The sequence below is a fragment of the Myxine glutinosa genome, chromosome 10 (assembly GCF_964187855.1).
Source record: "Myxine glutinosa chromosome 10, kmMyxGlut1.1, whole genome shotgun sequence".
Classification (NCBI taxonomy): Eukaryota; Metazoa; Chordata; class Myxini; order Myxiniformes; family Myxinidae; genus Myxine; species Myxine glutinosa.
Genome location: NC_136270.1, coordinates 89,776,585 through 89,890,378, shown reverse-complemented (window position 1 = coordinate 89,890,378; position 113,794 = coordinate 89,776,585). Strand labels below are relative to the sequence as shown.

The following is a 113,794-nucleotide window of genomic DNA, read 5'->3' as shown; positions in this document are numbered from 1 at the left end:
AAGACCGACTGGACAACCCTCCCATCCACTTTCTGAATAATCCTCTCCAAGAAGTTCTGTCACTCAAGCTTTTGGGTCTCACTATCTGCCATTATCTTTCCTGGGAAAACCACATTTCAAATCTGGCCTCCAAAGCCAGTCGCTGACTGGGCATCCTCCGTCGTGCAAAGTCCTTCCTTGGCACACCTGAGCTCCTCACCACATACAAGGCTTACATCCACAGCTCAATGGAATACTGCTCTCCCCTCTGGGCTGGTGCTCCTGCCTCACACCTAGCTCGTCTTCACACTGTTGAAACCAAAGCATTCAGAATCATTGGAATCTCCCGCGATGAAGCTAACTCCAAGGGCTTCTCACTCACTCACCGCAGGCAGGTTGGTGGTCTTTCCGTCTTCTACCGACTCCTCTCTGGCCTTGCCCCCCCCCAGCTCTCTCTGGGCTCTGTCCCGCAAATATTCCTACAGGTCACACAAGATCTGCCTGCAACCCTCTTATGGTTAAACTGCCAAAATCAAGACTCTCTGCTCACCTTCACTCCTTCATTCCTCTTTTCTCCCGCCTCTGGAACAAAGTCCCTCACTCTCTTCAATCCCACTCCACACTCCAGGTCTTTAAAACAGCTGTTCACCACCATCTCTTATCTTCCCCCATCCAAAACCTTGATCTTTTCTACCCCTGCTAATTTCACCCCACTTCCACTTTTTTGAAATACCAACTTCTGTCCTGGAAGTCCTTGGTGTCCTTGTGTTTTATACTTCTCCCACCCCCCTCCCCCCTTCCCATGCCTCCTCCCCCTTTCCCACGCCTCCTCCCCCCAAGCCCTCTCCCTCCCACACATCTCCCTGCTCTTAAATGTTGTGTGCTCTCAAGTGTTTGTGTGCTTCCCCTTCTCTCCCCATCTTGTCTTCCGCTCCCTCTTTTTATATATTTTGTTTGTCTGGTTGATTTGTTTGTGAAGTAAATGTCAGCTCTTTCACGATCCTCGATTCAGTATACAAAAAAAAAAAAAAATCCTGACAAATCTCACATTTACCATCTCTCTCCGAAAGGACCGTCAGGCAAACCATCCCATCTGCTTTCTTAGCAATCCTTTTGAGGAAGTTCAGTCAAACAAACTCTTGGGCTCACTATCAGCCATGATCTTTCTTCGGTAAACCATGTTTCAAAGTTGGCCTCCAAAGCCAACTGGGCATCCCCCATCATGAAAAGTCCTTTCTTGGCACACCTGAACTCATTCCCTCCTCCGAGGATTTCATCCACAGCTTCATGGAGTACTGCTGTCCCATCTGGGTTGACTCCCCTGCCTCGTTGGAAACTCCCGCGATGAAGCTGAGTCTATCACTTCACCATCGCAGACAGGTCGGTGGTCTCTCTGTCTTCTATTGCCTCTTTTCTGGTCTTGCAGCTTCTTTACACCAAAAATGGTGTAAAGCTTCCTAAAATATTGTGCAGGTAACAAACTTGACCTGCCTTTTTATCTCGCAGGCCGGGCAGTCGTAATGGCTATCGCTGGTGAAAAGACAGAAGAGGCGTTGAGGTAAGAACAAGTGGAATGAATGTCACAAAGAAGCAACAGTGATGCAGCACTTCATATTTTAATTGGTACTAATTGAGGTAACCACGACGGATGGTTTGAGTAAGGTTGTTGACTTGTTGAATTGTGAAGTGTCTTTTTTGCTGAATAGATTGCTTTGCACGTAATTCGGTTTCCTCTTTTTTGATTTGGATGTACCATTTGTGTTTTTCAGGTTAAAGTCCATACTGCAATCTGTGGCAATTGAATCACACAAACAGTTCCACCAGTGAGTAGGTTCATATAAGTTTTCTTAAAATTTCTTTGGGAAGATTTCTTCGTGGAGTTCTTTACTTCTAAGACATATTGAAATGGATCTCTTGCATATATTAACATAATATAGGTAACCCGACTCGGTTTCAGTCTATAAAAAAAACACAGAACCACCCATTGTCTAATGCAGTATCAGCTGCTGCACTGCTAACCACAGCATCAGCCATCATTCATGGCTTTAGAAGCCTTTTTTTGGCAGGAACATCAACCCACCCTTTGGGGAAATAAATAAATCCACAGATGTGTTTTTGGCTCTTGTAGGCTGTAATCAGCACAGATTGGATTGCCCCTAGAAAGTGAGTTGACAGGCCTAACTGTTAACGAAATAGGTTGGATGTGTGGTAAGCATCCCCTGTTGATGAGGACACTTGCACCAAGTGCTGGGGTAGCACAAGGGTTCAGTGTCACCATTCCACTTAAGAAGTGCTTGGGGTGTGCGTGTGTGCATGTACAATAAAAATGTATCCTTACCTCGTAATGCAAAAAAACAAAGTACATGTAAATCCAATTTCAAAATCCCACCAGTGTCCGAAGGAAGCGCTTCAGTTTGGCATTTTTAATATGAAATAGGCAAAGCCGAGAAACAAACGAAATCCATTAGAATTACCATTTAGAACCATTTAGAATTACCCTTTAGAACCCCTTAGAATTACCCTTTATAACCATTTAGAATTACCCTTGAGAACCCCTTATAATTAAACACGGTGGGTGAAAAAGGTTCTTCTTAATTTTGATGGACGGACATCGCCAAATATTGAATATTTAATGACTCGTCAATGCATGTTCAATTTATATCGTACAAAAATATGCAATGGTGTCTGTATGTGGGCGATTCATTTGGTCGTTACGTATCCAATCTCGACCAAACTTACCAGGAGAACTAAGGGTCATAAGATAACGGTTGTAACCACTTGGTATGCCCACTCTGCATAAATGTGTATTGTGTACCGTGTTGCAGCGCTCCCGGTGTTGGTGGGAGGTTAATACGAGTGACGCTCAGAATAACAACTACGAGTAACATGGTATGAGTAACACGGTACAAGTAACATTCACAGCTTGAAGGATCAAGCTGTGAATGTTACTTGTACCGTGTTACTCATACCATGTACTGCTCTCCCCTCTGGGCTGACTCCCCTGCCTCATATCTTGCTCAGCTTGATGCTGTGGAAATCAAGGCCTTCAATATTATTGGAATCTCCCACGATGAAGCTGAGTCTATGGGCCTATCACTTCGCCATCACAGACAGGTTGGTGGTCTCTCTGTCTTCTACCACCTCCTTTCTGGTCTTGCACCCTCTGATCTTTCCGTGCTTTGTCCCGCCTAGTTTTCTGCAGGGCACATCAACCCCTTTCTTGTGAAACTACCTAAAACCAGAATCACTGCTCACCACCACTCATTTGGTCCTCTTTTTTTCCACGCCTGTGGAACCAACTTCCACATTCTCATCAATCTCATTCTCCCATCTAGGTCTTCAAGACAGCTGTTGACCACCATCTCAGATCGTCCCCAATCCAAAACGATCATCCTTTCTTCTACCCTTGTTAACTTTTTAACCAAACAATCATTTAATAAGACATTTAAAATATTGTCTTTGATGTGGAACGTCGCGAATAATAAATGCCAAGCAATCCCATGTTGTGACAAAAATAGGACAGCGGATCCTGAAGCTCACCTGGATCAGGAGCAACAGTTACTCAAACCCCCCGCAGATCCTGATATTTTTAATGCTATGAACAAACTTTGGTACATCATGGGCGATGAAGGTTGTGATGAAGTTTCATTGAAATAGTGTGTGTAGTTATGGAGAAGAGAGCAAATACCTATTTTGGGGGGTTAAACCCACCCCCTCCTCCCCGTAGGCACCCTTGCACCTTTGCAGTGCAGATTTTGATGCGGTAAATACACCTTCGCTAGACATCAAATATGAAGCTTGTGGCCAGGTTTCATCGAAATCGTGTGTTTGGTTCAAGCGATAATGACTGGTGTTTACAGACTCATTCTCTCACTCACTCACTGACTTACCTAAGGACACTGCTCGATTGCATAAGCTCACCAGACTAAAGTGCAGGTCCGCACCCGAGTACGCCCGAGTACACACAGACAAAGCAAACTTAAACGAATTGCCGATTTCGACGCCGGAAACACTGCGGCGCCTTGATGAGTTGTTTTTGTTTCGACGTGTATTGTTTAATGATATACCATTTAAATTACATCTTGGAGAATATACATTCGATATTATATCACCTTCTTTATTTTATAGAGCTGCATTTAATACAGGTACGTATATCTTTTGAGAGAAGCTAAATGCAGTCAAGACACCGACAATATCCGGGTTCAAGGTGTGATTTACATTCTACAATCTACAGCATGAGCAGCAGTTATCGCGATAATAAATCTCCAATGTCGTTATCGCGATAGTAAATCTAAAGCACGATTATCGTCGCATCGCGATTATTGCCCAGGACTTATATATATGTACTAGCGGTAACCCGTGAAAATCACGGGCATAAATAGTGTTTATGTTCATACAAACTAACTTGCCCTTCCTCTTCCTTTCCACTTCCTTTCAAAATAATTGTGTCAGTTGGCACCAACATTCATTCTGGCGGATCTCCTGAATATCGCTTTGTATTCAGCTGCAGTATTGTCTCTTATAGTGTGGTTACTAGTAAGTATCCCATTTACATTTCTGATCGCATTTATATTTGTATTAAAAGGCGTAGCATGCCTCTCGAGTCGCTGCGCGTCCGGCACACATCGGGACGTCTTCTTCTTCTCCTCGGTATCAAGTGCAGCGTCTCACTGTGCGTAAAACAAAATGGCGTGGGTTATTCAAAACTTTTCACTGATTTTCAGCTTTTATTCCACACTTATAGACATTCGGAGACATAGGTATGCTTATATGGAAGGGTTAGTCATAACTACATAGTATCACACATATCTTAGGGCGATAGGAGCAATAGCTGGAGAGAAGTTCCGATTACAAACTTCAGAAATAAGCGTTTTAATATTAAAAATGAATGAATGATCGTTTTAAGGCCATTTCCCCCGCTAGAGCGGGGGTTAGCCTTGCGGGCCCCATGACAATCATGGTTACCTGTTTGAGGCAATGTTTTTATGGCCGGATGCCCTTCCTGACGCCAACCCTTGGTCACGCTCTTACGATGCGTAGGGATACGGTGTACCTATTCTAAACCGGGGTACACACCGGGATCATTCATCCCAGCAAGCTGGTACTCAATTTGCCGACCTCGGAAGGATGACAGGCTGAGTCAACCCCCCTGGCGTTAATTCAGCGATCGACCGGGATTCGAACCCAGGATCCTAGGATCCCAAGCCGGCACCCTAACCGCTAACTGTTTTAATGATATAGATTATGTGTGTCTGCTCTATACCCATTGGTTGGCCAGCTGGCCTGATGCCACTCTCAATTGTAATCTGAAAAACTCATATATCCACCATTTTGGTAAGCCTAAGACATCTTCAGCAGTGTTATATTCACAATCGGCATACCCTCCCTGTAAGTTTTCCGTTCAATGTAAAACAGGCTAAGCAACTGTTTAAAAAAAAATCATGGAATATTTAAAGTTTGAATCCGATAGGTGTGGGCTTAATGGAGGCGACTGTCCTTATATAACGCTAACAGCTCGGTCTACAGACAGAGATTTTTTTTTTTTTATGTGGTTAGATTTATTTTTGAGTAATAAACAAAGAACTGAACATTGTTTCTAATTCCAATCATTTTTAGAGGGTTTTTTTTTTCAAGATTGTCTTAGCACGCAACTGATAATGGCCGCACAACTCGCTTCAGACTCGTCAGAAAGTGAATTTGACGAATAATTTTCTGATCAAGAATCCTCAGATTAGGTTGGAGACTGAAGGTGATTTAGGCTGGAATTCGTAATTCGTTCAGGATGCAGGTGATAACTCGCCTACTGCGCAAAAGACAATGTAGGATATTTAACGTACACCCAGCATAATAAATATTTGTGCAAATATATCGAGGGATATTTGAAATGACCCCCAAGGGTTGGGATACTTTGTGATGCAATGCCCTGCCACTGAAGCACCAATCTGACGATTTATCGTCGGGTTGAGAATCCCACCCAGATTAGAACACTCAAAGCTCAATACCGTACAGGTGTACACCATTACCTCTGTACCATCCTATCAGACCTTACATGTGATAAGCACATTGAATATTTTTTGTCTCGTGTCTGATACCAAATACATATATTTAATAATTACGTCTTGCCTATATAGTCAGTGGAAAAATATATCAGGAGTAGCGTAATCACCATATATTGTGGGTTTGATCTGCGAGCCGTCTGTAAACTGCCATTCTCGTGCTTCACATCGAGTATGCCGTCCTTTCCGAGAACATTACGTCTACGAATAATTTGCTGGTGGAAGTGAAGGATCCCATGGTCTTTCACAGTAAACTAGTGTGTGCAGGTACTCTGCTGAGATTACAAGTTCTTGCCTTAACCTGTAACACCTCACAATAGAGTGGTGACCCACATGTCCACGGGAGTGTTCCATAACCAAGCAGCTGGTAGAGCGCTCGCCAAGCGGCCTAAGCACTCAAGCATGCACTCCAACCAAACCGTTGATATGGAACTGCTGGCTTGGCAAGCAACTGCTGGCTTGGCCCTCCCACAGATCTCTCGATGTCTCCATGTCTCTCGGTTCCTGCTCTCAAATGTTGTGTTTGTGTCCTTCCCCCTCTCTCCCCATCTTGTCTACCGCTCCCGATGCTTTTTGTTTTATGTGTCGGTTTGTCGGTTATGTGTCGGTTTGTCGGTTTGTCTTTCTGTGTGATAAATGTTCGCTCCTTCACGAGCCTCGATCTTGTATACAAAAAAAAAAAAAAAAGCAAGCTGATTGGTAATGGAACACATGCCTGGGTTGGTTTCCAGCCAAAGAACACACCCATGGGTCTAATAATGGAGAGTGTGGAGAAAGCACAGGCATGGTGGGTCAAATGGCCTCCTCCTGTGTCCAAGTTCCTTGTATGCAACCAATATCTATCCAACGATCGTGTTTGTGTCTTACGTTTACTCCACCAATTAGTGATGGTAAGTGAATGGCAATGGTAAGGCAGGGGTTGTCGTAACAAAGACATTTAAATATTGTAGGATTACATCACTACTTCACCAGCTAACCCCCTTACCAGGACTTAGGGGTTGGGGTGAGGGAAGATCCGCAAATAACAGGCATCACTAGGATGGCACTTGATAAAGCGCAAACCTCCGCCAGGCTGAACAGTTTTTGGTTTCTATCCCACTGATAGGCCGAATCTGGATTCAGACCTGAACCAAAATCGAATCGGCTTGTTCTTGTCACCTAACCAGTTCGTCCACCAAGTTTTGTCAATTCTCGTCTACAACTTTTTTAACTATGTTATATATCGCTTTTCGCTCGATCTCTCAATGGTGAAGAATCACTTACAAAATTAAATAATTCTCGTATCCGAATCAACATTCAGATTATCACCAAAATCGAATCGATTCGGTCTTGTCACACACCCAACATGCCCACCAAGTTTCGTCCATATCCGTCTATAACTCTTTGAGATATCCTGCTATATATCGGTTCTAGCCCTATCACTCAATGGTGAAGAATCACTAAAAAAATTATAGTAGCCGGATCCAGATCTTCACCAAAATCTAATCATTTCGTTATTGTCACATGCCCAACCTCTCCGCAAAATTTAGTCCAAATCCGTCCACAACTTTTTGAGATATCTTGTTCGCAAACAAACAAACAAACAGACAGGGGTGAAAACATAACCTCCATCCAGCTTCGGTGGCACAGGTAAAAATGTGAAAGTTGTTGTTGCTGTCAAACCATGCAGCATGGTCACGGAGATTAAACATCATTTCGTAGTTTTCTCTGTTTCTGTAGATTTATATCTATCTGCTAGGTACATCGAAGCTACACTTATATTAATATTAGCCATGCTGTCTGATATGGCTGTACCTGCACGTATGTCTGAAACATAACGTAGAAAGTTACTGATCGATTACTAAAGTTGTGGTGTTCATAACCAATGCTAAATAGAAATGCGAAAAAAACATTTTCCTGACAGCTGGATCTTGTGGGAAAACATGCGTGCTCACAACATCTTTGGATATCGAGCGATCGAGGCAGCGGCCTGTTGCCCATACACAGTCCAAATAAAGGGATATGTCAGAAAAACGTGTTGCATGCTTGGAGCGACATTGCCCATAGGGCCAGCATTCTGCTAGTAAGGATAATAACATAACCCTTCCCCTTCCTCACCCCCCTCCCCGCCCCCTACCGCTCCCCTACCCCACTCCGGACTGCTCACGTACATAGCAGGTGTATCTTAATAAAAAAAAATAACCACCTTTAGAGGCCATTTTTCCCCGCAAGCGGGGGTTGGCCTTTTTCGGGAACTGTGGTTGTTGTTGTTTTTCGGTCCCCTTTTTGAAGCAATGTTTTTACGGCCGGATGCCCTTCCTGACGCCAACCCTTTTTGCCGCCTTTAACGACAACCAGGGAATTACCAGTGAACTGGTCCTCAATTAGCCGACCTCGGAAGGATGACAGGCTGAGTCAACCCCCCTGGCATTAATTCAGCGATCGACCGGGATTCGAACCCAGGATCCTAGGATCCTAAGCTGACACCCTAGCCGCTAGCCCAACACCAGGGTGTTGTGGTGGGTATCTTGTAACACAAAATGGCCATGTAATGGTTAATGTTGCCGGCTTGAGATCGCAAGGTCCTGAGTTGAAGCTCCTGTAATTCCGTTCAATTAACACCAGGTGGGTTGATTCAGCCTGTCATCCTTCCGAGGTCAGCAAAATGAGTGTCAGCTTGCTGGGATAAATGTGCCATGGATATCCTGTGTCGGAGTGGCGACCCGTCCAGGATTGTGCCCAATAGCCCAGGAAACTGCTTCGGCAGCCGTATGCATCATCAATTGAAAGACTAAAGTGAGGAGTATGAAACAAGGGACACAGGGAGACTATTCCACAAATAGGACAATACAGAGACTAAAGAATGCAGGTGGGCAACCTTCCTGGATATTGGGAAGGTGAGCAGGTGAGGCATTCTGCGGCTTATACTTTCTAGGGGAAAGTCGAGGGTGATGCATCCTGCGATTTTAAGGACCATGACATTTTTCTACATTAGCTACAACTTGCCGAATTAATTTGATATCTACATGATAACTTTGTTGTTTTCTTCTCCTCTCTTCCCCCTCCTCCACTCCACTCATTTTCATTAGGAACTACCAGTTTGGCTTCATGAAAGGTCCAGATTATATGAACAACATTCTCATGAGGTATCTTCCATCTTTTTCTTTTTTTCTAATGTGTTTCTCAGACTGAGTTGTTGAAATGTGGTTCTTTTTCGTTGCTTTGGACTCGTGCCTACTTACGTGGGTCTGTTTCCTTGTTCTCTCTCCATTGTTTCTGGCTTCCAGTGAACTGCCAGTGCCTTGCTTGTTGGTGTACAACTTTTCCAACAGACAGTACTTTAAGGCGCCCAAGCTGCCAAGCTCTGCTTCTGATGTTTCAACCTTCCTTACTGCAGTACTGAATGGAGAGGAGACGGTGAGGGACTGTGCCAAACATTATTCTTTTGTTATTAGGTTCTGCACATGAGGCGATATCAATTTTGATTATTCTGCTTAGTTGGTCATTTACATGGTTCATAAACAAACTTGGGCTAATGCTAAAGCCATTGTCATGATATTAACATGTAAGAATTTAGAAAGGATATATGAAATGCTCATGAAAGTGTAAATGGTTTCTCGTGTTGTTGCTTTACGTACATAAGCCTCATGCTTCCAAAGCAATCACAAAAATAAACTAGAACGGCACTCAGTAGAGAGCATACCTCCGCCAGGTGAACAGTTTACGTTTTGTATCCCAGTGATAGGTCAGATCTGGATCCAACATGAATCAAAATCTAATCAGCTTGTTCTTGTCGCCCAACCAACTCATCCACCAAGTTTTATCGTCTTTTTTTTTCTTTTCTGTTTTTTAGATATTTCTGAAGATATTTCCACAACCTTTTCATCCACAACTTTTCATCCACAACCTTTTGTTATCCACAACTTTTTATCATCCACAACTTTTTGAAATACCATGCCATATATCGTTTTTGGCACTGTCACTCAATGATGGAGAATAACTTTAAACATTCTCGTATCCATTTTTTCACTGAAAGCATGTAGGAAAATGTTCGGAGAACGCTTGGATTCGGAAGAGGGTCAGAGAGCGGTATTCAGGATTGCAAAGCAGATAGCGAAAGAGAGGTGTGATGTGATGGGGGTTAGTTGCTTCAAGGATGAAGTGGGACAAATCGTTCTGGACCCAGATGGAATTAAAGGAAGAGGGAAAAGATATATGGAAATGCTGTTGAATACAGAGAATGAATGGGATGGCAACATAGAGAGTAACCCAGTTTTAGGACCGGCAGAGAAGATAACTGAGAAGGAAGTTGAGGAAGCGATAAAAGCAATGAAGAGTAGAAAAGCGGGAGGGCCCACGGGAGTTATGGGAGATATGTTGAAGGCAGCAGGAAGTTGGGGTATGAATAGAATGACAGAGATCTGTAATCTGGTGGTGAAAGAAGGCCGCATTGCAGTGGATTGGGAACTGAGTACCCTCGTCCCTCTATACAAGGGGAAAGGTGACCCTCTGGACTGTGGCTCATATCGAGCGATAAAGTTATTAGAGCATGGAATGAAGGTATTGGAAAGGGTGTTGGAGAGGAGGATAAGGAAGAAAATGAAGATCGACGAAATGCAGTTTGGATTTATGCCAGGAAGAGGAACGACAGACGCGCTTTTTATTGTAAGGCAGTTGCAGGAGAAGTACATGAAGAAGAGGAAGAAGTTGTTTCTTGGGTTTGTTGATCTGGAGAAAGCATTCAATAGGGTTCCACACAAAGTAGTGTAATGGGCATTGAGGAAGTTAGGAGTGGAGGAATGGTTGATCAGAGTAGTGATGGCAATGTACGAAAGAGTGCGCACAGCTGTAAGGACGAAGGATGGGAACAGTGGTGAGTTTGAGGTGAAGGTGGGAGTGCATCATGGGACGGTACTAAGTCCACTACTATTTGTAGCTGTGATGGAGGCGCTGGTTCGGAACGTAAAGGAGGGTATACCATGGGAGTTGTTGTATGCAAATGATCTGGTGTTGATTGCAGAAAGTATGGATGGACTGAAGGTGAAGATGAACAAGTGGAAGGAATGTATGGAGACAAAAGGTCTGAAGGTGAATATTGGAAAGACAAAGGTGATGGCAAGTGGTAAAGCATGTGGTGACGTGGAAAGAACTGGGAAGTGGCTGTGTGCTGTGTGCAGAAAGGGTGTTGGAGTGAACTCCATTCCATGTACAATGTGCGCTGAGTGGGTTCATCAAAAATGCAGTGGTCTGAGAGGGTCGTTAACCAGTGTGGCAGCTACATTCAAGTGTAAGGTGTGCACAGAGGGAGCTGAAGATGGAGGAAATGTTGAGTTGGATCTTGGAGACGGCGTGAAGCAGGAAGGTGTGAAACCATTTTGCTACCTAGGAGACATTCTGAATTGAGAAGGTGGATCAGACTCAGCAACGGTTGCTTGAGTGAGATGTGCTTGGAAGAAGTTTCAGGAACTGAGTGGCATGCTGATGAAGAGGGGAGTGTCGTTGAAGCTGAAGGGAAAGGTGTATGCTGCATGTGTGAGAAGTGTTATGATTTATGGGAGCGAGACATGGGTAATGAACGTAGAGCAGAAACGAAGGTTGGAAAGGGTGGAAATGCGAATGGTTCGGTGGATGTGTGGAGTATCGTTGACAGAGAGGAAGACAAATGCGAATTGCAAAAGATGATGGGAATAGAGCCTGTGATGGATGCTGTGATGAGAAACAGATTGAGATGGTTTGGTCATGTGTTGAGGAAGGATGAAAGTGACTGGTTGAGAAGAGTGATGGAAATGAATGTAGAAGGAAGTAGAGGATGGGGAAGACCGAGAAAGACTAGGCTAAAGATGGTGGAAGAAGAAATGCGGGCAAGGGGGCTAACAAGGGGAGATGCAGAAAATAGGGCGAAATGGAGAAGATTGTCATGGGGCCCGCAAGGCTAACCCCTGCTCCAGCAGGGAAAATGGCCTTAAAATGCCTGTCGTTGTTGTTGTTGTATCCATTTTTCACTAAAATCGAATCTATTTGTCCTTGTCACACAACCAACCTGTCCAACAAGTTTCATCCGAATCCGTCCACAACTTTTTGAGATATCATGCTGTATATCATTTTTTGCCATATCTCTCAATGGTGAAGAATCACTTTAAAAATTCTCGGATCCTGATCCGTATCCGGATCTGCAGAAATATCTAATTATTTCGTTCTTGTCAAATACCTAACCTTTCCACCAAATTTTGTCTGAGTTTGTCCACAACTTTTTGAGATATCTTGTTCCTCCATAACCTCCATCCATCCATGGTTGCAGTCGTAATGAACAGTAAATGGGGGAAAGGGAAGGCAGTAGGAGGGGTGAAACACCAACAGCAGGGCTGAAGGACAAAATAGAGAGAGACTTGGACAGACAATGGGTGTGGTGAGAAATGGGGGGTAGGGGAGAAGGCATGGGGTGAACAAGGTGGATACAGAATCAAACTCTCAGGAATGAAAAACTGGAAATTTGGAAGGTGGTGAGCTTGGGGGTGAGAGGGCAGTTAACGAGGGTAGAAAAGATTATGGTTTGGGATGGGGGATAGTCTGTGATGGTGGTGAGCTGTCTTTAAGACTGGAAGGGAAGAATGAGATTGAAAAGAATATGGAAGTTGATTCCACAGGCAGCAAAAAGGGGAACAAAGATATGTGTAGGGGAACGTTCAGATTGGATCATGTTGTCGTGAACCGGAAGAGTATGGAACATGCAATAATGGACTGAGGGAAATGGAAGAGCGAAACGGAGGCAGATGTTCTTTGGCTTGGCATAATCCAGATGTTCACCTATTGTCTTGGTGAATGATCATTGAGATCGGATGTATTGTCCACGCATGGGGGATCAAAACTGGGCAGATTCGTCCCTTTAAATATGAATTGAAGTTGCGTATGTCTCGTGTTTCCATAGAAAACGAGTGCAACGCCATGTTTGGGGACTCACTGTGAACATGCTAGGACCCTTTAAATACAGATCGGCTGTAGTGATGCCAAACAATCCAACGGCTTTCGAAAGTACATCTCGACCCGAGATGTACAAGATCATTAGCATGATGTACAAGACCAGCTATGGGAGAAGAATGTTGTTTAGCAATGTGATGACACAATAGAACATGTAAAGAGTGGATGGTAGAAGGATGGATTGTTTGCATTAACATTGAGCATTTGCGGCAGCTTGGTGCTATAGTGGCGAAAGTCCGTAACAACTGTGCTGAGGAAGGCAAGATGGACAGGAGATGATGTTGATGGATAAGAATGTTCATGAAAGTGTAATTGCCCAAGTTTTTTTTTTTCCACATCACCCATCAGTTGTATTATTCCTGCATCGGAGTGGTGACCCGCCAGGATTGTAACGCGAGCCAAGAAACGGCTAAATAGCATAACTGACGCTCTATAAAGGGCATGGAACATGATGATTATTACCTCCGCCACCGAAGGTCAATGGAAGTCATGTTTTCACTTCTATCTGTCTGTTACTTGGCAAAATAAAAAAATAATTGACAAGTATATTGATCTGTGTGTGTGTGTGTGTGTGTGTGTGTGTGTGTGTGTGTGTGTGTGTGTGTGTGTGTGTCTCCCCGCTCACTTAAATACTTGCCTACAGGTCACAATTTTAAACCTATCCTCACGAAACTTCACCAAATGTTAGAGTTTGTGCTCCGACAAAATCCTATTTATTTTTGAGGTAAAAAGATCAACATAGGCCGAAGGTCAACCACGTTTTTCAAATTTCTAAAATCCTCGATTTTCATCCGATTGACTTGAAATTTGAATAGGATTTTCATATCAGCTTACTGAAACCAACCACCATCTATTTTTGCGGCGTAGCCCGTAGGGCAAAGCCGTCTAGAACAGTGTTTGTCCATCCGTATGAATGTATGTATGTATGTATGTATGTATGTATGTATGTATGTATGTCCCCTCAAATGTATACCAATCAGAGCTGAGGATCTGGTCACATGACAGGGTGATGTGATTACGTCTGATGTCATTACGGCTGTGCGGCGGCTGACTCTCCACACTCCGCCATTTTAATTCCAATTTCGTTCAGGCAAAACATATCGTCGAACGTGTCATATATCACAATCGCCATGCTCTACCTTTACGTTTTTCATTCAGTGTGAAACACAAGCAAACCGATTGTTAAAATGACCATCAAATATCGAAAGCATTGACATTACGGCTCTTCAAACAATACGGTACGGTACGTATAAGGCCTAAACGTTATGCCTCACCTTAGGAACGCTTCATACAACTTAAGCCCAGGTTTCTTAATATAGTAGTGTATTGTTTCAGTGGTATTGTTTTCGTAATAATAATAATGATATAGTAAATATAATCATAACACTTTAATCCCAATGTGGTGAATACAAAGTTAATGGATTGAAGCGGTGTGTGGTTCATGAAACAGTGATGAGCGGTATTCGGCACTAATATTAATAACGCAGAAGTATGGAATTCGCCTTGGTTTTTTGACAGTAATATCATTTTCGAAATAATGATGATGTAGCGTTAATATTATAGTAAATCTAATCATAACACTAATCCCTTCATAGTGACTGCAAATGTACTGGAAGTTAAAATATATCATCTTCTGCATATTAAAGTAGCGGCAGTTTTGTGTCCGTTACGTCATTGCGTTATTATGTCATTACAACGACTGACTCCACCGACCGACATTTTAATTTACTAGTATACCCGCTCACTATGGGAGCTGCAGAAAGGGTCATTCCTCTTTGGGGTATATGGATTACAGTCGATCTATGGTCGAGTCTCAAGAACATTGGGTGTGTGTTCATTTACCAAGTTTCTTGTGGAGAGATCACCAAGTGGTTTAAGCATTCGAGCAAGCACTCCATTCAAAATCATGAAGGAACGGCTGGCTTGGCAAGCACTAGCTAGCTGCATGGTAAATGACCACACCCCCAACCCTTGTGGGGTACATAGATTAAAGTAGATCTTCGCTCAGTTCTCCAAGTAAAACTTACCTCATGGATGTCGAGATTCCTCCAAATGTCTTTGTATAATGTTGTAAACAGCATTAGCGACTGTTTAAAAAGCTAATCATGTGTGTTTGTGGTTAATACTATGTTACAAGCCTGGCTACGCCGCTGTTAGGCTGTTGGTCTTGTTTAGGTCAACATAGGCCAAAAGGTCAACATAGGCCAAATTTCTAAAATTGCCAATCTTCATCCGATTAACTTAAAATTTGAAGACGATTTGCATATCAAGTCACTGAATTCAACCACCAATTATTTGTGAGGTAAAAAGGTTGCTCTCCTGAGTGCCATTCCACTTTGTTCTCTTTTGCCAAGTGTCACTCTATGAGTGATTTTTCATCTGTCAGTCTGTTTGTGAACAGGATATCTCAAAAGGTTTTGGACGGATTCGGACGAAATTTGGCGGAGAGGTTGTGGTATGGACACGAACGAAATGATTAGATTTTGATGAAGGTCTAGATCCGGATCCGGCTAGTAGAATTTTTGAAGTGATTCTTCACCATTGAGTGATAGGGCCAAAAACTATATATAGCAGGATATCGCAAAAAGCTGTGGACGGATTTGGACAAATCTTGGTGGACAGGTTGGGTGTGTGGCAAGGAAGAATTGATTCAATTTTGGTGAAGATCTGGATATGAGTTCAGATACGAGAATTCTTTAATTACCTTCGCAAAAGCGGAAGGTTATGTTTTGATCGCTGTGTATTTATTTGTATGTCTGTGTGTGTGTGTGTGTGTGTGTATGTTATTCGCATAACTCAAAAAGTATTCAACCGAATTGCATGAAATTTGGTGGGATAATTGGTTATTATACGGGACACATTTGATTAGATTTTGGGAGCAATCGGGTCAAAGGTCAGGGGGGTCACGACCTTGCAAAATGTGCGTTTTTTGTCATAACTCGGTCAATTCTTATCCGATTTGCATGAAATCAGCACCAAACTGTTCACTGTTCTGTTCCCTACACTCCCATGCCAAGTACAGAACAGTAGCTGCGGCGAAGGTATGCGCTCTACCGAGTGCCCGTTCTAGTTCTCTAAGTGATTCTTCACCATTGGGAGATCGGGCGAAAAGCGATATATATAACATGATATCTATCTATAATTCCACTAATCTCTGTGTGTGTGTGTGTGTGTGTGTGTGTGTGTGTGTGTGTGTGTGTGTGTGTGTGTGTGTGTGTGTGTGTGTGTGTGTGTGTGTGTGTATGTGTGTATGTCTGTGTGTGTGTTTGTTTGTCTGTGACCGCTGTTTCTCGACAACCACGGGTCCGATATACTTGCAACTTGCCAGGTATATTGCTGGGGACCCGAGGATGTGCCTTTTCAAGGTTTGAAATTAATCGGACAAGTAGTTACCGAGCTATGTCCAAAAAACGATTCAACCAATCAGAGAGCAGCGAGCTATCACGTGTGCCGAACGTGGCGAACAGACTCTGCCTCGGACGGCACATTTGAGAGCGTATTCATTTATTTCACGTTGGCAAACTATGTTGGCGTTAAACTATGTTTTAAAACTAATTAAAACTAATTTGCGATTCATCGTAACTGCGATATGCGACCTTCCGGACAGTCAAATGAGGACGTCACTTCCGGACTTACGGATAGTCATAGTGACGCTGAACGTGGTGAGCAGACGCTGCCTCGGACGGCACATTTGAGAGCGTATTCATTTATTTGACGTTGCAATCTGTGTTGATTGTTGTAAGGTACGATCGATTGTAGTACATACATATTTATATTTTGTACATATTCATTACGGGCACGTCACGGGTACGGGTACGGTACGGGTACGGTTCCGGGTACGGTACGGTTACGGGTACGCCACGTACGGGCACGTCCTAGTCTATCTATAATTCCAGTAATCTCTGTGTGTGTGTGTGTGTGTGTGTGTGTGTGTGTGTGTGTGTGTGTGTGTGTGTGTGTGTGTGTGTGTGTGTGTGTGTGTGTGTGTGTGTGTGTGTGTGTGTATGCGACCGCTGTTTCTCGACAACTACCGGTCCGATATACTTGAAACTTGCCAGGTATATTGCTGGGGACCCGAGGATGTGCCTTTTCAAGGTTTCATATTAATCGGACAAGTAGTTACCGAGCTATGGCGATTTCTTTACCAAAATGGAGAGATCTCGCGAGATCTTGGAGACGGCGGCAGGGATTTTCGAAGCTCCACACGGTCTCCACGTTTTTCGAAGTTAAGTCTGTTCACAATTGTATTTTGTCGAAACTGTATTTATCTTTCGGTGTGTGAAGTTATTGTGTGCAACTTTGGTTGTTTCTCGGTGTTTATCTTTCATAAATTGATCGTCTGTTTGCCGTGTCGCGAGCAAGGCCTTGTACAGTGTGCACTGTACAACCTTGAGGCTTTGTTTTTCTCTCAGTGGTCCGTCGTTTGTGATCCAATAACTTTCGTTCTCTGTATTCCCAGACTTTTCACCCATAGCCTACTTCCTTGTGTAAATCTCAACTCAAAAAAAAAAAAAAAAAAAAAAAAAACATTTCCTTCTCTGTTCTCATTCGTTTATTCATTCTTATTCGTTCGTTCGTTCTTCGACCACGTGTTTCTCCCCCATTTCCCCAGATAGTTTTCACTCATTAACCTTCAATGTTTACACTTTCCCCTCAAGTTATGTATTCCGTCATATTTTATAACACCTTTTTCTTCTTCTTCTTTAAAAGGCTGCTTTCGACTTGCTCACCAAATCAATTCATCCCCAAAAAAATTTCCATCTCCTATAGTGCCTTTTTTCTACATTCCCTAAACTCTCCTGCACTCCATCCTCCATCCAGCGTCCTTAAACGTATTTTTAACTCGAAGGTCACAAGAAACTCATTTTGCAATAAATGTTCGTTTCCCATAAATCGTACACTTTCAAAAATCCAATCTCACCCCTCCCCTCCAAATCTTCCCCATAACCCCTCCCCTCCAAATCTTCCCCATCACCCCTCCCCTCCAAATCTTCCCCATCACCCATCCCTTTCAAATCTCCCCCCTTGCCCCCTCCCTCCTAAACTACCCCCTCACCCCTCCCCGCCAAGACGCCCCCTCGCCCCTCCCCTCCTAGACTCCTGCCTCACCCCTCCGCTCCAAATCTCCCCCATATCCCATCCCTTTCAAATCCCTCCCCTTGTCCCTTCCCTCCCAAACTCCCCCCTCACCCCTCCCCTTCAAATCTCCCCACCCTCATTGCTTCTCAATTTCCCCCCTCTCACTCCCCCTCCTCAAAGCGTCCTCCCCGCTTCTTCCCCCTTCAAACTCTCACCTCCATCTCCCCCAACCTTCTGCCTCGCTCTTCCCCCTCCTCAAATAACACCTCATTGTGGCTCACCCAATCACCATCAAACCTTTTGTCCGCCCCATCCTTCCCTTTCTCCGAGCTATTCTGAAATCTCTGACACACCTTCAACAGCTCTCCCTACCTCTTCCACCTCTTCCACATCTTACCCTACCCCTCCTCCCCCCTGTTCTGTATCTGATGCTCCCCCTTCCTCTTCATTAACGGTATGGACCTCAAACATCCGGGGCCTTCGTTCAAACTTAACTGATCTCTCCATACAGGTTGCTTCTGTCAAACCAGACGTGATCTGCTTAACAGAAACTTTCCTCCTTTATGATGTCTCTGATTCCATAGTATCTCTCCCGGGCTACTCCCTCCTCCGGTATGATAGACCTGAGCCTCGTCCTGGAGGCGGGGTTGCTATCTTTATCAAAAACTCTCTTCCTCACTCGCCCTGCACTGCACTCTCTCCACCTCACCCCCAGGAATACCTCTGGCTACGGCTTCCCCTTCGCTCCCACCTCTTGTTCATATGTGTGTTGTACCGTCCACCAAACAGTGATGACTCCATCTACATCTCGCTGTCTGATGATATGGACCAACTTCTATCTACTCATCCCAACTCTCTCTTCCTCATATGTGGTGATTTCAACTGTCATCATGCCAGTTGGCTGGGTGTGGGTACCTCTCTCACCAGCCATGGCTCCTCAGCAAAGGACTTCTGCGACTCACTGGGACTGACACAATCTGTCAATTTCCCGACCCGGATCTCAGTCAACGGAACATCTTCTCTTCTGGACTTGGTTATGACTAACTTCCCTGAAAATGTCTGCTGCTCTTCTTCTGCTCCGATCGGATCATCTGATCATGTCCTTGTTAAAGTGGACATCTCTCTGACCATCCTCAGGGAGCCTGCTCAGCGTCGACGAGTCTGGCATTTCACTCAGGCCAACTGGCACGGTCTTCAAGCAGCCATCAATCATCTGGACTGGTCTCCCATCTCTACCACCTCTGACATCAACTCATCCTGGGAATTCTTCCAAAGTAAATTGCTCTCTCTCATGCACAGATTTATCCCATCTCGTCTTCAGTTGTCATACCCTTCCTCCCGTCCATGGTACACGGAATCTTGTGGTGAGGCTGTTGCCCAGAAACAACTTGCCTTCGTCTCCTGGAAAGCAAATCCAACGGAAGGAAATCTCATTTCCTTTCACAAAGCCCGAAACAAGTGTGTGTCCACCCTCAGGAGAGCCAGGAAACAATATCTCTCCGTTCTCAAGACCGAACTCTCTTATCTGTCTCCCTCTTCCAAATCCTGGTGGCGTCTGGTCAAATCCGTTTCTGGTGTTTGTTCCCCCTCCATCCCCTCCCTTACCTCAAACGGCTACACAGCTGACTCCGCACGTGAAAAAGCTGAATGCCTCAACTCTGTGTTTGCCTCTAAATCTTGTGTCCCAAACCCATCCCTCTCTGTACCCACCATACCCAGTCGTACCCTGCTGCTCCTGGACTCCGTGTCCTTTCCTCCTGACAAGGTGGAAAAGTTTCTGTCAACCCTCGACTCTGATTCTGCAACTGGACCCGACGGCATCAGCCCACGGGTCCTAAAATCCTGCTCTGCTGCTCTATCTCACCCTCTCTCTGTTCTCTTCACCCTCTCTTTTGCTCAAGGTCAACTGCCATCTGCTTGGAAATCAGCCAACATCACCGCTTTGCACAAAAAAGGTGCAAAAACAGATCCTAGCAACTACAGACCAATCAGCCTTCTCCCAATTATCAGCAAAGTCATGGAATCCATCATTGCTTCTGATATGAAATCTTTCCTCTTCTCCAATGGCTTGATCTCTGATCATCAATTTGGTTTCAGACCAGGTCACTCTACTCTGGACATGCTGCTTCTGCTGTCTCAACAATGGATGGAGGTCCTCAATGCCAAACAGGAAATTAGAGCTGTCTCCCTCGACATATCACGTGCCTTCGACACGGTCTGGCACCCCGCTCTGCTCACCAAACTCTCCTCCTTTGGTATCCATGGAAATCTCCACGCATGGCTGGCGGACTTCCTCTCTAGTCGTCGTCAACGTGTGGCCCTGAATGGGTTTCTCTCATCTCCTCTTCCTGTTCAGGCTGGAGTTCCCCAAGGCAGTGTTCTGGGCCCCGTGCTTTTTCTGGTCTTCATCAATGATCTCTCTGACTCTCTCGAAAATCCTCTCTATCTCTTTGCTGATGACTCCACTCTCTGCCGCTCCATTCCTCATCCCTCAGATCGGCAGTCTGCTGCCTCCTCACTCTCTGAAGACCTGGACAAAATCACAGACTGGTCAAACAAGTGGAACATGTCTTTCAATCCTGACAAATCTCACACTCTTACTATGTCTCTCCGAAAAGATCGACTGGACAACCCTCCCATCTACTTTCTCAACAATCCTCTCCAAGAAGTTCTGTCGCTCAAGATTTTGGGTCTCACTATCTGCCATGATCTTTCTTGGGAAAACCACATTTCCAAGCTGGCCTCCAAAGCCAGTCGCCGACTGGGCATCCTCCGTCGTGCGAAGTCCTTCCTCGGCACACCTGAGCTCCTCACCACATACAAGGCTTTCATCCGCAGCTCAATGGAATACTGTTCTCCCCTATGGGCCGGTGCTCCTGCCTCACACCTAGCTCGGCTTCACGCTGTTGAAACCAAAGCTTTCAGAATTATTGAAATCTCCCGCGATGAAGCTATCTCTGAGGGCCTTTCACTCACTCACCGCAGGCAGGTAGGTGGTCTTTCTGTCTTCTACCGACTCCTCTCCGGCCTCGCACCCCCAGCTCTCTCTGTGCTCTGTCCCCCAAATATTCCTACAGGTCGCACAAGATCTGCCAGCAACCCTCTGATGGTTAAACTGCCGAAATCTCGGCTCTCCGCTCACCTTCACTCTTTCATTCCTCTTTTCTCCCGCCTCTGGAACAAACTCCCTCACTCCCTTCAATCCCACTCCTCCCTCCAGGTCTTTAAAACAGCTGTTCACCACCATCTCTTATCTTCCCCCATCCAAAACCTTGATCTTTTCTACCCCCGCTAATTCACCCCAGATCCACCTTGTTTGAAATTCCAACTTCTTTCCTGGAAGTCCTGGCAGTGTCCATATGTTTTATACCTCTCCCACTGCCTCCTTCCCACGCCCCCCCCCCCCCCCCCCAAAGCCCTCGCCCTCTCTCAGATCTCTCGATGTCTCCATGTCTCTCGGTCCCTGCTCTCAAATGTTGTGTTTGTGTCCTTCCCCCTCTCTCCCCATCTTGTCTACCGCTCCCTATGTTATATGTTTTATGTGTCGGTTTGTCTTTCTGTGTGATTAATGTTCGCTCTTTCACGAGCCTCGATCTTGTATACAAAAAAAAAAAAAAAAAAAAAAACTCCGCAAGCCGTTCGCTTTGGACCAAACCATTGCATGTAAATAGAGGGGGGGGGGTTGTCATCGGACTCGCAAGCCGTTCGCTTTGGACCAAACCATTTCATGTAAATAGAGGGGGGGGATTGTCACCGTACTCGCAAGCCGTCCGCTTTGGCTTTGCGAATGGACCAAACCATTTCATGTAAATAGAGGGGGGGGATATAATTTTAGATATATATATAGTACGGGCATGCCCTAGTTTTATAAAGTTGTGGACGAGCTATGACTAGACTTGGGGGATGAGTTGGTTAGGTGACAAGAACAAGCCGATTAGATTTTGATTCTTTCTGTCTTCTACCGACTCCTCTCTGGCCTAGCCCAGTGTCTGTGCTCTGTCCCCCAATTACTCCTAGACGTCGCACAAGATCTGCCTGCAACCCTCTTCTGGTGAAACTGCCAAAATCAAGACTCTCTGCTCACCTTCACTCTTTCATTCCTCTTTACTCCCGCCTCTGGAACAAACTCCCTCACTCTCTTCAATCCCACTCATCCCTCCAGGTCTTTAAAACAGCTGTTCACCACCATCTCTTGTCTTCCCCCATCCAAAACCTTGATCTTTTCTACCCCTGTTAATTCACCCCAGATCCACTTTTCTGAAATACCGACTTCTTTCCTGGAAGTCCTAGCATTGTCCATGTGTTTTATACCTCTCCCACCCCCCCACCCCCCTTCCCACCCGTCCTACCCCCAAGCACTCTACCCCCCACAGATCTCCCGATGTCCCTGCTCTCAAATGTTGTACTTGTGTGCTTCCCCCTCTCTCCCCATCTTGTCTCCCGCCCCCTTTATTTAGTCTTATGTGTCTGTTTGTTTTGTATTTTTGTCATTAATGTTCGCTCGTACACGAGCGTCGATCTTGTATTAAAAAAAAAAATTCGGGTCCGAATCCGGATCTGGACTATCAGTGGGATACAAAACATAAACTGTTCAGCCTGGCGTAGGTATGCGCTTTACTGAGTGCCGTTCTCGTTTATATTATGCACCTCCCATTTTCCCTTAAGCTTGTGGTGAAGTAAGCAGATTGCAAGGGCTTGGTTATGATACCACTTCACACTCTGCACACCACGAAGTGGGTAATAATTTATCGTTTAAGAGGTGGAAGGTCGGTCAGATTTTGGCACTTTCATAACTAGCTTTTGAACATTAATATTAATATATTTTCATATTTCAGGTATTGCTGTATTGGAGTTTTACGTAAGGTGTCATTGCTTCCAGACTTTCCGATGCTTTGAGCATGTGATCCCTTCCCAAGGTACTCTAACCTTGTCCTTGCAAGGAGGCGGGCTAGGTCGGCTTCCTTGATCCTAATTCTCTGACTATTTTACAGATTTTAAAATGCCACTCGCATGCCAAACGCTTTTGAAAGCAAAACCTAAAGGAAAATGTCTTGTAGCTTGGAGGGCCCCATTCCATCGACAAACAGGCATCTCAAAGGATTACAACTTTGGATGAAGCTCATTTAATGAAAATAAAGTTGGAGATCGGATTTGTTGGGCCAATTAACGGTGAAGGTGGATCAGTTAGACTGTTTGTTTTCACCAGGCACTCGGTGGTGATGGTCTTGGACAAAGGCTGAAGCGGTTCGTCTTTGATATTAAGCAAACGGTCAAGGTAAGCACTGGATTACCTCAATGCACACTGATTGTGATCCATACCTTTCTAAACATTCAGATTTTGTTTTCAATATTTGAAACTGTGGTATGAAATGATTGCGGTTATTGTCACCATTGTCCCGATCCGATATGTTTTGGCTTGCTGCAACCCTGTCACTGCTCTACACATAATACCCCATAATGTCAGTGAATTTTTTTTCAGGAATTTTTACAAAATAATTAAAAATTAAATACAGAAATATCTAATTTACATAAGTAATAAACCCCTGGAGTCAATACTTCTTAAAAGCGCCATTGGCAGTGATTACAGCTTCGAGTCTTCTTGGGTACTGTATGTCTGTATCAGCTTTGCACATCTGGATCTGGGGAGTTTCTCCCATTCTTCCTTGCAGGTTTGCTCAAGCTCTGTCAAGTTGGTTGGGAAGCATTAGTGAACAGCAATCTTCAAGTCTTCCCACAGATTCTCAATGGGATTCAAGCCTGGGCTTTGGCTGGGCCACTCAAGGACTTTCATGTTCTTGTTCTGAAGCCATTCCAGTGTTGCTTTGGCTCTATGCTTGGGGCCATTGTCCTGTTGGAATGTAAATCTTTGCCGCAATCTCAGGTCTTTTGTACTCTGAAGCAGGTTCTCCTCAAGAATTTGCTTGCATTTGGCTCCATTCGTTGTTCCCTCTATACTTTCAAGTCTCCTAGTTGCTGCCGTTGAAAAGCATCCCCATAGCATGATGCTGTGCCACCACCATTCTTCACTATAGGGATGGTGTAAGATGGGTGATGAGCTGTGCTCGGTTTCCGCCACATGTCGCACTTTGTATTAATCTCATCAGACCACAGAATATTTTGCCTCATGCTCTCAGAGTCTTTCATGTGCCTTTTTGCAAACTCCGTGCTGTCATTTGCCTTTTTGCAAACTCCGTGCTGTCATTTGCCTTTTTGCAAACTCCGTGCTGTCATTTGCCTTTTTGCAAACTCCCTGCTGTCATTTGCCTTTTTGCAAACTCCGTGCTGGCATGTCCCTATTTCTCAGGAGTGGCTTCTGTTTGGCCACAGTCCCATAAAGCCTAGATTTGTGAAGTGCTGCAGAGACTGTTGTCCTTCCGGCAGGTTCTTCCATCTCAGCTAAGGAACTCTGTAGTTCTGTCAGAGTGGTAATTGGGTTCTTGCTCACCACCCTGACCAAGGTTTTTCTTGCCCGGTTGCCCAGTTTGGTCGGATGATCAGCTCTAGGAAGAGTCGGGGTATTTTCATATTCTCTCCATTTCCTAATGATGGAGCTCACTGTGCTTTTGGGAACTTTCAACACTAGGAATTGCTTTATACTCTCCCCCAGATATATGCCACCTCACAATTATATCTCGGAGTTCTACGGACAGTTCCTTGGACTTCATGGTAGAGTTTCTGCTCTGACATGCACTGTCAACTGTGGAACCTTGTATAGATGAGGAAGTTGGATGCACTTGAGCTCAATTTGTAGAGTCATTGCAAAGGGGTTGAATACTTATTGACTCATGACATTTCAGCTTTTCATTTTTAATTATTTTGTAACAAATTCTAAAAAAAAATCCACTTTGACATTATGGGATGTTATGTGGTTATGTGTAGATCAGTGACAAAAAATGTCAATTTAATCCATTTTAAATTCAGGTTGTAACACAACAAAATGTGAAAAAGTCAAGGGGTGTGAATACTTTCTGAAGGCACTGTGTTTTGTCTGTATTCAAAATATTCTCTATTTCTTCAATTTGTTTGTTGTTAAGTCTATCAGCCACTGATAAGAACCTGCCTACCACTTATCGTTTACTCTTTCTCTCACTCAATCCAATGCCTCATCCTATTATTCCAATGGCAATTTATGAATATTGGCATTGCACCCAGCTGGCTGATATGGGGTTGCACCTGCGCAATGCCATCAAAATTTCATTATGTAGATGCACCAGGGTTTACTCTATTTCAGGGCTACCTATCCTGGTGTAAAACGTCAGTAAACAATACATTTTGGGATGGCTTTTAAAAGAGTAGAACAAATTTGCAGAACGAAAAAATGCATTTTCTTTTTTTTTTTTCCTCTAATGAAGGGCTAAAGCTTAATGTCGGCCACACTTGATTACCCACAGCGGTAAGCATACACTCGTCGAAAATCCAAAGCAACATTTTGCACCTGTTTGCATGGCCATAGTGTCTTGAATAAATTGATTAAATTGATCATCACTTGTTCTGCAAAATATGTCCTTAAAAGGGTCCATGACTTCTAATTGGTTGGGCCTTAATTCAGTTAGCATTGGTGGAGATTTTTAATTTATATTTGCAGCTGAAGAATTGCATGCATATACCGTATACGGCTATACGCCCGCGCACACAAACACATGCACCACATTTGTATTTTCTATCATAAAGCCTATTGTTTTATAGTTGTGGCATCTGTGATTGATATTTTCTTTTCTCTGCAGTATGGCGATTTTTAAAATGTTTGGAGGAGGTTTGGAAAAAAAAAAACAATAAGGAAACTAACTGTGGTTGTGCCTCTGTTTCCTGTAGTCCATCATGTCTGTATCTCCACTACTTGCTTGCATCATGTTTGGCCTTCCACTCGGCGTCATTGGCATCATGTGCTACTGGATGTGTACGACCGACGACGTACAAGGCCAACAAGGGGACTCTTGGGACACGAGTGATGATGAGGCTGAGTCTCCTGAAGCTCTGAGCTGCGATTCTGGACAGATGATTCGGGACGCCACTGCCAGGAGTGACGTAGGACCTTCTGACCTTGAAGACGAATCGTCCAAACCCCCAGAAGAGAAGAAAATGGACTGAAGATTTATTGGTGTTTCATTCGATTTTGGTTTGTCGTTTAAAATTCAAGGGCTGTATTTTGAATCAGAAGTCTTGACAATCGTTTGGTTCAGACAAATGCGAAGACAGGAATGAGGTTTTTATTGTAATGCTTCTCCACTCCCCACCTCCCCACCCCAACCACCTCCCACCACCCCACCCCAACCACCTCCCACCACCACACCCTAACCACCTGCACATATCATATTCACATCTTTAGGCCATCTCATACTCATCAAAAACGGGAAGCTTGTACATTAGGATGGATAACCCCATTTAATCTTGCAATGCACAGAAATGCAGCAAGCTGCTGAAACATTTTTATGATACGAGTTGGGTTATTTATTTATTCTAATTGCTATACAACGTCGGGTCTCATGGATGAGTATAATGAGAATGTATGTAACTGGATGCAATATACGACTGTGGGGAAGTGTAAAACAGACAGACATTGGACAAGCATGATTTGATAGGAAAGCAAAAGAAAAGCCTCCATGTAGATGTAGTGCTGGGTGCTTTGCCAGGGATTGGGCTGCCACTTTGGTAGCTTTCTGTCGGTGAAAGAGAAGGAGGACAAAGGAATGAAGGTGAGTGTAAGGGTAACAGAGATATTGGACTCTGGAGGGATAGCGAGGAAGTGTGAGGGGAGGTGATGCCTGTGGGGCTGAAGTCTACTTGGAGGCGATTGTTAATATTGATAACATTAGGAAGGTTGAAAGGGTAGTGGGTATGAGACTGTACCACCCTGAAAGGTCACATACCTGTCCAACATGAGCATCAAGCTCTGCCTTGGCAGAATACAGCGTCTTATTTTGTTTGAGAGTCTGGGAACGGAGAGGGGGCTCTGGATTTCTACATTAATTTATAGACAAATGCGATGGTGTTATAGCTCTTTGGTTTTTTTTGTATGCTTTCTGTACATTTATGTTGATCGTTATACAAGTGTTGTGAAAAGAAACTGTCAAAGTAAATTTTCCGTTATGTTGATCGTTATTTTCCTTTTTTAAATTTCAGTTGTAGTTTACTTATGCCACACATATAATTCATATGAGATGGAGGCTTGCTGACGCTAAATGGCATATGGTTGGATGGTTTGCAACTGGCAGTGGGGTGGAGGGGGTGGGACTAGTGCACAAGGAATGGGCAGACAAACCATGTCAGATTGAGTGGAGAGAGCTGCGGGTTGAAAAGGACAGGGTTAATGAGAGTATAAAAGGTTATGGGTAGGTATAGGTGGTAACATTATGGTAATCGGTTGCCATTTTGAAGCTGGGATGATAATTATGACAAGCTCAGGGAGGTGATGCTATAGATGTTTTTTTGTGTGTACAAGATCGAGGCTCGTGTAAGAGCTAAAAGGTAATATAGCTTGGAGGTTTGAGGTAATAAAGGAGTGGAGAGAAACAGAAAGCTTGGATTTTGGGAGAGGAACGAAGAAAGGGATGAATGAGGTGACTGAAGAAAAGTGACAAAAATGACTAACCTGTCTAATGTGAAAGAAAGGCTCTGTGCCTTAACTTCCTGTATATTCCAACAATCATGAACTCCACTTCCTCCAGCGTGAGATGTAATGAAGTAGTACTAGACCATAGTCATGACCTTCACCACATGGCAGTGCAGGTCAGCATCTTGCACACCAAGGCTGTGACTGCATAATCCAAGGCTGTGATTCGAGGATAATTTGGATAAATAGTCAACCTAAGGTTGTTGTTGTTTTTTTTACTTAAGGTCAAGAGCTTCCAAAGACTGCACCATTATTGGAGATTGATTGAATTTGATGGTTGGCCTGCTGGTTTGTCTAAAGAGAGAGGTTGAGAATCTGCAAGTTTCCACCATTGAATGGCGTGTTCTCGGAGGTTTATTTATTAGCGGGCCCCCACACTGCGGGAGACGAGGTTTTACAATCACTTAAATGTGTCTGTCCAGGCCATAACTGTTTTACCCTTTGAGATTTTGTCATCAAATTTTCAACAAAACATTATTATTGGATTATGCAGAAGACAAATTAATAATATGGCAAAAGGTCAAAGTTCAGCGTCACATAAAATCCATGAATATGTTTAACTGTTGTAGAACAATAGAACTTTTATGTTCATTCTCCCCATTTTACGTTTATATAGGTAGGTAGGTTGGTGGGTGGTCATGTAAGAAGAGCCTGCAAAAGGACAAAGAAAGAAGAAGCAGCACAGGTCTCATGGATCAATTATTGCTAATACCGTCTGGGCAGATTGCGGAAGAGGTGTCAGTGGTGCCCTTTCTCCTTCGCAGATGAGAAGGTCACAGCCTAGGTAAGGATGGGAGGATTGAGTGAAGGTTCATATTTGGTGGGAAGGCCTGGGGACGTGGACCTTAGACCTTTGTATTACTCCTCAGCCGTGTGTGTATGTGTCATTGAAACAAGTAGAACGTTTGCACTTGGCAGGAAATTTGGCTGTTTTTATATTTTCATCAGTGCACTGATTCCTTCACCCAGCACCTGTAAGGCGGTTCTTGTTATTGTGGCTTTTTTGTTTTTTCCATTTGCTCACAGTGCCCCAGCTTTTTCTTCCAAAGTCCTCTTCCCCAAAAAGGAGCAGCTTTTTGTGGTTTCCTAATCAACGTTTGTTCCATTATTTTGAATATTGGTAAACTTCCTTTGCATATTCTGTTCACTCTGGTTGCATGGTTATTGGAACTTCCTCTCGTATGTTTGTGAAACAGGCCAGCCAGCTTTTTTCACAACATGAACTTTCAAAAAGTTGTACCAAAATGTCAGGATTGAAAACAATGGCACGTTGCATTCAGACTTCATTTTGATGTTACCATTTTTGTTTTGTTTTCGTGTATCTGTTCATGAATGTAACATTTTTAGTGAGTTTCTGGAAATGTTTCTGTCATTGCATCGCAGTTTGGAACAAAGCAGCTTTTCAACTTCCAACTTATCTATCTTTAGCATATCATGTGGTGGGTTAAAATGCTGAAGTATACAATGGCATTCCAAAAGTTTTACCCCGCTCCCTTCTGTTCATGAATTTAGTTTTAAGTTTGCGCAAACTGCAAATGTACATGCATACTGCTTGCTATGTTATTAAAACATATGGTAAATAAATAACATTTCTTCTCCATTTTTGTTTCAATCGACCTTGTAAATTAATAATACTGATGAGACAAGTACTCTTTAAAGAGCCCTGTGGCAGGTCACCAATCATGGACGGGTCTGCACTTTACTTTACTTTACCTGCAGCGAAATACCAGGACCCAGGGTGACAGTTTGTCTCGGTCAGGATTCGAGCACAGGCTAAATAGCTCGAAGTACCACTGAGCGACTACCAATTTACACGTATAGGAATAGAAGCCTGGTGTTGGCTTAAGCCTTAACGGTTAAGATGGCTGAATTAAGATCCGAGGCCCTTGAGTTCAAGCCCCTGTCATGCTGTTGAATCAACACCAGGCTGGTCGAATCAGCCTGTCATCCTTCCGAGGTCGGCAAAACGAGTACCAGTTAGCTGGTAAGGGGGCACTGCATCAGTGGCACAGCCACACCCCCAGAAAATGATGCAGCCAAGCAGCCACAGGCTGCATACAACAAACAACAACAACATGCATTTTAAGGCCATTTTCCCTGCAAGAGTGGGGGTTAGCCTTGCGGTCCCCATGACAATCTTCTCCATTTTGCCCCATTTTCTGCATCTCCCCTTGTTAACCCCCTTGCCCGCATTTCTTCATCCACCATCTTTAGCCGAGTCTTTCTCGGTCTTCCCCGTCCTCCACTACCTTCTACATTCATTTCCATCACTCTTCTCAACCAGTCACTTTCATCCTTCCTCAACACATGACCAAACCATCTCAACCTGTTCCTCTTCACGGCATCAATCACAGGCTCTATTCCCATCATCTTTCGCAATTCATCATTTGTCTTCCTCTCTCTCAATGATACTCCGCACATCCACCTAACCATTCGCATTTCCACCCTTTCCAGCCTTCGTTGCTGCTCTACGTTAATTACCCATGTCTCGCTCCCATAAAACAGAACACTTCTCACATGCAGCATACACCTTTCCCTTTCCCTTCATCTTCAACGACACTCCCCTCCTTGTCAGCACACCACTCAGTTCCCGAAACCTTTTCCATGCACATCTCACTCTTGCAACCGTTGCCGAGTCTGATCCACTTCCATTCAGCATGTCTCCTAGGTAGGAAAATGTTTTCACACCTTCCAGCTTCACGCCGTCTCCAAGATCCAACTCAACATTTCCTCCATCTGCAGCTCCCTCTGTGCACACCTTACACATGATTGTAGCTGCCACACTGGTTAATGACCCTCTCAAACCACTACATTTTTGATGAACCCACTCAGCGCACATTGTACATTGAATGGAGTTCACTCCGACACCCTTCCTGCACACAGCACATGGCCACTTCCCAGTTCTTTCCACCTCACCACATGCTTTACCACTTGCCATCACCTTCGTTTTTCTGATATTCACCTTCAGACCTTTTGTCTTCATACATTCCTTCAACTTGTTCAACTTCTCCATCAGGCTGCATGCAAATAAATAAATAACTATGGAGTTCATAGAACACCTTTCCCCATGCAATCTTGATAAAACGACATGGAAATGTATTTTAAACCCTTGCTTTGATGCACATTATATAACCATTCTAAAAACATTATGATAAATTATAGTTATGTTCTAAAAACAATATAATTATAACGCTGAATAATAAATTGTGCATCGACAGCTTCTGCTACAAGCCGAAGTTGGATCGCGTGTGCCGTCTGTAGAATAGTTTTCTGTACATAATGCATTTTGTTGTTGTGTTGATCACTTAATGATTCCAGGTGGGGGTGTGCTGGTGGTGCCCATCAGAGGTGAGATTTCCAGAAAGAGACCACTGTTCAACGAAGAATCGACAATGCATTATCTTCTACTTTACACAAATAAACTATCATCCTGGTGTTTCCCAGGCAGGAAGAGATGTCAATGCATGTGCCGTCCCTCGAAAGGAGACTAATAAAACTGGGTGTACTGTCTGATATTGCCAGCATTAGCATTAGATGATGGATCCCATGGTGTCATTCAGGAAGAGTAGGTGAGTTATTGTTGGCACCACCGCCAAGTTCCAAATTACTGCCCTAACTATTGTTGGGAAGGCAATGGCAAACCACCCAGCAAAATCTTTGCCAACAAGCTGCTTCGGTAGCAGCGATATTCTGCAATAGTGTATTTGCTACATCAGTATCATAACATCTTCTAAAATATCAAAAGACAATGTGTGTCAGTTTGTCAGTCAGTGTGTGGGTCTCCTCCATAACACCAAAACAATTAAACCTAGTGGCCCCAAACTTTGCATGCACACTAAGGGAACTTCATGGGTGTTCATGAATGAAAACTGGGTGTTTGGATAAATATAAACAACCCTTTTGAAGAGAAATATGGCTTACTTTCATGAAAGGCGTTATTCTTTGTCAGCCCCACATAATCTTGCAGGGGTCTTTTGATTTGGCCTACTCAAAAAGCCTTGCATTGGAAACATGATCTACTCCCACAGAATAATTAAAGTATATAATCAAAATGTTTTTTAGGATTTGAGGATCAGATCTCGTGGACTAAATAAGTGTAGAATCTGGTGTGAAATTTGAACATTTTAAGAAATTACCAATTCTTATAACTAAGTGTATTGTTGCGGTTTTGTAAATAGAGGCAACCCCCCCCCCTCCCCCCCCCCCCCCCCCCCCATAGTTAGTTACACCACAACAGGTAGCCTCACTTAGTTATTTCTTTTTAAATGTGAAGTATAATCTCCTTCTCAGTGTTAGTATGCGTTGTGGCAGGCAGTTTAATGGTAGGCCTCATTGACGCCTAAAGGGCCTGGTCATGGGCATAGGACAGGCCTTGCAGGCCCGAGGGAGGAGCTGGAGGACAGGGCTGGTGAGCAGCGAGCAGCCAATGGGAGCTGAAGGGAGTGGCCGAGGGTGACCAATAAGGGGCTGTCATGACACGTGACCCCAGGCGGCCAATGGAGGCCCGTGGAACGTTTGAGTGGGGTGGTCGGGGGGGCTATAAAACCCGGCCCGGACCCCCGCTCTCTCTCTCTTGCAGTCGCCCCGATCTCTCTGCCTGGACTCCCTTCATATGCGCTCTGCCTCACTGACCTTGAGATACGCTCTTCGGATTCCTGCTATGTGCACGACTGTGATCAACGCCCCTGCCGCAAACATCCCCGGCTGTAGTGTCCTGGGGTTGGAGCGATCCTTGGGGGTATGTTCCAAACTAGCCCGTCCAGGCAAACTGCACGAGCGGCCGTGCTTTGGGCGAGATTCCCCTCTTCCTTCCCTTCCCCGAACGAATCTGAGGGCCCTTGTTTGGGAACGTAGGTAAGGCCGTTAAGATTCTTCGCTGTGTCCTTTTCCTGTGAATATTGTACATTGTAATAAATCCTGTGGTTTGTTTCCAACCTGGCCGTCATCGTCCTTTCAACATTGACCTGGCATTGCACGAATTAAAACCGCTCGATCGGGTTCAATAGTGATGAACGGCACGAGTTACGCGATGCACAACCGCTCGGGCGTTCAATACCAGCGTGACTCGTGCGAGGTTCAGTCCCCGTTCTCACGGCTGCGTGTGTTGAAGGTACTCGGGTCATGACTGTTAACCCTTCCACGCGTAGCTGCGGGCTCGGCGGCTGGAATTGCTTAGCAATCTGTCCACCGCGAGTGTAGAGTGGGTGGCGGCCTCGTGGACTCGGAGTTTGAGGGGGAGTAGGGCTTAGCCCCCCCTTAGTACGTCGATGAACCTGAGATCCGCAACAAAATTGGTGTCTGGGAATGGGATATTTGGACCTGGAGTGCGCTTCACGTACTCAAAATTTACGAGCGTACAAAATTTTGAGTGCGCTTCACGTACTCAAAATTTACGAGCGTACAAAATTTAGTTTAAAAACAATTTTTTTGGGAGTTCGTGCAATGGCTGGCCAAGATGACCAGGTGCCGGTGGGAGTATAAAATATGGACGAATTAATGACCCAGGACCAGCAGGAAGAATTGTTGGAAGGGGAAGTTGATGAGGGTGCGGCAGGAGGAAGTGAAGACAATGGCGTCGATTCGCACCCGGGGCCAGCCGGACGGGTTGTGCCCGCGGTGCCGGGGGATATGGGCCTATTTATGGCGCAAATGAGGGCATACATGGTCAAGACGAGTGAAGAAATGAATAAATTGGGTGAAAAAATGGATACCCAGAGGGACGAAGCAAGGTGTGACTGGAAAAAGATGGGAGAAAAGATAAACGAATCAATGAGAAAGTTGGGGGAGGAGATTGGGCATAAGCCGAGCGAGGAGGTAGCTGTAGTGCGCGACGAGGTGACGCGGTGCGAGGAACGTGTAGAAGGGGAGATTTCGGAGGCACACCGGGAAATAAAGGAGGGAGAAGAAGGAATGATTGGAATTTAAAAAACGGAAGGAGAGACGGAGTGAATCACGGGAGGAAGTTATGGAGTATGAACAAAGTTTGTGTTCGCACCGTGATGACATGCTTGCTGACCAAATAAAAAGTTTACAGGTGCTGGAGGAGAAGCGGGGGTAGGAGAGCCCCGAGGTGAGTTGCAATGGCGGGAATGTGTTTGTGCGAACGGGTGCTCGGCGAGCTTGGGGGTAGGGCGAGACCTGGGCGTTCGAGAAGGGCCTATTGTGAGGTGTGCGACTGGTCGTGGTACGGAGTGTGAGAGAGAGAGTGCGTACCGGAGTGCGTGGTGAGAGAGTGTGTACTGGAGTGTGTGGAGAAAGAGTGCACACTGGAGTGTGTGGAGCGAGAGTGCACACCGGAGTGTGTGGAGGAAGAGAGTGCACCGGGGTGTTCGATGACGGGGTGTGCGAAAGGCGTGTGTGCGCCTGGGTGTGCGAGTATGGAGTGGGTCGCGAGATGTGATGATGCGGCCCAGGCATCGACACTGACCGGGGTAGTGCTTAGCGGGACGAGTAGCGTACGCGAGCCCCCGGTGAGTTGTGTGCCGTGGGGACTGGAGGGAATCGCTGCTGCGTCGGTCTCGCAGGGACCGGCGTGCACGATTCGTACCTCCAGCACCTGCACGGTATTGTTGGCGCCGTACCGTGGCAAGGGCGATCGGCGGGTTTTGAGGGGAAATGTGGAGTTTCGGAGCCACACACCTTACCGGGTGAGGTGCTCTGACCGTGGCCAGTTGGGTCATCGTGCATGGGACCGCAAGGCCCCGCGCAGGGAAGGAGCCCGGCACCTGGGCCCATCAATCCCACCCCCCTCGGATCGTCGATGCCGGACGGACAACCCATACAGGTGACCAACCACCCACATGGATCGCTCGGCCCTTCGAGGCCAAGCCGCGACAAGGTACCTCCACATGGAGGGGCTCATCGTTTAGAGGACTGGGGGGAGTATTGTACCCCACATGGGGGAATGGTAGTGTGACCATTCCTCCCAGGGGGGTGGTGGGGGGGCATGAGCATTAGTTTAGGGGGATGGCAGTGTTTGGCCCATCGAGGGGCCAGCAATGGTTGCCTCCATGGGGCACCGAAGCTAGCCGGGGGAGGGCTAGGATAATGATAGGGATTTAGAGAGACCATAGGGACAAGAATTAAGTAGTGACACTGAACTGTAGAGGGGACGTAGAGAGTTTAGTGGTTGTTAAAAAAGGGGTGTGCATAGTTTAAAGGGACGACGAGGGAAGCACGAGTTGTAGGGGAAATTAGTTAGGTAGATGATGCTGTGTGTGTGAGAATAAATGGAATTGTGAGTGGTGTGAAAATAATTGGTGTAGAATGCATGGTGTGCAAATGCTTGGTGTGGAATGCATAGTGCGAAGGATTGAATGGGGGGAGTGGAACCCATTCACGAAAGCCCGGGTGGGTAGTTTAAAGTTAGGTAGAGGGTTCAGGTAAATTGCATGGATATTGACACCTGTGGTGCTGATGGTAGAACGTAGTGTTTTGTGAGGTGCATGAGGCGGTGGAATGGCTGGGTGTGTGGTTTAATTGGTAGTTATGGTTATTGAGGCACTCCGTCACTGGTAGCTTGTCATCCAGGTAAGGCCACAGGAAGGTTCTGGGAGCCAGTTAGGTTAGCGAGTGAGTGGGGCCCGAGGATCCAAGGGAAGGACCCGGGTTGCCCAATGCCAAGGTGGGCATCGAGGGGGTAAGCGCCAGGGAGGGCCTTCCCCAGGTAGATTAGTTGTGAGGAGCAGGCAAGCTTGGGAGGCGGCTCCAGTGGACGGAGGAGCGCAGGTAGGTAGACCTGCTGGTAGAGCCACACGACCCAGCCCCGAAATTGTGCGAGGGCACAGATAGAAAGTTTGTTGGGTGAGACCCAAATTCAGGAGGGCACCACAGTGTGGGCAATGGGAATTCGGGTTCTTAGAACCACATCGTTTAAAGAGGCCTACTGGCAGGGTACGACCCCGGGGAGTTTAGATGTGTAATGTTATTAGTGTAGTTCGGATGTGAGACCCCTTCGCGCCATCCACAACCATTCACCTCAGAGGACGAACTTCACACCGAGAGGCTCTGTCAGCTGTTTAGAAAATAAGATCCATCATGACGTGAGTGAAACATTGTTTTGTTCCATCCCTTCCTTCCTGGGAGAACCTGAGAGGGATTTGGGGACGAATTTGGCGTTAGAGGGGGATATGGGAGACAAGACGTAGAGACGAATTCTAAATACAAGGGGGGCTAGGGTAGTGTAGCCAACGGTGGGGGTACGTACGGCTAGGGACGAGCTTGCCCCGCTCACTCTGCCACGTTCCTCTCACCGCACCAGGTATGGTGGTGCCTGGTCACCTTGTTTTTCGTGTGCCACTGTTTGCTTTTCCTTGTGCTTGTTGCGCCTTGTCTCCCTCCCCGCCCCAGGACCATTTGGAGGCCCACCTGTTGCACCTGTTGCAGCCTCTTGCTGCCAAACATCCCTTCATCTTGTACTTATGGACCACAAGCCATGTGGCCCCGCACCTCTGCTGTGCAGCATCTTGCTGCCAATTCATCTTGCACCTATGGACCACCTGTTGGGTGGCATTCGGGCCAAGCTTCGGACCACCTGTTGGGTGGCACTGGCACCACACACACATGGATCACCTGTCGAGTGGCACTGACGCCACGCATTTGGACCACGTGTCAAGTGGCCCTGCTTGTGAATAAAAAATTGATCCATGTGTGCAATTGTGAAGATTTAGATGGCCTGATCTTCAAATGGCCTGTATGCCGGTCAGGGCCAGCCGGTTTTTGTTAGCCCGCACACAAGACAAGAAGCCACAAGAAGATGATAACAAGCAGCAAGTGCCTTCATTTCCCTCCTTCGTTTCCTTCCTCCATTTCTTTCCTCAATTGCAGGTCCTGGGTTGTAGTGTTGTAAATAAAGGTTAAGTTCTGTGTTGTAAATAGAAGAATGTTGCCCACCGGCTATGTGTTTAGTTCAAAAATTCCGGAAATGCGCGGACAGTTGTGGGTGTGAGTCTGTTAGATTAGCTGCTCAACGCATTAGGAGGGACATATCTCGTGTAAATGATGTCACACACATGGGTTAGAGTAAATGTTAGAGGGATTACATCTGTGTGTCACATTAATGGTAAATGTAAAAATTGAATACCAGACTCTACCGGTCGTTCCGACTGAGGTCGACTCGGGATGAGTCTGGTCGGAGAGGAGGGTCGTGTTGCGGTTTTGTAAATAAAGGCAACCTCTCCCCCCCCCCCCCCCCTCCCCATAGTTAGTTACACCACAACATGTAGCCTTGCTTAGTTAGTTATTTCTTATTAAATGTGAAGTATAGTCTCCTTCCCAGTTTTAGTATGCGTTGGGGCAGGCAGGATAATGGTAGGCCTCATTGAAGCCTAAAGTGCCTGGTCATGGGTAGAGTCCCTGTATAAAGAGAGTTGCGCCTTGCGCTGACCCGAGATTTCTGGTCACGTGATTTCGTGGCGCCATTTTGTGTCTAACTTCACCGTGCGTGAACGTCAGCTTGGTACGGGAATGTTGTTTATTGCCAAACAAAATGACTGGTTGTTCTGCTTTTGGTTGTTCAAACCAATCTGGGAAATATAAGATGTATAGATTTCCAAGTGATAAAGTCAGAAGACAAATTTGGGAGGAGGTGAACGTAGTGGGATGAAGTGTTGGTCTGGTCAGAGTGTTGTATTACGGGCAGAGTTTTCTTACGGTCTGAATGTATGAATCATGTTCTGTACTGAATGTATGAACCAAGTTTTGTACTGAATGTTTACTGTGTTGGCCTCATCGTGTTCCTGGTGAAATTAAACAAGTTATGGTGAATACGACGTCTTATCTGTGCTTTTCCATATCTGTTCGACGAGACGAACCGTGCACACTGCAGGTATTTTTTAAAGTTTTTTCTCTGTTTAATTACGGCTTGGCGCAGTCGAAAATTAAGTGTTAATTAAGTCGCCAGCTATGAAACATATTAATCGATCAGGCAATATCCATCAGAGTTCTGGGCAAGGGTGTAGTAATAAATGAACGTTTCAATCTTACTAGATGCCGATGACGTTTTCCTTATGTCAGAGACAGAAGCTGACTTGCAGCTTGTTAAATCATTACAATGGAAATTGAATATAAATGTCGATAAAACTAAAGTTGTACACTATAGAAATATGGCAATACCACGTACAGAATTTGTTTTAAGTGTGTTAGACTATATGTCGGCTGGAAGTCCTACACCGGAATTGCTCTCGGCACCCTTTAAAAAATATTGGATATGCCCACACTCCTTTCTAAAAGTTATTAAAATTCAGAGAACGACAGCATTGGTTTGTCTTACTTATAATGTTAGCTCTTATATGCAGTGTTGGCTTGTAATATGCATTGCCATACCACTTTTAATATCACCACACAGCTCTTTTTCAAGGCAATAGCTGAGTTTTTGACAAAACAAATATCACCTGTATGTAATAATAAGACTAAATATGTGTAGTAATTTTTTTTTTAGCAGGTTTAGAATATATCACCCCATATCGCGAATGTACATGTATATCTAATCCGACACACTTAGACACAAAATGGCGTCCAAATTTGAGTTGACACAACTCTCTATATACAGGGACTCTAGTCATGGGCGTAGGACAGGCCTTGCAGGCCCGAGGGAGGAGCTGGAGGGCGTGGCTGGTGAGCAGCGAGCAGCCAATGGGAGCTGAAGGGAGTAGCCGAGGGTGACCAATAAGGGGCTGTCACGACACGTGACCCCAGGTGGCCAATGGAGGCCCGTGGAACGTTCGAGTGGGGAGGGGGGGGGGAGGGGGGCTATAAAACCCGGCCCGGACCCCCGCTCTCTCTCTCTCTCTTGCAGTCGCCCCAATCTCTCTGCCTGGACTCCCTGCATATGCGCTATGCTTCGCTGACCTTGAGATACGCTCCTCGGATTCCTGCTACGTGCACGACTGTGATCAACGCCCCTGCCGCGAACATCCCCGGCTGTAGTGCCCTGGGGTTGGAGCGATCCTTGGGTTATCTGCCAAACTAGCCCGTCCAGGCAAACTGCACGAGCGGCCGTGCTTTGGGCGAGATTCCCCTCTTCCTTCCCTTCCCCGAACGAATCTGAGGGCCCTTGTTTGGGAACGTAGGTAAGGCCGTTAAGATTCTTCGCTGTGTCCTTTTCCTGTGAATATTGTACATTGTAATAAATCCTGTGGTTTGTTTCAAACCTGGCCGTCATCGTCCTTTCAACATTGACCTAGCATTGCACGAATTAAAACCGCTCGATCGGGTTCAATAGTGATTAACGGCACGAGTTACGCGACGCACAACCACTCAGGCGTTCAATACCAGCGTGACTCGTGCGAGGTTCAGTCCCCGTTCTCACGGCTGCGTGTGTTGAAGGTACTCGGGTCATGACCGTTAACCCTTCCACGCGTAGCTGCGGGCTCGGCGGCTGGAATTGGTTAGCAATCCGTCCACCACGAGTGTAGAGTGGGTGGCGGCCTCGTGGACTCGGAGTTCGAGGGGGAGTAGGGCTTAACCCCCCCTTAGTACGTCGACGAACCCGAGATCCGCAACAGTATTTATTCAAGCAAAACATTAAACTTATCTTTTTCCACTGTTTGGTTAATTTTATTGAGTGAAAAAAAGATTAAGGAATGTGCAGAAAGTGTAACTTCATTTATTGCAACGGAAATAATTAACCAGCAGGATCGCAGCGTTTTACAAGCTGTTTTTTTGCCAGCCATGGCGATACAGTTGACAGGGGCTCTTTTTTCAGCAATTACATATGCAGTCTCTTTTTTCACCTTTTTGTGCAATCTACTTTGATTGTATTATTATAGTTATATTAATATACCGATAAAAAATGTGACAAAATAAATTAAACACACTTTGTGCACTCGTGTACGCCTGGAACATATGACGTCAAGACGTACTGCTCGGGTAACACATTACCTTGACATGGCCAGGAAGGAGGTGCAGTAGGTTTTAACTTTAAACGTCAGTTCCTTTTGTGAGTTTCAATGCAAAATAAGTTTGATAACACCGATTTCCGAGTCATTTGCCATATAACATGTTTTCCACATTACCAAGCCAAATGTTGCCGACCCGTCACATGACAATTGCCACCTGTTTCAAAAGAATACATGGTTTGATGCTCATTTTCTCTGGTTTGCAAACATACCATGAGCAGCTTTCCTGAACAATTAGCGTCTCCATTATATTGCACCTAATCTTCTGTCTGCACAGAAGACACACACAGAAGGTGTGAGTGCGAGGGTGGTTTTGTGGAGCATTATGTATCGGAAAACCGGGCAACAACTGCTGGTTTGACTGGCACCATAAAGTAGAGTGTTGGCGATAAACTCAAAAAAGAAGAAAGTAAGACAGTCTATAATTCAACAAATTTCAACTTTTCAGTGATTTTTCTCCAGGGAGCCTAGGGTGGGGGAGCTGAAAGTCTCATCCCATCTTTTGCCTCCTCCCTCTGAACTACCACCCCTGCCTCCTCCATCCGAGTGAGGCGTGGAGGGGAAAGGAGAGAGGCGGGTGGAAAGGAGAGAGGGGAGAGAGGACTGAGGAGTGGAGGGGGGAGAAGGCAGGAGACAGTGAAGGATGGAGGGGAGAAGAGGGAGGGTAGAATTCCCTACTCAGGAGTTATTTATTTATTATTACTTCGTAAAATTACAGTGACTGAAAATTGAAGTTAGGGATTGAACCGTAATCTAATAACAGTATAGTTTTTCATGTTCCCAGGGTGTATATAAAATATATTTAAGGAGAGTTAACTCTTTTCCAACCATGTAATTAAACAATAATTTGAAAAACATTGTACATAATAAATTGTATATATAGTGTAGCAGCATAGCAAACCTGTTGTGCATTTTGTGATACAAGCACCAAATTTGGTACACTAGTAGACTATCATATTATGAAAAGATCTGGATATTGGGCCATCTCAGATTCAGAGATTTGATTTTTGCAAGATTTCGATTCGATTGGGATCGAAGAGAACACCTTCTTCGTCTTCTGTACAGTGAAGTTGCCAGCCCTGAATTCTCTGGCTACATCTGGGTGCTTCATTGGGAGTGCAACCGTGTCCCTCAGGTGAACAGGGACCCACCTGGCATAGTGTGTGTGGTCTAAGGCATGGAACCATGGGACCAGTTCCGTCAGGGCATCAAGGTACGTCGTGAATGAAGCCTGCCGCAGAGAACGCACGTAGACCAGTACCAACATCTCTAGTTCCAGCACAGTTGCCCAGTACTGAAAGGTGGGAATGTCTTCTCCTCTCTGGTGACACCAGTCTTCGAACTCAGGCAGGTCTTCTGCATCATCAGCATATGTCATACAGTGGCGTTCATACGCACGGTGTTGCAGGATGTGCAGTGCCGCTGCAGTGATTTGATGAGCTCTTCTTGTGCGGGTGACGTGGGTAGCTCGCAGGAAGGAGTCGGCCGTCCCTGGCGTTGCAATCTCAGCTTGCAAATCTGCAAAATCTGCAAATCTTGCAAAAATCAAATCTCTGAATCTGAGATGGCCCAATATCCAGATCTTTTCATAATATGATAGTCTACTAGTGTGCCAAATTTGGTGCTTTCCTCACAAAATGCACAATTCTTTTGAATATTTGGGCTAAGCCGCCCCACTAATATGGAATAACTATGAGATACAATATTATATTAAATAATAACGTTTGGTTTTAAGCAATTTTGAATTTGTAAAGCGAAGTGTATTCGATGCTTTCAAGTTTAAAAACAAACAACAGAAGTAAGTCGGTCAAGGCGGGTTCTTCCTCCCCCCCCCCCCCCTCACCCCCATCTCAAGTGAAGGTAGATGTGTCGCTCTCCCACCCCTCTCTCCCTTCTCCCCTTTACTCCCCCTCATCTCCCCTGTGCAGTGTGCGTGATGAGGGCGTGGCGTGGCGTGGGGTGTGGGGATGGATGGGGGACGATTTGAGATATTGAAGTCATATTTTACATTATGTATAATTACACATTACAAACTGTATTTCCCATGTGCATGGACATGTGCTGTATTCACATATTATGTGAAGTAAATAAATGGTCGATTACATCATTAGCTCACCTGCAAAGAAGTTGTTAAGATTGACCCCAAAATAGGTATTTTTACTTGCAAAATCGAAGATTTTTCAAGTGTATTGGTCAGTTGCGTTTGTGGTTGTCTGTCTGTTTGTCTGTCTGTTTGTCACCGGCCTACAGGTCACAATTCTAAACTGATCGTCACGAAACTTCACCAAGTTGTCTAGGTCGTCCCAATTGAGAAGCCTATTGATTTTGAGGTCAAAGGTCATCTGGAGGTCAAATTTCTAAAATCGCCATTTTAAATCCGATTGACTTGAAAATTGAACAGCATTTGCATATCGAGTCACTAAATTGGGAAACATACTATTTTTGAGGTCAATCAGTCAAAGGTCAACTCAAGGTCAAACTTCCAAAATCATCACTTTTCATCTGAAAAACTGTCAGTTTTCATCCGATTGACTTGAAAATTGAACAGCATTTGCATATTGTCTCACTGAATTAGGAAACCAACTATTGTTGAGGTCAAAAGGTCAAAGGTCAACTCAAGGTCAAACTTCCAAAATCATCAATTTCCATCTGAAAACCCATCAATTTTCATCCGATTGACTTGAAAATAGAACAGCATTTGTGTATTGCCTCACTGAATTGGGAAACCACCTATTTATGAGGTCAAAAGGTCAAAGGTCAACTCAAGGTCAAACTTCTAAAATCATCATTTTTCATCTGAAAAATCGTCACTTTTCATCCTGTTGATGCGAGCTTTGATCAACATTGTAAATTTTAATCTTCATGAAATGGACAATTTGCTGTATCAATGGAAAACTTTTTGGGGGAGGGGGGGATTTTGCAAGTATCGTGCGACACATGACGTCTTCTTGTTTTGTTTGTTTGTTTAAAGTCTTGTGATTATATTAGTATGATTCGACATGCTGCCCTGTCTTCTAGCAACCATTGAAATTGGGTTAAAAGATCTTGTCATTGTAGTATACTGTTTAATCTACCAGGTGAGCGCCAGGGGTATTGCCCCTATGTGTTTTGGATCTGATGAATTGACAGTCGCCATTTTGTAATCTACCAGGTGAGCGCCAGGGGTATTGCCCCTATATGTTTTGGATCTGATGAATTGATAGTCTCCATTTTGTAAAACTCTTCATGCAGCAGCTAACCAAGATGTCCAAATGTCACGTCTATGCCTGTGGGTTTCCCACGGATGCCCCACCCGTGTATAATGAAATCCTTATCATGTGTCTGTCGCATAATGCTTTATTGCAATGACGAGGATGCACGGGGCACTTGCGTGGGATCTGATCGATCAAGCGGGAGAGGGGAAGACGTGACGGTTCATGAAACAGAGAACATAACTCAGAAATGTGAACCAGAGATTGACATCATATGTCTTTCTGACGATTTCCTCTGAAAGTACTCGACAGGGACCACAAAAACCATTTCATTGTAAAGCTCTTTCTCTGAGGAGTCCTGGTTATATATTGTCTTTTTGCATCACCAATGACCATGTGTGTTTTGTTTTTTTATTCCAAGTTTATTAAGCCATGGGTAACTCTACCATCCTTCTACATCCCACATTCTGCTGGTTCTTCCGAAATCAATATTATCATGTTTCAGAAATATTTCAAGTGAGTTATTGGACAACACCTACCCGCACCCTTCACTTCACCCGCACCCTGAAGATCAATCTTCTGCATGTACTTTTGTTTTAAGTGCATATGTGATACTTCATTCATCCAAATCACATATTGAAATCAACTGTGTCCATATACCTAACATTTGATACCATACGTATGATTCTATGACATAAACTGATGAAGTAATAGCAAGTTCAATAAGTAGAAAAAGACATAAAATGTCACAGCCCCTGTGGCTTTAGTAATTTTGCTCTATGGAGTTTAAGACCGCCAGTCAGCCATTTTTGGTCGGATTACAAAACAAAATCTTCTGCATATGTATACTCATATATTGTGTTTGTGCCTAAGTTTGAACAAAATCTGTCTATGTATGTCCAATAAATGATTGGGGACAGGTTTAAGTAACAAAATGGCCGCCAGTCGGCCATCTTGGATCTGATCTCGAAAGAAAATGACGTGCGTATGTAAGCCATCGTTCATTATCTGTGTGCCAAGTTTGAACAACATTGGTAAATGCATGTCCGAGAAATGGCTGAGGACATGCTCAATGTCGGGTTTTTTATGCCGCCGCTGATGAAGTCACCGGAGGCATTATATTTTCGGGTTGTCTGTCTGCCTGTGATTATGTTTTCAGGGTTGTCTGTCTGTCTGTAATTATGTTTTTGGGTTGTCTGTCTGTCTGTGATTATGTTTTCGGGTTGTTTGTCTGTCTGTCTGATTATGTTTTTGGGTTGTCTGTCTGTCTGTGATTATGTTTTCGGGTTGTTTGTCTGTCTGTCTGATTATGTTTTCGGGTTGTCTGCCTGTCTGTGGTTATGTTTTCGGGTAGTCTGTCTGTCTGTGATTATGTTTTCAGGTTTTCGTTACTGCGATAACTTGAGAACCGCTGAAGGGATCTTAGTCAAACATGGTGCAGGTATGTATAATGAGGTAAAGATTAACTGATTCGATTTTGGGGTCATAAGGTCAGAGGTCATGTTAGGTAAAAATCCTATTACCACGATAACTTGTGAACCAGTGATGGGATTCTGACCAATGTAGGTTCAAGTATATATTATGATGCAAAGATGAACTTATTTGATTTTAGGGTGAAGAGGTCAAATGTCAGACGTCCCGTCAGGTAAAACTTCTGTTACCGAGCTAACTTGTGAACCAGTCGTGGGATTTTCACCAAGTTTGGTATAATTATATATTATGATGCAAAGATAAACGAATTCGATTTTGGGGTCAAAAGGTCAAAGATCAGATGTCATGTTAAGTTACAATTATTTTGTTACCGCGATAACTTAAGAACGGCTGAAGAGATTTTAGTCAAAATTTGGTGCAGGTATGTATAATGAGGTAAAGATTAACCGATTAGATTTTGGGGTCACGAGGTCAAAGGTCAGAGGTAATGTTAAGTAAAAAAATTATGTTGCTGCGCCAACTCATGAACCAGTGATGGGATTGTGAACAAACTTGGTATCAGTATATATGATGCAAAGATGGACTGATTGGATTATGGCATCAAGAGGTCAAATGTCAGAGGTCTTGTCAGATAAAAATGTGATAACTTGAGAACAGCTGAAGGGATTTAACTCACACTTGGTATATGTATGTATAATGATGTAAACATGAACTGATTACATTTTGGGGTCAATAGGGCAGAGGTCATGTTAAGTAAAAATTATATTGCCGCGCCATCTTCTGAACCAATCCCAAGTGATATGCGGAAATGACGTGTGTCCATGTGCAGGTCATAGTCGGTTACGGTCACATATCCAACTCACAATCTCACAAGATTTGCAGAAAGGATATGTGACAGTAAACGACCCGGGACCAATTATTTTCTTCCTGATTCGTATGTGCACATCGTTAAAAGTAAATAATGACCTCGGACAAATTTCAATCGACATGGGTTTAATCTCTGCTTGAGAGAATGTCATATAGCTATTTGGGCGGTGCATAAGTTAACAGAACACTGTGACTGTCGTGATCGCTAAGGCCGATCTTCACAAGGCTGTAACACCTATCGCCTGAAAATCCTTTAACTGTCGCCTTTGTAGTTTTGCAATGATGAATCGTATCGGGAGTGCATAGCCATTGTGAATACGACAGCTCCGAGGCTTCTTTGGCTTCGCATAGCACGAACACGGCAGCCATATTAGATTGAACTTGAAGTCCGTCTTCAAACTCCCTCACCACAAAGTCCTCAACAATTCTCCCCCCTTATTCCCGTTCTTCAAAGCAAAAGGGTAAATTATTATATCACCATCAGATATTTATTCATTACATCATGCCATTAGTGACGTCACGGAAAGCGCGACAGCGACAGGAAGTGGATCATGGATGTCCGATAGGTTATGGTTTATTACGATTGGTCGTTGTCTATCCTGTGTAATTTTTTAATATGTGATCATGACTAGCCTAATAATAAAAGTGTTAATAAATTATCGTAATTTAATTATATTCTTCGTGAAGCATCTTAAATACGCATCGAAGTTATAATTGTGGGTGGAGTCAGGCCAGCTGTCCAACCAATCAGTGGGAAGGATTATTATCGACAGACACGCCCACGAACAAGCATATTATCATAAAGATTATTTCTGTTATGTATTAGTTATTACTGTAATACGTTATAATTCCTGGGGCTTATGACTTACCCTGCATTCTTCGTACCTTACGTGAGGCAAAACTACCTGACCTGAGCGTAGATCTACTGTAATCTATATAAGCCACAGAAATTAATGATACGACTCTTCTGCCGCTTCCGTGGGGAGTGGGTGAAGTAGTACAAACAAACAAAGTTTCGGGATGGAAAGAAGAGCAATTCTGTCGACAGGTCCAGATGTGGGGTGGCTGAGATGGACATATGACGGTCAAATCAAATCTTACGTCATTTTCTCGTACCCATTAAATAGTCGAGACCTCAAGCCAACTACCTGGAGTAAACGATATTTAATTTGTGTCCGCCCTGTATGAGTTGGGAATGTGTGTGAGGCTTTTATTGTTTTATGGATCAGGCAAGTAGAAATCCAAAGCGTGCATGAAGAAAATATTTCGAGACAGAATATTTTACCTAATGTGGAAGAAATAATTAATCTTCTACTCAGGTAAATTAATCTTTCTGGGTTAATTAATTCGTGTGGAATATCACGTGGGAGAGTTAATGACGTCATATCCGTTGGCGCCATCTTCCGGCGTGACGGGATAGCAAAGGTAATTCGAAGTCGTGTATTCAGCATTTGTGTTTAATGCAACGTTCAAAGGTCTTGTTTAATAAATGCTTTTGCTTCGACCATAAACTCGAAAATATTTGTACGGTACATAAACCAGCGAATGCGGGAGTGAATTAAAAGCACGTGTTGTTATATGTTCGCGCTTTTTTTATTCCACCTTCAATACCGCTCACCGCGTCTCTTGAAACTTTCATGTGATATGGAATTGAAGCAGAAACCTGTCACCACATTATGTGTCGTGTCGAAAGAATCGCAACATGGCTATCTTGTTTTTACCACCAATTCTCAGTCGTCAGACCTTGACCTCGCATCTATCCCATTCTCGCTCTATACCCACCTCCATCCCACCCACACCTCCATCATCCCACTCCACATCATCCCCATCCCACCCACATCTGCTCCATCGTATTCCACCCACATCTGCTCCATCGTATTCCACCCACATCATCCCCAGCCCATCCCATCCACATCATCCCCATCCCATCCCATCCCCATCCCATCCCATCCACATCATCCCCATCCCATCCCACCCACATCTGCTCCATCGTATTCCACCCACATCTGCTCCATCGAATCCCACCCACATCATCCCCATCCTATCCCACCCCCATCATCCCCATCCCATCCCACCCCCATCATCCCCATCCCATCCCACCCACATCATCCCCATCCCATCCCACCCACATCATCCCCATCCAATCCCATCCCACCCACATCATCCCCATCCCATCCCACCCACATCATCCACATCTGCTCCATAGTATTCCACCCACATCAGCTCCATCCCACCCCACATCTGCTCAATCCCACATCACCCCACCTCCATCATCCCACTCCACATCTACTCCATCCCATCCCACCCACATCTGCTCCATCCCACCCACATCATCCCCATGCCATCCCACCTACATCATCCCCATCGTATTCCACCCACATCATCCCCATCGTATTCCACCCACATCTGCTCCATCGTATTCCACCCACATCTGCTCCATCGTATTCCATCCACATCTGCTCCATCGAATCCCACCCACATCATCCCCATCCCATCCCACCCACATCTTCCCCATCCCACCCACATCATCCACATCTGCTCCAACGTATTCCACCCACATCTGCTCCATCGTATTCCACCCACATCTGCTCCATCGAATCCCACCCACATCATCCCCATCCCATCCCACCCACATCATCCCCATCCCATCCCACCCACATCATCCACATCTGCTCCATAGTATTCCACCCACATCAGCTCCATCCCACCCCACATCTGCTCAATCCCACATCACCCCACCTCCATCATCCCACTCCACATCTACTCCATCCCATTCCACCCACATCTGCTCCATCCCATCCCACCCACATCACATCCCCGACACATCCCAACCACATCTGCTCCATCGTATTCCACCCACATCATCCCCATCCCATCCCACCCACATCTGCTTCATCGTATTCCCCCCACATCGGCTTATACCTATCCTACACCACCCCCACCCCACACCTGCTCCATCCCACACCACTACACCCCCTCATCATTTTTGCCCTACCCTATCCCACTCCCCACATACCCACTTTGCCTGCATCCCTACCAAGTCAAAAGATCACCTACCAAATAAAACTATTAGCTCATCAAATGCAAACGATCACAAAGTGGGTAACGTAACGGGTACAAAGACTGCTTGAAGTTGACTGAAGATTTGCAACATCGATGTTTATAACTGGGAATGTGTAGCTCAAGATCGAAAGTCGTGGCGTTGGTTCACATTGGAGAATCTGGCTATGAATCTCATCGCATTAGTGATGAAGAAGCCAAGCGGCGCCTTCGCAAGTCTCTTCGACTAGATCTCCAGTTATTTGCCCCAAACCCAGAGTTCGTATTCCACCCACAGTTCATCTGTGCACAGGGTGGACACAAGTTGCTTGGAATAATTAGGCTTATTAACCATTTACGGGCACTTCATAAACTGAGATGTAAATTACGATTGTCATCTTTACATGTGATAGGCGAACACCACCCCCGTCCCTCGAACGCTTTTTTTTTCATCCTCGTAATTTTGTGCCCCTCCCCCCACCCACAATAATCCACCCAGACTTTTGCCCTGACCTCATTTGTGTATATATATATCATCCCCATCCCATCCCACCCACATCATCCACATCTGCTCCATAGTATTCCACCCACCCACATCATCCACATCTGCTCCATAGTATTCCACCCACCGACAACAGATCCTTGCAACTACAGACCAATCAGCCTGCTCCCAATTATCAGCAAAGTCATGGAATCCATCATTGCTTCAGATATCAAATCCTTCCTCTTCTCCAATGGCTTGATCTCTGATCATCAATTTGGATTTAGACCAGGTCATTCTACTCTGGACATGTTGCTTCTGCTGTCTCAACAATGGATGGAGGTCCTCAATGCCAAACAGGAAATCAGAGCTGTCTCACTTGACATATCACGTGCCTTCGATACGGTCTGGCACCCAGCTCTGCTCACCAAACTCACCTCCTATGGTATTCAGGGAAATCTCCACTCATGGCTTGCGGATTTCCTCTCTGGTCGTAGGCAACGTGTGGCCCTGAATGGATTTCTCTCATCTTCCCTTCCTGTTCTGGCTGGAGTTCCCCAAGGTAGTGTTCTGGGCCCTGTGCTATTTCTGGTCTTCATAAATGACCTCTCCGACTCTCTGGAAAATCCTCTCTATCTCTTTGCTGATGACTCCACTATCTGCCGCTCCATTCCTCATCCCTCAGATCGGCAGTCTGCAGCCTCCTCACTCTCTGCAGACCTGGACAAAATCACAGACTGGTCAAACAAGTGGAACAAGTCTTTCAATCCTGACAAATCGCACACTCTTACAATGTCTCTCCGAAAGGACCGACTGGACAACCCTCCCATCTACTTTCTCAACAATCCACTCCAAGAAGTTCTGTCGCTCAAGCTTTTGGGTCTCACTATCTGCCATGATTTTTTTTTTGGGAAAACCACATTTCCAAGCTGGCCTCCAAAGCCAGTCGCCGACTGGGCATCCTCCGTCGTGCGAAGTCCTTCCTTGGCACACCTGAGCTCCTCACCACATACAAGGCTTTCATCCGCAGCTCAATGGAATACTGTTCCCCCCTCTGGGCTGGTGCTCCTGCCTCACACCTTGCTCGGCTTCACGCTGTTGAGGCCTAAGCTTTCAGAATCATTGGAATCTCCTGCGATGTAGTCAACTCCGAGGGCCTTTCACTCACTCACCGCAGGCAGGTTGGTGGTCTTTCTGTCTTCTACCGACTCCTCTCCGGCCTTGCTCCCCCAGCTCTCTCTGTGCTCTGTCCCCCCAATATTCCTTCAGGTCGCACAAGATCTGCCTGCAACCCTCTTATGGTTAAACTGCCAAAGTCTAGGCTCTCTGCTCACCTTCACTCTTTCATTCCCCTTTTCTGCCACCTCTGGAACAAACTCCCCCACTCCCTTCAATCCCACTCCTCCCTCCAGGTCTTTAAAACAGCTGTTCACCACCATCTCTTATCTTCCCCCATCGAAAACCTTGATCTTTTCTACCCCCGGTAATTCACCCCAGAGTCCTTGCAGTGTTCATATGTTTTATTCCTCTCCCACCTCCCCCCAAGTCCTCCCGATGTCCCTGCTCTCAAATGTTGTGTTTGTGTCCCTCCCCCTCTCTCCCCATCTTGTCTGCCGCTCCCCTTGTTTTTTGTGTTTTGTGTGTCGGTTTGTCTTTTTGTGTGATTAATGTTAGCTCTTTCACGAGCCTCGATCTTGTATACAAAAAAAAAAAAAAAAAAAAAAAACTCCCACCGACCCATCTTCAATTTCGCACCTTTTCCCTCATACACCCAAACTCCACTTTTGTTTCCAACTCAATCCTCTTTAGTACTCACTATCTTGTTTCATCATCACCATAAAGGTACGAGTAGACATCAATGGATTTTGTGAAGAAGTTGCAAAAAGAGTGTTATGGTGCGGTTGTTTGTAGTGGTCACCTTTGGGGGGGGGGGGGGGGGTTGGTTGTTTTTTAATATATACAAGATCGGAAAGAAAAAAAACGGGCACATAAGACAAAATAAAGGGAGCGGGAGACAAGATGGGGAGAGAGGGGGAGACACACAAGTACAACATTTGAGGGCAGGGACATTGGGAGATCTGTGGGAGGGAGAGGGCTTGGGGGGGAGGAGGCATGGGAAGGGAGTGGGAGAGGTAGAAAAAAACATATCGACACCGAGGACTTCCAGGAAAGAAGTCGGTATTTCAAAAAAGTGGATCTGGGATGAATTAACGGGGGTAGAAAAGATCAAGGTTTTGGATGGGGGAAGATAAGAGATGGTGGTGAACAGCTGTTTTAAAGACCTGGAGGGAGGAGTGGGATTGAAGAGAGTGAGGGAGTTTGTTTCAGAGGTGGGAGCAAAGAGGAATGAAAGAGTGAAGGTGAGCAGAGAGTCTTGATTTTTGCAGTTTCACCAGAAGAGGGTTGCTGGCAGGTCTTGTGCGACGTGTAGAAGTATTTGGGGGACAGCACAGACAGGGCTGGGGGGGGGGGGGGGGGGGGGGTAGACCAGAGAGGAGTCGGTAGAAGACATAAAGACCACCAACCTGCCTGCGGGGCAACGGTGGTGACAACGGGGCAGCACAGCGACATCACTCGGATGTTGTATAACGGTGGGGGGGTAGGGTGGTTCTTAGCTCCATGAGGCAAAAAAAAATATTGAATTGTTTTACTCCTAACCTTTATTTAAAAATATATTTTTTGAATACATCAACTTTTAACGGTTGCACAGTGATTCATGGTTTCCAGCCACTCATTGTTGCCCGATAAGCGTTGATTTCCTGCAATCGGGAAACCTCTTGCGATGTTCTGTCACAACTTGAAGCAGATACTGGGTTTACTGTTCATCCCTTGCGAAGAGACGATTGTACTCTTCAATGAGAGCAACTGCATACACCATAGTACAGGTGTACTGTATTCAATTAACTTAAAAACAACTTCAAAATGTGCAGTACATAACAAGGTCATAGGTCAACTGTAATGATCAAAATCACAAGTAGAGCAGTGGAGAATAAATGATCAACTCCAAACATTCATGCGAGCCAAATATGTGAAATTACAAACTCCGTGTGCAACCCCTAAATTTAGTCCAAATGACTTAAAATTTCACCACAAGGGTTTTTTCATACCTACAAAATTTTTTTTAAGTGTTAGGAGCATGACTTTTCTAACTTTCATTTTGAAGAACCACTCTAGTGGGAGTGGGGGGGGGGGGGGGGGGAGTATGTAGTATGTATGTACTATGTCGTGCTGTCTCCTTCAGCCGCTCCTCTTAGCTTGGTCTGCTTAGCCCCGGAATCATTTGAGTCACTATGCCAAACCCGACAACTGCTATTTTTGGGTTCTTGAGGCAATTAATCCAATACAAACATCAAGTAGGCCACCAACAGTTTGCTCAAATGTTCTTTTTCCCCGATGAGGAGGCATGGAGAAGAGGAATATCGACTGATATTTGTCTCCTGTGTACTCAGGTTTTCTCTCAAGCCAGAGATCTTCAACCCATCTTTGAACATGTCGTTGCACCTAGATGGTCGAAGGTAACTTTTACTTTGTTAAAACTTGCTTTCTTTGGTTGTTTGCGTTTTTTCTTTTCTTTTTGGCTGCTTCACTATTCCTGGTTATAGTTTTGTGGCATTTGCGTAAGGTGCTTTGAGAAATGCATCACTGCTAGATAGACGGAGATGAAAAAAGGAATGGGAATTACTGTGTTGTAGAGTAGGGTAACTGGTCTGCTGAGTCGCTAAAATGACGAGGGATCACAGATATATGGGTGAAAGGACACGGCAAAAAACAATTGTACAGCTTCGTCGTTGCATGAGGTATCTCCTTGGGATATATATTTTGTGTGATGATTAAATCCATGAACAAGTTCATCATTCTAATAACGAGGGCCAAGGTTAAGTGGAACGCAATGCAAGCAACGTGGTTTATGATTATCTGAAGAGAAATGTACGGAACAATATTGCACCACACTTGTGATTGGGTAAAAGCACGGCCAGGTGGCGGTCAGATTACCTGAATTTATTTGCAGTACTTCGAAAGTTGGTTCGCTTGAAATACAGCATGTGTACCTCTAAAGTCCGACAAAGTTGTGGAATTCATGTTGTTTTGATCGATAACAGTGAAAGACATGTTGTTGGGTTGATCGATTATTGTGAAAGATGTTATTCTTTTGATAAGTGTTATTACTGTTATCAATTTAGTGTGGGAGAAACATCTTTGTATAATTGATAATTGTGAAAGATGTTATTCTATTGATAACAGTGAAAGACATGTTGGGTTGATCTATTATTGTGAAAGATGTTATTTTATTGATAATGGTGTTGTTGGGTTGATCGATTATTGTGAAAGATGTTATTTTATTGATAATGGTGTTGTTGGGTTGATCGATTATTGTGAAAGATGTTATTTTATTGATAATGGTGTTGTTGGGTTGATCGATTATTGTGAAAGATGTTATTTTATTGAGATTCGTGTTGTTGGGTTGATCGATTATTGAAAGATGTTGTTTTATTGATAATGGTGTTGTTGGGTTGATCTATTATTGTGAAAGATGTTATTTTATTGATAATGGTGTTGTTGGGTTGATCTATTATTGTGAAAGATGTTGTTTTATTGATAATGGTGTTGTTCGGTTGATCTATTATTGTGAAAGATGTTATTTTATTGATAATGGTGTTGTTGGGTTGATCTATTATTGTGAAAGATGTTATTTTATTGATAATGGTGTTGTTGGGTTGATCTATTATTGTGAAAGATGTTATTTTATTGATAATGGTGTTGTTGGGTTGATCTATTATTGTGAAAGATGTTGTTTTATTGATAATGGTGTTGTTGGGTTGATCTATTATTGTGAAAGATGTTGTTTTATTGATAATGGTGTTGTTAGGTTGATCTGTTATTGTGAAAGATGTTGTTTTATTGATAATGGTGGTGTTGGGTTGATCGATTATTGTGAAACATGTTATTTTATTGAGATTCGTGTTGTTGGGTTGATCTATTATTGTGAAAGATGTTGTTTTATTGATAATGGTGTTGTTAGGTTGATCGATTATTGTGAAAGATGTTGTTTTATTGATAATGGTGTTGTTGGGTTGATCGATTATTGTGAAAGATGTTATTTTATTGAGAATCGTGTTGTTGGGTTGATCTATTATTTTGAAAGATGTTGTTTTATTGATAATGGTGTTGTTCGGTTGATCGATTATTGTGAAAGATGTTGTTTTATTGATAATGGTGTTGTTGGGTTGATCGATTATTGTGAAAGATGTTATTTTATTGAGAATCGTGTTGTTGGGTTGATCTATTATTGTGAAAGATGTTGTTTTATTGATAATGGTGTTGTTGGGTTGATCGATTATTGTGAAAGATGTTGTTTTATTGATAATGGTGTTGCTGGGTTGATCGATTATTGTGAAAGATGTTTTATTGATAATGGTGTTGTTGGGTTGATCGATTATTGTGAAAGATGTTGTTTTATTGATAATGGTGTTGTTGGGTTGATCGATTATTGTGAAAGATGTTGTTATTAAGAATCGTGTTGTTGGGTTGATCTATTATTGTGAAAGATGTTGTTTTATTGATAATGTTGTTGGGTTGATCGATTATTGTGAAAGATGTTATTTTATTGAGATTCGTGTTGTTGGGTTGATCTATTATTGTGAAAGATGTTGTTTTATTGATAATGGTGGTGTTGGGTTGATCGATTATTGTGAAAGATGTTATTTTATTGAGAATCGTGTTGTTGGGTTGATCGATTATTGTGAAAGATGTTATTTTATTGAGATTCGTGTTGTTGGGTTGATCTATTATTGTGAAAGATGTTGTTTTATTGATAATGGTGGTGTTGGGTTGATCGATTATTGTGAAAGATGTTATTTTATTGATGACAGTGAACGACATGTTGTTGGGTTGATCGATTATTGTGAAAGATGTTATTTTATTGATAAATAGTGTTGTTGGGTTGATCGATTATTGTGAAAGATGTTATTTTATTGATAAATAGTGTTGTTGGGTTGATCGATTATTGTGAAAGATGTTATTTTATTGATATTGGTGTTGTTGGGTTGATCGATTATTGTGAAAGATGTTGTTTTATTGATAAATAGTGTTGTTGGGTTGATCGATTATTGTGAAAGATGTTATTTTATTGATATTGGTGTTGTTGGGTTGATCGATTATTGTGAAAGATGTTATTTTATTTATAACACTGAACGACATGTTGGTTTAATTGATAATAGTGAAAGATTTTATTCTATTGACAACAGTGAAAGATGTTGTTTGTTTGATCAATAACAGTGAAAGATGTTTGCTCGTGTATCGTTTTCCCCCTTTCCCACAGGAAGCAGAGAGGCTCGTTTTTCTTTCAAACCATTCCTTCATTTCATAGCCAATCCTCTTCAGATTGGAGGTGGACATCCCTAGGTCTAATACGTTAAGATCTCTTTTCAACAATTCCGATTTCGGCCTCCATTTCTATTTTAAGGGGGTCAGAGATGAATTTTTTTTAATTTTTTTTTTGTATACAAGATCGAGGCTCGTGAAAGAGCTAACATTAATCACACAAAAAGTCAACCGACACATAAAACACAAAATAAGGGGAGCAGAACACAAGATGGGGAGAGAGGGGGAAGGACACAAACACAACATTTGAGAGCAAGGACATCAAGAGAAATGTGGGAGGGGGAGGGCTTGGGGGGAGGTGGGAGAGGTATAAAACATATCAACACTGCAAGGACTTCCAGGAAAGAAGTTGGAATTTCAAAAAAGTGTATCTAGGGTGAATTAGCGGGGGTAGAAAAGATCAAGGTTTTGGATGGGGGAAGATATTAGATGGTGGTGAACAGCTGTTTTAAAGACCTGGAGGGAGGAGTGGGATTGAAGGGAGTGGGGGAGTTTGTTCCAGAGGTGGGATAAATGAGGAATGAAGGAGTGAAGGTGAGCAGAGAGCCTAGATTTTGGCAGTTTAGCCATAAGAGGGTTGCTGGCAGATCTTGTGCGACCTGTCGGAATATTAGGGGGACAGAGCACAGAGAGAGCTGGGGAAGCAAGGCCGGAGAGGAGTCGGTAGAAGACAGAAAGACCACCAACCTGCCTGCGGTGAGTGAGTGAAAGGCCCTCGGAGTTAGCTTCATCGCAGGAGATTCCAATTATTCTGAAAGCTTTGGCTTCAATAGCGTGAAGCCGAGCTAGGTGTGAGGCAGGAGCACCGGCCCAGATGGGGGTACAGTATTCCATTGAGCTGCGGATGAAAGCCTTGTATGTGGTGAGGACCTCAGGTGTGCCAAGGAAGGCCTTCGCACGATGGAGGATGCCCAGTCGGCGACTGGCTTTGGAGGCCAGCTTGGAAATGTGGTTATCCCAAGAAAGATCATGGCAGATAGTGAGACCCAAAAGCTTGAGCGACAGAACTTCTTGGAGAGGATTGTTGAGAAAGTAGATGGGAGGGTTGTCCAGTCAGTCTTTTCGGAGAGACATTGTAAGAGTGTGAGATTTGTCAGGATTGAAAGACATGTTCCACTTGTTTGACCAGTCTGTGATTTTGTCCAGGTCTGCAGAGAGTGAGGAAGCTGCAGACTGCCGATCTGAGGGATGAGGAATGGAGCGGCAGATAGTGGAGTCATCAGCAAAGAGAATTTTTATAATTTAAAATCACACGTTGTCTTGCGATTGGAGACCAATGTATTGCATATGCCTGCAAATGTCTGCAATTATAGTCTTTCGTCTTTGTTGTCTTTTTAGTTTGTGGAGGGGAAATACCTGTTAAACTCATCTTAAGTAGTCTGTAGTTTGTGGAGGGGAAATACCTGTTAAACTCATCTTAAGTCGTCTTTGTAGTTTGTGGAGGGGAAATACCTGTTAAACTCATCTTAAGTAGACTTTGTAGTTTGTGGAGGGAAAATACCTGTTAAACTCATCTTAAGTAGTCTTTGTAGTTTGTGGAGGGGAAATACCTGTTAAACCCATCTTAAGTACACTTTGTAGTTTGTGGAGGGGAAATACCTGTTAAACCCATCTTAAGTACACTTTGTAGTTTGTGGAGGGAAAATACCTGTTAAACTAATATTGAGTAGTCTTTGTATTTTGTGGAGGGGAAATACTTGTTGAACTCATATTAAGTAGACTTTGTAGTTTGTGGAGGGGAAATACCTGTTAAACTCATATTGAGTAGACTTTGTAGTTTGTGTAGGGGAAATACTTGTTGAACTCATCTTAAGTAGTCTTTGTAGTTTGTGGAGGGGAAATACCTGTTAAACTCATATTGAGTAGTCTTTGTATTTTGTGGAGGGGAAATACTTGTTGAACTAATCTGAAGTAGTCTTTGTAGTTTGTGGAGGGGAAATACCTGTTAAACTCATCTGAAGTAGTCTTTGTAGTTTGTGGAGGGGAAATACCTGTTAAACTCATCTTAAGTAGACTTTGTAGTTTGTGTCGGGGAAATACCTGTTAAACTCATCTTAAGTAGACTTTGTAGTTTGTGGAGAGGAAATACCTGTTAAACTCATCTGAAGTAGTCTTTGTAGTTTGTGGAGGGGAAATACCTGTTAAACTCATCTTAAGTAGACTTTGTAGTTTGTGGAGGGGAAATACCTGTTAAACTCATCTGAAGTAGTCTGTAGTTTGTGTAGGGAAAATACTTGTGAAACTCATCTTAAGTAGACTTTGTAGTTTGTGGAGGGAAAATACCTGTTAAACTCATCTTAAGTAGACTTTGTAGTTTGTGTAGGGGAAATACCTGTTAAACTCATCTGAAGTAGTCTTTGTAGTTTGTGGAGGGGAAATACCTGTTAAACTCATCTTAAGTAGACTTTGTAGTTTGTGGAGGGAAAATACCTGTTAAACTCATATTGAGTAGACTTTGTATTTTGTGGAGGGGAAATACCTGTTAAAATCATCTTAAGTAGACTTTGTAGTTTGTGGAGGGAAAATACCTGTTAAACTCATATTGAGTAGTCTTTGTATTTTGTGGAGGGGAAATACCTGTTAAACTCATATTGAGTAGACTTTGTAGTTTGTGGAGGGAAAATACCTGTTAAACTCATATTGAGTAGTCTTTGTATTTTGTGGAGAGGAAATACCTGTTAAACTCATATTGAGTAGACTTTGTAGTTTGTGGAGGGGAAATACCTGTTAAAATCATCTTAAGTAGACTTTGTAGTTTGTGGAGGGGAAATACCTGTTAAACTCATCTGAAGTAGTCTGTAGTTTGTGTAGGGAAAATACTTGTGAAACTCATCTTAAGTAGACTTTGTAGTTGGTGGAGGGGAAATACCTGTGAAACTCATCTTAAGTAGTCTTTGTAGTTTGTGGAGGGGAAATACCTGTTAAACTCATCTTAAGTAGACTTTGTAGTTTGTGGAGGGGAAATACCTGTTAAACTCATCTTAAGTAGACTTTGTAGTTTGTGGAGGGGAAATACCTGTTAAACTCATCTGAAGTAGACATTGTAGTTTGTGGAGGGAAAATACCTGTTAAACTCATCTGAAGTAGTCTTTGTAGTTTGTGGAGGGGAAATACCTGTTAAACTCATCTGAAGTAGACATTGTAGTTTGTGGAGGGAAAATACCTGTTAAACTCATCTTAAGTAGACTTTGTAGTTTGTGGAGGGGAAATACCTGTTAAACTCATCTGAAGTAGTCTTTGTAATTTGTGGAGGGGAAATACCTGTTAAACTCATCTTAAGTAGACTTTGTAGTTTGTGTCGGGAAAATACTTGTGAAACTGCTTCATGTGTTGTACTCTTGTTTCCTCTTTCCCTACTCCCACACCTCACACACTCTCACCTTTGTCAGAGTCTTTTCCTCTGCCCCTGAATGTGGATGGAGGTTAAATTTTTCACCCCTGTTTGACTGTCTGCCTGTCTGAAGTATATCTCAAAACGTTATGGACGTATTCGGACAAAACCTGGTCGACAGTTTGGATCTGTGACAAGGATGAATTGATTTGATTTTGGTGAAAATCCGAATCTGGATCCGGATATGAGAATTTTTAAAGTTGATTCTTCACAATTGAGAGATAGGGATAAAAGCTACATAAGCACGGTATTTGAAAATGTTGTGGACGGATTTGGACGAAACTTGGTGGATAAAGTTGGGGAGGTGTCTCGGTGACAAGAACAAGCCGATTAGAATTTGGTTCAGGTCTGGATATAGATCCGGCCTATCAGTGGGATGCAAAAGGTGAACTCTTCTGCCTGGCGGAGGCGCGCCCTCGTGCTCTACCGAGTGTCGTTATAGTTTCAACAGTTTTCATTCAACGGTTTCTTTTTCTTTTGCAGCATCACATCTTGCACTTAAAAAGATTTAAATTTTTTACGTTAATAATAATAATTGATCATTCTATTGCACCCCCAACCAATGCCCCTGCTTCCCCCCCACCCCATACTTTCTGCTCCCGTGTTTGCCAGCAATGTAACCAACAAGAATGACCCACGTTCTTTGAACTCTCGGGTTTTTATCGGGAATCTGAACACAGCGCTGGTGACGCGAGAGGATGTGGAGGCGATCTTCAGTAAATACGGACAGATCGCCGGTGTCTCTGTGCACAAGGGTTTTGCGTTTGTGCAGTATGTGATTGAGCGATGTGCACGTACTGCTGTTGCTGCTGAGAACGGGAGAGTGGTCGCTGGGCAACAACTCGGTACCTTTCTTCTCTTTCCTAAACACAGCATTTTGCTCTTGTATGACTTTTTCTTCGTCCTTGTATGCTACCCTCGTTATGTAATTTTTATTTTATTTAAATTTTTATATCTGCTGTCCACATTCTGCCCTTCAGATCTTGTATTCTTAGATTTTTTTATCCCCCCCATCCCCAACCAGGAATTGCATCTTGTTTTGGCCATTTCCAAAATTCCATCTGTATGACTCTTGATTCAGTATGTGGCTGTGCACACACCACCATTTGCAAACCTGAGATTATCACCACAGCCAGGCAGACGAGTGTCATTTGCTCGGTTCACGCTTCACAAATACAAGTCTCTGTGAAATACAGTATATGATTACTGTGTTGACATCTCGTTTCAATCAGTTACATGTGTAAACTATTTTGATTACTTTTTTTTTTTTCACTTCAACCAATTTCAGAAACAAGGTGGAAAGCAATGAGTATGGAGCCTGATTAATATCGAAAAAAAACACGGTGACAGTTAAATCGCTCTTCGGTTTCGGGTGGAGTCTCGCAGGTTGTTGAAGTTTTTCCAAGGACGTGCTAATAATGAATAAAATGGTTCTTTGTTCTCATTGTTAAAAATTACATGTGCATGCTAGATGAGGTCTTTTGCACATGCGCTGTGTGTTTATACTGACTTGGTTCAGTTCGCCGGGCACTTTGAACCTGCTGTTGCTCGTGCAAAATCCGAAATTCAAATAGTCTTTTAAACAATTTGAAACAGTAAATTAAACACTTTTTCAGCATTTACACAACATGAGCAATTTCAAAATGTTGTTAAAGCAGGCTGATTGGGAGCAGGCTGATTGGTCTGTAGTTGCAAGGATCTGTTTTTGCACCTTTTTTGTGTAAAGCGGTGATGTTGGCTGATTTCCAAGCTGATGGCAGATGACTTTGAGCAAAATAGAGGGTGAAGAGAGCAGAGAGAGGATGTGAAAGAGCGGCAGAGCAGGATTTTAGGACCCGTGGACTGATGCCGTCTGGTCCAGTTGCAGAATCAGAGTCGAGGGTTGACAAAAACTTCTCCACCTTGTCAGGAGAGAAGGACACAGGGTCCAGGAGCAGCTGGGTTCGACTGGGTAAGGTGGGTGCAGAGAGAGATGGGTTTGGGACACAAGATTTTGAGGCATTCGGCTTTGTCATGTGCGGTGTCAGCTGTGTAGCCATTTGAGCTATGGGAGGGGATGAAGGGGGGGACACACACCAGGGGGGGGTGAGCCTGGAGGGACCAGGCCGCACACGCGGTGCGACACAGAAAACGATTAATTTCACACAAGTTTGCACGAATTACAAACCAAAACTAACTATAAACACAGAGTAACACATACACAGTAAAATAACCAGTGGAAATTTGACAAAGACACGAATGGGAAAATACTTAAACTTTGATGATGTGGAGAGCTCGAAGGACGCTTCCTCGCCGGACGAACCGGAAGCGGGGATGGTTAAACATAATTGTACTGTTGCTGAACGCAAATAAGACTCGAGGAAATAGAGGCATTATGAGAAATAACCATGGATGAGAGGTGGCATTACGGCACTAAAAATAATTCAACCAGTACCATTTCCTGGTTGTACATGCAGTGGTGGATATAACACACACACACACACACACACACACACACACTTCTACTTTTACCAATAGATGCAACAATGTAGGATAATTTCTTTTCTAGCCCTGGAACCAAACAAAAAATATTTATACTGTACTTATAGTGGCCCTCACATCCCATACAGATCCCACACCACGGCCCCCTCCTCCCAAACATGATTAATAGTAAATGTCATTTGAAACTTACCCTGTGCATTGGCGAGCCCCAGATATTACCTTCCCATCGGTGTTAAGCAACGGAACCACATACGGTGTCTCTCTCTAGGAAGCCTGTCTAATTGTTGGTAATGACAACATCAGCTTTCCAATAGTTGACATCCATTAAATAAATCACCAAGCCTGCCATGATCACATGAGGTAATCCTGCAAGGTGTAAGGTCCACTCACTAACAGGGAGGATTGGGGAGATCCGGTTGAACATGCTGGTCCACAGGCCATGCACAGGCTCATATCGTCAGGAGTTTTTGCAGTATGGGCTGCAAGATATCAACTTTTTTGGTGAGCCCGTGACTCGCATAGGGCAGGGACGTCACTCCCTGAGGTAGCTGAAAAACAGCTACCCTGCTACCCTAGAAACAGCTACACGTGATCTAAAGCAAAGGTGAAGATATATTGATCGGTTTGAATGGCGATAAAAGCTTTTCGGTGAATTAAACCAACAAATATTTTCAATCTCAGCACAAACAGCCAACAGGTGCACTTCTTTCACTTTCTATGTAGCACATGGCTACGTTAGCATCATTTTGCTGAGGGTACAGCTGTGCCACTGATGCTCCCTGTAGGATTTTTTAAAACAGTAACAGCCACAAACATATCTCGCACACATGTGCATACAGACGTATACACGGGACACAACACAAGACGAGAGAAACACTGTTTGACTGAGCTTGGGGGAAGTTCCGACACATCCCGGGGCACTCTGGGTGCCAGCGACGTCACAACAATGGTGCTGCATAAATGTTGATCTGTGGGGAAATCTATCAAAATCTAACAAATCTCTATGGCGAGGGGACTTTGAAGAATAAGCAATCAAAATTCCACAGAATGGAGGCGATTGTATTATTTTGCAATGGTTAGCAGGCCAGAGCCTACCTCTTGATTGAAAGATACCATGTGACCTTCCAAAGTCGAACCATAAGTCATGCAGCCACCGCAACGCCTCTTCAGGGCACATATTCAAGGATGCAACACCTTAGCGTAGCCACTGCCAATTTGTCATGAAGAAACTTGTTTAAATAATACCTGGATCAGCAGACACCTAAAACCGTAGTGATAAAAGTGGACTGACTGAATCCAACCTGTGACGACCCTGGCACATTCCCCAATGTGTTCTAGGCACCCTCAATGGCCTTGAAGAGAAGGACTCTTTTTTTAAATAAATAAATAAAATCTCGCTTTCTTGTCATTTTTTTTTTCTGCTTTTTTTTCCAGACATAAACATGGCTGGAGAACCCAAGCCAAATCGCCCCAAAGCAACGAATAAGCGCCAAATTTCCGCCGTCTACCCTGCGTACGTACCTTTTTGCACTCTTCGTCGTTTTTGCCTTCTTACTTGTAAGCTAAGCATTTTTCCTCTTTTTTTGCTATTATTATCTTTTTTGCTGGACGTTGACACCCAACAATAGCAGTAATCTCGATTTCCATTAACCTTTTTGCCTTCTTTGCCGTTTGCTCCAAGCGGTTTGTTTTTCCCCTCAATGATTACTACCACCAACACATGGCTGGTATCCATAACATCAGATGGATAGCTTGATCTATGTGTCTAGTTTGTTAATGAAGCTTTTTCTTGGATAATTTTTTCTGGTCGAAGCCGTTCAGGTCACTGGGGCTTTCTTTATATACAAAGCAGTATTTGGAAGGGCATAGTCCATTCTCTTTGAGGCCATCTGGGCCTCACATGCTGAAAAGCTCTGTTAATTTAAGAGCAGGCATGAAGTCCTCAATCTTGGTCAGTGTTTTTTTGGGGTTTTTTTGCAAGCTTTGTACTAGCTGATTGAATTGCATACACTGAAGCTCTTGTAAATACGTGAACCATGAACATTTGTAATTGATTGAGATGCTAAATCTGGCGGAAAGTGTTACTGATCTGATGGCCGCCGTTATGCTGGTGTCACATCCGCAGGATGTATGACTACAATCCTTCCCCAGCTTTGGCCCCTCCACCTCCACCTGTCCCACCTCCATCATACATGCATTTGACTGCCTCTATGGTAAAGAGGCCACGTGTGGTGACCACCACTGTGAGTAGGCGTGGAAGCAAAACTACATTTGGGAATCGGCAACAACGCACACCACCCGCTCCTCGCCAGCTTGCTGATGTTTGCAAAGGTAATCAACCTTCCGATCTGTGCAATTGCTGCTCACCATGTTGTTTCTAGACTTCTACCAGTTGGTGGATTATTGCTTTGAAATTGGTCAAATTTTGAGATGGATGCAATTCCAGGAGAGAACATTTTATGGAGTTGGGGGGAAGAAGGGAGGGTTGTGTGCTGATAGGTTGTAGCCTGGTCAGGTGAGTAATCAGTGCCCTAGAGGTTTTGTTTTCTCTAATGCCTCACTTGTTGTTCGTTCTAAGATCCACTCATTCGCATGCTCCTGTATCTTGTAATGAATGTTATTTTAGCATAATGATTCTCATTAATCTGACAGCACTTATTAGCTTCATCAAATGGGCAGGCTAGAACACTTATGCAGTGTGTGTGCGATTTTGTGCGCGTGTGTTTCTTGAATCTCCACTTCACAGGGTTAATTTTAATTTCCCCAAAATATTTATAAATTTGAGGCCAGCAGCGGCCATGTCCATAAATTCATTTGTGTGTTTGTGCCTTTACCATTGACCTGGAGGGTCATTTGTGTGCCACACCAACCGATGCCAAAGGACTGGTCATTGTGGGTTCCTCCCCGAAAATCAAGAGGGCGAGCATTAGTTGGTCCCTCTGGCGCAGTGGCGCATGCCAAAAGTATGGAAGGTACATTGACAAAACAACAATGAAATGGAGCCGGACAAATCGTGCCAGAAGTATCTCACAATTTTAGTGGTTTTGCTAGTCAGGCGGAGGCAACAACATCGGATTAGTACGGGGAAGCTGTGGATATAGCAGTGCCTTCTGCCGAATGAACGCCTTGGTTTTCAAAATACGGTTTGCACAAGCTTTGAACATATTATACAAAGCAGATTCTTCCTGTCGCAGCTGAATCAACGCATCCTCACGTTCTTCAGTCCAGATCTTCGCATTATGATTCGGGAAGAAGGCGTGAGGCAGTGCTGCTCTTTTATTAGCTTAGTGGGATCAAGATCCATTCGTGTCATGAGAGCATCCGCACCAATGGGCGAGTACCAACTATGAACCAAGATCGACCATGTTCAGTCGGCCCGACTTAGAACGTCGGATCGTCGTCGGATCTTAGAACGAACAAAAACAGCTCCATGCAACACAACCTGTCATCCACGCCGACCAATTTTCTATGACATCCTGCTGCATCAAATTGGAAGAAATAATTTGGTGTGGCTCAAGCCTTACGCACGTTTACCAACCTGTGTTCCAGGTAAAGGAAATAAAGAAAAACAGTGTTGTGTTTCAGGGGAAATTAAAAACATAGGGGCAATACCCCTGGCACTCACCTGGCAGAATAAACAGTATACTGCACCGACTAAGGGTATTTGAAACCAATTTCAATGGTTGCTAGAAGACAGGACAGCATGTAGAATCATACTAACATAATCATAAGACTTTAAATAAATAAATAAATAAAATACCTATTTTGGGGGCAACATCCCTGTAGACCCCTAAAGGGCAAGATTTTATTTATGCCGTGAACATACTTTGGTACATCACGGGTGGTGAAGGTTGTGGTCAAGTTTCATCAAAATCGTGTGTGTAGTTTCAGAGAAGAAAGCAAATACCTATTTTGGGGGGTCAAACCTGGATCCACTTTGACCCTGGTAAACCCCCTTAAACTCCGATTTTTAAAAAAAATCTTTTTTTAATGCCGTGAACAAATTTAGTCAGAACACAACAAATATAATTTGTGCTAAATTTTGTCACAATCCCTTCAGCGGTTTCGGACAAGAAGTTTCAAGTCTTTACGGACTGACGGACGGACAACGCGCCATCACATAAGCGCCCCTGAACTTCGTTCAGGTGAGCTAAAAATAGATGCAATCGTGTTCTTTAGCCTCACCATAAAAAAAACCTGAGATGAGGCTAGCTTTGCTTAATGCAGCTGTGGCCAAACATTCATATTCACATATTTATTGTGATCCAAATAAAACCATGGAATCTTTTCTTCCACTAGCAATTCAAAGACACAGTAAATTAAAAGACAAAGAAAAATCAATACAATTCGAAAACAGGGGTGGGGGTTACATCCCCCCTTTCCACACTCGCATTAAACATGTGAATTGAATTTGGTACTAAAGATAGGCGAAAGCGACAACAAGACGTAAGTAGAACACAAAGGTGAAGATCTGATCGATTAAAACAAAAACAACGGTGAAGTGATGGTTTTTGCATTAATTTGTGGATCTTCAACATGGCGCGCTTTCCGTACAAGGTACAAATTGACGGAAGATCTGTTCGTAACACACGCTGGGTAATCTTCATGGGTCTTTCCAGTTTCTTCACATTTTCTTTGAGACAAGTTACCAAATGTACAAATTAAATTGAAAGAAAGAATATTTTGAACCAAGGAGTGATTCGTTACTATGGTTATGAATGATCAAAGGGTCATGGTCACCTGCTAAGTTTCGAAAATAAAAAATCAGTTCCTTTGTCTTGTTGATATTAAGAACTAAATAATGACGATTACGCCAGTCTACAAACTTCTGAACTTCGTTCACATATTCATGTTTATCAAACATGATTCTGTAAGCAGCATGGGTGGTGAGCAAGGTGTAAAAGTGTGGGTGTGTGTGTGTGTCACAGACAAGGTGATTCATCGATGTGTGCATCGTCCCTCGGATGGACATTAAACTGGGCATCCTGCCTGCCGGAATTAGTTGGTGGACGTTAAAAATCCCACTTTGTCCTTTTCGAGGAGTTTTTCCTTTCGAAATTGAAGAGCTCTTGCCATCACCATGAACAAATTACAAATCCCTGGCCCAACTCTTGCTGGTAACAAAATGTCAAACCAACCAGTGTATAACCCTTGTTCAGGAAGCTGCTTTGATGGCACTGATGCTCTGTAAAAAGTATGGTACATCAGAGACATTCGTAAAACATCAAGAAGATTGTTGTTTACAGCTGTATCAAAAATTAACTTGGGGGTACAACATGGAATTGATGGGCCAAATGGCTTCTTTATTTATTTGTTTAAGGTTGTACAGGTTGCACTCTGTGTAGTCCAGTGGAGACCAAACTCTGCATGTTCATTTCCATTCTGCATACGGAAAATAAATACTCTGAGGAGGTGGGCCTTCACAGCCGTGTTGAAAGCCACCCATCTCGGAGAAGGAAAAATCTGGAATAAAACCAACAATGGTATGTTGGCCTTTGACAACCAGCCCTGGGCAGTATTACCACCCACCCGATTAGGGGACCTTCATTGGCTTCACCATTTTCAGTCACCTGGGGTGATTGTCTCGAAAGGGTGTTACTTGCGTGACTATAGGTTTGTCTCTTCCTTTGCGTGCCATCAATTAAATAAAAAAACAAGACCGAAAGTCAAACAGTGGTGTAGCCGGGCTTGTAAAATATTATAAACCACAAACTTATGATTAGCTTTTCAAACAGTCGCTAATGCTGTTTATAATATTAAACAAAGAAATTTGGAGGAATCCTGACATCCATGAGGTAAGTTTTACTTACAGAACTGAGGGAAGATCTACTGTAATCTATATACCCCACAAGGATTAGGTTAATAACATGCTGTCAAAAAACTGAGGCGAATTCCTTACTTCTGCAGTTGTTAGTCTGCACACCGCTTATCATGGAATCATGAACCATACACCGCTTCAATCCATTAATTTTGCATTCACGACATTGGGATTAAAGTGTTATGGTCATATTTACTATATTATTATTACCATTACGAAAACGATACTACTGAAACGATACACTACTGTATTAAGAAACCTGGGCTTAATTTGTCCGAAACGGCTCTAAGGTGAGGCATGAAGCCTAAGGCTTATACGTACCGTTTTGTTGGAAGAGACATAACGTCTATGCTTTCGATATTTCATGGTCATTTTAACAACCGGTTTGTTTGTGTTTCACACGGAATGAAAAACGTACAGGTAGAGCAAGGCGATTGTGATATATGACAGGTTCGACAATATGTTCGGCCTGAACGGCATAGGAATCAAAATGGCGGTGTGTGGAGAGTCAGCCACTGCACCGCCGTAATGACATCAGACGTAATCACATCACCCTGTCATCTTACCAGATCCTCAGCTCTGATTGGTATACGTTTGAGGGGACATGCATGCATACATACATACGGACGGACAAACACCGTTTGAGACGGCTTTGCCCTATGGGCTACGCCAGAATAAAGGATTTTTTTATTTTAACAATTTACTGCTGAAATTGAAGGTACTGCTCCCCCTCCCTCTCCCTCCCTCACACCCATCATGTCTGCGTGTCTGGTTCAGCTACCCCAGCACCAACTGCACAAGTTGCCGACCTGGAGAGTATTAAGAAAGAGTTGCGGGAAATAAAGTCCCGTGTGGACTCCCTTCTGAAGGGATTGGAGCAAATGGAACAGCCTCAAAGCAGTGAGTTGTTTATTAACAGAGGGCCGCAAAGCCTCGCATACCTTGCACGGCAGCTCGGAACGGTGTCACTACTCCTTCATAACAACATGGTCTTCCACCTCTCCTATGTGCGTCTTATCATGCGCCCCAAACTACATTGGCTTATGGTAGTTATTCAGACTCTAATACCCTCTTGTATCTCCCATTGGTGTTATGTTAGCAGAGGCTCCACCGAAAATAGAGAGCCAGGTCTGTGAGACGTCTGAGGGTGCTGAGGTCATGGAAAGCAGAGAGGCTGTGGAACCTTTAGAACAGCAGGAAGAGGGAGATGTTGCAGAGGGGGTGAAGGCCGATGTTGCAGAAGGGGTGAAGGCCGAAACGACCACGTCTGGCGGTGCTGTTGACTGTGTGGAGAACAACTGTTCGGTATGCTCGCTTGTATGCTCGTTCGGTATGCTCAAAAACATAAATTTTCGGATGTAAAATTGCTGCTTGGTGAATATTCTAATTATGCATTTGTAATTTAGGGTAATTAGCATATTCACAGAGCAGTATTTTTTTTTCTTCCCACATTTATGTCATTGCATAAATGTGTAATTAGTAACATGGATTCGAATAACATCATTTCTCTCCCGCATTGTAGCTCTATCAAGTTTAATAATACGCGATGTTTGAAATGACATGAATGCTAACAAAACGAGGCCTTTTACGCATGTACTGTGTGTGTATTTTCAGTGACGTGGGTTAGCTTGCCGGGCACTTTTAACTTGCAGTTGCTATGACAAAATATGTAATTAAAAGTCTTTTAAACATAATTTTCAGCATTTAGATGAAAGGGTGGCAATTTAAAGGTGGTAAATCATAATTGTTCTGTTCCTGAATGCAAATCGGGCTCAGGGAAATATAGGTTTTCGAGAAATATTATTGAGCGGCTGCAGTGGATATAACACATATACAAATACGGACGGATGCTTCTCCTGCCAATAGATGTAAAAATCTAGTATAATTACCTCTGCCACCACAGGTGGATGGAGGCTATGTTTGCACCTCTTTCTGTTTGTTACTTGCCGGAATAGTTTCCGGCAAGTATGTTGGTTGTTTGGTTGGTTTGTTTGTCTGTCTGTCTGTCTGTCTATTTGTCTGTCTGTTTGTGCGCAGTACTACGTCTACATCGTTGCACATAGCATCGCCATACTTTACACACATATTTGCCTTGCCCTGGAATAGACTGTGCCCAATTTTGAACTCACTAGGCCCAAGGTTAAGCTCAAGGTCACCCAAAACATGAAAATCGTGGAAACTGTTATTGGCTACTAGGCAACGGATGCTCACGTGGGTGCTTTAACAGTTTAAACACAATGCTTTAAAAATGGAGAAAGGCCAAAAAGATATAAGTATTGTGTATTAATTTTTTTTTTCTGTAAAAGTAACAAAATGTGTACTTACCTTGATTGATTACAACAGCAATTAATTAAAACGTATTATAATTAGAAACTCGCTGCGGGGTTTGCCTAGTCACCGCGTATATACATGTATAGATTTCCTGCCATTTTGATCCAAAATGGCGTTTGAAGACTTTTTTTAATTTTAAACGATTTATATAAACATCCGTTAAATCATATCACACGCAAATCATCAAAATCTAAACAGTTTCTTTAGAACGCAAACCTTGAGGGGGCTTGAAGCCAGATTTTAATCTTACAGTCACCATGTTGGTGCTCGCCGTCACTGCGATGCGAAGTGAAACACGCCTCGGAGCTGTCACATTCACAATCGCTATGTCGTATGTACTCCCGATACATGTTTCCTTCATTGTAAAAACTACCAAGTCAACAGTTAAAAGGATTTTGAGCTGATAGGTGTTACGGCCTTGGCAAGATCGATGGAGACAGTGATCTGTTAGCTTATACACCGGCCAAATAGCTATGTGGAATTCTCTCATGTAGAGATTAAACCCACGTCGTTTGAACTTTGGCCGAGGTCATTATTTACTTTTAATGATGTTGATATACGAATCAAAAAGAAGATAATTGGTTTTGGGTCGTCCTTTCCGCATATCTCTTGGGATTGTGCGTTGGAGAAACGACCTTGATGGCGAGGAGTGTTTGGCAAATCAAAAAAAAAAGTACATTCCTCCCCCAACAATTGAATGACAGTAGCAATCAGCAAGTCCTCGGTCTCTAACCGATTTTTCATTTGTCTGTCTGTCTGTCTGTCTGTGAACAACATATCTCATAAATTTGTGGACTGATTCGGTTGTGTTTGTGACAAGGACGAATCGATTCGATTTTGGTGAAGATCTGAATATGGATTCGGATACGGGACTTACACTACGGATCCCGGGAATACGGAACCGGGATTCCGGGTTCCGTGGATACGGGAATTATTTAATTATTAAGTGATTGTTTGCCATTGAGAGATCGGGCGAAAAGTGATATATAACACGATATTTTAAAAAGTTATGGACGAGTTATGACTAAACATGGTGGATGAGTTGGTTAGGTGACAAGAACTAGCCGATTAGATTTTGGTTCAGGTCCGAATTCAGATCCAGCCCATCAGTGGAATACAAAACATAAACTGTTCAGCCTGGCGGAGGTATGCGCTCTACCGAGTGCCGTTTTAGTTTATCTTGTGGCCCCAGAACCAAACAAACAATATATTTAAAATGGCCCTCATAGCCCATACAGCTCCCATTCTCCCTCCTCCCAAACATGATTAATAGTAAATAGTGTTACGGGTTCGGCTGGTCTCGGTCGCGTGGGAGCTTCTCAGACCCACTTTCTAACCTATGACCCTGAAGCCGACAAACTGCAGATAATGTTGTGGCACGACGGGTTGTTAAGCAACCACAGACGTCGTCTGAGACGATTAATTTAGCTAGGGTCCTCACGTCCAATTGCCGCATTACCTTCCCAGAAAATTAATCCCCCTAGATAGGGAACCGTGCTCTGAACGCGCCTCGACTGTTGATCAAGAGCAGTTGAGCGATACCCTAAGTGTGACGTTGGCTAATCGTTAACCATAACGAAACTGCGAGACAGAACTCCCATGCACTATTTACATACTCTATCTAACCAGTGGAGAAAAAGACAATCGGGTAGGTTGGAAACAGTTTATCAAATATTTGGCAAAGGCACGCATGTACAAGGCAAAACTAGGTACTGTATTTACAATGCAAAAACGGTGTCACAAATAAAGATTTTACTCCTAACACGTAATCCCCTTATTCAGTCCTCTTATCACTAAACCACATACATAGGCTCCTCAATCATTCTGGGAGAAAGAGAGAAGAAATGTTGATGGACAGATAAGCGAAGAAGGTGTGGCACGGTGTTGACCCCAGTCTCACCTGTATGTATGCAAGCCGCATGGCTAATGTGGTAACGAACAGGGCCCACCTCAAACTCTCCAACCGATCACCAACTACCTCTGAACTCCGAGGGCTGCTTTGCTGAACTTCTCCACCGAGCTCTCCAGCACTGAACTGACACTTGGAACTCTTGAGAGCTCTGACTGACTCAACCAGAGAACTTTGACTCAACTCAGGTTCGACTCTCACCTGTTCTGTCAGGCCTCTTATCATCCACGTTCATATTCCCTCTCACGTCCACTTTCTGTGAGCTAGCCCCGCCGATTGGCTGGTGCTCTGCGATCCAGTCATTTCAATTGGTTCCAGGGATGCAATGGGCGGGGCTGCTGGAATGTCAGTGGGGGCTCGGAGGCACGGCAAGAACGACGCTCGAAGCACTGATGGCTCGGAGGCGCGGCGAGAATGACACTCTAAGCGCTGGTGGCTCGGCTCTGCTGTCCTAAAAGAGAATCCGTCATGGGTGAAACTCCTTCCGGATAGCACGGAACTCCGTAGTTTTGTAACGACCCATAGGGACTAGGGAGGTTTCTTGATCTGTCTTCCAGGAACTATCATATGTTTTTACATTTCCTGTCTTACCTACAAAGCCGCAAATTTTCTGACAAGGACTTGACAGAAGCAACCGAGAAGTTGCTGAAGTAGCAATCAGGAAACCTCTTTTTTAATGGTATGGACCGTTTGAGGAACAAATGGAGTAAGTGCGTTGAGATCAAGTAGCACTAAATTGAAAATATAAAAATTCCCTTTTTAAGGCCATTTTCCCTGCTAGAGCGGGGGTTAGCCTTGCAGGCCCCATGCCAATCATCATGGTTCCCTTTTTGAGGCAATGTTTTTTATGGCTGGATGCCCTTCCTGACGCCAACCCTTTAGTCGCCTCTTACGACACGCAGGGATACGGTGTACCTATTCTAAACCGGGGCACACACCGGCACATTCATCTCAGAAAGCTGGTACTCAATTCGCCGACCTCGGAAGGATGACCGGCTACGAGTTAATGAAACGATCAACCGGGATTCGTACTCAGGATCCGAGGATCCCAAGCCAGCACCCTAACCGCTAAGCCAACACCAGGCTCTGGCACTAAATTGAAAATACAAAATATAAAAGTTGACTTGTCTTTGACGATTGATGACTTCATTTGTAGAACTTTTTGAATGCCCTTTGTAGAAGTAACATTTGTGAGATCAAACTTTGTTTGCTTTGTGTACAGAATCTGGGTAGGCTCACAGAGGTGCAAGTTGACAGTGGATATAACAACAAACTATAGGAGGGCGTGACTGTGCTGCTCATGCATTGCTTCCAATAGGTTAGAGTAGGAATTTGTAATTTGTTCAAGGTGCCGGTGATAGCTTGCCTACTCTGCCCAAAGGAAACGAGCAACAACAACAAACGTTTTACGACCATTTTTCCCCTTTTATCAGACGGTTGGATCTTTAACATCCACCAACTAATGCCAGCAGACAGGACCCCCAACTTAACGACCATCCAAGGGAGAGCGCGCACACTGTGTAGCACACACGTCTTGCCTGCGGAACACCAAGATGACAGTTTTATAGCTAGGCCAAGATTCAAACCCAGGCTAGATAACTGAGAAGAGAGTACAAATACCTCGAGTTTAGGCTATCCAGCCAGCCCTCCCTTGTGCTATTCCAATGCTGTTGTTGATACATATGCAAGTGAGTGTGCAAAAACCACGCTTTGAGGAGTATTTCCCCCACTTTGTGGTCCTCATGTGTTAGAAGGGTTTGCCCAGATCACTTCAAAGTGGCTTCCACGTGTTTAGAACACTCGAGGCTGGAGATTGGTTCATTAATTTGCAGAATGTGCTTAGACCTCATCCTAACTATTTACTTCATTCCGCACTTAAAGCAAAACATCCACGGGTGTGTCTTTTAAGGTGATGACAGTTATAGGTGTGGTCGGGGAGTTTGTTACAGAAACAAGGGAGGAGGAAGTGTGTTGACCTCTGGGTAAATTATATTGGAAAAGAAAAACGAACAAACTTTGGATTCTAACCGTATCTGGTTATTTTTCATGAACATTTTTACATCAGTCGCTGACCCTCGTACTATTTTCACGCTGTGATTTTTCACAGTCGACAGTTTTATGAACTTGGTGATGTTTTGGCTATTTCCTTTTTTTTTCCTTCAGAAAACGATTTGTTTTCTTTGTGCACTGCGATTAACTACTGTTTTGTTTTTTTCAGGCTGAAGTGAATGAAAGTGATGGGACAGCTACTGCAGTTGCTTCAGCAGATTAGACCCCTGCTCATCTCTAAGGGCTTTCCCATATCCTTGTCCACCGTGCTGCCACACCTCCCTTTTGTGGCCTTACCCGCTCCCCCCGCCCCCACTCCAACCCCTCACGTTATCAAATTGTCGTTTCATCCTACTTCATCAAATTATCACACAACCAACCATGCAAATTAACCTCACCTCTTTTTTTTTCTTTTTTCTTTTTTTCTTCTCATTTTATTTTTCCGCTCATTTTATTTTTCCCTCCCTCTCCACTTCCCACATTCCCTGGATTTCAAAAGAAAACACTCATTTCCCTTCTGCAGTTCTTTCCCCAATTTGTAAAACGTCACCTCTGCTCAGCTAACTTAAATTTTTACTTTTTCAACACCTGAACAAATGTGACCACCCACAATATTGTATAACCTTCCATGTTCTCCATTCCCCCTCCGACCCCCTGACCCCCGATTCGCTACCCATTATCCTCTTCCCAAACCTACAATTATTGCACATCATCCTCCTTACTACTGTTCTCTGCTTTGAAATTGGAATTTTTTGTTCCATTTTATGGAGGCTCAAGTTTTTTGAAATGCAGATGTCTAGCATATGTTAAATATTTGGTTTTGATTAAAAAGCAAGAAATTGTCAATGTTTTACTTTCTAGAGACGTGATGTGTGGAAGTATAGTAAACTTACTATGTTTTTATGTATGGCTGTAGTGTTAATCTTTCCTTGTGATTACTGTTTTCGATAAAATGGGTTGCGGAACACTTTAGATACATGAATGAAGGGCGGCCTGCTGGTCCATCGACTTGTGTCCAGAAACGAGGTTTTCCGTTCGACTTGAAAATGCAACAAGCTCTTGTCGACCAATCATTGAGAATACAGATATGCAAATGGAGCAAACATCCAGGATGATGGAAAGTTCTCAAAATGTTTGCTTCCAATGTTGCATCAGACGGTGAGAGATTGCGAGTCTGAAGCAGATACTTCGATCGTTCCAAAGGGGGGAAATTGGACGAGATGCATAGACGGAAGGAATTCCAGGCATCAGCACAAGGACAGAATGACAAAATTTATATGCCATAAATGATGTAAACACAGAAGATGTGACATGCTTCGTAATGCTACACCCCTCTGGATCATAACACCACATGACCAGCTTGAAGAAAATGGCACGCCTGGGTCAAATTGAAAAATGCAGGTTCTGCAAAGTTGAAACGGCACTGTTCAATTTTGAAAATGCACATTTTTAATGTCCAAACGACTATAAACAAAGGTACAACAATATGTCCAGCGTAGCCATTGGCACATCTGCATATTCGCATATTGGCCTATCTGCACAAATTTCAATATCACATCTTCAAAAGTAGAGGAAGCACATGACCTGCCAACTTGCATTAAATGTGGACATTGAAAACATGGCAGTGACCCTCCTACCCAACCCCAGATATAATCTTCTGAAATAAAAAGAAAGGAAAACGTCGTTAATCGAAGCATTGGGATTCAATCCGATCTGATCTGAAACATCTGCTGCAATGGAGTACTCGACACTCATCGATGACATTAAGAGGACTTGGAAGACAATGTGACACCAGTAATTGGATATGATAAAATGACAGAGCCCAGGAAATGTTACAAGTGGAAGATTGGATTTGTGACTTTAAAAACATCCCTGTGAGTCAAGAGGCAGCGAGGGTAAATAAACATTCCATGTTTAAGGTTAAGAACGTTGTAACTTGCTCCTCAAAACGTCAACCGAAAGAAATGAAGACTGGCACTTTGGGCTTGTGGGGTGGGGTTGGGGGAGGGGCGGGGTGCAGGGTGCAGGGTGATGTCCATGCAGCCCTCGGTCAACCCAGTCAGGCAACCTTCACCATCATCGCGCATTCAATTCAAACCAAAACTAACAAATTGCTCAGGTCACCAAATATTGTTGATCTAAAGAGATGCAAAGCCGGTGGGTGAGTCTACATGATCTCACACTCAAGACTTCTACGTACCACCTCAGTCATATCCAGCCTCAGAAGACTTGTTCAATGACTTCTATGATGGTTGCCTCGTCGCCTTCCTCTCAAAACTGGATGAAATGCAACTTTGGTTCCATCACTCAGATCTACAGAATTGAGATTCCAGACTGGTGGACACACTATCTTTTACTAGTGATAGGTGTGCACAACCATCCTTGACCATGGTGTGAAGCGTCGGCCGAGGCCCTCACTGTTTTCTTCGCCCTCACTTTTTCACGTTCATTTGCTTTTAAATTTGTTACCCTGCCTTGGGTAACTTTTGTTCATGATCCCTGGTGTTGGGCGAGCGGCTAGGGTGCCGGCTTGGGATCCTAGGATCCTGGGTTCGAATCCCGGTCGATCGCTGAATTAACGCCAGGGCGGTTGACTCAGCCTGTCATCCTTCCGAGGTCGGCTAATTGAGTACCAGTTCACTGGTAATTCCCTGTTTGTCGTTAAAGGCGGCAAAAAAGGGTTGGCGTCAGGAAGGGCATCCGGCCGTAAAACATTGCTTCAAAAAGGGGACCGAAAAACAACAACAACCACGGTTCCCGAAAAAGGCCAACCCCCGCTTTGCGGGGAAAAATGGCCTCTAAAGGTGGTTATATTTTTATATATACCCTGCACTCGTGAAGTGAAAAGCGGGATTAAGCGATTGTCTGTGTGTGCACATGTTTTGTACGTACGCACGTGTCTGCATTTTGTACACCGCTCCTTTCCTATTCCATCCCCAGGCGCTGCATGACGTCAGTGCCCGGCGATGACGCGTGCTGAAATGGAGTACTCAGTTTTCACTCCAGTTTTTTTCTTTCTTGTTTTCTTTTTGTTTGTACTGGCGATATCTCAGCCATCCTTTGACCTAGGAAGCTGAAATTTGGGCATAATAGTGAGCAAGTGCTTTGGCAAAAACAGCGTTTTTGATTAATCATTTTTTACCGATTTGATTAATCGGTAATCAAATTTTTGATAAAAACTGAATTATTATTGATTTATTAATTACTTATTTGTTTCCTTTCTCATCTGGGCAATATCTCAGACACCTTTTGAGCTGGGAAGCTGATATATGGTCACGACAATGACCAAGTTGGCTGTGAAGGGTATTTTTGATTTATTGATTAATCAATTAATCGATTAATTGTCATTATTCCATTAATGACAATTTTTTTTTAAGTTATAGATTCAGATGAAACGGTGGTGGTTTAGGTATTATATTAGCCAATTGATGAATAATTTAATTCGTTTACCATTATTATTTATTTATTTTCATTATTAATCAATTATTTATTTCCTTTCTCATCTGGGCAATATCCCAGGCACCTTTTGAGCTCGGAAGCCGATATTTGGACCCCGACAGTGACCAAGTGATGTGGCTATAAAGGATATTTTTGATTTATTGATTGAACAATTAATCAATTTATTATGTATTGATTAATCAGTTTATTGATTTTGATTAATGACTTATTTAATTAATTTTCAAAAAGTAATAACTTCGGATGAAACACTGGTGGTCGAGGTTTGCTATTAGCCAATTGATTAAGAAATCAGTTTACGATTGGCATTTATTGATTTTAATTACGCAATTAATCAATTATTATACACCTCTCCCTCCCAATACCGTCTCTATGTGCTGCATGGCGGTATTGCCAGGCGTGAGGGAGCCCCGGCAATACCATGCTGGAGGATATTATTTTTTTGGCATGGGGGCGGTTTACTTTGAATGTATCTGTACTTGTCTTTAATTCATTTTCTCAGCAAGCGTGGGTCCAATTGACAAAAAAAATTTGCATTGTTGGGGCGCCTCCTCCTGTATAATTTTTGTGATAATTATGACATCATCGGCCACGTGGTACGAACGCCATCTTGGAAAAACGTTGCACCTATATATCTCCGAAACCGCTCAATGGAAAAAAATTGAAACATGGTTCATTGTCAAGTACTCCACAAATGGAATAAGATATGTTAATGATGATGTCATCAGTGCCTTCATTGTGACATCATAATTTGCCAAGTACAACACTTGATCTGATGAGTATGAAATTTTTCTTTTCTCTGCAACTGTTAGACACAACATTTTCACCAAAGAAGTGCTTCATCCTGCATAATTTTTAGCTCACCTGGAACGAAATTCAGGGGAGCTTATGCGATGGCGCATCGTCAGTCTGTCCGTCCATCCATAAACACTTGCAACTTCTTCTCCGAAAGCGCTGTCACAAAAAAACATTTTTAATCGGGGTAATACCTTCGGGGTCTACCAGGGTCAAAGTGGATCCAGGCTTGACCCCCCCAAAATCGGTATTTGCTTTTTCCTCTGAAACTACACACACTATTTCGATGAAATTTGACCACAACCTTCATCACCCGACCACAACCATACCAAAGTTGGTTCACGGCATCAAAAATATCGGGCCCTGAGGGGGCCTATGGGGGTGGGGGTTGTCCCGGGGGGGGGGGTGGGGGTTGCCCCCCAAAATAGGTATTTGCTTGTTTGTTTAAAGTCTTATTACTATGTTAGTATGATTATACATGCTGCTTTGTCTTCGAGCAACCATTGAAATTGGTTTAAAATACCTTTAGCCATTGTAGTACACTGTTTATGCTACCAAGTGAACGCCAGTGGTATTGCCCCTATGTTTGATGATAATTATGTCATAGGTCACGTGGTACAGGTGCCATCTTGGAAAAACGTTGCACCTCTACACTACCGGTCAAAAGTTTTAGAACACGTCAATTTTTCCAGTTTTTATTAAAATTTACGCAGTTTAATATCCAGTGAATAACCTGAAATGGTACAAAGGTAAGCAGCAAACTGCACGAGGTTAAAAAAAAAGTTTAGGTTTGCAAAAACGGGAAAATAATGCAAATTGCACAGTTACATTGTAAAAAAAGGCCTTCTTCAAGGAACAAGTAATGGGTTAACAACTTACAGCTGTTCTGCAGCAATGTAAGTAAATTAAGCGTTGAAAGTTGATGCAAACAATTCCTACAGGTGTCCCAACCCCTGCTGATTAATTGATTACAAACCCCCTGTCTGTATAAAAGCCGTTTTGGAACAGACTGTTATTACACCCTCTGAAGTATTATTTGGACAATATTGCACTGCAGGAAGTCGTATATTGGAAACTGGAGGAAACTCTGACAGGAAGAGGTCTGGCAGACCCAAAGCCACAACAGAATCAGAAGACAAGTTTCTGAGAGTCAACAGCTTGCGTGATAGGTGGCTCACAGGACAACAGCTTCAAGCACAGCTTAACACTGGTCGAAGTAAGTCAGTTTCAACTGTGAAGAGAAGACTTCGAGCTGCAGGTTTGACAGGTCCAGTGGCAGTAAGAAAGCCATTGCTAAGATGGCAAAATAAGAAAAAGAGGCTTGCGTGGGCCATGAAGCACCGCCAGTGGACTACTGAAGACTGGAAGAAGGTCTTATGGACCGATGAATCAAAATTTGAAATCTTTGGTTCATCACGTAGGGTTTTTGTACGCCGTCAAGTAGGCGAAAGGATGGTTCCTCTGTGTGATACCAACTGTCAAACATGGAGGAGGAAGCGTGATGGTCTGGGGCTCTTTTGCTGGATCCAGAGTTGGCGACTTGCACAGAGTGACTAGCACCCTGAACCAAAAGGGCTACCACAGCATTTTGCAGCACCATGCAATACCCTCTGGTATATGCCTAATTGGTCAGGGGTTCATCCTACAGCAAGATAATGACCCTAAACACACCTCCAGGCTATGTCAAAACCACCTTCGAGGAAAATAACAAGACGGTAGGCTTCAAATCATGGAATGGCCAGCACAGTCTCCAGACTTACACCCCATCGAGCTGGTTTGGGATGAACTGGACAGAAGGGTGAAAGCAAAGCAACCTACAAGTGCAACACATTTGTGGGAACTTCTGCAACAGTGTTGGGAAGAACTTCCCGAACAATATTTGATTTCCATTGTAGAAAGAATGCCACGAGTGTGTTCGGCGTTTATATCCGCAAAAGGTGGCTACTTTGCTGAGGCAAACATTTAAATTAAATTTTGTTAAACAAAATGATTCATTCATTTCTTTTTTTATCTCCAATTATTTATTTGTTCTATGTTTAATTTCAGAGTACATTGAGACATTAAACTGCGTAAATTTCAATAAAAACTGGAAAAATCGAGGTGTTCTAAAACTTTTGACCGGCAGTGTCTATCTCCGAAACTACTCCATGGGAAAAAAATTGAAACGTGGCTCATTGTAAAGAATGCCACATGGGGAATAGGTGTTGTTAACAATGACGTTATTGGTGCCGTAATTATGACGTCATAATTCCCCAGGGACAACGTTTAGTCGATCAGTTCGAAATTAATTGAGTGTGATCTGCACAACAATTATATTAGAAAATATAAATGTTTGTTGTCATCGCTCACGTGGTCTGACAGCCATATTAGATCAAAGAAAAAAAACCCCTTAAAAACAGACCAGTTGGCTCGCATCAAGTTGACTGTGCAGGGTGAGTATTCTATGAATACCATCTCGTTTTCTCAGCAACCGCTTGAGCGGTGGACACGACACATTCACCGCAGGAGCAGCTATCCATGAAGAATAAAAAAAATCGAAGTTACATGATGGTTGGATGGAAAATGTGACCGGTGTTCCAAACAAATCTTTTGTGTGTGCATGGGTTGCAGGGTGTTTCACGTATCAGGAATAATGTTTCACGTCCCACGCCACTTCGCTTCACTCGGCCGAATTTAACATTCAGAGAGGGCATAACCCCAAAAATACAATCCTGAGGCAAAGCCCTTTTAAAAATGAGATCCCAAAATGCCCTCGGTCATTTCCACAAGGCTCCAACTATCAACAGGTCTATAGACCAGTTTAGGGGGTTGGAGAGGAGGGACATTCAACACGTGACTTTCAAAATTATGTGTGAAGGCTAACGGGGCCTTTTGCGCATGCGCTGTGAGCACGTTTTCGTGACGGTTCTGCGAGCCGGGCACTTTTGATCTGCCGTTACGAGCACGAAAACCCGATTCAAATCGTCTTTTAAACATAATTTAAGCATTTAGACGAAATACTGGCAATTTCAAGATGTTTAACCATACTCGTTCTGTTCATGAATGCAAATGGGATTCACGGAAATATGAGAAATATCTGAGGGCGAGAGGTGTGCGCCATCTGTTTTGTTCCTTTGCGATCAAGCAAGCACTCCAACGGAACGGAACGAAGTGCTCGACACCGCTTATCGCCGATAGCAAGCTGCTTTCCAACCGAACGCACTGCCTCTGATCACCTTCATTCATCCTTCACTCCTCTCCCTCATTCCTTCTTACTCAATCCTTCATGCGATTGCCCTGAGGCGAGAACATTGTTGCTCGGCAACGCCAAAAAGCGGAAGTGGAGACAAACGCTCAGGGGTGAAAGTCCAACTTGCTCAAAGAGTAAATGTGAATATTTCCGTAGATAAAATATTATTAAAATTAAATGGGTGCGGTGGTGCATTATGTGGGATACATACAGGGGGAAGAGGGCAATCAAATCCAGCATATTTGTTGATGTCGTAATATACACTACATGGCCAAAAGTATGCGGACACCCCTTCTAATTGGTGCATTCGGCTGTTTCAGCTACACCCATTGCTGACGGATATACAGTGCATTCAGAAAGTATTCAGACCCCTTCACTTTTTTCACATTTTGTTATGTTGCAGCCTTATGCTGAAATCGTTTAAATTCATTTTTTCCCTCATCAATCTACACTCAATACCCCATAATGACAAAGAGAAAACAGGATTTTAGAAAGTTTTGCAAATTTATTAAAAAGAAAAAACGGAAATATCACATTGACATAAGTATTCAGACCCTTTGCTATGACACTTGAAATTTAGCTCAGGTGCCTCCCATTTCTCTTGATCATCTTTGAGATGTTTTTACACCTTGATTGGAGTCCACCTGTACTAAATTCAATTGATTGGACATGATTTGGAAAGGAACACACCTGTATATATAAGGTCTCACAGCTGACAATGCATATCAGAGCAAAAAACCAAGCCATGAGGTCGAAGGAACTGCCTGCAGAGCTCAGAGACAGGATTGTGTCGAGGCACAGATCTGGGGAAGCCTACAAAAAATTTCTGCTGCATTGAAGGTTCCCAAGAGCACAGTGGCCTCCATAATTCTTAAATGGAAGAAGTTTGGAACATCCAGGACTCCTCCTAGAGCTGGCCGCCCGGCCAAACTGAGCAATCCGGGGAGAAGGGCCTTGATAATAGAGGTGACCAAGAACCTGAGGGTCACTCTGGCTGAGCTCCAGAGATCCTGTGTGGAGATGGGAGAAACTTCCAGAAGGACAACCATCACTGCAACAATCTACCGATCTGGGCTTTATGGCAGAGTGGCCAGACGGAAGCCTCTCCTCAGTGAAAGACACATGAAAGCCCACTTGGAGTTTGCAAAAAAGCACCTAAAGGACTCTTAGACTGTGAGAAACAAGATTCTGTGGGCTTTCATGTGTCTTTCACTGAGGAGAGGCTTCCGTCTGGCCACTCTGCCATAAAGCCCAGATCGGTAGATTGTTGCAGTGATGGTTGTCCTTCTGGAAGTTTCTCCCATCTCCACACAGGATCTCTGGAGCTCAGCCAGAGTGACCATCGGGTTCTTGGTCACCTCTCTTACCAAGGCCCTTCTCCCCTCATTGCTCAGTTTCGCCGGGCGGCCAGCTCTAGGAAGAGTCCAGGTTGTTCCAAACTTCTTCCATTTAAGAATTATGGAGGCCACTGTGCTCTTGGGAACCTTCAATGCAGCAGAGATTTTGTTGTAGGCTTCCCCAGATCTGTGCCTCGACACAATCCTGTCTCTGAGCTCTGCAGGCAGTTCCTTCGACCTCATGGCTTGGTTTTTGCTCTGATATGCATTGTCAGCTGTGAGACCTTACATAGACAGGTGTGTGCCTTTCCAAATCATGTCCAATCAATTGAATTTACCACAGGTGGACTCCAATCAAGGTGTAAAAACATCTCAAAGATGATCAAGAGAAATGGAAGGCACCTGAGCTAAATTTTCAGTGTCATTGCAAAGGGTCTGAATACTTATGTAAATGTGATATTTCAGTTTTTTCTTTTCAATAAATTTGCAAAACTTTCTAAAATCCTGTTTTCTCTTTGTCATTATGGGGTAGTGAGTGTAGATTGAGCGAGGGAAAGAAATGAATTTAAACGATTTCAGCATAAGGCTGCAACATAACAAAATGTGAAAAAAGTGAAGGGGTCTGAATACTTTCTGAATGCACTGTATATAATCAAGCACACAGCCATGTAATCTCCATAGACAAACATTGGCAGTAGAATGGGCCATACTGAAGAGCTCAGTGACTTTCAACGTGGCACCGTCATGGGATGCCTCCTTTCCAACAAGTCAGTTTGTCAAATTTCTGCCCTGCTGGAGCTGCCCCGGTCAACTGTAAGTGCTGTTATTGTGAAGTGCAAACGTCTAGGAGCAACAACAGCTCAGTCGCGAAGTGGTCGGCTCACAGAAGCTCACAGAATGGGACCACTGAGTGCTGAAGTGCGTAGCACGTAAAAAAATCGCCTGTCCTTGGTTGCAACACTCGCTACCGAGTTCCAAACTGCCTCTGTAAGCAACATCAGCACGACAACTGTTCGCCTGGAGATTGTTTGTCGAGATCGGTGGCAACATTTTGGGGAAGGCCCTTTCCTGTTTCAGCATGACAATGGCCCCGTGCACAAAGCGAGATCCATACAGAAATGGTTTGTTGAGATCGGCATGGAAGAACTTGATGCCTGCACAGAGCCCTGACCTCAAACCCATCAAACACTTTTGGGATGAATTGGAACGCCGACTGCGAGCCAGGCCTAATCGCCCAACATCAGTGCCTGACCTCACTAATGCTCTTGTGGCTGAATGGGAGCAAAACTCCGCAGCAATCTTCAAACATCTAGTGGAAAGCCTTCCTTGTGGAAATGAAAATACATCTTCAATGAAAAGTGTGCAAGCAAGTCAATAGACGATAATCGCAGGCAAACATAACTAGAGCAATGCGACTGTGTCGCCAATTTGCCTCTGCATAGTCCCACAACGTTCACTGTCCTAAAAATAAACGAGTTTCAATTTAAATCCCTTCCACTGTTTTCAAGTATCACATTTTCACCAGCCATGACAAGTTTCACATCAATCAGTGAAGCGGTTTCAGAGAAGGGATATTTTTAAATTATTGGCTTTCAACCTAATATGGCGGCTGCCACACCACGTGACATATCGCCTTTGAAAATGTACACTCTGCATATGTATGGGTAGGGGATCACATTTGTGAAGTTTCATGTTAATCGGATAAGGTTCGTTTTTCTATCCAATATGGCTGCCAAACCACGTGACCTAGGACATCATCATTTTCAAACTATATGCAACAGTGCTGTTAGAATGTTAGATGATATTTGTAAAATTTCGCATCGATAGGGTGCGTGGTTTCACAGACAGAACTAGTATGGCACTCAGTGGAGAGCATACCTCCACCTGGTTGGCCATATCACTCAATGGTGAAGAATCACTTAAAAAATTATACCAGCTGGATCCGGATCTGGATCTTCACCAAAATTGAATCGATTCTTCCTTGTCACATACACAAACTGTCCACCAAGTTTCGTCCAAATCCGTCCATAACGTTTTGAGATATCCTGCTATATGTTGGTTTTAGCCCCATCATTCAATGATGAAGAATCACTTAAAAAATTAAATAATTATCATATCCGAATCCATATTCAGATGTTCACCAAAATCGAATCTATTTGTCCCTGTCAAACACCCAACCGGTCCACCAAGTTTCGTTCAATCCATCCACAACTTTTTGAGATATCCTGCTATGTATAGTTTTTGGCCCTCTCTCCCAATGGTGAAGAATCACCATAGAAATTCTAGTAGCCGGATCCGAATCCGGATCTTCACCAAAATCTAATCATTTTGTCCTTGTCACATACGCTACATCTCTGCCAAATTTCGTCCGAATCCATCCACAATTTTTTGAGATATTTTGTTCACAAACGGACAAACAGACAGGGGTGAAAACATAACCTCCATCTCCCCCGTGTGTGTGACCCACTCTCCCCCATAAGTGACCCACTATCCCCCGTGTGTGACCCACTCTCCCCCATGTGTGTGACCCACTCTCCCCCGTGTGTGACCCACTCTCCCCCATGTGTGACCCACTCTCCCCCATGTGTGCAGTTTGCGTGATGTAGGAGGGATGGGGGCAGGGAGGGAGAGCTCTTGAAATCACATTTTACATGAGATGCAATAACACATTTCAAACTGTATTTCCCATGTGCACGCACATGCATTCACATGTTATTAGAAGTAAATAAATTGTGTAGATTACATCATTTGTGGATCTGATAAATTGCCAGTAACCATTTTGTAAAACTGAATGTGCAGGTGCAGCATCTAACTCAATATGTCCAAATGTCACACACGTCCATACCCGTGGGATTCCCACCGGTGACCCCACTAGTTACTTAGGTTTCTGGTGGTGAGATTTTGATGGCGTCGTATAAACAGCCTGAACAAGGAATCCAAGCGAATTGAATCTACTATAAATGGAGGTGTGTGTGTGTGTGTGTATTGTGTGTTTGTGTGTATGTGTTTGTGTGTGTGTGTGTGTATCTGTGTGCGTGTGTTTGTGTGTTTGCGTGTGTGTATGTATGTTTGTGTGTGTGCGTGTGTATGTGTTTGTGCGTGTGTGTGTGTATGTTTGTTTGTGTGTGTGTGTGTGTGTGTGTGTATGTGTTTCAGTGTCAAACTTGAGCATAATACTGCAGCATAATGTTATGGTTAGAACATCCGCCCTGAATCTGGGAGATCGGCATCCTCAATGAATCATACTAAACACTTTAAATATACTACGTGTTGTTGCTTCCTTGATGCTCATCTATCTATAATTCCAGTAATCTCTGTGTGTATGTTTGTATGTTTGTATGTTTGTATGTTTGTATGTTTGTCTGTGACCGCTGTTTCTCGACAACCACGGGTCCGATATACTTGAAACTTGCCAGGTATATTGCTGGGGACCTGAGGATGTGCCTTTTCAAGGTTTCATATTAATCGGACAAGTAGTTACCGAGCTATGGCGATTTCTTTACCAAACTCCGCAAGCCGTTCGCTTTGGACCAAACCATTTCATGTGAATAGAGGGGGGGGGATTGTCACCGTACTCGCAAGCCGTTCGCTTTGGACCAAACCATTTCATGTAAATAGAGGGGGGGGGGGATATAATTTTAGATATATATATAGTACGGGCATGCCCTAGTTATTTAAAAAGCAGAGAAAGCGGACCAAATCATAGGTCGGCAACCATCGCACATGCTTGATGGGACCAAGGGCCTCATCCTGCGTTGAGATTTCTCGCAAGGGAACTCGTATTAGAAAGCAGTGAGTTGTTGATGCAAACCTCTCGAGGATCATGAAGAATTGTGATCTGTTGGGGGCAGAACCCCGATTCCGCGTGACCTGTTGGGGGCAGAACCACGATTCCGCGTGACCTTTTGGGGGTAGAACCCCAATTCCGCGTGACCTGTTGGGGGCAGCACCCTGATTCCACATGACCTTTTGGGGTCAGAACCCAGATTCCGCGTGACCTTTTGGGGGAGCACCCCGATTCCGCGTGACGTTGGGGGCAGAACCCCGATTCCACATGACATTTTGGGGGCAGAACCCCGATTCCACGTGACTTGTTGGGGGAAGAACCCTGATTTCGCGTGACTTTTTGGGGGCAGAACCCCGATTCTGCGTGGCCTTTTGGGGGAGAACACCGATTCCGCGTGACTTGTTGGGGGCAGAACCCCGATTCCGCGTGACATTTTGGGGGCAGAACCCCGATTCCGTGTGACTTGTTGGGGGAAGAACGCTGATTCCGCGTGACTTTTTTGGGGCAGAACCACGATTCCGCGTGACCTTTTGGGGGTAGAACCCCAATTCCGCGTGACCTGTTGGGGGCAGAACCTTGATTCCGTGTGACCTTTTGGGGGAGCACCCCGATTCCGCGTGACTTGTTGGGGGAAGAACCCTGATTTCGCGTGACTTTTTGGGGGAGAACACCGAATCCGCGTGGCTTGTTGGGGGCAGAACCCCGATTTCGCGTGACATTTTGGGGGCAGAACCCCGATTCCACATGACTTGGGGGAAGAACCCTGATTTCGCGTGACTTTTTGGGGGCAGAACCCCGATTCCGCGTGGCCTTTTGGGGGAGAACACCGAATCCGCGTGGCTTGTTGGGGGCAGAACCCCGATTTCGCGTGACATTTTGGGGGCAGAACCCAGATTCCACATGACTTGTTGGGGGAAGAACCCTGATTCCGCGTGGCCTTTTGGGGGAGAACCCCGATTCCGCGTGGCTTGTTGGGGACAGAACCCCGATTCCGCGTGACATTTTGGGGGCAGAACCCCGATTCCGCGTGACTTGTTGGGGGAAGTTGGGGGAATTGTTGGGTGACTTGTTGACTTGTTGTGACTTGTTGGTGACTGTGACTTGTTGTGACTTGTTGTGACTTGTTGGGGGACGTGACTTGTTGTGACTTGTTGAAGTGAAGTGACTTGTTGGTGACGTGAAGTGACGTGTAGTGACTTGTTGAAGTTGTGACTTGTGACTTGTTGAAGTGAAGAAGTGACTTGTTGGGGGACGCTGATTCCGCGTGACTTTTTGGGGGCAGAACCCCGATTCCGCGTGACTTGTTGGTGGCAGAACCCCGATTCCACGTGACCTATTGGGGGCAGAACCCCGATTCCGCGTGACTTGTTGGGGGAAGAACCCTGATTCCGCGTGACCTTTTGGGGGCAGAACCCCGATTCCGTGTGACTTGTTGGGGGCAGAACCCCGATTCCGCGTGACCTTTTGGGGGCAGAAACCCGATTCCGTGTGACTTGTTGGGGGCAGAAACCCGATTCCGCGTGACATTTGGGGGGCAGAACCCCGATTCCGCATGACCTTTTGGGGGCAGACCCCGATTCCGCATGACCTTTTGTTTTGGGGGCAGAACCCCGATTCCGCGTGACTTGTAAGGCAGGGGAAGAACCCTGATTCCGCGTGACATTTGGGGGGCAGAACCCCGATTCCGCGTGACTTGTTGGGGGTAGAACCATAATTCCGCGTGCAAGAAGGTGTGAATGAATTTTACTCCAACCACATATGTAGGCGGTGTATGGACACACTAGGTTATTAATATTACGTCTGTCGGGTTTATCGTTTTGTTCAGATGTCGATCGTTATCTTGATGTGAAATTATCCTAAAACAAATTTGGAATTTTGTCGTATTTAAAGACAATGGTTTATCATAACCATTAATTAAAACAACTCAAGGCGACATCGACAACGACAATCGACAGCTTCCGGTGGGTGCGCGCTTCGATTGAAGGTGACGAAAGGCCTGTTCTGGTGTCACCTTTTTGCTTTGCGGTCGGTCTTGGATACATCTATGTCGTGTTTTATTTTCTCGCTCGAGTATTCACTATTTATATGATTATTTTTGTGATTCAATCGTCGTTTGAGCCTTGTACACGAGAGGGCCCGTATTGTTGACGCGGCTCGGTCGGTGTTACAGCAAAAGCTCAGAATTTCATCGCCTCACCTCATTTCGCTTCAAACTGCAACGTTCAGGTCTATGGGGTTTTTTGCTAATGTTTTATATATATTTAACTCTGTCGGGATACGTCTAAAATACATTGACCTTCAGCTCGAGCAATGGATGTTAAACCGCCGCATTACTTCCGCCTCAGACTTGTATAACACGTTCTATCTGAATATATTTGTCCACAATGTGGGGAAGTGTGACGTCACATCGTTTCACACGACACGATTTGAAAATCTTGTTTGATGGATCCATTTAGTTGTCCTGGATCGATATGTACATGCACTGTATACCTGATAAGCAGAGTACCCACCCATTCACCGGGTGGGTGGAGCTTGGGTATGGAGGTGTGTGGTGTCTGTCTTAAAAATGTATAAATGAAAAAGAAGTTAAAACACACATTGAACCACCAGAGCTAATGTGTGAAACGTGTTTTTTTTTTTTTTGGTGTTTTTTTTTTTTTTTTTTTAAAGCAAAACTTGGGCAGATGAGTGTTTTTGGAATATTTTCTTTGTTATGAAAGTACACGAGGGAGCAGTGCTGAAAATTGAGGGGATTTCCTCCAAGATGGCTTCGTACACTGCTCGAGGAGTAAACAGAGCATGGTGAAAGGATGAACGATCTGAAGAGTGCTGCTGTGCCATGTGCATATGAGGCCCAATGGTGCTTTGTACTGAATGCAATTGAAAGATATAAATACATAGACGTGTTGAATCGTTGATCAATGTTGTGCGTGTTGAGATGTGACAGGGGCTAGGAACGCGTTTTACTTTCGGTGATGAACCATAAACTGGTTTAATGTATGTATTAGGATATTTTAGCCAGTGTTCACAAGATCGTTATGAACAGCACAACATTAAGGCCCCCTTTACACAGCACGGAGATCGTTGGGTGACCATTGAGCGATCAAAAATTGGCCCGATCTCTCGACGATCTCCTAAGCCTCGAAAAAGCCGTTTCTGTGTAAATGTTTGGGAGATCCTTGTGCGCTCGTGCGATCAAAAATTCAATTTTCCCCAATGCCGCACTTCTCATCACCGCGGCAATCTCTCCCCAATCTCTCAACGAATGCTCAACAATCTCAAGCGGAAATTGATCGCCCAATGATCTCTCGGCAATCTCCGCCCCGGTCTTTCAATGAACTCTATTGGTCTTTCATCGAACGCTCAGCGATCCCTCACTGATCACTCGGCCATCTCTACCTTCGGGGTGGAAAAATTTGGCGTTCATTGAAAGATTGCTGAGAGATCATTGGGAGATCGTTGAGCGTTCGTTGAGCGATCGTTGAGAGATTGCTTCCCTTGGCGATCGTTGAGAGATTGTTTTGGACCGAGTCAAAACTTTGAGGAGACCGTGGCGACCGTGGAGATCACTGGAAGATCATTGAGAGATCTTGGCGATCGCTGGGCGCTCATTGAGATTTTTTTCATCACTCGACGATCTCTCAACGATCGCCACCCCTGTGTAAAGGGGGTTGAACTGGTTTCATCTTTGATTTCCTTAATTAATATTTTGACGAAATCTCAGTCTTTCTCTTTCGCTCTTTCTCTCTCTTTCTCTTTTTTGCTCTCACTTTTGCTCTTTCGCTCTCTTTCACTCTTTCGCTCTTTCTTTCTCTTTCTCTTTCTCTTTCTCTCTTTTTTTCTCGTTCTCTTTCGCTCTTGCTTTCTCTTTCTCTTTCGCTCTTTCTTTCTCTTTCTCTTTCTCTTTCTCTGTCTATCTCTCCAAAATAATAATGTGGCAAATCCACTGCCCACCCCATCTACTTTATTAACAATCCTCTTGAGGAAGTTCAGTCACTCAAACTCCTGGGTCTCCCCATTAGCCATGATATTTCTTTGGCAAACCAAATTTCAGAGTTGGCCTCCAAGGCCAGTTTCCGACTGGGCATCCTCTGTTGTACAAAGTCCTCCCTTGGCACACCTGAACTCGTGTCCACCTACAAGACCTTAATCCACAGTTTGATGGAGTACTGCTCTTCCCTCTGGGCTGGCTCACCTGCCTCATACCTTACTCGGCTTGACGCCGTGTAAAAGGCTTTTAAAGGTTATCAGCATCTCCCACGATGAAGCTGAATCAATGCACCTATCACTTTGCCATCACCGACAGTTTGGTGGTCGCTGTCTTCAACTGCCTCCTTTCTGGTCTTGCACCCTCTGCTCTTTCCATGTGTTGTTTCCCCTCACATCCTCATCCCCAGGTTTCTGCATGGCACCCATGGCCCACCATCAACCCCTTTCTGGTGAAACTCCCAGAATCACTGTTCACCTCCACTCATTTGTTCCTCTTCATACACCCCTCCCCCCTCCCCCCTCCCCCCACCCCCACCACAACCTGTGGAACCAACTAACTTCCACATCATTTTCAATCTCATCTTTCCCTCCAGGTCATCCCAAATCTAATTCCTTGTCTTTTCTACCCTCATTAAACAACACACATCTCACCCTCCGTTTTTTTTTCTCTTCCTCTTCCTCTTCTTCCTAAATGTTTGCCGCTGTATCCATCTTGTCCACCCCCTGCATCCTCCCTTACCCCTTATTCTTACTCGCATCCCAATTTTGTCCCTTGACCCTGCTGTTCCCCCCCCCCTCCCCCCCCTCTTTTTGCTGTTCATTTAGTTCTGTCGTATCCTGATCCGTTCTGTGTTCTTGCTCTTCCATCAATTTGCATACAAAAAACCTTGTCTTTGTTTGCCCTGAATAAAAATATGCAAAAACATTTTTATTACTCGTTCATTCTTACCTCGTTACGTCTGTGTTGATTTTATTTTATCTTAACCACTGTCTTTTACGACCCATATTTATTGCTTTGTTTTCCATGAAATACTAGGAGCTCCCATTTGGAATAAAAACCACCTTTAGAGGCCATTTTTCCCCCCCTTTTTCGGGGACCGTGGTTGTTGTTGTTTTTCGGTCCCCTTTTTGAAGCAATGTTTTACGGCCGGATGCCCTTCCTGCCACCAACCCTTTTTGTCACCTTTTACGACAAACAGGGAATTACCAGTGAACTGGTACTCAATTAGCCGACCTCGGAGGGATGACAGGCTGAGTCAACCCCCCTGGCGTTAATTCAGCGATCGACCGGGATTCGAACCCAGGATCCTAGGATCCTAAGCCGGCACCCTAGCCGCATTCCCATTTGGAATGATGAAGCTTTTATGGATATGTTATTACATATACTTTTTCAATTGCATTTAAACTCGACCAATGTAGTCTGAATTTATCCTTGTTGGTCGTTTTAATTTTTTATTTATTGCCTTCTTTGTGATGGAGTATGACATGCTTTGCATTCTTCTCGTGTATTTGTCTGATGGACCAGCTTTGTGTACCAGTGGAAGATGATTTATTCCTTGTGATATCTGTCTACATCAGAACTTTCTATGTTGTACAGGTATCCTATATACGAGTATCCTAAACTCTGCAAGACATCCTATCATAGCTTACTAATTTAAATAACGTTTTGTTTTTTGGCAGATCATGTTGGCTTGCCGGGCGATTCATGCAGTTGGACGGCGAGCGTTTGCTTCCTCTTCTTCCCTCCTCGCCCATGGACATGGTCAGTTCCTCGGGATGTGGTAATTTGGGACATTTATGGAACTCGTAGAACAAGGTTAAAATGTGTTCTTGTTAGTCTTGAGAACCTTCATTGGTGAAAAAGGCAATACTTGTGCAAAGTGTTTTCTATATATTTTGCTCTACATGTTTGAAGGTTTACGGAGGAGCGTGTATGTGTTTAAAATAGAGGAAAAGGGTATTACTTATTAGGAAACGTTCGCAAACTATTACATGATTTTGAAGCGATAGTAGAGGGTGGATAAATCGACACGACATGGCATTTTAATTTGGGATCCCCTAGCATTGGATCGCAGAGCGTCATGTGCTCAGATGGAAACTCGTTTGGTATGACTTGATGTACCATGCACGTACCACTATTAAAATGCCATTTTAAGTCTGATATGACTTTGTCGGGATTTTAACTGCCGACTTCCAAGACTCCGAGCGGATGCACCAACCATTACGTCAGAGTCTGGTGAAAGTTGGTGTCTACCTGCGTCTGTCTACGGACAATAGGGGGTAAGTAAGATTGATTAAGCTTCTGCCCTGTGTCCCCTTTCCTTCATTCGGAATCATTGTACAGTGTAAATAAATTGTGTTCTTCCTCTGATTTGACAGTTTTCGTCCCTTCCATCCATTGGCTTCGCATGGTACGAATAGAACCGCTCGAATCGGGTTCCATAAAAAGGTAACGGCACAAGTCACGTGATACGCATACCGCTCGGGCGTAATCGATTAAGCGTGGCTTGTGTGAGGCTCGGTCCCCGCTTTCGTGGCAGCGTGGGTCAAAGGTACGTGCGACGTTGACCCGATACCCTTTTTCACGCTTGCTCAGGAAGTGGCGATTCGGTCTCGTGGACCCGAAGACCCAGGGGGAAAAAGGGCCCCCCCCCCCCCACCCTTTGTAACGGGAACGGGCTTTGGGAGATCCGCAACAAATTGGTAGTCAGGAGTGGGATTTGAACCCTAAAAAAAAAAATTTTGGACACCAATCTGTGCAAATTGGCCACAACAAATTGGTGTCAGTAGTGGGATATTTGGACCTCGAGTGCGCTTCACGCACTCCAAATTACGAGTGGACGAAATTTAGTTGTAAAACCAAATTAAATTCGTACCATGGCTGGCCAAGATGGTCGAATGCCGGTGGGGGTAGAAGAGGAGGAATCGATGACCCAGGACCCACAGGAGGAGTTGGTAGATGAGGGGAAAATTGATGAGGGTGCGGCAGCTGGCGAGGAAAATGGCGGCACCTCGCACGTGGCGGCGGGAACCGAGCCCGCGGTGCCAGCGGGTTTGGACCTGCAGTTATTCGCAGCTCAAATACAAGCATCCATAAAAATGATGAGTGGTCAAATAGAAAAAATGGGGGACAAATCCACCCGGGAATTGGGAGAAATGAAAAATGGGTTTGAAAACAAAATGGACACCCAGAGAGACGAAGCAAGGTGTAACATGGAAAGATTGGAAAACGAAATAAAGGAATCCAGGTGTGATATGGAAAAAATGAAAGCAGCATCAAAGAGGGAGATAAAAAAAATGGGGGAGGACATTGGGCGCAGGTTGAGCGGGAAGGTAGCAGTGGTACGCGACGGGGTGAAGCGATGCGAGGAACGCGTGGAGAGCGGGTTAAAGTGCAGGACAGCCAAATTGACGGGGGCTATGGGAATAGCGACGCGAGAGAAAAGTGTAGAGGAGCCGACGATCGTCGCATTGGAAAAGAAAATTTTGGGGGCGCCGGTGAAGGTTGGATTGGAAAAAGAAAGTTTAAGGGCGCCGACAATCGTCGAGGAAAAAGAAATAAATGGAGTTCAAAAGACGGGAGGAGAGACAGAAGAAGCAGAGAATAAATCGCGGTAGGTAGAAATGGAATGCGAACAAAGTCTGTATTTGCACCGTGATGCCGAGCTTGCTGCTAACGAAATCAAAAGGTTGCAGGAGCTCGCGGAGGAGGGTCCTGCGGTGAGTAAAATTGGCGCGGACGGGTTTTCGGCGCGCTTGGGACAAAGGCGAGACCCGGGCGTTCGCGATGGCCCCATTGTGCGGTGTACGAGGGCGACTGATAGAGTGTGAGAGAGAGTCCGTACCCGAGTGCGTGGAGCGCGAGTGTGTTACGGAATGTGTACGAGAAGAGTGGTGGAGGAAAAGTGCACACCTGAGTGTGTATAAAAAAAAAAGTGTGTGTGCAGGACTGCACACCAGAGCGTGTTGCAGAGTGTGTGCAGGAGTGCACACCCGAGGGTGTTACGGAATGTGTACGAGAAGAGTGCGTGGAGAAAGTGTGCGATGGGGGTGTGTGAAAGGTGTGAGTGTGCCTGGGTGGTGTGCACCATAGTGTGCAATAACAGAGTGTGACGGAGAATGCACACTGGACTGTGTGCGGAAAGAGTGTGTAACGGAGTGTGTGAAAGGCGTGAGTGCGCCTAGGTGTGCAGGTACGGGTACGAAGTGTGAGGGAGAATGCACACCGGAGAGTGTGTGGGAAAAGTGTGCGGTAATGGAGTGTGTGAGGGGCGCGTGTGCGCCTGGGTGTGCATCCACACCGACCGGGGTAGCGCCTAGCGGGACGGGTTGCAGACGCGAGCCCCTGGTGAGTTGTGTGCTGCAGGGACCGGAGGGAATCCATGCCGCGGTCTCACAAGGACCGGCGTGCACGATTCGTGCCTCCGGCCCCTGCACTGTATGGTTGGTGCCGTGCCGTGGCGGTAAAGGTGATCGGCGGGGTTCAAGGGGAGGTAGGAGATTTCGGAGCCGCGCACCTTGTCGGGTGCGGTGCTCCGACCGTGGCCGGTTGGGTCATCACAAGTGGGACCGAAAGGCCCCGCGCAGGGATGGAGCCCTGCACCTCGGCCCATCAATCCCTCCCCCCTTGGATCGAAAATGCCGGACGGACACCACATACAGGCGACCAATCACCCGAATGGATCCCTCGGCCTTCCGAGGTTGAGCTGTGACAATGTACTTCCACACGGGGGGTGGGGGGTAGGGCTCATAGTTCAAAGGACTGGGGGGAGTAGTATTGGGGAGTAGTGTCCCCCCCGTGGGGGAATGGTAGTGTTACCATTCCTCACACGAGGAGGTGGGCCCATGAGCACTAGTTTAGGGGGATGGCAGTTATAGGCACATGGGGGTGCCAACAATGGTTGCCTCCATGGGGCACCGAAGCTAGCCGAGGGAGGGCTAGGATAATTGTTAGGGAACTAGAAGACTGCAGAGACTGAGAATTAAGTAGTGACACCTGAACTATAGTGGGGACGTAGACGGTTTAGGTGGTTGTTAAAATAAAGGGAGTGCATAGTGTAAAGGGACGATGAGGGAAGCATGAGAGTAGGGGAAAGTAGTTAGTTAGATGATGCCGTGTGTGAGGAATTGTGGAAAATAAATGGAATTGTGTATTGGTGTGTGAAAGTAGTTGGTGTGCAAGATATTTGGTGTGAGAATGCTTGGTGTGGAATGATTGGTGAGGAGTGCATGGTGCGATGGAGTGAATTGGGGGAGAAGTGGAACCCATTCACGAAAGCCCGGGGTGGGTAGTGTAAAGCCAGGTAGAGGGCATAGGCAAATTTGCATGGATATTGACACCTGTGGTGCGGGTAGTAGAAAGTAGTGTTTGGTTGGGTGCATGAGTATGTGGAATGGCTGGGCATGTGGCTTACTTAGTGCGTATGGTTATTGAGGCACTCCGCCACTGGTAGTTTGTCGGCCAGATGAGGCCGCAGGTAGGCTCTGGGAGCCGGTTAGAGTAGTTGTGTGTGGGGCCCGAGGATCCCAGGAAAGGACCCGGGTTGCCCGATGCCAAGGTGGGCCACAGAGAGGGGGTAAGTGCCAGGAAGGGCCTTCCCCAGTTAGGGTAGTTGTGAGTTGTTGAGTGGGGCCCGAGGATCCCAGGAGAGGACCCGGGTTGCCCAATGCCAAGGTGGGCATCAGGGGGTAAGTGCCAAGGAGGGCTTTCCCCAGTTAGGTAGTCGCAGGAGCAGGTAAGCTCGGGTGGCGGCTTCAGTGGCGTAGGTGCGCAGGTAGGTAGACCTGCTGGTCGGGCCACACGACCCAGCCCAGAAATTGTGCGAGGGCACAGTGAGAAAATTTGTGGGAGTGAGACCCAAATTTTGTAGGGCACCACAGTGTGGGCAATGGGAATTCGGGTTCTTAGAACCACATAGTTTAAAGAGGCCGATTGGCAGGGTACGACCCCGGGTAGAGTAAATGAGTAAATGTCAGTAGAGTAGTTTGGATGAGAAATCCCTTCGCACCATCCACAGCCAGTCACCTAGGAGGACGAGCTCCACACCGTAAGGCTCTGTGAACTGTTGAGTGGTAAGATGCATCACGACGTAAGAGTGACATTGTTTTTGTTCCATCCCTTCCTTCTTGGGAGGGATTGGGAGACGAATTTGGAATTAGAGGGGGATATGCGAGACGAGACGTAGAGACGGATTGTAAATACAAGGGGGGGCTAGGGTAGTGTAGCCAACGGTGGGGGGTACAGACGGTTAGGGACGAGTCTGCTCTGCTCGCTCTTCCTCGTTCCTCGCGCTGCACCACCTTGTTTTCTATGTGCCACTGTGTGCTTTCCGCTTGCTTGTTGTGCCTTGTCTCTCCCCCCGCCCCAGGACAATTTTGGAGGCCGAACTGTGCAGCACCATCGACCTGTGCAGCATCCCTTCTACACCTTGCTGCCATGTCCTTTTGCTGCACCCATTCTGCACCTGTTCAGCTGACCTGTGCAGCATTTTTGCTGCCCCAAACCTTTTTGCTGCACCTTGTCACACTAATGGACCACAAGCCTTATGGCCTTGCACCTCTGCTGTGCAGCATCTGGCTGCAAAATCATCTTGCTCTTCGGACCACTTGTTTGAGTGGCACCAATGCCACGCAGTTGGACCACGTGAGATTGGCCCTGCTGGCCAAATAAAAGCATTTTTGTTTATTATTGTGTGCTAGGGACAAGAAGTTCTGCAAGTTTAGATGGCCTTGAAGTTTCAAATGGCCTGTGTGCCGGTCAGGGGGCCAGCCGGTTTGATATATGCACACAGAAGAAGCAAGCAGCAAGTGCCATTTATGAGTGTGTTTTTGTTGTGTTTTCTCTCCCCTCCAATCTTCTCTTCCAAAAAGAACAGGTCCTGGGTCATAGAATTGTAAATATACGTGCTTGTAAATATAAGAATGCTGCCACCGGCTATGTGTTTTAGTTTGAAAATTCCGGAAATACTCGGGTAGTTGTGGGCGTGAAACTGTTAGAGAGCTGCTCCACGCAATAGGAGGGACATATTCAGTGTTAAAACTTTCGCACACATGGGTCAGAATAAATGCTAGGGGGGAACCGCACCTATGTGTCACATTTAAAAGTAAGGTTAATTTTGCATGTCAGGCTCTCCCGGTCGTTCCACTGGTGGTTTCGACTCGGGACAAGTCTGACGAGAGAGGGGTGTAGTGTTGTGGTTTTGGAAGAAAGGTCAATTCCCCCTCAAAGGTAGACGCGCCACAACATGAAGCCTCGTAATAGTTCAGTTATTTCTTAGTGAATGTAAGCGTAGTCTTTTCCTGTGTTTAGTTTTGCGTTGAGTAGGCCAGTGAGCTTAGGTGTTCTTTTGGTGCTTAAGTGCCACGCGGCAGGCCTGAACAAGTCCAGCGAGGCCGAAGGGAGGCGCTGCAGGAGTGGCCGGTAAGGAACGAGCCGCCAATCAGGGCTCGAGGGGAGTGGCTTACCGCAGAGGCAGGGTTTGGAACATTCGAGTGAGACTCTGGGGCGGGGCCATATAACCCTGCTACGAGTCCCCCCCACCTCAAAGAGCAGAACGCGCAGAGTTGAACGCAGAGATGGAGAACAGCAGCAGAACGCGCGTGAGTCAGAACGCAGAAGGCAGACGAGAACGCGAGTGGAGCTGCAGGACGAGGAATTGAATTGCCTATTTTTTTTATTTTTTTTTATTTATTTTTTTTTGGATACTGAATCGAAGCTCGTGAAAGAGCTAACATTTACTTCACAAACAAATCAACCAGACAAACAAAATACCCAAAAAGAGGGAGTGGAAGACAAGATGGGGAGAGAAGGGGAAGCACACAAACACAACATCCGAGAGCAGGGAGATGTGTGGAAGGGAGAGGGCCCGGGGGGAGGGAGAAGTATAAAACACAAGGACACCAAGGACTTCCTGGACAGAAGTTGGTATTTCAAAAAAGTGGAATTGGGGTGAAATTAGCGGGGGTAGAAAAGATCAAGGTTTTGGATGGGGGAAGATAAGAGATGGTGGTGAACAGCTTTTTTAAAGACTTGGAGGGTGGAGTGGGATTGAAGAGAGTGAGGGAGTTTGTTCCAGAGGTGGGAGAAAAGAGGAGTGAAGGTGAGCAGAGAGTCTTGATTTTGGCAGTTTAACCATAAGAGGGTTGCAGGCAGATCTTGTGCGACCTGTAGGAATATTTGCGGGACAGAGCCCAGAGAGAGCTGGGGGGGCAAGGCCAGAGAGGAGTCGGTAGAAGACGGAAAGACCACCAACCTGCCTGCGGTGAGTGGGTGAGAGGCCCTTGGAGTTAGCTTCATCGCGGGAGATTCCAATGATTCTGAATGCTTTGGTTTCAACAGCGTGAAGGCGAGCTAGGTGTGATGCAGGAGCACCAGCCCAGAGGGGAGAGCAGTATTCCATTGAGCTGCGGATGAAAGCCTTGTATGTGGTGAGGAGCTCAGGTGTGCCAAGGAAGGACTTCGCACGACGGAGGATGCCCAGTCGACGACTGGCTTTGGAGGCCAGATTTGAAATGTGGTTTCCCAGGAAAGATCATGGCAGATAGTGAGACCCAAAAGCTTGAGTGACAGAACTTCTTGGAGAGGATTATTGAGAAAGTGGATGGGAGGGTTGTCCAGTCGGTCTTTTCGGAGAGACATCGTAAGAGTGTGAGATTTGTCAGGATTGAAAGACATGTTCCACTTGTTCGCCCAGTCTGTGATTTTGTCAAGGTCTGCAGAGAGTGAGGAGGCTGCAGACTGCCGATCTGAGGGATGAAGAATGGAGCGACAGAGTAGAGTCGTCAGCAAAGAGATGGAGAGGATTTTCAAGAGTCAGAGAGATCATTGATGAAGACCAGAAAAAGCACAGGGCCCAGAACACTGCCTTGGGGAACTTCTAGCCTGAACAGGAAGAGGAGATGAGAGAAACCCATTCAGGGCCACACATTGACTACGACTAGAGAGGAAGTCCGCCAGCCATGCGTGGAGATTTCCATGGATACCAAAAGAGGAGAGTTTGGTGAGCAGAGCGGGGTGCCAGACCGTATCGAAGGCACGTGATATGTCAAGGGAGACTGCTCTAATTTCCTGTTTGGCATTGAGGACCTCCATCCATTGTTGAGAAAGCAGAAGCAGCATGTCCAGAGTGGAGTGTCCAGGTCTGAAACCAAATTGATGATCAGAGATCAAGCCATTGGAGAAGAGGAAAGATTTCATATCTGAAGCAATGATGGATTCCATGACTTTGCTGATAATTGGGAGAAGGCTGTTTGGTCTGTAGTTGCTGGGATCTGTTTTTGCACCTTTTTTGTGCAAAGCGGTGATGTTGGCAGATTTCCAAGCAGATGGAAGATGACCTTGAGCAAAAGAGAGGGTGAAGAGAACAGAGAGAGGGAGTGAAAGAGCGGAAGAACATGATTTTACGACCCGTGGGCTGATGCCGTCAGGTCCAGTTGCAGAATCAGAGTCGAAGGTTGACAGAAACTTTTCCACCTTGTCAGGAGGAAAGGACACAGAGTCCAGGAGCAGCTGGGTACGGTGGGTACAGAGAGGGATGGGTTTGGGACACAAGATTTAGAGGCAAACACAGAGTTGAGGCATCCAACTCTGCCTTGAGCTTGAGGTTGAGGCATTCAATTCCCTGTGCCGTATTGTACACGAACTTTCCCTGTGCCTTGCGCTCCGCTGTATTAATCGCGCGCTCGAGAGGACGACCCGCGCTGGGCCACAGACGCGTGATTTCCTCCTGCCTGCCTTCGCCTGCATACGTGCCGTGACCGCCAGAGGGCTACACCACGAGCGAGCTGTCCGGGAGCGACAGGCAGCAAGGCACGTTTGGCGCGTGAGCATTCTTCCTCCATCTCCCCGTGTGCGTGAGTGGGCCCGTGTCTGGGTATAATTAAGATTGATTAAGCTTCTGCCCTGTGTCCCCTTTCCTTCATTCGGAATCATTGTACAGTGTAAATAAATTGTGTTCTTCCTCTGATTTGACCGTTTTATTCCCTTCCATCCATTGGCCTCGCATGGTACGAATAGTACCGCTCGAATCGGGTTCTATAAAAAGGTAACGGCACAAGTCACGTGATACGCATACCGCTCGGGCGTAATCGATTAAGCGTGGCTTGTGCGATTCTCGGTCCCCGCTTTCATGGCAGCGTGGGTCAAAGGTACATGCGACGTTGACCCGATACCCTTTTTCACGCTTGCTCCGGAAGTGGCGATTCGGTTTCGTGGACCCGAAGACCCAGGGGGGAAAAGGGGTTTGATCCCCCCTTTGTCACGGGAGCGGGCTTCGGGAGATCTGCAACTATATATACCGGCGTTGCCGGGTAATGAGTTGCTTCCTGGCGGGAATATGATGTATGCAATCTGGGTTCTTCATCTAGATTCTAGAGGGAATTTTAAAAATGGATCGCAAGTACACTGGAGCAGTGGAGTATCGAGGAAAAATGACGCTCGGGGCGAGATGTCAAATTGCCGCCCATCATAACTCCCCAGAAAGTCTTTGAATGGTGTGTGTCCCTGTGTTTGTGTCCCCGTGTGTGTGTGTGCAGTGTCCATGTCAGGGCTGTAACCATTTTACCATTTGAGTTTTGTCATCAAATTTTCACCAAAGCTTTATTTTGAGAATATGGAGAAGGCAAATTAATGATTTTGTTAAAAGGTCAAAGGTCAGCATCACATAAAATCATCCATTTTCATGCGATTGACCTGAAATTTTAAGGATTTGCATATTGGGTCAATTAATTTGTTCACCAATCAAAAGCTAGAAGCAGATTGTTTGTTTTTTTTAGATCTGAAGCTCAAAGGTCAAAAGCCACCATTTTTTTTTTTTTTTTTTTCCTCGCTCTCTGAAATCGTTAATCCTCGCACCTCGTTAATCATCTTCCAAAAGGGTGTTATAACACACCCAAACACCCAGTTTTCATCCGTGCAATCTGTTGGAGGTCCAGGTGTATGCATGCAAAGTTTTGGGCCGATAGGTTTCATGGTTTTGGAGTTGTGGAGGAGACAGACAGATAGACGGACACTGCCGTGTGTGTGTGTGTGTGTGTGTGTGTGTGTGTGTGTGTGTGTGTGTGTGTGTGTGTGTGTGTGTGTGTGTGTGTGTGTGTGTGTGTGTGTGTGTGTGTGTTTGTTTGTTTGTTTGTTTGTTTGTGTGTGTATGTGTATATATATATATATATAATATATATAATATATATATGTATATATATATATTACGTTTGTGGGGGTAAACAAAGAAATACCTCATGGGAAAGTCAGCATCTTATAAATTAGCATGCTCTGTGTCACGAAGAAAAAGAAGAAGCCATTTTGATGTATCTAAGTAGAGTCGAATGTCCGGTTAAGTGTTTAGGTGTCTCCACATGGAGGAGTGGAGTTGTGCTATCTTGGTAGGGTCTGTAAGGTTAAATTCCTCTTTACGGTTTGCCTCCTGTGGTCTTCCCTTCAGTTTTATTACATTCGGCCAGCCAGGAAATCGAGGGCTCAGTAAAACAGCATCAACTATAACAAATGGACTCATTCGCTCACCACACTGCCAGGTCCGACAAACCCGGCACATTTGCTGATCGGCATGTAAATCCCGCCTCACCATCACATGTAAAAGCCGACGTCATCCAAACATTCCCACACAGAGATTAGATGCTGCCCCCCGACGACTTGTAATGAGGAGGCCATGCCCTGGGCTTCGTGATTGGTGGAGGCGTGATGGATGATGAGATAGCGCTCGGTGATTGGACAGAGTGTGACATCGTCGTGGAACATGCGAGAGCTGAAGGGAAAAAAAGAAGAAAAAAAGACGCCGTCTCGCCGTCTTGCTCTCTCCCTCGGTCTGGCTCTTGGGAGTGGGGGAGGGAGGGGGGGGGGGCTGACTGGCAGCGTCATCTCAATTTTTGGGACAAACGCTTTTTTTTTTTTGGTTTGTTTGTTTGTTTTTAGTGCTGAGCATACATTTGCTTGTATGCAAATGTGGAGCTTGTGGAAGCTTGTGGAGGAGCTTGTATGTGTAATGTATTTGGGAGGATGACTCGGCCATCCTTGTGCTTTTAATTTTACATGAATTGACTTGGACCGGTGTGTACGGTGTGTACCCTGGTTAGAATAGGTACACCGTATCCCTGCGTGTCGTAAGAGGCGACTAAGAGGGTTGGCGTCAGGAAGGGCATCCGGCCATAAAAACATTGCCTCAAAAAAGAGAACCATGGCAATTACAACGACATATGGGCAGGGTACAGCCCAAAGTGGAGATCGGTTTCTGAGGTTTGGGACATGGTTATGTAGGGACAATGACAGGGAGATCAGGAGAAGTGGTGGAAGTATTGGTCAGAAGAAGAGTGGACATATGTTGTGTGCAAGAGACAAGATGGAAGGGAAGTGGTGTGAGAATGGTGAAGGGTCGGCAGGGACAGAAATACAAGTTTGTGTGGCAAGGGTGCCCGGAGGGCGTGAATGGTGTTGGTGTCCTGTTTTCTGAGGAGTTTGTAGACAGTGTGGTGAGTGTGACCAGAGTGAATGATAGGTTGATGATGGTGAAAATGATGATTGGAAAGCTCTTGGTGAACATCATCTCAGGATGTGCTCCGCAGGTTGGTCGGAGCGATGAAGAGAAGGACAAGTTCTGGTGTGCGATAGAGAAGCTGATGGAAAACGTGAAAGATGAGGAAGTTGTTGTGGTAGGAGGAGACCTAAATGGACATGTGGGAAGGAGTATGGACGGTTTTGAGGGAGTTCATGGGGGTTACGGATATGGTGTGAGAAATGGAGAAGGTGAAAGGATTTTGGAGTTTGCTGATGGAGCTGATTCGGAAGAGGAGTGGAAGAGGGTCAGAGAGCGGTATTCAGGATTGCAAAGCAGATAGCGAAAGAGAGGTGTGATGTGATGGGGGTGAGTTGCTTGAAGGATGAAGTGGGACAAATCGTTGTGGACCCAGATGGAATTAAAGGAAGATGGAAAAGATATATGGAAATACTGTTGAATACAGAGAATGAATGGGATGGCAACAAGAGAGTAACCCAGTTTTAGGACCGGCAGAGAAGATAACTGAGAAGGAAGTTGAGGAAGTGATAAAAGCAATGAAGAGTAGAAAAGCGGGAGGGCCGACGGGAGTTGTGGGAGATATGTTGAAGGCAGCAGGAAGTTGGGGTGTGAAGAGAATGACAGAGATCTGTAATCTGGTGGTGAAAGAAGGCCGCATTCCAGTGGATTGGGAACTGAGTACCCTTGTCCCTCTATACAAGGGGAAAGGTGACCCTCTGGAGTGTGGCTCGTACCGAGCGATAAAGTTATTGGAGCATGGAATGAAGGTATTGGAAAGGGTGTTGGAGAGGAGGATAAGGAAGAAGGTGAAGATCGACGAAATGCAGTTTGGATTTATGCCAGGAAGAGGAACGACAGACGCACTCTTTATTGTGAGGCAGTTGCAGGAGAAGTACATGGAGAAGAGGAAGAAGTTGTTTCTTGGGTTTGTTGATCTGGAGAAAGCATTCGATCGGGTTCCACGCAAAGTATTGACATGGGCATTGAGGAAGTTAGAAGTGGAGGAATGTTTGATCAGAGTTGTGATGGCAATGTACAAAAGAGCGCGCACAGCTGTAAGGACGAAGGACGGGAACAGTGGTGAGTTTGAGGCGAAGGTGGGAGTGCATCAGGGGTCGGTACTAAGTCCACTACTATTTGTAGCTGTGATTGAGGTGCTGGCTCAGAACGTAAAGGAGGGTTTACCGTGGGAGTTGTTGTATGCAGATGATCTGGTGTTGATTGCGGAAAGTATGGATGGACTGAAGGAAAAGATGAACAAGTGGAAGGAAAGTATGGAGACAAAAGGTCTGAAGGTGAATATAGGAAAGACGAAGGTGATGGCAAGTGGTAAAGCATGTGGTGAGGTGGAAAGAACTGCGAAGTGGCCATGTGCTGTGTGCAGGAAGGGTGTCGGAGTGAACTCCATTCAATGTACAATGTGCGCTGAGTGGGTTCATCAAAAATGTAGTGGTCTGAGAGGGTCATTAACCAGTGTGGCAGCTACATTCAAGTGTAAGGTGTGCACAGAGGGAGCTGCAGATGGAGGAAATGTTGATTTGGATCTTGGAGACGGTGTGAAGCTGGAAGGTGTGAAAACATTTTGCTATCTCGGAGGCATGCTGAATGGAGAAGGTGGATCAGACTCGGCAACGGTTGCTAGAGTGAGATGTGCATGGAAGAAGTTTCGGGAACTGAGTGGCGTGCTGATGAGGAGGGGAGTGTCGTTGAAGCTGAAGGGAAAGGTGTATGCTGCATGTGTGAGAAGTGTTATGATTTATGGGAGCAAGACATGGGTCATGAATGTAGAGCAGCAACGAAGGCTGGAAAGGGTGGAAATGTGAATGGTTCGGGGGATGTGCGGAGTGTCGCTGAGAGAGAGGAAGACAAATGCTGAATTACGAAAGATGATGGGAATAGAGCCTGTGATTGATGCTGTGAAGAGGAACAGGTTGAGATGGTTTGGTCATGTGTTGAGGAAGGATGAAAGTGACTGGTTGAGAAGAGTGATGGAAATGAATGTGGAAGGAAGTAGAGGACGGGGAAGACCGAGAGACTTGGCTAAAGACGGTGGAAGAAGACGTGCGGGCAAGGGGGTGAACAAGGGGAGATGCAGAAAATAGGGCAAAATGGAGAAGATTGTCATGGGGACCGCAAGGCTAACCCCCGCTCTTGCAGGGAAAATGGCCTTAAAATGCATGTTGTTGTGTTGTTGTGTCCCTCCGCAAGAGATGCTGTTGAGCGTCATCTGAGGAAGCAGCATGTACCACTATTTGTCTTCGGAATGACTTGTTGAGCATCAGAATTCAACCATGGACTTCCCAGATTCTAATGACAATGCCAACAATGACAGTTTTCCTGAATAGGAACAAGTCCTAAGTCTGTGAATGCTTCTGAAGTCGTGTTTCCCTTCGACTGGTTCTTTTGTGAACTGGCAGAGTTACCCGGTGTTGCCCGGAAAATAGTCAGTCATGCAATTTAATTTTGATATTCTGTTTATTTGTAGTGGGCTTTTTTTATAGTCGTAGGAAGCCACGCCCCTTGGGCACACCCCTAGTCTAAATCTGATGTGCCCATGTTTTTTGTCGTGAAAAGTTACCCCCCCCCCCCCCGCCCCCAATGAAACCTCTTCCCTCTCCGTCACTTTTTTAGGCTGTCCATGAGGCACACCCGAACAAACATACATTCACAAATAGGGATATAGAAGATGTTGGTGTGGGGAGGGGGAGGGGGGAGGAGAGTTGAGGGGTTTTTGCATCTTCATGAGCTTGATTATTGATGGTGTCTCGTTAGTAAAATTTACATGACAGTAAAAATTGTTTTTATTTTGTCTTGCCTTATCTCACTTGGTCCTTTGTCTTCTCCCCTCCCCTCCTTCCCCTTGTGGTTTATTTATTTATTTTCTTCCTCATGCAGTGGTTTCGAAACCAGAACCCTGGACACTTCCATCTTACTATGAACAGACAGACATTCCATTGCCTGAGCTGCCGTATGTTACCGAGTTGACATCTGCGCAGCATGCTCTCAAAGAAAAGGAGAAGGGGCCTTGGGGAAGCCTAACTAAGGAGGAGAAAATCGATTGTAAGTTTCCTGTCGTATAAATGTATTTAATTTGATCGTTTTATGCATTGTTTTTAATCCCGTTAAAACGAACACTTTGGTTCTTCAGACTACTTGACGTTTCTTTGGTATTTCGAAGTATGTGGAAACGTAACTTTGTGTGCTGGATACGCTCGTCGAAAATAATGTGATAAATTGAACACAATATCCGTGCAAGGAAGCGCAGATCATTGCAAACACTGGGGCTGGGAGGTAGGGACCTACTACCACATTTCAAGTACAAAACAATAAGGTAGTTAGCTCAACTCACAAAAAAGTAAAATGCAAACAATTGTTTTTTTTATATATATATCACTTTATAAAGTAAATATTTGAAGAAAAGTATGTAGAATTTTGCTCGTAAATGACTGAGTTCCGACCAATCAGCACAACCCCTAATTTGATGACATCATCCGTTCTAAGCTTCAAACCACTGACAGAGAAACCAGAGTTATCGAGCATGGTTTATCCTGTTATTTTCATTTTTTGAGACAAAACTTGCGATGAGTGGGGGATATGACCTTATTCATTTCAACGCAAGAGGAAAGTTGTTGATTAGTTTTGTGATTACAGCTCAGATTTAAGCTACAGATTACTTGTGGGCTTGGTGCAGTGTATCTGCTGCTATGAAGTTTCTGCAGTGATTTCACCAAACCAATTTGACGATGAAAGTTGTGTGACAGAGAACAAGAGCGTTCCAGACTGTTTCTCTGAATGAGGATGTTCTTGAAATGGTTGAGGTTGCTTTACATGACGTCAGGACTCTTGGACCAGTGAGTCAAATGTACACCCGCTAAATATTTTGGAGCATTTTACACAAATACAGATCGATACCAGATGATTTGCCTCAGCGTTTATGTAGAACTCTGGTATATACATACTGTCTGTTATGTACTTTTTGTCTGTCTATTTGTTGTTGTTGTTGTTGTTGTTGTTGTTGTTGTTTGCTCAAGACTGAACAACTGAATTTATAAAGTCAGTTCTGTTGCACAGAATCATGTGCTGGTTCTTTTATAGCATAGGCTTTTGGCTTATTTGTAATTGGAATTCCAGGTAAGTTGTTGTCATCGTGGACTCTGTCACCTCTTTTGACTTTTCCAGCCAAACCGCTGGGCTGATCCGGCTGAAATTTGCCAGCAAGTTCTGCTCCTGACTGGTAACAAAGATTGCAAAGCTCGTTCAGGTCACGTGACTGGAAGTGTGTCACAATGGCCGCCCCAGTAAATTCTTTCAAAAATATTTTTCTCTAGACCCACCAGTCAGAATGTTACCAAATTCGGGTTACAACATTAGGCTGGGGAAGGGATGTTAAATTACGGAGATCATGTCGATTACGTGACAGGGAGTGTGTCAAAATGGCCGATTAAGTTAATGTTTTGGAAAATCGTGTATATTCCTTCAAAAATCTACTTCTCCAGACCCACGTGTCAGAATGCTACCAAATTTGGGTTACAACATTAGGCCAGGGCCCAGATAAGCTACAGGTCCAGTGGTCCTATTTTCTAAAAAAAATATAAATGATTGTGTTGCTCTGTTCTGATCGAATAAGGCTCTAAATCAGCGTTTCTCAACCTTTGATGGCCCATGGCCCCCCTACCGAGTCGCTTAACATTCGTGGCCCCCTGCCATTCAATAAAAGATGCAGATTTCGTTTTATGAAATTTATTTACTCAGTCTTAAAAGATAAATCAAAGTAAACATTTTTATAAGCAATACAATCAATGAGACACTTGCTGTTGGGCTTGTCTGACGAGGCCTCTTATGTCCGGCTCCGTCTTGGACACAGCAAGGCGAATATCGTTCCCAACGTCAAGACGGTTTCTGGACTTCGTTTTAATGGTCGCAAGGTCAGAAAATCCAGATTCGCAAAGATATGTTGTGGCGAATTGAATGAGCATTACGGATGCCTTCTTGCTGAGTAGTGGATACGCATCCTGAACAGACAACCAGAAGGTGGAGAGGTCTTCTTTGTTACTGAAGACCAGCTTCATTGCTTTTGAAACCTTCAACTCTGCCAGCTCCTCTGCTTCGTCTTCAGTAGGTTCAATTTTGGCGTTGAACGGGTCTTTGTGCCACGGAACATCCAACGGTGCATCGTCGAAATACGATTTGAACTCAGCGGAGAGATTGTCGAGATGTCTAGTGATGCAATCTTTGATGCCGACGGGAAGCTCAATCCTCTGCGTCTGCAGGTGCTCGTCCAAGAAAGGAAACGAGGCAGTGGACCCGGCCTTGATTCGTGCCTGCCAGACTTCCATTCTAGCAGACAGTCCGGCAAGCTTGTCTTGAACGTCACTGACTGTCACATCACGGCCTTGCAAGGACTGGTTCATTTCGTTGAGTTGGCCGAATATATCGGCCAGGTAGGCGAGCATCATGACGAACTCTTCATTGTCGAAGTGGACATGGAGGTTGTTTTCGTTGTCTCGCAGGAAGATTTCCACCTCAACCCGGAGTTCATACAGCCGAGAGAGGCATTTCCCCCTCGATAGCCAACGGACTTTGGTGTGGAACAGAAGTCCAACATGTTCCGCTCCCATTTCGTTGGCCAGTAGTTGGAAGAGCCGATGATTTTTGGCCTTTGCACGAATGAAGTTGATCACTTTGACCGCGACGTCCATGACTTCCAGCAAACGAGGCGGAAGAGTCTTTGACGCAAGAGCGTATCGGTGTAGCGAACAGTGGGAGGACGTCACATGGGGCCATTCGTTCTTCACAAGCGTGACGAACCCTCCTCTGACGCCGACCATCGCTGGGGCACCATCAGTACAAATGTGCTTGAAATTCTGCCAACCGAGTCCGTTAGCTTCAAAAAAAGAGTCCACAATAGCTTTGATATCTGCCGCTGTCGTTGTGGTTGGTAGGGTATTGCAGAACAAGAACTCTTCCTTCATCTTTCCCTTTCTCTCGTAGCGAGCGAAGGCGATCAACTGGCTCTCCAGGGCGGTGTCGGTAGACTCGTCTAATTGAAGGCTAGCCTGGAGCGTGCTTTGTTTGATTTCGGAGCAAACTTGACGGCACACATCAGCAGCCATGTCGTCAATCCGTCGTCGGATCGTGTCATTAGAGAGCGAAACTTGCTGGATCTTCTTTTTCGCCTCTGGTCCGATCATCAATTCCACCATTTTCTCTGTACATGGCTTGATAAGGTCCTCAGCAATAGTGTGCGGCTTCTTGCACTTCGCAATTCGGTATGCCACTTCGTAGCTGGATTGAAGAGCAGGTTTTTCTTCTGGCCGGAATCCAAATTTGGGAAGTGTCGCTTCACGGTCATATCGTGATCGTTTCGCAGACAGAGCGTCGATATTATCTTCCTTCCTTCCGGGATGCATCTTGTCGCGATGGTTTGAAAGTTTGGAAGGACGTAGTGACGCATTTGACATCACGACCGAGCAGTGCAGACATTGCGCGCAGTCCACGCCATCTCGACTGACATTCGTGAATCCAAACTTGACATAGCTGTCATTCCATTTTCGAGCCTTCGACATCTGAGAAAAAAATTGCAAATACGAATTAATTACTTTTGTAACGGTAATACAGTAAGGTTGAAAATTAGGTTTAGAAAAGTGCTCTGGAGGGAAGGAGAAGAAAGGAAGTAGAGATGTAAAGAAGCAGAAAGAGATGGAGAGAAACTCATCTACCTTTTTTTAGAGAAGGTTAAACTCATCTACCCTTTTTACTTTGACACTATGACCGGAGACTCGTCACCTTAATTGTACATTACAAGCTTTTGCATTCTGAATCGCAGTTTTTCGGTGTCCGCTCGTGGCCCCCCGGTCGAAGGCCCGTGACCCCCTTGGGGGGCCACGGGCCCCCGGTTGAGAAACGCTGCTCTAAATTAATCGTTTGAGACATGAACGGGTATCTGCTGGACCGTTTGGCCATTCGAGTTTACATTGCAATTATTACAGCTTTGCCCTCACAGCATTGCAAACTACCACCTGGAGGTATATGACCTATTCTTACTTGGTTAGGTACAGCCCACATTTTTATATTTTGACCTTTCTTCAGCTAGGGTCTGGGGTCAACCTCTCCTTCCTCATGCACCCACTCGATTGCCTCACTCCATTCTCCTGTGTCTCCATCAACAAGGTCACCTCAATCTATGATTGCACTTCTACCCACCGTAGTGTATCGCATCAAGTTTCACCGAACCTATGCTGAGATGAACAAGCCGACATCAGAATGGAAGACCGTTATTGGTGGGACTTTATTTTTTATAGGCGCAACTGGACTGATTTACCTGTGGACACGCATCTATGGTATGCATCCCTTTAAAGTATTAATTTATGCTTGTACTAATTTTCTGCAAGTAATTTGCCAAAATGATTCTTCCTGGCCATTCCTCAGTTTTATTTATTTTAAACAAAGCATAATATTATGACTGCAGGCATCTTCTCTAATCGGACTCGGTGGTGTAATGGTCATTGTCCGGTGTGAGTCTGAGGTTGGTGGTTCGAATCCTGGCCAAGTCATACCAAAGACTTTAGAATTGGTATAAACGTCAGCAAGGAAGAAGCTCTGTGGTATATAGATTACAGTAGATCAAGGCAGGGGTCCGTTAGTCTGTGTTGGAAGTCATAAGCATATAATTCCTCAAGAATGTTGGGTTGTCCCACTTTGTTTGGTGTTAAACATCAGGAGCGACTGTTTTAAAAGGTAAGCATACGTTTGCGTTTTATATTTTAAAATTCTGGTAGTGATTCCCCCACGAAACGCCACGATAAGCTATTTATACACGTTAACACGGCGCTTATCCAAGGAAGAAAAACTTTTGGTCAGTTTTTTTTTTTCTGGTCATATCAGTCTTTTTGGACTGCCACTGGTAACATGTAGCCCAGTACTACCTGCTGCATGGTTAGATTCTCGGCGACTAAACTGACACCCCTCACTGGCTTTGCTAGTGGGGAGGGTGACGGTGACACCATGCCAGGACCCAAAACAACATCTGGCAAAGGGCGAATGAGCTCCCGTAGGGAGCCAACGGCCATCCAGTAAGGAGATGGTGTCTCCTAAAAAACACCCATCTGGTTTGGACCGGTTCAAGTCATACCAAAGACTTTAAAATGGTACGTGCTGCTTCTTTGTTTCAAAAGTATGGAGCACAGGCAATCCCCATTGGTTGGCATCCATGGAGAGGAGGAAATTCCTCTTGAGGAAATGCCCTGCTGAGTACGGTGAGAAAAGCGGCGCCATTGTTGTGACATCGCTGGTACCCAGAGTATCCCGGGAAGTGACGGTAGTGACGACACCTCTCCCAATGGTGTGTGCGTGTGCGCTCTATTACGAGCCTTTGCCCAAGTATATATTAAAAAAAAAAAAACCTTGGAGGAGGGCAAATTAAATTGCTACAACCTCCATCGTGTGACCCTTAGTCCTCCTGTCAAGATGATTGAGATTGGATAAGTAACGACCGAATGTATCGCGATCAAAAATAGACAGACACCAAATTGAATATTTTTGAGGAGGGGATAAAAAGGAAATTTGTCATATTCAAGCCTAGGATGCATGTGTCATCATTGGCTATAGCTTTCTCCAATCCTCTTGCTCTCCTCTAAATAATGTACCTCTGTCATCATTTCGCTCTCTTTTGTCCTTGCAATTCAATCTGCTTTGTAATGCCACTAAAAATATAATCAAGTTGATAAGAATAATCATGAGGCTGAATTGTGAGAAGGTAGTCGCAGTAGAAAAAAACAACAAAAAAAACGTCTTTTTGAAATATAATTTTTTGCTGTCGATTCCAAAATTGAACTTTAAGCTCTACCATATGTATGCCTTTGATATTTTGTATATTTTTGTTCTACAGTGAATCAGTTTTTAAATATATATATTTATTCCATGTCCCTGCAGTCATGGGTCCCATACCTCACACCTTTTCAGAGGAATGGGTCGCGATGCAGACCCAGCGGATGCTGGACATGCATGTGAATCCAATCACTGGAATATCATCCCACTGGGATTATGAGAAAAAAGAGTGGAAGAAGTGATCCTGACAGATTTGTTCATGCAGTTCAGGAATTTGTGGAAATCCAAAGGGAATTATTCTTCACTTATTTCCTCTGAATAGTCTGTTTGCCTCTCATCCATGACACAAATGTAAACAATAAACTACTTCATCTCCTGTTTCCTTTGCTTTGTTTATTATTTTTAATCCTTCTCGCAAGGGAGATGCTCCACAATATGCTTCTCTGATTCTGGTGTAATTGGCTTCACATGGTGGTTGAATGGTGTAGACCTCATTCCTTCCTCTCCCCACTCTCGGCTCGTTTTTTTTTTTTATTCTGTTTTTTAGACCCTGGTGTTGGGCTAGCGGCTAGGGTGCCGGCTTAGGATCCAAGGATCCTGGGTTCGAATCCCGGTCGATCGCTGAATTAACGCCAGGGGGGTTGACTCAGCCTGTCATCCTTCCGAGGTCAGCAAATTGAGTACCAGTTCACTGGTAATTCCCTGTTTGTCGTTAAAGGCGGCAAAAAGGGTTGGCGTCAGGAAGGGCATCCGGCCGTAAAACATTGCTTCAAAAAGGGGACGGAAAAACAACAACCACGGTTCCCGAAAAAGGCCAACCCCCGCTTTGCGGGGAAAAATGGCCTCTAAAGGTGGTTATTTATTTTTTATATTATCAGGCGAACTATATTAAGGTGTGTATGTGCACGTCTTTGAAAAATTATTTAATTAATGTACACCACTCCTTTCCTAGTCCAACTCCAGGTGCTGCATGGCGTCATTGCCAGGCAGAGGGGGCCTGGCGATGACACGCGGAAAGGGAGTACCCAGTTTTCACTCCGGTTGTTTTCTTGTTTGTTTGTTTGTCCGGGCGATATCTCAGCCATCCTTTGAGCAAGGAAGCTGAAATTTGGGCACAATAGTGATTAAGTACTTTGGCAAAAACAACTTTTTTCTTTTTTGATTTATTGATAAGTTACTTAATTATTATCGATTAATTAAGTACTTATATGTTTCCTTTCTCTTCTGGGCATTATCTTGGGCACCTTTTGAGTTACGAAGCTGATATTTGGACATGCCAATGACCAAGTGATTTGGCTGTAAAGGCTATTTTCGATTTATTGATAAATCAATTAATCGATTAATTATTTAATTATTCGATTAATGACTTGATTTTTTTTTTTTTTAGTTACAGATTCGGATGAAATGGTGGTGGGTTATGTATTCTATTAGCCAATTGATTAATTTAATTTTTTTATTATTCTTTATTTATTTCCATTATTGGTCATTTATTTATTTTCTTTCTCATCTGGGCAATATCTCAGGCACCATTTGAGCTTGGAAGGTGATATTTGGACATGACGGTGACCAAGTGATTTGGCTGTAAAGGATATTTTGGATGTATTGATTAATCAATTCATCGATTAATTATTTATTTATTAATCAATTAATTCTTTAATTTTTTTGATTAATGACATTCAATTACTGTTCAAAAAGTTACAGCTTTGGATGAAGCACTAGTGGTTTAGGTATGCTATTAGCCAATTGATTAAGAAAATATTTTATGATAATTTATTGATTTTAATTATGCAATTAACCAATCGATTATTGCACACCTCTCACCCAATACAGTCTCTAAGAGCTGCACGGCAGTATTTCCAGACACTGAAAGCACCCCGGCAATGCCGCGCTGGAGGATATTTAATTATTTGGCATGGGGTGGTGTACTTTGAATGTATCTGTACTTGTTTTCTTTCTCATCTGGGCAATATCTTCGGCACCCTTTGGGTTAGGTATTTGGACATGACAATGACCAAATGATTTGGCTTTAAAATTTTAACCTATTGATTAATCAATGAATTATTTAATTATTCGATTAATTATTTAATTACTTAACAAACAGTTACAAATTCGGATGAAACGGTGGTGGTTTGTGGTTTTGGTTTACTATTAGCCAATTGATTAAGAATTTAATTATTTTATGATTATTATTTATTTATTTTAATTATCAATCACTTATTTATTTTCTTACTCATCTGGGCAATATCTCAGGCACCTTTTGAGATAGGAAGCTGATATTTGGACACGACGATGACCAAATGATTTTGCTATAAAGGATATTTTTGATTTATTGATTAATTAAATAAATCGACTCAGTATTTCATTATTAATCAATTTTCGATTCAGTATTTATTTTTGATTCAGTATTAAATTGATTTAAATTCAGTATTAATCGATATTATTTATTGATTAATCAATTAATAAATTTTTGATTAATAATTTGATTTTCATAAAGCTTCAGCTTTAGATGAAACACTGGCTGTTTAGGTATGCTATTAGCCAATTGATTAAGAAATTAATTATTTTATGATTATTATTCATTTATGTAATACTTAAATTTATGTAATACTGTAATAATTTATGTAATTAATTTCCGACTTCCAGTCCCTCGAGCAACGAGGCTTGCTTCGATCTCTCCATGGCATCAAAGTTTGAGTGTTTTCCCGTTCGTTTCTTTGTCAAATTTCTGCTGGGTATATTGTTGTGTATGTGTTATTGGGTGTTTCTATTTGGTTTTGGTTTTGTAGTTGTTGCAAATTTGTGTGTAATTAGTCGGTTTTTTTTGTTCGCGCTTCCTTGCGCGGCCTGGTCTCTCCGGGCTCCCTCCCCCCCCCCCCCCCCCCCCGTCAGTGTTTTGTGAATATGGGTTC

General features: G+C 44.4%; 3 protein-coding genes across 11 annotated transcripts in view; all 3 read left to right on the top strand.

Moving 5' to 3' along the window:
• Nucleotides 1-29,265, top strand: part of LOC137433993 (protein disulfide-isomerase TMX3) — a gene marked incomplete in the record, with an annotated part of 101,025 nt that extends 71,760 nt beyond the window's left edge. The window contains 6 exon segments of the mRNA XM_068126560.2: nucleotides 1,486-1,537; nucleotides 1,749-1,802; nucleotides 9,104-9,160; nucleotides 9,302-9,431; nucleotides 23,275-23,343; nucleotides 25,881-29,265. Coding sequence (XP_067982661.2) covers nucleotides 1,486-1,537; nucleotides 1,749-1,802; nucleotides 9,104-9,160; nucleotides 9,302-9,431; nucleotides 23,275-23,343; nucleotides 25,881-26,156 — 638 coding nt within the window.
• Nucleotides 29,266-46,429: 17,164 nt separating this feature from the next.
• On the top strand, nucleotides 46,430-73,847 carry LOC137433988 (heterogeneous nuclear ribonucleoprotein C). Of its 6 annotated transcripts, none has more exons than XM_068126540.2 (9): nucleotides 46,433-46,489; nucleotides 52,034-52,099; nucleotides 54,904-54,972; nucleotides 58,969-59,201; nucleotides 62,272-62,350; nucleotides 62,963-63,168; nucleotides 67,433-67,555; nucleotides 67,755-67,960; nucleotides 73,114-73,847. In XM_068126540.2, exons 2-9 carry the CDS (start codon nucleotides 52,074-52,076, stop codon nucleotides 73,165-73,167), a joined length of 996 nt encoding a protein of 331 aa, XP_067982641.2. In that variant the 5' UTR covers nucleotides 46,433-46,489; nucleotides 52,034-52,073; the 3' UTR covers nucleotides 73,168-73,847. The 6 variants fall into 6 exon arrangements, with proteins under 6 accessions (XP_078641997.1, XP_078641994.1, XP_067982641.2 ...); XM_068126541.2 differs by having other exon boundaries at nucleotides 46,434-46,489; nucleotides 67,758-67,960; XM_078785867.1 differs by lacking the exon at nucleotides 46,433-46,489 and adding an exon at nucleotides 51,917-51,937.
• Nucleotides 73,848-87,302: 13,455 nt separating this feature from the next.
• On the top strand, nucleotides 87,303-111,265 carry COX4I1 (cytochrome c oxidase subunit 4I1). Of its 4 annotated transcripts, none has more exons than XM_068126546.2 (5): nucleotides 87,303-87,509; nucleotides 91,219-91,300; nucleotides 104,955-105,119; nucleotides 109,268-109,399; nucleotides 110,991-111,265. In XM_068126546.2, exons 2-5 carry the CDS (start codon nucleotides 91,222-91,224, stop codon nucleotides 111,125-111,127), a joined length of 513 nt encoding a protein of 170 aa, XP_067982647.1. In that variant the 5' UTR covers nucleotides 87,303-87,509; nucleotides 91,219-91,221; the 3' UTR covers nucleotides 111,128-111,265. The 4 variants fall into 4 exon arrangements, with proteins under 4 accessions (XP_067982647.1, XP_067982645.1, XP_067982646.1 ...); XM_068126544.2 differs by having other exon boundaries at nucleotides 87,469-87,532; XM_068126545.2 differs by having other exon boundaries at nucleotides 87,497-87,573.
• The last annotated feature ends 2,529 nt before the right edge of the window (nucleotides 111,266-113,794 follow it).

Bases quoted from the DNA above. Each gene is read 5' to 3' on its own strand.
- COX4I1 (XM_068126546.2), top strand. From the start codon at position 91,222: ATGTTGGCTTGCCGGGCGATTCATGCAGTTGGACGGCGAGCGTTTGCT. The intron at 105,120-109,267 runs GTAAGTTTCCTG...TACCCACCGTAG, and splicing joins TAAGGAGGAGAAAATCGATT to TGTATCGCATCAAGTTTCAC. The intron at 109,400-110,990 runs GTATGCATCCCT...ATGTCCCTGCAG, and splicing joins CCTGTGGACACGCATCTATG to TCATGGGTCCCATACCTCAC.
- LOC137433988 (XM_068126540.2), top strand. From the start codon at position 52,074: ATGTCGTTGCACCTAGATGGTCGAAG. The intron at 54,973-58,968 runs GTGGACATCCCT...CGTGTTTGCCAG, and splicing joins CAATCCTCTTCAGATTGGAG to CAATGTAACCAACAAGAATG. The intron at 59,202-62,271 runs GTACCTTTCTTC...TTTTTTTTCCAG, and splicing joins GGTCGCTGGGCAACAACTCG to ACATAAACATGGCTGGAGAA.